Source organism: Balaenoptera physalus (assembly GCF_965194825.1).
Source record: "Balaenoptera physalus genome assembly, chromosome: 2".
Taxonomy (NCBI): domain Eukaryota; kingdom Metazoa; phylum Chordata; class Mammalia; order Artiodactyla; family Balaenopteridae; genus Balaenoptera; species Balaenoptera physalus.
The window spans coordinates 125,705,505-125,837,387 of NC_138883.1; the positions used below are offsets into that span (position 1 = coordinate 125,705,505).

Genomic DNA, 131,883 nt, shown 5'->3' on the forward strand with positions numbered 1-131,883 from the left:
ATATAATTTTACACAGGTAAAATTTACATAGTTAAATGCATAGATCTTAATAGTGTAATTCAATGACTTTTCTTAAAAGTATATACCCATGTAACTACTACCTTATTCAGGAGGTAGAATTTTTTTTATTACTTGAGAACCTCCCCTACTGCCTCCTTCCAGCTAAGCCTAATTCTCATAGGAGACAATGTTCTGATTTCTATCATCATAGATTAGTTTTGCCTGTTCTCACAATTAATTAAATGAAATCACACAGTATATGTCTGACTTCTTCCACTCATCATAATGATATTGAGATTTATCCATGTTATTCCCTGTATCAGTAAGTTTAAATTTTTTTTCTGTTTAGTTATAGAGTAACATTCCATTGAACGGGCATATTGCAATTTGTTTACTCATTCTCCTGTTGATGGACATCTGGGTTGTTTCCAGTCTTTAGCTATTTTGAATATGTTAGCAAATCTTTTATGCAATTACCTCAAAATGGAATTTGCTTGATTATAAGATATATTTTGCTTAATTTTATAAGAAACTGTCAAAGAGTCTTCTAAAGAGGTGGAAAAATTTCACACTCTCCATATATATCAGTGACATATGATATTTTCAATTACTATCCATCATCACCAACATTTGAAGTTGTCATTCTTTTAAATCTTATTCACTTGAGTGAGTGTGAGATGTTATCTTATTGTGACTTCAGTTTACAGTTTGGTCACTTAAGAAGATAAAAAATTTTCATAAGTTTAGCTGCCAGTTATAAATCTTAGGTAAAGTTTCTGTTTAATTTTTCCCAAAATTTTATTTATTATTTTGAAGTAATTTTAGACTTACAGGAAATTTTCAAAAATAGTACAGAGAGTTCTTATATATTCTTTACCCTTATTTCCTAATGTTAACATCTTATATAACCATTATTATAACGTTAATACATGTAACAATCTTTGAAATACGTAAATACTATTTAGTCTGAAGACCATAATTTTAATTTTGCCAATTGTCCACTGATGTTCTTTTTTCTAGTTCAGAATCCAATTAAAGATTCCATATTGCATTTCTTTGTCATGTTTCCTTTTTCTCTATGCCAACCCCCTAATCTGGGGGAGTACCTCAGTCCTTCTTTGTATTTCATAACCTTGACACATTTGAGAAGAACTAGGCTGTAATTTTGTACAAAAGTCCTCAATCTGGCTTGTCTGATACTTTAATGATGAGATTGGGGTTATGTAATTTTGGTAAAGATAACAGTGATGATAGTGTGTGCTTTTAGTGGATCATATCAGGAGTGCATGAAGTCAATATGTCTTATTTCGGCAAATGTTAAATGTGGTCACTTTTGGTTAAGGTGGTGTATGCCAGGCTTCTCCACTACAAAGTTACCACTTTTCTCTTTTCAATTAACAAATATTTTGTGAGGAGATACTTTGAGACTATGCAAATATTGTCTTTCTCATCATACATTTACTCACTAATTTTAGTACCCATTGATCATTCTTGCCTACATAAATTAATACTATGATGTTTGCCTAATGATAGTTTTCTATTTCCATAATGCTTTCTACACTTATTCATCAGAATTTAACTATAGGGCAGAACTCTTCCCTGCCCCCCCCCTCCATTTTTTATGTACTCGGTTGTTGTTCTACATCAGTATGGATTTATGATATTTACTTTAGTCTATGGGTTTTCATATATTGTTATAATTATTTATTTTTACTTCTAAATTTTTTTTTAAGATTTGACCATTGGGAGCTCCTTTTAAGTTGGCCCCTGTGTTCTTTCACCATGCCCACATAATTTTTTGAGCACTTCTTTATTTTCTGGTTCCACAGATGTTCTAGGCTTATCTTATATTTTCCTTCCCCAAACCTGGAATCAACCATTTATACAAGGAGCTCTGGTTCTTTGTATTGGAAAATAGGATTTAGAAACCAAGATCTGAGTGTTATGTGTGCTCATTGCTACTGGGAAATCATTTCTACTAGGCCCTACTAATGTACAGAGTTGGGAAATATTTTTAGGTTTACTCATACACACATGCACCCACCTAAATAACTTCTATCTCTCTCCGTCTGTGTGTTTGTATCTCCATACTGATGTTTCTGATTATGACTTATTTTATTCTTCCCTCTTTCCCTATTTGTAACTCCTTTCTCTAACAGCAAGAAACATACCTTTCATTATCCACAATAGTTTCTATTTTCCTTAATCCAATATGTAGTAGTTTCAGAATTGCTAAAACATACCCCTTTAAAAATGAAAGCACTAACTAAAATACAGTGTTCAAATACAGGGCTTTTGTTTCTTTACCCTTACAGTATCCAGTCAACATGCTAAATAGATAGGTTAGTTTTTCCCCCGAACCCCCTACATATGTTAATCTTAGAGTCAAGTATTTCTCTTATTGTTTATATTCCAATTTGAGTTCCTCCCCCTCATGGTTGACTCTATTTATTTTTGCAATATGAAGGATTACTGTAGTTCTGAGAATTAGAACTCTGAGGATTGTTGTTCTTCCCCTATTACTGGTCCCATTCCTCCCACCTTTCCAGATAACTAGTCTCCTTAGTTTCTGGTTTATCTTTTCTTTTTTCCTTGTTCACAACTGGGTAAATACATGTATATTTTTTCATATCCCCATCCTTCTTACATGAATGGCAGCATATTATAGATGGTCTTTTACAGTTTGCCTTTTCCACTTCATTATCATGGAAATCATTTCATCAGTATGGAGATTCAAAGAGGTCTTCCTTAGTGTTTTCCTTGATACTTAACTCTGTACATACTGCAATATGTTCCACCACTGTGCTCTATGAGAATTGTTTGCAGTAATTTTAAATTGCAGAAACTTTTAAATTGGGTTGTTTATTCACTCTTCATTTGTAAGGGTTCTTTATATTATGAGGATACACATTTCTTGACCAATATTTGTATTGCAAATATTTCTCCCATTAAGTAGCTTACATTTTCCTTCTTTCTTTCTCTTTATTTTCCTTTAAATGACCATGTGGTCTAAGTTTTTAAATAGCCCAAATTTTCTAATTGTTCATCCCTTACTGCTGTTATTCTCACTCTATTTTCCTTTTTCTTTTGCTCTCTTTTTTTAAACTGAGATGAAATTGACATAACACAAAATTAAACCTTTTAAAGTATAGTATTTAATGGCATTTAATACATTCACAATATTGTACAACCACCATCTTTATCTAATTCCAAAACATCTTCAGTACCCCGGAAGAAAACCCATACCCATCAAGCAGTCAGTACCACTCCCCTTTCCTTACCTTTTCATTTTTAAGTTGTGTTTTTATAAGCAGACATTTTTAATTTTGATGAAGGTTCAGTATATCAGTTTGATTCTTTACTTTTTAGTGTTTATTGAGAACTCACTGCTAAAGTTTACAAATATATTCTGTTTTCTTCTAGAAGCTTTATTTTTTTCACATCTTTATCAGAGTATAGTTGCTTTACAATGTTGTGTTAGTTTCTGCTGTACAACAAAAAGTGAATCAGCTGTATGTATACACGTATCTCCATATCCCCTCCCTCTTGAGCCTCCCTCCCAACCTCCCTATCCCACGCCTCTAGGTCGTCACAAAGCAGGGAGTTGATCTCCCTGAGCTATGCAGCAGCTTCCCACTAGCCATCCATTTTACATTTGGTAGTGTATGTATGTCAATGCTACTCTCTCACTTCGTCCCGGCTTCCCCTCCCATTCCTGTGTCCTCAAGTCTGTTCTTTACGCCTGCGTCTTTATTCCTGCCTTGCCACTAGGTTCATCAGAACCGGTATTCCATATATATGCATTAGCATACAGTATTTGTTTTTCTCTTTCTGACTTACTTCACTCTGTATGACAGATTCTAGGTCCATCCACCTCACTGTAAATAACTCAAATTCATTTCTTTTTATGGCTGAGTAATATTCCATTGTATATATGTGCCACATCTTCTTTATCCATTCATCTTTCAATGGACATTTAGGTTGCTTCTATGTCCTGGCTATTTAGAAACTTTATATTGATTACTCCTGCACATAAATATAGCATCTATCTCAAATCAGTTTTATGTGTGGTGTGATATCAAGGTCAAGGGATTGTTGTTATTTTTTTTTTCATGTGTTTGTTTCTCCAGTTGTCCCAGAACAACTTGCTGAAAAGACTTTTCTTTTTCTTTTGAATTACCTGATGTCTTTGTTGAAAATAAGTTGACTATATATGTATGGATCTCTTTTGAACTCTTTATTTTTCCCTTTTTATGTCATTCATTTTCATAGACGCTTCATAGTAAATCTTTAAGTAAGGTAGTGTGAATCCAAACCTTTGTTCTTTTATTTCAACGTTTTTGTAGAGGAGGGAGATAGTTTATGGTATTTTCACTTAAATGTTAGAATTAATTTGTCAACTTCATAAACACGAAACCCTGCTGAGATATTGATTTTAATTACCTTGAACTTATAGATCAATTTAGGGAGAATTGACATCTTAACAAGATCGAGTCTTCTGATCCATGAAAGTGGTCTATTTTCCATGTATTAGGTCATCTTTAATTTTTCACAGTAATCTTTTATAATTTTCAGTATAGAAGCATACTTTGTAGTTTTCAGTAGAGAAACATACTTTGTTAAATTTATCTATTTTATTTGTTTTTGTGCTAATATTGTAAATAAATATTAAAAATTTTTACAGACTTTGTTGCTATTATATAAAAATAAAACTGAGTTAGTACATTGAGCCTCTGTCCTGTGGCCCTACTAAGTTAATTTATTAGTTCTTGCAATTATTGTTCATATACGTTACAATTTTCTACATAAGCAGTTATGCCATCTGTTAATAAAGCAGCTTATTACTTATTTTTGAATCTCTATGTATTCCCCTCCTTTTTTTGCATTATTACATTGCCAGGGACCTCTAGTATAACACTGAACAGAAGTAATGTGAGTGGGTATTCTTGCTTTTTTCCTAGTCTTAGGTGAGATTATACAGTTTCTCACCATTAGGGAAGACACTAGCTGTAAGTTTTTTGTAATACCCTTTACCATATTGAACAACTTTTCTTCTAGCCCTAGTTTGCAGTTAATTTTTACAATAAATGAGTGTTAACTTTATTGAATGTTTTTCTACACTTACTGATGTAATCACGTTTTCCCATTATTCTCTTATGGGAAATCATATTGATCAATTTTTATTTTTTTTAATTTTTAAAAAATCGATTGATTGATTATTTTTGGCTGCGTTGGGTCTTCATTGATGCACACAGGCTTTCTCTAGTTGTGGCAAGTGGGGTCTACTCTTTGTTACAGTGCACGGGCTTCTCATTGTGGTGGCTTCTCTTGTTGTGGAGCACAGGCTCTGGGTACACGGGCTTCAGTGGTTGTGGCTCATGGGCTCTAGAGTGCAAGCTCAGTAGTTGTGGTGCACAGACTTAGTAGCTCCGCGGCATGTGGGATCTTCCCAGACCAGGGCTTGAACCCGTGTTCCCTGCATTGGCAGACGGATTCTTAACCACTGTGCCACCAGGGAAGTCCCTACTGATCAATTTTTAAATGTTAATCCAGCATTGCATTCCTGATATAAACTCCACTTGGTCACTATTATCCTTTATATTTCTATGTTCAGTTTACTACTTAAGGATTTTTTATCAATGTTCTTAATGGCCATTAGCCTGGGGTTTTCTTATCCATATTTCTTTCCTTCTTCCTTTTCTGTGATAGCTACTTAAGGTTGAAACTTGGATCATTCCTGGTGGATCTTCTATCTTCATGTAAATGGTTTAAGTCTACAAGCACTGCATTAATGGATCCCACAAATTTTGATATGTTATTTTAATTATCATCATTTAGTTCAAAATTTTTCTCACTTCTCTTGCAGTTTATTTTGACCTATTAGTTATTTTTAAGTGAAGTATTTAATTTCCAAATAGTTGGGACTTTTCCTGGTAACTTATTACTGATTTATATTTTAATTTTGTTATAGTAAAAATAGAACTCTAATATTTTAGCTTTCCCAAATTTGTTGAGACTTGTGGTCTAGCATATAGTCTATCTTGATGAAAGTTCACATGCACATGAATGTGTATTTGGCAGTCATTGAGTATAATGGTATACAAATGTCAATAATTCAGGGTGTTTGTTCAGATTTTGTTCAGTTAATATTTAGATTTTCTATATCTTTAGTGATGATTTTCTTTTTCTGTCTTCTAGAAGGAAGTGTTAAAAATTTCTGCCTGTGATTGTGAATTTCTTTCTTTGGTTCTCTCATTTGCTTTTTATGTATTTGAAGATCTTTCATTTTTTACACTTTTATGACTATCAAGACTTCTTGATGAATTGTCTCTTTCCCAATTTTGTATGTCTCTCTTTATCTTAGATATATTTGTTGTCTTGAAGTCTACTTTGTCTTATATTGGAGTAGTAACAGCAGACTTCTTATGCTTACTGTTTGTCTGATTTTTTTTATCTCTTTATTTTCAGTCTATCTGTGTCTTTATATTTATAGTTTTTCTATTGTAGATAGCATATAGACCAGTCTTGATCTTTATCCAGTTTAACCATCATTCCTTTTATTTTATTTTATTTTTTAATAAATTTATTTATTTATGTATTATTTATGTTTGGTTGTGTTGGGTCTTCGTTGCTGTGAGTGGGCTTTCTCTAGTTGCGGTGGGTGGGGACTATTCTTCATTGTGGTGCACAGGCTTCTCATTGCAGTGGCTTCTCTTGTTGTGGAGCATGGGCTCTAGGTGCATGGGCTTCAGTAGTTGTGGCTTGCGGGCTCTAGAGCACAGGCTCAGTAGTTCTAGCACACAGGCTTAGTTGCTCCACAGCATGTGGGATCTTCCCAGACTGGGAAACGAACCCCTGTTCCCTGCATTGGCAGACAGATTCTTAACCACTCTGCCACCAGGGAAGCCTCCCATCATTCCTTTTAAATCATTTGTAGTCTTTTGGTCCATTTACATTAAATATACTTATATATTTGGATATAATTGGACTTATGCCTACCATTTAGCTTTCTTTTTTTTTGTCCCTTTTAATTTTCTCTTCTCTCCATGCTTTGCTTTATTCTTTTGGCAAAGAATTGAATAACTGCCAAATTATTGAATATTTTAGTGTTCTGTATCAACTTCTCTATTTATGTTTATCTTTACTTCTAATTAGCTTTATTTAGGGGTTTCATATGGATTATAGTATGTACCTTTAACTTACAACTATCTTAGAATTAATATTTTATTTCTAGAATTTTCATTTGGTTCATTTTTATAATTTCCCTTTCTCTGTTTATATGCCCTATTCATTCATTATAAGCATCTTTTTTCTTTAACTATTCTGAGCATATTTTAATGGGTTCTTTAAAGTCCTTATCTATTAATACCATATCTGAGTCATTTTAGAATATGTTTCTATTGACATACATGTAATTGGGGTCTTGGAGGAAGAGAGAGTGGGGAGAAAAAATAATTTAGGAAATACGTTGACTGTTATAAAAGAAGTTTATCTTTTCTTTCAATAGCTGAAAGCCACATTAATATTGAAACCTAAAATTATAATACTAGGTCATGGGTGTTGTAACATATGTAAATATAATCTATCTTACAACAGTAGTACACAGGATGGGGCAAGGAAGAATGTAACGGTAGTGGTGCATGGTTTTTATATTTTATATGGAGCTATATTATATTAACTATAAGTGGACTCTGATAATTTAAAGGTGCATATTATAACCATACAACAATTACTAAAAAATACAGAGAACTATAGCTAAAAAGCCAATAACAGAATTAAAATATAATGATAATAAATATTTTATTAAGCCAAAATAGTGCAGGAAAGAATGAAGAAAAATTATACAGGGGTATATGGAAAATAAAAAGCAAAATGGTAGACTTAAAGCCAACCATACTGATAATTACTTTATACTCTAGTTTTTCATTGCTTTGATTGGTCTAATACTGGGTAAAATGCTTTAAAGCTTCTTCATAGTTTTCTTTAAATCTCATGGATTTTGTACAATTTTCGCTTTGTAAAATCTGATGCTATGATATTTACCCTTAATGGGGTCAATTTAATTTTATCTTCTTGTGGATTGTAACCATCTTATTTTTCTGTTGAAAGATCTTTTTAATCTCAGATGTGTCATTTTGAAAAAAAATTTTGTCGCATTATTTTAATTTAATGTTACTTTTTAAATTAGATATTATAATCCTATTATTCTTATTTATATAACAGGCAGTGTTGTTTTTATTACCTTCCATTTTATAATCCTCCCTTTTTTTAAAGTGATTTGTGGTGTTTTATTTGACTTTAATCTGTTTTTATATAACTTCTGTTTCCTCCATTTCACTTATTTAGAAGATGTGTTCCATGTGTGTTTTGATTAGTTTAGGTTACTTACATACCTTTAAATTATATTGGGAAGCAAACATATTTTTTAATTTGATCATCTTAATAGAGGTTTCCTTTTTTGAAAGAAGAAAATAACACGTCTATGAATTCCTTATTCATGTAATAAAATAATTAATGACTGATAATAAATGTTTTTATTTATTAAGTGCACACTTAAATGTGGTAGGGTAAACCTTGAATTTTTTTGGTTTGTAAACCTTGAATTTTAAAAATTTTCCAGTTACCCCATGAGATATGTATTAGAATATTATAAATTTGATATATATATAATATATTTTATATATGTGCCTAAATAGTGAGGATACTCATACTGCCTTTCTCACATTGCTCTTTTAAGTAGTAAATGTCTTCATATAGATAAAGCAGCTTGGAAAAATTTAGAACATAATGCTGCAGTGAACAGATGCTGGGAACAGCAACAGTAATGGTAATCATTATAGTAACTGGTTGAGGTAACATTTGAACCCAGATATGTCTTAACTGCAGAACTGTTTGCTTAACCATTATACCTTGATTCTCTCCACATCCTTGCTTCACTTTGTTGGCATAATCTGACATTTTAATCCCATGTCACATATTACATTTGCACAGTTATATTCAATTATAATATCTGTACAAATACATAACATTACACAAAGTCAAATTATTGAATTTATTTCATCATTGCATTCTGTTTTGCAGCACTAGATACAACATGATCAACAATTAATCACATATCAAAGAGAATTTGGTTGTCACCTCTTGCTCCATGGTACCACCTTCACATCACTTTTATTTTATCTTCTTTTTCCCCCCATTGGCAGTATTATGTTCTCAAGAAGAATTGTTCAAGAAGCACTCTGGGAATAATATAATTCCTCAATCTTGATATTATTAACCCTTCTTTACATTTCCTCATAATTGTCTTGATTAGTCATATCTCTCAGTTATAAATGAAAGATATACAACACAATACCTTAAAAGGAGGAAAGGAAATTCATAAGTTTCTATAATCATGATGAGTCTAGCTTCAATCTCAGTGGAATCCAGGAGTCCAGGATCTAAAGAACCATCTGACCTTGTGCTCATTAGTTCTTAATTCTATGTTTCTTGGCTTCAATTAATTCTGCAGTCAATTTTTTCTTTAGATGATTGGCAAAAAAGCCTTTTTAAGTTCTAAATTCAATTATCTACTTTGCAATTTTAGTAAAATGTGAATTTTTCTCTCCCCTTTTCTATATAGAAGTCCAAGGGTCGAGGGATGGGCCTGACTTGAGTCACTAAGATATTCACTGACCCAAGAATAGGAACTCTCGGTAGTCTGGTTATATCCCCAGTGGAGGTAAGGTACCCCATGATTATCAGCCCTTCCAATATCTCATAGTCTAGAAGAGAATGTCCCCTAAGAGAAAGGGAAAGGGAGTTAGTTGCAAACATGGCTAGGCAGCTATAAAGCATAAGTGCCACCACACACCACTAGTGTGCCATGTTCTCTAATGCAAGCCTTTATGACCATGTATGTCATGTTAATAATTACAACAAGCTTACATTATCAAACAACCCTACATATGATCAAATATGAAGTATAGCCTAGTAGACAACAGCAAGGGCTCCCTCCCTACTGGAGTAAGTTCATTGGTCAATTAATCCAGTTGTTCCTGTTTTGCTTTTGTCGAAGAGCTCAGTTTTCTAGAGGCCTTAGAAGCTATATGATGACAATGGTTGGAGAGTTCCTTCTTTGTGGACTATTATGACTTAAAAATTCCTTTTATCAGGGCTTCAGGGTTAGGCTTTAGGTTTCTAATTTGTATATGCAGGTCTCCTGAAGAACACAGGCAGTTCGATTGAGGAAACTTCTTGTGATATGAAACATTATCAGGCACCATTACTTATCATGGTATTTAAATCATGACTCTACCTTTAGAGAAAAAGTGGTTCTTTCTGTCTTGGCTTCAGGCTGCTGAAGTGAGTAACAGAGCATCACTTATTTCCTGATGCAGTAACCTCCTAAATGGATTCTTTTTAGGACCAGTGATGTACACCTTCCATTCAGGAAGGAAGTGTGCATCTGGAGGCATTGGTAAAGATTTCTTATCTCACTCTGGCTTGGGAAGAATATGGCTATTGCAAATTTTCTATTTTCATGACAATTTGACCTTCAGGTTCCTTGCATTTTGTACACAGAAAAGACTTCTCCACAAAGCTGTATGCTATTCTCTGCTTTTAAAAGGGCAGCTTGGGATGGCACTTATTTCATTGTGGCAGCACCATTATGACTAGATACCACATCCTTAACATTATTGCATTTTTTGGTCAAGACCTAAAGACTTCAGGTCAAGACTATCCCAAAAGATATGGTAATACACTTCTTTGGTATAATCTCAAAGTAACTGCCAGTTTTCCATTGGAAAGCCCAACCAGTTAGACATAGAATATAAGAATATGGTAGAACTTCCTCAAAGGAACTAGGGGAATGAAGAATGTAATGTACGTTAGGCACACAAATTATTGTTCTTTTTACCTTTGATTCCTTTCCACTGAATTATGAGTGAGCTCCCAACCCCCACCCTACCTGCTCATCCTTCACCTCAGTGAGGCTATTTTCAGGCTGTTGTGGAATTGAGTGTATATAATTAAATTAATATTTCTCCTTCTAACACTTGAAAAATAAACAAAAGGAACAAATTTGAAAAAGAAACTATGTCTCTGTTATAGAAATAGGACCTGTACTACAAATGGAAAGGTTTCATCCACATAAATGAAAATAGTACCAGATAAAGGAAAACACTGGGGATCATTCATTTTTCTAATTGCAATCAGGGTACATATTTTTAAATTTTAGTCACAGATATATAAATGCAGTATTAGCAACTCTCAACTTGAAGAAGCAGCTACTATTGTTCTGGGTAGAGCACAGAGGAAACAATACCAACTGCATGTTATATTTATACAATTTAAAATGGCAGTGCTCAGTATTTTCTGTCTCTGACCTCTAACTGAGAATCCTGCCCTAGACAACATAGCTGGTGTCAGACCACAGGGAACCCTGTTCAGCATGTTCCACACTCTTCTGGGTAGGCTTGACCTTCCTCTATCCTGGTTTGGAGGACAATTAGATTCATCATTAACAAAATTAGAGGCATAAATTGAGAAAAAATTAGAAAAAAAATTATCTTCTAAACAAAACTTCAGGAATAAGTTGTGTCATCATTCTTAGACCTGTTTGTAAGTTCGTTCAGTTATCATTTTTAATTATTGTCAGTGTTCCTTTCATCTTTGGTAAACTATAAGCTTCAGATCGTCTTTTTCATATTGAGATATTAGTGCTTCTCACACTTTCTGATCATGGTATGTGCTCAATAAATGCAATGATTAAAGAAATGGGTTATTATATGCATTATATATATAGTCACATGTATGTATGTTACACATACACACACATATAAAAAGCTATATAGAGATTCAGAAATATGCAGCTGCATACATACACACACATACACATTATTCTTTCAATCTGGTGTGAGTTTTAGTGAGTATGAACAAATGTGTAAAGTTCAAAGGAGAGAATAAAGAAAGCTTATTTGAGGTGAGTGTCAGAGATGTAGGTGGATATGATATAGAGGCCAAGAGGGCATTGGCAACTTCACATTGGCTGTCAGCACTATACTGAGTTCCATGAAATCAGCCAGAGGAAAGACTGTACTCTTCTTGTGTCTAGTACAATACCAGGCATAGAGGACATGCTAAAGCAATGCTTGTCTATTGAATAAATTACCAAAAACATGAATGGGCAAGAGGATTTTTTCCCTACCTGCTGTGGGAAGTTTCTTATAGTTATTACCTCCATGAAAGAGAGTAGTATCTGGAGAGAACCCATAGCTAAAATCATGATGAAATTTCATTTTTTGAAGTCATGATGGGTCTTTTTTTAGCCTGTCATATAAATGAAGAAGATTACAAATATAACACTGTATGTGCTTAACCTGACACAATTCCTTCCTTTTGAGGGTTATCTGTTGTTTGATTAATATTATGCATTGAATGAGCAAATAGTGCAGAAGTAAATGTGATAATACTTTCCCTTCATTACCACTTATTGAGGTTTTGCTATATACCAGCCACATGCTCTACCCTGTATCTATGTCCTCTTTCTTATATAATCTACATATGTACATCTATGTAGGGCTTACCCCCACTTAAGGAGAAACTCCAATGTTTAGAGATCAAGAAAGATGTCTTGGGACATATATTGCCCTAGTGACAGAGAAGTTTACCTCTACAGCAGCTGGGCAGAATCCCCACTACAATAAAAATACAAGTTTACTCCCTCACATATTCTACCTACTTTTCCTATCCCCTTTTAATCCCTGATTCTGGATGAGATGTAATAGGCATTAAATGGTTACAATCCACTTTCATGCATTGTCTCCAGACACTCAGAAACCTCCAAAATAAAAAAAAAGAATCAAAACTAAAACTATACAACAGCTTATTTTATGTTACTAAATAACCAGAAAAAGTAAGGGAGTATATCACTTAATGAAATCATATTTAGGGAAGAAAACTACTGGGGGGAAAACAATATAAGAATCATCATTATCATCATCATATTAAATACCATTTTTATAGTACCAGTCTATTCTAGCCCCTATGGCTGCTGCTTTATATAATTCTACCATATAATCTTTAAAGCAAGCCTAGGTATTATTTTCTCCATTGCAAAAATTATTTACCTTAAGGTAGGGTAAATAATAACCAAGTAGCATATATATTAGTCGAACTTCTGGATTCAAAGCCCACGTTCTAGGATATCACTCTTGTGTACCATCATGCAGTATGTTTTAAATTCATCTATTCACCCTAAAAATATTTGTGGATCATGTTGTATGAGAAAGGACCTGTTCTAGGCAGTGGAGAAATAGCTGTGAGCAAGATAGTAAGGATCCCTGCAATCATGGAAATAGAATATATTAGTAGGTACAAAGAAATGGATGCCAGGATAGATTTCTTGGATTCAAATTCCATTCACCATGGTTTCCTAATTGTCTCTGTGGTGAGAGGAAGTGAGATGTGCCAGCCATTACCACAATTAAGGAAGATATGTTGGGGAAAGTTTCACTTAGCTCAACATCTGGCACATTATGTGTTAAATAAATTTTACTTGTGACCCTTTGAGAAAACATACATTTAAAAATAACTGATTATGTTACATACATCAAATGCTGGCTCCTGAAAAATATCACCAAATCTACCTTACTCCCTTATGACAGCAAGATATAGCCCACCTTGGCAGAGTCTCAGCAGTATATCAGAGAGGCAGAGTCTTAGCAGTATATCAGAGAAGGAAGGACATTCTGAAATTTCATTCAAGGTGAATCTTTCAGTATGGGGGCTTGAGAAAGAAAGCAATACAGAATTCCCCTTGAGTAGTAGGGCTTGGGTTCTAACATCAAGGTCTCGTTTTTCTTCTTCTAGAATTAAATTATCTGAGGATCTCCTCTTAGAGGAGAAACTAATGGGTCAAAATAGAACCTGGGTGATGTCAGAGAGTATACGAAAGGCAGAATTTAGTTTATCAAGGTAGCAGGTTCCTACAGTGTGCAGGATGTAGCCAAGAGACTTTTGCTTCACTGATCCAATACCAGTCTTTCAGAGGTACACAATGATCTGTTTAAAGCCAAAATACCCCTATGAGATTGTCAAATAGTTTTGTAATGTTTCAGTGCTACTCATCAAGAATAGTTTAGTGCTAGACAATGAATTTTGTAGTATCAATATCATTAGTAGATCTAAAGCAAAAGAAAAGTAGTGGGTCTTACTTATAAGATCTGAGAAAATTAGACACCTCCAAATAAATACTGTCTGCTCTGTAGTTCTCATGCATGTTCTATTCCTGTGAAAGTTAGTTACAAAAGCTGACTTCCACCAAAGACCCTCCAGTATTGTCTTCGTAGACACAGGAAACTCCTTTTCCAGATATGACAGGATAGTAATTTTAGATTTCTGGCTGTCTAGTATATTGTTGTGTTTGCCTTGTAATCTATTAGTCGAGCCTCAGTTACTGATTCATTTCAAAGAATTGGGACCAAAAGAAATTGTGTGGCTCACAAGGGAAAATGTGTACAAACTCAGCAGTCAGTTTGATTGTATGCTTTAACCCTTCGCACACACACTGTAACAGATATTAGACTTGTACTAAAGAGTGATTACATGCAAAACAAATAAAGCAATATAAATAATAAATGCCGTATAAGTAATGTAATTAAATGTAACCTAAATCTTAAACCAGGTAGATAAGAAAATAAACAACAAAGGAATATAGATTAAAAGATGATAACTTATCATATTTTGTGTGGACCTTGAGGGGAAGCCGTCTACATAGCCATCTACTTGGTTAGAAGGTCTTCAGTAGAAGCCATTTCTTTCCAAAGAACATCTGCTTCTAATGGGTTCCTAAAATTTCTTAGCTTGATATCTCCAGTAATGATTTAATATGGTTTACGCATCTTTGATTGAAAGACATCACTCTAGGTATCAACCTCATGGAATTTTACTTCTGCACTAGCCTCAACAGTATCTGATAAGGTTTTTTCCCCCAGAGTTTGAAGGCTATCTTTCTCTCACAAATATTAGACCAGACCTCCAGAATTTAATAGTTGTTTAGGAGGATATTGAGGAAAACTATATGTGTCTCTTGATTTAAAGGAGACCCTAACCTAAAACCAAGCCAGCAGAAGTTTCCACTAGTTTAGCTGCTATGCCTATTGCCACTGGGTCAAGACAGATATATTAGTAAGGTGGTCTCTTAGGATTCCAATGAAGTTGAATCAGAACACCAAGAGTTTTTCTGTCCACATTACTCAGATACAAATTGGTAGAAAGTTTTATTATAATTACAACTGGATGAATTGCTTGAGTCATCTGCAGTATGTGACTAGGATTACTTACAATAGTGCAGAGGTGATATTCCTACACTCATACATTGTCCTGTTGCTAACTCAAAAGGAACAATTCAATGAACCCCAAGAGTTAAGCTCATTGTCATTAAAGCAAACCTTAGGCCATGGGAGTTTTAGAGTATCTGAGAATGTTGCTAATCTGAGTTTCAGATTTCTGTTTATTCTATCCTTTCTGAGGATTGGAGCAATATGGACAATAGGGTTACTGTGTGACTGGAAAAGATGTGCAAACTCTTCAATAATGGTCTCATTAAAATAATTTTGCCTAATACTATCTCAGAGATAGTTTGGGAACACAAAATCATGTAATATATTGCTACTGGCAGAGCTGGAATTCTCCAGAAAAGCTTTAATCCACCCCCCAAATAAACAATTACTATATATATATATTTTTTAACATCTTTATTGGAGTATAATTGCTTTACAATGTTGTGTTAGTTTCTGCTGTATAACAAAGTGAATCAGCTATATGTATACATATATCCCCATATCCCCTCCCTTTTGTGTCTCCCTCCCACCCCGCTAGGTGGTCACAAAGCACCGAGCTGATCTCCCTGTGCTGTGCAGCTGCTTCCCACTAACTATCTATTTCACATTTGGTAGCGTATATATGTCAATGCTACTCTCCCACTTTGTCCCAGCTTACCCTTCCCCTTCCCCATGTCCTCAAGTCCATTCTCTACATCTGTATCTTTATTCCTGCCTGCCCCAAGGTTCATCAGAACCTTTTTTTTTGATTCTATATATATGTGTTAGCATACAGTATTTGTTTTTCTCTTTCTGACTTACTTCACTCTGTATGACAGACTCTAGGTCCATCCACCTCACTACAAATAACTCAATTTTGTTTCTTTTTATGGCTGAGTAATATTCCATTGTATATATGTGCCACATCTTTATCCATTCATCTGTGGATGGACACTTAGGTTGCTTCCATGTCCTGGCTATTGTAAATAGAGCTGCAATGAACATTGTGGTACATGACTCTTCTTGAATTATGGTTTTCTCAGAGTATATGCCCAGTAGTGGGATTGGTGGGTCGTATGGTAGATCTATTTTTAGTTTTTTAAGGAACCTCCATACTGTTCTCCATAGTGGCTGTATCAATTTACATTCCACCAACAGTGCAAGAGAGTTCCCTTTTCTCCACACCCTCTCCAGCATTTAATTGTAGTTTTTGATGATGGCCATTCTGACTGGTGTGAGGGAATACCTCATTGTAGTTTTGATTTGCAATTCTCTAATGATTAGCGATGTTGAGCATCCTTTCATATGTTTGTTGGCAATCTGTATATCTTCTTTGGAGAAAAGTCTATTTAGGTCTTCTGCCCATTTTTGGATTGGGTTGTTTGTTTATCTGATATTGAGCTGCTTGTACATTTTGGAGATTAATCCTTTGTCAGTTGCTTCATTTGCAAATATTTTCTCCCATTCTGAGGGTTGTCTTTTTGTCTTGTTTGTGGTTTCCTTTGCTGTGCAAAAGCTTTTCAGTTTCATTAGGTTCCATTTGTTTATTTTTGTTTTTATATCTATTTCTCTAGGAGGTGGGTCCAAAAGGATCTTGTTGTGACTTATATCATAGAGTGCTCTGCCTATGTTTTCCTCTAAGAGTTTTATAGTGTCTGGCCTTACATATAGGTCTTTAATCCATTCTGAGTTTATTTTTGTGTATGGTGTTAATAAGTGTTCTACTTTCATTCATTTACATGTAGCTGTCCAGTTTTCCCAACACCACTTATTGAAGAAGCTTTTTTCCATTGTATATTCTTGCCTCCTTTATCAAAGATAAGGTGACTATATGTCCGTGGGTTTATCTCTGGACTTTCTATCCTGTTCCATTGATGGGGTTTATCACAGAAATGCAAGGATTCTTCAATATATGCAAATCAATCAATGTGATACACCACATTAACAAATTGAAGGATAAAAACCATATGATAATCTCAATAGATGCAGAAAAAGCTTTTGATAAAATTCAACACCCATTTATGATAAAAACTCTCCAGAAAGTAGGCATAGAGGGAACCTACCTCAACATAATGAAGGCCATATATGACATACCCACAGCCAACATCATTCTCAATGGTGAAAAGCTGAAAGTATTTCCTCTAAGATCAGGAACAAGACAAGGTTGTCCACTCTCACCACTATTATTCAACATAGTTTTGGAAGCTTTAACCACAGCAATCAGAGAAGAAAAAGAAATAAAAGGAATCCAAATCAGAAAAGAAGAAGTAAAACTGTCACTGTTTGCAGATGAAATGATACTATGCATAGAGAAGCCTAAAGATGCTACCAGAAAACTACTAGAGCTATTCAATGAATTTGGTAAAGTAGCAGGATACAAATTTAATGCACAGAAATCTCTTGCATTCCTATACACTAACGACAAAAAATCTGAAAGAGAAATTAAGGAAACACTCCCAGTTACCATTGCAACAAAAAGAATAAAATACCTAGGGATAAACCTACCTAAGGAGACAAAAGATCTGTATGCAGAAAACTTATAGACACTGATGAAAGAAATTAAAGATGATACAAATAGATGGACAGATATAACATGCTCTTGGATTGGAAGAATCAACATTGTGAAAACGACTATACTACCCAAAGCAATCTACAGATTCAGTGCAATCCTTATCAAACTACCAATGGCATTTTTCACAGAGCTAGAACAAAAAATTTCACAATTGGTATGGAAACACAAAAGACCCCAAATAGCCAAAGCAATCTTGAGAAAGAAAAACAGAGCTGGAGGGATCAGGCTCCCTGACTTCATACTATACTACAAAGCTTCAGTAATCAAGACAGTATGGTACTGGTTCAATATATATTTAAAGCTCATTCCAGAAAATATGAAATCTGTTTGGTCGTGTTCAAAGGAACCCTGAGGTTTGAGCTCTTATCCATGCCCCACCTTTACAGTTTTACCAGAAAACAAATGAGACAATCACCACAAACACCCTGAGTGATCGTAGTAAAGTTTCTCCACTAATGTTGATTATGTATAGTAGCCAATTCGTCTTTGTTGTGGTGGATAATTTCATGTTAAATGTTTGCAATTTTCCATTTCAGGTTGCCTGCTACTACTAAGTGTCCGTAATGAGAGTGCTAGAGATTATTCTCATGTAATTTACCTGCAGATTTCTCCCAGTAACACTTTGCCAACTCTGGAGCCAATGTCTGGCATTGTACAACAGGCTATTTTAATCTCTCAAAAGATTTAATCATGAGGGATAGGAGCTTAGTGAGCACTGCCGTCTGGGGCATTTCCTTTAGCTTCCATGGTATCCCTTCTTGTATGAGAGTTTACTTTTATAATAGCCACCTCTTTAGGAAACTTCAGAGTGTTTACTTTTATAATAGCCACCTCTTTAGGAAAATTCAAACTAAAGTTACTTAATTTGCTGACTATTCTTCATTGAGGCTCCTGCTGAGATCAAGAACCCTGTTTATTCTCAAAGAATTCCAAAATCATGGACTACACTCAAAGTATACTCATTATCACTCTGTATCACTCTCTTATCTCTCTCTAAATGATCAGATCTGTGGAGTGTAATGAGTTCTGCCTTTTGGATATATTTTGCCTTGGGACATAGTCCAAATATGCTGTTGATTTTCCTGAGTGGACAAATAAGTATAGACTATTTTGATCCAAAGTGACACTAACAAAAAACTAGAACACAAATCTATCACTGTAAAATATACTGCCTCAAGGAGTCACTGAAAATAAAATGGTATTTGTGTGTCGTACTATAGGGAAACAGGGAATAATGATTCTATTTATGGCTCTGAGGTCCTAAACAAATCTCAATCTTTGTCAGGTAGGTTTTTGGAATTGGAGGGTAAAAGTATTATAAGGACTGGTACAAGTTTTTGTGTTTTTAGTCCTTTTCAGTTCCTGGTTTTAGAAGATACTGTGCAAGTTTGGATAGCAATTTAGATGGATAAATGTAAACCTTACTGGGTTTAGCCCAAACAATCCTATGCATATTAGTAGAAATTCTTGTGCACAGGAATATTGGGCGCTTCCTTGAGATCTTCAATTTGGATTCAGTTTAGATACAAAAGTAACAGTAAATCAATTTCCAGATTATCTATAAATTCTTTATGAGGAGGGGAATCCTCAGAGACTTGAGGTCCAGACCATCCAGAGAGTGTTTAGTTTGCAATTCCATTTGTACAGTAAATCTCTACCTAGCAAGAAAGCAGAGATGGTATTACAGTGGAAGAAAGTGTAATTAAGTTAAAGGCTGAGGGTGATTTGTCTTAAGCTGGAACATGGGGAACATGGAACATGTGAGAGTTACTGGAGAAACCTATCACCTGAATACTTTGTCATTTCTGAGGAACAAATTGTGAAATGCATGTAATAGTGGTAGTGTGTAAAATTGATATTGTAGCACCAATATTAATTTTTTAAATTGCAAGTTTATCCTTTAACATTTAAAGAAAATTTTCCTTTTGACTTTAAGGGTAAAATGGATTATTATTTGCTTGATACACACTTGAAGCACCTTGATTGATTACTTATTTCATTTTTTTTTTCCTGTTTAGATTCTCAGCTAATGCAGGACAATTATTTTCCCAATGTATTTAATGTTTACAGGTGTCTAGGATGAGAGGATGTAGTTTTGTCTCTAGTCTGATTTGGTTTTTATTATAAAACTCAAAATGTTTAGTGAGGTACTAGAGATCTGATAATGTGACTATTTCCCATTCTAGGGTTTTTTTTTCATATTAAATCCTCTATTTCTGGCTTTAAGTTTATTTGTATTCTGTTCCATGATTTTTAGTACTTATCATCTAATATGAAGTACTTTATTTAATATTTTTTAATGAGTGTCTTCCTTCTTGCACTAGAATGTAAACATGCTGAGTACAGAGATTTTTGTGTGTCCTAATACCATAAAAATTCACTTAAATTTGAAAATCAAATGCTAAATTTACTTCAAATTATTAGTCTGGTAAAGGAGAAACTACAAGAGAAATTTCAACTTTTTGCTTGTTGAAGAATAAAGCAAAATTACGTAGACTTTTGAGGATGAGTGGAATTTAGGCCAAATTTATAATAAGCAGTATTTTGGGTAGATCAAAGCAAAAGTGGAGCTGGTTGGATGGGGTTGATTTGATCAAAGCCAAATAGGGATGATTGGAAGGATTGGAGAGCAAGTCAGTTCCAGTAGTGTTTGCTAAATGTGGGGATTTCGTTAAAAACCAGTTTTGACCACTTTTGCAGCTTCCTGAGTACTGGGTAATTCTACCACGGGAAAGTAGAATTTGCAGCATTTTTGTATGTGTGGATGATGTCCTTCAGGCAAGGGTGGCATTTGTTAAAGTCTAACCATAGAAACCTGGAAAAGTACAGGGAACGTAAAAGTGGGAACATAATGTTCCTAATCATCTAATACTCTCATTTGCCTTTGTAGATAATTGCAATTTTCCTAAATTAAAATTTTTTTAATATAAATAACATTTGAAAGCTAACTTTTTTTTTGCCCCTTAATAAATACTGTTGACCATTGAACAACATGGGTTAGAGGTGCAAACAAGTCTCCCCTCCCCAGTTGAAAATCTGCATGTAACTTTACATTCGGCACTCTGTATCTGTGGTCCTGCATCCTATGACCCGCATTCACAGATTGAACCAACTGCGGATCCTGTAGTACTGTAGCACATATTTAATGAAAAAAATCCATGTACAAGTGGATCTACGTAGTTCAAACCATGTTGTTCACGGGTCAACTCTATCAATGAAATTGGAAATTTCCTTAAAAACATAACTAGTGAAAAAACTGCAGAAAGATATAGAAAGTATAAATTGTCCTGTATCTGTTAAAGACATTGAATCCAAAGTGAAAATCTTTCCAAACGAGAGTACTCCAGGCATAAATATTCTCACTAGTAGATTTTTACAAGTATTTAACGAAAAATATATTATTAATTCTCACTTTCTCAGAATAGCTTAACTAAACCTGATAATGACATTGTAAAAAATGAATTTACAGAATATGACTACTATGAATACAGATGCAAACATCCTAAATACAATAATGGTAAATCAAATTGCATAACACATGTCAAAACTGATGCATCAGAACCACTTGGGGTTTACTTATTTAATAAAAGTTTTTCTTTACATTCAAAAAATTATATAAGACTTCTGATTCCAACTCTGACATGTGAAGGGATCAGAAATCATTATTTCTGCTCTTACAAGATAAAGGTGGGAAAACTGAGCAAATCAATTGATTTCCTAGTATCCATCAGAGACCTGAAGCTGCAGGGAAAACTGCCACCCCAAATTCTGGAGATACAGACATCCATTGAGATACAGGTGAGATTTGCTTATCTGAAACAGAAGCTACAAATTGGTAGGAAAACTTGAGTGGCAATTTAGATGAATAGTTGGACTGAATGTGGACTAGAGTGAAAGGGAGAAACTTCTGGAAACTCTCACACTCCTGTGGGCTTTGCCTAGAAGAACCTCACATGTTTCTTATGGTAAAGATTTAAGAAAAACCCCCAAGATGCCCTTAATGACTCTGAAACTGGAGTGCTGAGGTAGAGTGATCATTGTGAAATACACCCAAAGAATTTTCCATGACAGAGGCCTTATCTTCAAGGGAAAGACTTGGGCAAAGTATTATCACACTTGAGGGAAGGGCATTCATCTAACTCTGGCCTCTAGCCATTCTCTTACCAATCAGAAAACACACACACACACACACACACACAATTGTCAATAGAGGTCAATGCTTTGAGGAAATAGATTGGGAACACTAGAGTCAGAACAAGGAGAGAAAAACTATATTACTGAAGAAATACTTGTGAAGGTCACAGTTCTAAGACACAAGCACATAAAAACAGAGACTTATTCAAAAACGTTGTGGATCACCCAACTCCCCCACAAACTTACCATTCCACCAATAGGCTTCACTATAATAACAGTGGATTAGAGTTGAAAGAGCTGAAAGACACCAACTCTCTCAGGGGTACTTAGGGAAACCCAGAGTCAAGAGAGGAGGCAAAAACAAACACACTAAAGGAATTTGACACTTCTGATACCTCTAGCAACAGCAAACATTAAACAGAACACAGCCCCTAGTTAGATTACCATAAATCTCATACTAAAGACTTATTTATCTCAATTCCTAATATCAGACACAACTCAACAAACAATTACAGTGAAGTTATATGGCAAGAAAAAATAAAATAAAAACACTCTGAAGAGACAAAACAATTAGTGAAACCAGACTCAGGATACAGATGTTGAAGTTATCAAATGGGGAATTTAAAATAACTGTGATCAATGTGTTAAGAGCTCTTAGAGGAAAAGAAGATATCATGCAAGAATAGATAGGTTATATAATCAGAGAAATAAAAACTGTAAGAACCAAAAGGAAATGCTAAAAATAAAAAACACTGTAACCCAGATGAAGAATGCCTTCAACAGACTTTTCACTAGACTCAACAAGATAGGGGGAAAAAAATCAGTGATGTTGAAAAGAGTCCAATAGAAATTTCACAAAATGAAATACAAAGAGAAAAAAATAATGGAAAGACAGAACAGACCATCCAAGAACAGTTGAACAATTTTTAAAAATGTCATAGATATAATTGGAATACCAGGATGAGAAAAGAGAGAGAGAGAGTACAGAGCAGAAGAAATTTTCAAACTATTATAATAATCGTCAAGGATATTTCTAAATGAATAACAAACATCAAACCACAGGTGCAGGAAGTTTAGAGAACACAAAGCAGGAAAAAATGCAAACCACACAGGCAATAACAACATTAAAGCCTAGGCATATCATATTCAACTGAAGAAAACCAAAGACAAAATCTTCAAAGAAGTTAGAAAAATACCTACAATGCATTACCTATAGAGAATTACAGTGAATTACAGTGAACTTCTTATCAGAAACCAGGAAAGTTAAAAGAGAGTGAAGTAAAATATTTAAAATGTTGCAGGAAAAAAAAATCTACCTAGAATCTATATCTAGCAAAATTATACTTCAAAAGTAAAGGAGAAATAAATACTCTCAGACAAACCAAAAATGAGGAAATTCTTGCCAATAGACCTGCCCTACAAGAAATGTTACAAGTTCTTCAGGAAGAAGGAAAATTATACAGGTCAGAAACTTGGATCTCCATAAAGAAAAGAAGAGCATTGGAGAAGAAATAAATGAGGTAAAATAAAATTATTATTTCCATTATTCTTAAATAATCTAAAAAATGTCTAAAGTAATAATAGTAACAAAATATTGGTTGATTATGGCATATGGATAGTGAAATAAATGACAGCAATGTCACAAGAGATGGGAAGGAGAAGTTGAGAATACTCTGATCTATGGAACCTGTACTACACGTGAAGTGGTATAGTGTACTTTGAAAGTGAGTTTGCGTTAGTTGAAAATTTTTATTGTTAAGTTCTAGAGAAACTAATGAAAAAATAAAAAAGAAAGAATAATTGATATGCTAAGAGAGGAGATAAAAAGGAATCGTGTAAAAAGATCAACTAAAAGCAGAGAAGGCAGTAAAATGGGGGAATGAAGAAACAGTAATGCAGTGACTAGAAAACAGTTATAAACATGGTAGATACTAATCCAACAATATTAATAATTATTTTAAATGTGAATGGTTTAAATTAAAATACAGGGCGTGCTAGAATGAATAAAGAAGCAAGACTCAACTAAATGTTGTCTACAAGAAACTTACTTTAAAATTAAAGATTTGGGTTGAAAAATGTAAAGGGATTGAGAAAGATACATCATGCTAAAACTAATCAAAAGATAGCTGGAGAAGCTATATTGATTTCAAACAAAACCAACTTCAGAACAAGGAAGGTTTTCAGGCATGAAGATTATTTAATGTTAAAGGATCAGTTCTTAAGGAAGACATAACAATCATAAACGTGTATGTCCCTAATGACAAAGTGTCAAGATACATGAGGTAAAAGTTGAAAGAACCAAAAGTAGAAATAGACAAGTCCACTATTACAGTTGGAGACTTCAACACCCCTCTGGCAGTAATGGATCAAGCAGGCAGAAAAACAGTAAGGATATAGGTGATCTAAAGAGCACTATCAATTAGTTTGTCCAGCCGATGCTTATAGACTACTCCATCCATCAAAAGGAGAATACACGTTCTTCTAAATCTCATATGAAATAGTCACCAAAATAGATCATATTATGTTCCATAAAACAGATCTTAACAAATGTAAAAGATTAGAAGTTATACAAAGCAACAATGGAATAAAGCTGGTAGTTGATAAAGATACAGCTGGGAAATCCCCAAATATTTGGATTAAACAAAACATTTCTAACTAACAGATATATCAAAGAACATTTGAGAAATTTTTAAAATATTTTGAGTGAAGTCAAGATGAAAATACTACTTATCATAATTTGTCAGATGCAGCTAAAACATTGCTTATAGGAAAAAAATTTAACATTAAATTTATGTTAGAAAATACAAAAGACCTAAATCCATAATCTCAGCTTTTACCTTAAAAAAATAGAGAAAGAACACTTTAAGCCTAAAGCAAGTAGAAGAAAATTAATAACAATAATTAGAAGTCAGTAAAATTAAGAAAAGGAAAACAGTAGAGAAAATGAACAAAAACAAGAGGTAGTTCTTTTAAAAGCCCAATAAAATTGCTAAAACTCTACCCATGCTAAGCAAAGGAATAAAAACACACAAATGACCAACAACAGAAATAAGAATCATCAGTTCTGATGTTATGGATATTAAAAGAATAATAACAGAATACTATGAACTCTATGCTCCCAATTAGATAACTTAAATGAAATAGACCAATTACTCAAAAGACGAACTACCAAAACTCATACAAGGAAAAATACATATTCTGAATAGCCCTAAATCTATTAAAGAAAGTAATTAATAGTTAATAACCTTCAAAAAAGAAAACACCAAGCCCAGATAGTTTTGCTGGTTTATTTTGCCAAACATTTAATGAAGAAATAATACCAGTCCTCCACCATTGCTTCCATAAAATAGAAAGAGAGGAGACACTTGGTAATTCACTGCATTAAACCATTATTACCCTAACACCATAACTGGATAAAGACATTACAAGAAAGAAAAACTACAGGCCAGTATCTGTCATGAGCCTCCTAAAAAAATATTAACAAATTAAATCCAACAATGTATAAGAAAAATTGTACACCACAACCAGGTGAAATTTATTCCAGGTATGCAAGGCTTTTTCACCATTCAAAAATCAATCAACATAATCCATTCCATTAAAAGGCTATAAAAAAAATCATATGGTCATGTGCTATAAAAGCTTTTGACAAAATCCAATATTCATTTAAGATAAAAACTCTCAGTAAACTAGTAACTCAGGGAAATTTTCTCAGTTTGATAAAGAACATCTACAAAAAACCTTATAGCTAATATCATACTTCCTGACAAGAGACTTTATGCTAATTTCAGTAAAAAGGCAAGGATGTCCTCTTGCACCACTCCTATGCAACATCATACTGGAAGTCTTAGTTAGTGCAATAAGACAAGAAAACTATTAAGAGGCATACAGATTGAAAATGAGAGAAATAAAACTGTCTTTATTCAGAGATGACATGATTATCTATAGAGAAACCCAAAGAATCTACTAAGGTAAACAAAACAAACACCTCCTGGAATTGAGAAAAATGAGTATAACAGAGATAAAAAATATAAGGTTAGTATTTAAAAAGTCAGTTGCTTTCTATATACCAGTTAAGAACAATTGGAGTTTGAAATAAATAATGTTTCTTTTAAATCCCATTTACAGTTGCAATAAAAAAGAAAAAACTTTGGTATACATCATACACACGCACACACAACATGTGTGTGTATATGATCTAAAGGCAGAAAATACAAAATTCTGCTAAAAAATAACAAAGAAGATGTAAATAATGGACAGATATTCTGTATTCATGGATTGGAAGACTCAATATTGTTACCCAACTTTACATAGAGATACAGTTCAATCCTTTTCAAAACCCCAGCAAGTTATTTTGTAGATATCAGTGAATTGATTTTAAAGTTTATATGCAAAGACAAAAGAACTAGAGTTAACCAACCTAATACTGAAGGAGAACAAATTTGGAGGACTCACACTACCTTATTTTAAGACTCTTACTATAAGCCTACCATAATCAAGACAGCATATTATTGGCAAATAAATAGACATAGGTCAATAGTACAGAATAGAGAATCCAAAGGTAGATACACACACTTATAGTTACCTGATCTTTGACAGGTGTTCAAAGGCAATTTAATGCATACAAAATAGTCTTTTCGATAAATGATGCTAGAACAGGGGATGCTCATGTGCAAAAAGGGGACCTAGACACAGACCTTACATGTTACATAAAAACTAACTCAAAAGAAACCATAGAACTAAATGTGAAATGTAAAAAAAGTAAACATAGGAGAAAAATGACATGACCTTGGTTTTTGTGGTGAGTTTTTAGATACACTACCCAAAGCACAAAACCATGAAGAAAAAAATAAGTTGAGCTTTATTAAAATTAAAAACTCTGCTCTGGCAAAAGACACTATTAAGTTAATGAAAAGACAGGACAGATTGGGAGGAAACATTTTCAAAATACGTATCTGCTAAAGGCCTTCAATCCAAATATACAAAGAACTCCTAAAATTCAGCAAAAAGAAAATAAACAACCCATTTAAAATGGGCAAAAGATCTGAATAGAGACCTCACCACAGAAACATACAGATGACAAATGAGCATAGGTGAAGATGCCCTACATTATCTGTCATTAGGGAGATGCAAATTAAACAAAAAGATACAAGTACACACCTAGGAGAACGGCTAAAATCCAAAGAACTGGCAATGCCAATTATTTGTGAAAATGCAAGCAACAGAAACTATTATTCATTGGTGGCTAGCTTGAAAAATGGTACAACAATGTTGGAAGACAGTGTGGTATCTTACAAAGCTAAATGTTCTACATTTAGCCACTGTGCTCCTAGGTATTTAACCAAATGAGTTGAAAACTTAGGTCCACACAAAAACTAACACATGAACATTTATAACAGCTTTATTCATAATTGCCAAAAACTGGCAGTAAGTAAGATATCCTCCAATAGGTTAATGCTTAAAAACCCTGTGGTACAGGGAGATCAGCTCGGTACTTTGTGACCACCTAGAGGAGTGGGATAGGGAGGGTGGGAGGGAGACACAAGAGGGAGAGGATATGGGGATATATGTATACATATTACTGATTCACTTTGTTATACAGCAGAAACTAACACAACATTGTAAAGCAATTATACTCCAATAAAGACATTAAAAAACAACAACAACAAAAAACCCTGTGGTACATCCACGTTTACCAAAAAAAAAAAAAAAAAAAAAAGACAGATGAATCTTAAATGCATTTTGCTAAGTGAAAGAAGCCAGTTGAAAAGAGTACATATGGTGTGCTCCCATTTATATGACATTCTGGAAAAGGCAAAACTAAAGATACAGTAAACACATGTGGTTGTCAGGGGGAAGGCAAGGGCTGAATAGATAAAGCACAGTGAATCTATCCTGTATAGCAGTCCCCAACCTTTTTGGCACCAGGAGGACCGGTTTCATGGAAGACAATTTTTCCACCGACAGGGTGGGGCGGGGATTGGTTCCTGTGGCAATGTGAGCGATGGTTTAGGCGGTAATGCAAGTTATCTGGGGGATGGTTCAGGCACTAATGCGAGCCATGGGGGGGCTGGTTCAGGCGCTAATGTGAGCTATGGGGAGAGACAGATGAAGCTTTGATCACTAGCCTGCCGCTCACCTCCTGCTGTCCTCAGCCCAGGGGTTGATACTGTGTGATACTGTAATGGCATATACATGACATTATGCATTTGTCAAAACCCATAGAACTTCACAGCGCAAAGAGTAAACCTTAAGATACATGAATTTTTAAAAACCATTTAGTAGGTGGGGGATCCCAGGATGGAATATAAAATGTGAAAAAAGGATTTACTGTATTACAAATGCATGAAACAACTTCACTGATGGGGTTGGAAGGAAAAGGTGCTAATTTAAGTAACTAGGGGAGTTAGTGCAATCTGTAAGATTAAAGGCAAAACAACTGTACATAGCCCTGTACTTAACTAGATAAAGTCGTTTCTCATCGGTGTATGAAACCACTACATATGTATACTAGATTTAAACAATTAAGTAAATGGTTGGCATATGGTGTAAGGTTTCTTGCTGTTGGAGTAGAAGGTTACAGACAAACAAAAAGAGGTTAGAATAATCCATGTAATAATGGCTTCGAGTTGGAAACATCACTGTGAACTTATGTTCTATATATTGGGTTAGCCAAAAAGTTCGTTCAGGGTTTTCCATAACACAAAAAACCCGAACGAACTTTTTGGCCAATGCAATTATATATGTATATACATATGTAGTTACAAATATACATATACACACAGTTACTGTGCATGTACATTTTTCCTTAATCTATCGGTTGAGAAAGCCTAGAAGCAATGATAATCTGGTAACAAATATCACACCTAGAACCCATATCTTGGTTTCTAATACCACTCTTTAATAAAACAAGCCAGGGGTCCTTTCAAAAATGGCTGATTCTATGAAGGGGCAGGAAATATAAAAGATGAACCTGGAGCATCTTAGATGGCCAGAAAGTAAGGAAGTGCTAATCTCTCTCTCGCTCTCTCTCTCTCTCTCTCTCTCTCACACACACACACACATTGATGGGAGCATGTCAAAGTGTCAAAGTGACAGGAGCCAACCAAAAAAGATTCCAATGATCAAAGCTGGAGCAATTTGAACAAATACATACCATGGCATTGAATTAGAACCCAAAATATAATTATCCATGAATCCACACTAATATAAAAAAGTGAATAAATACATTGGGAGAATAGACAAATTTCTTATGCAGAATAATTAAAAATAAATTTCGTAGATACTTTGACTTCAAGGACGTGCAACACAATTCCTCACTCCTCAAGTGTGGCCTCTGCATAGTGACTTCCTTGCGAAGAATACAGTATTAAAATGGCAGGTGGGAGGAAAAATAACTTTACAGTGGAGAAACCTGACAAACACTACCTCAGCCAGGTAATCAAGGCTGATATAAATAGTCATGTCATGTTGATAGAATGTACCCTTGATATGACAGGATGAGAATGGTACTTTATCTCTATGGTCTTCCTCCCCAAAACCCATAACCCCAGCATAATCATGAGATAATAATTAGACAAATCCCACTTGAGAGACACTGTACAAAACACTTGACTAGTTCTCAAAAATTGGAAGACCATCAAAACAAGGAAAATCTGAGAATGTGTCATGGTCAAGAGGATCCTAAGTAGACATGACATTAAAATGTAGCATCCTGTATGGGATCATGGAACAGTAGTAGGTCATTAGGCAAAAACAATGGAAATCTGAAAAATGTGTAGACTCAATAACAGTGTACCAATATCGATTAGTTGTGTGACAAATATACCATACTAATATAAGTTGGTAATAATATGCGAAATGCGGTATGGGATATTTGGTAACTGTGCTATTTTCACAACTTTTTAAAACAAGCCTAAAGCTATTCTAAATTAAGTATAATTTTAAGTAATTAAAAATCATTCAGTGTAATTCATTGTAGTAACACAACAGAGGGGAAATATCATATGATCATCTCAAAAATAAAAAGCATTTGATAAAATACAAAACCTATTCCTCATAAATCTCATGGGAACTGGGAACTTACCAAAATTCTTTAATGAGATAAAGAGTATTTACAAACTAAGTCAATTGCAAAATCATTGATAATGGAGCTATTGAAAGCTTTTCTCCTGAAATTGAAAATAAAACAAATTTTCTATCACGATTTCTATTCAACACTATACTGGATGTTTTAGTGCAGTAAGTCATGGAAAAAGAATAAAAGGTGTATAAGGATTAGAAATGGAAAGGTATATGTAAACATCATTATTTACAGACAACAAAATGGTGTCTATATGTATGTGTGTGTTAATATATACCTCTATCTATCTATCTATATCCCCAAATGACTTGAAGTAAAAAAATTAGAAAGTTAATTTAGCAAAGTTGCTGTATTAATAAGCAAATAAGTGTAATGAAATGTGCTTATGTAAAACAACAAACATAAAAAAATAAAGATTTTTAAATATAACATTTTCAGGAACATCAAAAATATCAATTACATAAGAAAAGATCAACATATATCATTACAAAACATTATTGAAAGGAAGTAAGTAATACCATGTAAATGAAGAGATATATTCAGATTGGCAGATTTGATTTATATAGATGTTAATTCTCCCCCAAATTCATTTTAAATATTCAATGGAATAGCATTCCAAATCCAAATCCCATTAGGTGTTTTGTAAATTGTCAGTCTGATTTCAAGAATTACATATAATGCAAAGAGCCAAGAAGAGTCAAGGTTGAGCCATAAAAAGAAACAAAATTGAGTTATTTTAGTGAGGTGGATGGACCTAGAGTCTGTCATACAGAGTGAAGTAAGTCAGAAAGAGAAAAACAAATACCGTATGCTAACACATATATATGGAATCTAAAAAAAACTGGTTCTGAAGAACCTATGGGCAGGACAGGAATAAAGACACAGATATACAGAACAGACTTAAGGACATGGGGAGGGGGAAGGGTAAGCTGGGACGAAGTGAAAGAGTGGCAGGGACATATATACACTACCAAATGTAAAATAGATAGCTAGTGGGAAGCAGCTGCATAGCACAGGGAGATCAGCTCGGTGCTTTGTGACCACCTAGAAGGGTGGTGTAGGGAGGATGGGAGGGAAACGCAAGAGGGAGGAGATATGGGGCTATATGTATATGTATAGCTGATTCACTTTGTTATAAAGCAGAAACTAACACACCATTGTAAAGCAATTATACTCCAATAAAGATGTTTTTTTTAAAAAAAAGGAACATGCTAGTTTTTGTCTAAATGTCAACAACTTGAAAAAAAAAACTTCATAACTTACATGACAAAATTTCAAAGCATTTCATAAGGTTACAGTAGTTAAGAATGCGTGTACTGACAAAAGATAGAAAACTAGCCTAATGGGAAAAAATAGAGACTTCACAAACAGATCAAATGTTATATGGTTACTTGATCTATAATAAAAGTGTCGCTGTTGCATATGAGGAAAAATAACTTTACAGTGGTGAAACCTGACAAACACTACCTCAGCCAGATAATCAAGGCTAATATAAATAGTCATGTCGTATTGATAGAATGTACCCTGATATGACAGGATGAGAATGGTACTTTATGGTCTTCCTCCCCAAAACCCATAACCCCAGCATAATTATGAGATGATAATTAGACAAATCCCACTTGAGAGACACTCTACAAAACAAATAACTTTTGTTTTGAGTCCGTTTTCCAACCATGCTGAGAAATAATTTCTAGGTGTAATGTAGACACATATGAAAAGCAAAACAATAAAGATTCTTGAACATAACATAGGAGAGTAGTATCATGATTTTGGTGAATGCAAAAAATTAAAATTGAATAACAACAACACTAACCATAAAGGAAAAATTGATGAGTTGGTTTGCATCAAAATGAAAACTTCTGTTTATCAAAATTAAAACTTCTGTTTATCAAAGTGTATATTCAATGAAAGACAATTATACATAAGACATAGTAAACTTGTACATGTCAAAAAGTGAGAAAGAAGACATTTAAACAGGTCCATCACAAAGGAGGATATTCAAATGGCTAATAAGCATGTGAAAAGGTACTCAAGGTCATTAGCCATGAGAGAAAAGAACATTCAAACAATAAACAATCACCAAGATATATAAAAATTTAAAAATCTACCTATATGTCTATTTAGAATACTCTTAGACTGTGTCCACAAACATAATCCCAGGTACAAGAAGAATTCATATATCTATGCCCTAAAAAACATACACGTGAATGCTTACAGTAGCACCATTTCTAACAGCAGCAATATTGAAAACCAAGTGTCCATCCAGAGTTGAAAGGATAAGTAAACCTCGGAATATGCACACCGTGAAACAACAGATAGATCTGGGGAAATAAAAATGGAGAGGCTAACACAGTAGAGGAGGGAGAGCCTCAGCAGGGGTTCTCTCTCACATATAGAATGACCACATTTGTTGGAGCTGAGCCAAGAAGCACAATGCTGCTTTACTAAAATCTGGACTGCACAGGGCTAGATAATAAATACCTACACAGTGTGGAATAACAAGCTACAGAGCTAAGCTAAAAAAATTCTTTAGCACAGGAATAACTCATCCACAGTTTTCAGAGCTGGGTTGAAAAAATAGTCTGTAGTAGCAATATGTATGAAGTACAAGTAGAATGAGAATTACCAAAAATGAAAATTAATCTGGACCCTCACCCTTTTCAGTGATTACAGAGAGCTATAATTCCAAATAGATCTATGGACTAATAGAGACTAGCATCTAAGGTTAGTTCTTTAAGGAAACATGGATATTATTATGGCTAATTCTTTTCCATGAGTGACTCATATTGATGATATGATTCTCATAAGAAAAAACTTTAGTTTGTACCTGAGCTTTGCTTTGATTAAATTTGAAAAATCTTATCATTCACTAGTATTATTTCTACGGTGCATTGTTTGGTTAGATCTAAATTCATACATAGACAAATTTACTTGTTAGATTATTTTGAGTTTGCTAAGGTGTTGTGATATTTGTGGATCATAAATGAACTACTCACAATTGAAGGGCCATGGCAACTGCAGCCTGAGGTTTGAGATTCAGGTATAATAAGTGAGATTGAATAAAATTATAAGCAGCCTGATACCGATATCTAGCTTCTGAATATCATGTGGCTTCATTAGATTTATTTTAAATGGAAAATCCATGCTATGAGTGATGCCATTTTTTTCTGCTCTGGCTTCCTAGAAGATACAGCCAAGAGCTGGTTAATAGTAAGATTTTATTTCTGCATAAAGGCTCCTGACGTGTTCTTGAGGCCAAGGTATCCTATTTGCTTCAATTTGAATATGTTAGGTGAATCACTGATCTATATACAAAGGAATGTGGTCCTGTCTTTTTTTTTTTTTTTTTTTTTTTTTTAGTAATATCTTTCCTGTATAAATCACAGGGGAGCACATGAGCAATGCAAACATGAGATACATAGTTTTCTTCTTTGACTACTGCCCTGATCCTTCCTCATAGACAAAAACAAATGGGGAAGAAGACACTTGAGCTCACTTCCCCTGGGGCATGATTAACTACCCAGTTGTCCTGCACTGAATCTCTCAGATCTCCAGTCCACTTGGGACCCAGAACTTAAGGATGCCATTAGTAAAAAATTACAGGACAAAGAAATTGTAGGTGCGGGTGGTGCCATGGTTTGAGTGAATGAGGACATCATGTCTTGAGGAGATGTGATGGCATAAAAATCATGCTTAATAAAATTACTCTGGGGCCCAGCAGAGGTGACAATCCTGGATTACAAAGTGGGAGTGAGGGTTCTTAGCTTCACTGTAGTGGAAACTCTATTCATGGGCTTCAGGTAATAAAGCCCATATGGGAAATTTGTTTCATCCACCTCTTCTACCTCTTTCCATGTAAACAATGGTTTCTTTTATATTAATCAGATTTTGGTGGTTTATTCTCATATTTTTTTTGAAATTATACCTCAACTCTCTTTTTTTTTTACATTGTGTGTACATTAAATGGATTAGGCTGCCTTTGATAACTGCTAAGTGTGAAACAGACTTCTAAACTAGTAAAGACTTACTTCTAGGGCATTTAGCTTTATTCTTTCTGATGATATAAATATCATTATGGGTTCTTTTTCTCCATGAGTGATATATATATAATGGGATCTTCATCAGAAGAATTTTGCTTTTCACCTGAGTGTGCTTTGCTGGAAGTTGCAAAAGGTTTGTGATTCATCAATACCATCTCTATGGTGCAATATTTGCTTGGTTCTAAATGTCCAAGTAGACAAATTCAAACCTGTTATATTATTTCAGAGTTTTAATGTGTAACACTTGTGGATCGTTTTTGGACTATGACTATTCAAGGATTCTGGGAAGTGTGAATCCTTGCGATCCAGATATTTGTTTTCCTGTGGATGTAAAAATCTATAAAATTAGGAGCTTCCTGGTATCCTATTTACTTTTTAGGAATAGTACCCATGAAATACAGTTTTCATTTTTGACTACTGTCCTCTTAGACAAAGACTACTGAGAAAGATGACTTTTTGTCCTGCTACACCAGGGACACATGAAAGCTACACAGACTAACTTCACTAAATCTACCCAAACCCCAATCTACTTTGGCACAAGGTTTTTAAGAAAGCCAACCCTAGTTAGACTTTTCAGGATCAAATAAATGTATAAGGGGAGTGCCATGGCTTGTGTCATTATGCTAACCCCCAGCATAGGCGCCATTCTTGGGAAAGGATGTAGGAGTGTTCTAGGCTATGCGAAACAGAGCTATGGAAGCAGATATGATTAAGAGTAAAAAACAAGTAGTCATTGAAAAGTTGTGTAAGAGACTGTGTCATAGAATGAAAGCATCAGGTTGGGCAGTGGTTGCCTAATGACCTGGAAGAAAGGGAATCAAAACAGTCATGCTACTAAATGGCAAAATGGGAACTGAAACTACATTGTCATAGAAAACAATTTATTTTTCATTTCAATATGAAGAATATCAGCCCTATACTTTTGTTTCTCCAGCAACTCAAATACGTGGTAGAATGTATTAAGGGCTGCTGGAAGGACTAGAAATGGTAAGAATCAATATGCCCTTTTCCCTAGTGCTCTGGAGAGATCCACAAAATTTTCCTGAGGTGCTCTGCACTGTGTTTTCAGTCTACGGCCCTATACATGGGAATGCATACTGGCTGCTACACAAACTGTTGCCTCCAGTTGACTAATGGAACAGGCACAATGAAGGTAAAATGGTAATCCCCATATTAGGGAGTTCCAAGTCCTCAGGAATCCAACTGTACACTTCCTCCAACAACTCAGGCTATTCTATTCTTTGTACCTTGGAAACCTAACATGAGAGACTACTGACAAGATTCCTTGAAAACTTTCTGCGGAAAGTAAACAGAGAGAAGCTAAATGCTGTACTCAGAAGCTGAGTCCTTCATTGTTTTTCAACACAGTTCACTGAGGCATTTTCTAAGTTTACATATATAAATCCACGTGAAGATCAGAATAGACTTATGGCACTTTTGTTGCCAGGAATATAAATACAAGTAGGAGAAAAAGTAGGTTGATGATAAGAACAGATAATTTCTCAGATATTGGTGGCTACAATCTAGCTTTAAGAAAATATGTAGAAAGATAAGCCATAAAGAAACTTAAGACTGCAGCTTAGCTGCCTAGTTATAATTATTTACAAGGGAACACAATATTATCTGGGGACCCCAACAAATAAGAAAGCACACCCTGATGGAAAGTCAATAAATTCACTATTGAAAAGTCAAGACATTGGCAAAAATAATGCTGGAAGAGACTGAGGAAGATGCAAGGGATACAACCTAACTCTGAAGCTTTACCACCTCCTCAAGAGGTTCTTTCCCACCCCAGGAAATCAGACAGAAAATAATTGGCAAATGGTGCAAACTTATGGACAAAATTGACATAATGAGAGAACATTAGAAATGGGAATGGAATGAACTTACATGTCTGTTTCTTTTCCCCATCTTAAACTTTTCCAGTCTTTTCTTGTGGATACTGAAGCCATGAATTCTGAAATTTCTACTACCTTTCTTGTTTTACTCTAACTCAGAAAAATATCCAAGATATGGGTGTTTCTGGATGACTTACCTGTTCTTTCTCCTCTGAAGTTTCCACGCAAGCAGGTATTTCCATAGAAGAATATGCCTTGTCTCCTGATATGCTTGATAATGCCAAAAAGGGACTTACTATGTAACAAAGGGATATGATATTCTATATTCTGGATAGAGTGTTGTTGGAGCACCTGGGATGTAAGGCATCTAGGTTGGTAAATATGTGCTTTTAAAAACAAAAGGGGACTATGGGAGAACAGCAGTCTCACCTAGTGCTGAAAAAGTACACCCAAATTATAGGAAATCTATATTTATGGGCAGAAAAAAATAGAGAAATTTAATAAAAGGGATGAATTTCATTGTTATAGTTTACAATAAAGAAAAAACATGGTCATGTATAAAACATATTCTCTATCTGTAGCTCAAATACAATGTATAGAACCAGTAATTAGAGAAATGTGAAAATAGGCATAATAAAGAAAGTATATTTACCTTATAATTCTCCCATATTACCTTAAGAAAGAAAGAAAAATTTGACAAGGAGGTCAATGTGTTTATAGATTTGTCCATGATCTGAGAGCAATAAATAAGTCATAATTGCTCTGATACCTGTGGTACACATTCTTGCTACTACATTAACTTCTGTGTCTGAGTAAGCTAATTATTTTTATGTAATAGACTTATGTTCTGCTTTCTTTCCTTTACCTTTAGCTAAGGAGTCAATGTTCTTACTTGACTACCTATGTAGGCTTTTAATATTTGTGGCAATTGATTCCCCAGAAATTCAGAGATTTATTTACTGTATTCTCTAGGTATTTACAAGAAAACTTAACAAATTGTCTCTGCCTTGAGGCTCCAAACTAATTCAATGCTGGTTGATTTATTGATAGCTGCTAATATCTTACATGCTAGTAAAGAAGATACTTTAGCTTTACTAAATTTCTTAGTCTCCCAAGACATAATGTCTTCCTGAATATGTTGCAATATTATCAAACTGAAGTCAAATATTTGAGATATGCATTATTGGCCAACAGACAGAAGATGGTTGCATCCTGAACTCAGCCTAATATACAAATGAAACAATGTCACACACACACACACACCCCTCCACTGATTCTGAGAGTTGGTTGTGGATCCTTGCCTTTTATGAAATGGCTAAACCTCTCCTGGTATGTTACATGAAATACCAAAATTGTAGTACAGATAAAATCAAGAAGCCTTTCACATTCTTAGAATAGCTGTTGTTTCTCCATGTGTATTAGTTTTTAACTTTGATAAAACCTTCTACATGTTCTGTCATAAGATTTAGGGTGTTTCTAATAGCTTTTTCAAAAATTAGGCCCTAATTATAAACATATTGCTTACTTTTCTGTGTTATTGGATTTTGTTGCTCTGGGAATGCAAAGGTATTTACAAGGCACAATAGCAAAAACTCTCTTGATTGAAAGACTCAGGCTTTAATCTTGGAACACACTTTACTTATAGATACCTCATGATGTTACTATTTTACAAGATTTTAAGATTCATTTCTCACTGTGTTGCCAGTCTAGCTATGAACAAATCTTATTTTCTAATCCTAATACTATTCTGGGCAAGTGTAGCCTCTTGAACCCAGCTACTATGTTGCCTTATCCTGACAAAACAGGTTGAATATGACTGTCTCACAGTCACTGATGTAGATATTGGACCTTGGTCTGATTCACCTAATATTCCTATTCCCAAAGCTGACTTAATATCGTTCACTGGCCCACAAGAGACTATAATAGTATGTTATGCAGTAGTCAACCCTCATGAGATTTTAGATGCTTCTGTTCCCTCAAACATAAAGTTAGTCCAAGTGGCAATGTCTCCTCTTTCATTTATAATTTTATTTATTTGTGTTTCTTTTTTCCTCAGGTAGTCTAGCTAAAGATTTGTCAATGGTGTCTATCTTTTACAAAAAAAAACTTTAAAATATTTATATTGTTTTGTCTAGTCTCTATTTCATTTATTTCTGCTCTGATCTTTATTATTTCCTCCCTTCAGCTAACTTGGAGCTTAGTTTTCTCTTTTTCTAGTTTTTTGAATTGTAAAGTTAGGTTATTTGAGATATTTCTTTTTTTCTTAATGTAGGCATTTATTCCTATAAAATTCCCTCTTAGAACTGCTTTTGCTTCACCTCATAAGTATGTTGTATTTCCATTTTCATTTGTCTCAAGATATTTTTAATTTTATTTTTTTATTTCTTTTATGACTTTTTGTTTCTTTTTGTGACCCATTAGTTGTTCAGGAGTGTGTTGTTTAATTTCCACATATTTGTGAATTTTCCAACATTCCTTCTGTTATTGATTTCTAGTTTCATACCATTGTGGTTGGAAAAGACACATGATAATCTCAAGAATCTGGATTTTGTTAAAACATGCATTGTGGCCTAACATATAATCTATCCTGGAGAATATTTGTGTACTTAAAAGAATATGTATTCTGAAGCTATTGGATAGAATGTCCTGTATATATTTATTAGGTTTATAGTGGTCTATAGTGTTAAGTCTGATGTTTTCTTATTGACTTTTTGTCTGGATTATCTATCTATTATTGAAAGAGGGTTATTAAAGTCACCTACTATTATTCTGTTCTTGCTATTTCACCCTTCACTTCTGTCAAATCTCTTAAGTCAGCTAGGTGCTTTGATGTTGGGTGTTGGATGCATATATAATCATAACTGCTACATCTTCTTGTTGAATTGGCCCTTTTATCATTGTATGATGATTTATTTGTCTCTTATTACAGTTTTTTTTGTCTTAAAGTCAATTTCATCTAATGTAAATATTGCCATTCCTGCTCTCTTTTGTTGTCATTTGCATGAAATACCTTTTTCCTTCTCCTCACTTTCAGCCTATATATGTACATAAATCTGAGTCTCTTGTAAACAGCATATGGTTGGGCCTTGTTATTTTAGAGGCCATTCAGTCACTCTATCTCTTTTGAATCATGAGTTTAATTCATTTACATTGAAAGTAATCATTCACAGGTAAGGACTTACTATTGTCAATTTGTTAATTGTTTTCTGTCTGATTTGTAGTTCCCTTGTTCCCCTGTTCTCTTGTGGTTTGATAATTCTTTTTGCAGTTATACTGTTTATTTTCTCTTCAACTTTTGTGGATCTACCATAGGTTATTTCTTTTGTGGTTTCCATGAGGCTTGCATTGAACTATCTATAGTTATAATGGTCTGGTTTAAACTGATAACAACTTAACTTCAAATGCACAAAAAGCTCTACACTTTTATTTTCCCCCATACGCTCAACTTTATTTATTGATGTCGTATTTTATTTCTGTTTTTAAATTGTGAATCTGTTAAAAAGTTCTTGTGGTTATAGTTATTCTTCATAGTTTTGTCTTTTCATTTTTATAGCAGAATTAAACTAATTTATACATTATTAAAACTATTAACACTATTCTGTGTTTGTCTATATATTTACTTTTACAAGTGAGATTTGTACTTTCATGCACTTTTGTGTTTCTGTTTAGTGTTTATTCATTTCAACTTGAAGAGCACCCTTAAACTTTTCTTGTAAGGTAGGTCTAGTTGTGACAAACTCCCTCAATTTTTCATTTAACTGGGAAAGTCTTAATATCACCTCTATTTTTAAAGGACAGTCCTGCCAGTTTAATATTCTTGATTGGCAAGGTTTTCTTTCCTTTCGGTATTGTGAATATATTATCTCTTTCTCTCCTGGTCTACAAGGTTCTTGCAGATAAATCCACTTATAGTTGTATGTGAATTCCTTTGTGTGTGATAAGTCACTTATCTTTTGCTGATTTCATGGATATCTCTTTGCCTTTGCCAATTTAATTATAATGTGCCTTGGTGTATACCTCTTTGGGTTCAAGCTATTTGGTGACTCTTAAGCTTCATGAATTCCATTTCTCTCCACAAATTTGGGAATTTGTCAGCCATTTTTTTAAAAAATAGAATTTTTGTCTCTTTCTCTTTCTCTTCTCCTTCTGGAATTCCCATAATGCAAATATTGTTCCATGTGATGGTGTTCCATACTCCTGTAGCCTTTCTTCTTTTTAAAATTCTTTTCTCTTTTTGTCCCTCTGACTGAATAATTTTAAATGACTTGTCTTCAAGTTCACTAATTCTTTCTCCTGCTTGATCAAGTACACTGCTGAAGCTCTCTATTGAAATTTTTAGTGCAATGATTGTATTCTTTAGCTCTAGAATTTCTGTTTGATTTTTTTCTTGTTTCTATTTATTTATTGAACTTCACATTTTCTCCATGTATTATTTTTCTGATTTCATTCAGTTGTTTATATGTGTTCTCTTTTAGTTCTCTGAGCTTCTTTAAAACAATTATTTTAAGTTCTTTATCAGGTTGTTGGTAGATCTCTATTTCTTTAGGGTTAGTTATTGTGGCTTTATTGGTTTCCTTTATACAAACTCATTAAAGCAACTCATTAAAGCTTGGCTTCAGAAGAAAAAGTCATTCACCAGTCAGCTCAGCCTGGGATTATGGGAAGGCTAGTTCTTGGCATCCATAGACAGGAGAGGCAAACTACCAATACTCTGAGGTTGGGTGAGGACACTCGCTGGGATCTGCCATAGGGGGAAGTGTGAATTGGGCCTTATAGTTGGACAGGGCTGCACCTGTGTTCTCTGGCGGGGTGGGATTGGTGGGGGACCACTTGTTCTAGCAATGTTGGTAACAAGGGCCCTGGTTGGACAAGGCAATGTTGCTGTTAGGAGCACAAGGCTTCTGTCAAGATCTGCAGTATGTTACTGTGAGACCATAACCCTTTTCCTTGTTCCTAGCTGTCCCCACGTGGTATACCAATGCCAGTTCCCTCAGTGTTCCATGTGAGCTGAGAGAGAAGTGGGCCTCTCAGACAATGTCCTGAAACCCTGGGGAAGTTGGATGTATGACTTAGTTTCTCTTTCCCCAACTGGAGAAATCACAGGCCAAAGAGATCCTTCTCAGTGTGTTGCTGTTCCAGTTCAGAGAAGGGGTGACATGTACAAAGTGAAATGTTTATTCTAACCCTTTTTTATGTAGTTTTCTTGTTTTTTCGTTCTCCACCAGTGTACTATAGCCTTACCCCTGAGGTGTCAGACACTCAGAACATCATTTTCATCTGTGTATAGTTGCTAAATTGTTTTTCTGTGAGGGAACTAGGGACAGGGATGCCTATTTACCATCTTGCCAATGTTACCTTAGACTAGCCTTTAGTCTTAAAATGAATGTCTATGCTGATAATAAATATCTTTATGGTCTGTTAGGCCACCAGCCAACTTTGGAAGAATGGAGGTTTTCAAACGTTGATAGAAACTAAAATATTACATGGGAAATGAATCACCAATGTATTAGAGTCATTGAAAATTCTCTAACAGAATTATATTATTGATTGTAAAGTTCATATTCTGGAAAAAAATTATCTAAGAAAAGAATTTTCAGACCAAGTTGTGAAAAGAGCTACTGAGTTTTGGACTGGAAAAATTAAATGCCCATTATTTCTACTCAGAAACTCCTATTCATAATTTCAGAAATATCTAACTCTATAAGAATTAGAAAATTATAAATCAAGGGTAAATAAGAATAACACCATAGGAAAATGGGAATTACATGATGGGAATTTTTCTTTACAATATTTCCATTGTATGCTTGGGTGGCTTTTCCATGCCACTGACAGACTCATTCAAACAGAAGGAATATACTGAATATTTTGGAAAATTCAACACTTATAATTCAGGAAATAATACAAAGATGTGTTGTTTGAAAAAAATTATTTACAGGTAACATCTAAGATAAGTCAAGGAAGCCATCTAAAGCCAATGTTACCTGGAATATGGTGGCAAATGGACTTGATCAAGATTAGACCTTTAGAAGGTATCAAATAGTTTTAGTAATGCCGAGTATGATATGTAGATGGCCAGACATGTTTCCATAGGCTAAAACTGATGCTCGAGCAGTGAAAAACACCTTTCTAAAGTATATCATCTCAACTTTTGGAATTCCTAAATACCTAGAATCCAGTATAGAAAGTAATTCTATATTTTGTAATTTAGGAGCTTTGTAACATCCTACAAGTACTCAAAATTTGCCTACTTTTTATCATTTCCAGTTCCTGGACAAGTGGAATTAATGAACCATATCCTAAAATTTATTTGGCTAAATTACATCAAACCACTCACTTATGGTGGCCCAAAGCCTTACCATTGGTTTCGTTAAAATTAGGTTAACTCCTCCTAGTAAACAAATTTCAAATTTCAATTAGAAGATATTTGAATTTAGGGTTTAAGCCTAACCCATTATCTGATGCAATAAAAAGTAGTCATGATCAAATATAATACTTAAAGAGTTTGCAGGCTTCCCTGGACTTATTTTGCCAGATGCTGGAAAAATTCCCCTGAGGAGGTATGTCATCAATAGTGAACAGGAGACCCGGTATATATCAAATTGTTCCAATATCAGACTGATGGTCATCACACCAGACAGAATCCTACCAGGTTTGTTGATAATTCACATCAAGGTGAAGAAGAAACCCAAGTAGATGCATGCTTCTCTTGTAAGACCAACACCTATGATTGAATGGGCCACAATTTCCATTAAGAACCTTAAGGTTAAATCCTCTAGATAGTAATATAAAATAATATGCAGGCTGAAGAAAAAGTTTGTCTAGTGGACAGACAGTAGGAGACATAGATTGTTGTGTTACTTCTTAATTATCTTGACCATTATAATTTTGATACTTATTCTATTTTATATCAGTTGAACATGAAGCTTATAGTATTAGACCTTCTTCCTTTAAAAGTGAGTATATTAAACTCAGGGAATTTTGAATTGATTACAAATGTTCGGAATATGGAGTGAGGACTCAAGAAACACATATTTTGTCATAATACTTCAGATCCTTCAATTGGATAGTTTAAATTTAGAAGAATGAAACCCACAGACTATCTATTGATCTATTTACCCAAATAAAACAATCTTAAATATCACCCTTTGTGTTATTGAATATAATAATGGGAAGAAATTTTTAACCAGTCAAACTAAATACAGGTATATTCAAATTGAAAGTCCCTAAACAATAACACAAAACTCCAACTGCTCTCTACATTATATAGCCATTGGAGCCCAGTTTGACAAAACTGAAATGAATGTACAATGAGGAAGACATATCCCAGCCCAAATTATATAGCATAGTTCCTTTAAAAGTCCCAAAATATAGCGTCCCATTAAAAATAAGCCTATCTTATTTAGAATTTAGCAATCTCCAGTCTCCATACTTAAGGTTTCTAGGGTCATTAAATGGACTATTGCTTTTAATATTACTACTTCTAATTTGAGTCAATTCAACTCAATTCTACTTGTATGCAATAAGCTTTATGACTATGAAAAGTTTTTACATGAATATTAAAATGTGTCATGATCAAACTAAAAGAGATTTACTAAATACCATATTTATAGGTAAATAGAAGCTGGGACAACAATTGCAAACTTTATTGATATAGAAATATAGACAAACATACTTAGTGCTTTGGGACAATTGCAGAAAGACCTAATTCACATGCAAACAGGGTGGAATCAAAACCTAATACAGAATACAACTATAGAGAAAAGTGAAAATGGAATTGAGAAATAATTTGGAATTGGACACCTGGGAATGAAACCCTGCTGCAAAAAAAATGTACGTAAATATTTTTCACAAGCCTTCACTCATATAACTGAACAATTAGTTATTCAACAATTGCAATATACACTTACTAGTACTGAAATACAAGATTGTACGTACTTAGAACAACAGTTAGATTTGGGCATGTTACTATATATGGAGAGATTAAATAATGTTGTAAAAAGATTAATCATAGAAGAGCTGAAACTTGGCAATTGCAGATTGAAACTTCTGAAAGCAAAACTACTAAAACTAACCTCACTAAAGAACATAAGTTTTCTCCTATACATATGTGAAACTAATATGTTAGATGGGTGCCAGTCCTTCAAGGAGATATATTTGAATTGAGACAATGGAACCTTAAGAAAAACACATGTGTCTAAATCAATCTATGTGCTTATAAGTGAAGAAAAATTGTTCATCTATTAAGCTTTGTTAAGTGATTTATAATTCCTAATAGTGTTGCACCTTTGGGTTCTATCCTTCGCTCTTTTTCTCTCTTTACATATTACAGTAAGATATACTGCTAAGAGTTACACCTTCTCAGTAAGTGGCAAATGACAGCCTTACTCATAAATTCATTCCAAATAGATCAGTGTACTAGAGAAATTTCACCCTAAAGCACTTAGACTTATTCACTTAGTCAGCCTGAATATTGATATGGGGTGTTCTTATTGATTGACTGATCTACTTGATGTAATCTTATGACAAAACCTTTGCTTATTATTTGAATTTTACATGATTAACAGTTAAGAAAAATTTTGTTAACTGGCATATAGATCAATGTTCAATACTCATCTAGGTCTCTATAATGACTAGAGCAATATTTATATAATATTGAATGGGATCCTAATAGTGTCTTGCTGCTTTAGGGTCATTGAATAACTTTTAATAAATGAAAATTCTGCCAACATAGATTAAAATGTGAAATTCAGTAATTTTCTGTTTCTATTAACCCTAAAGTTGATTATATTAATGAGGAAACCCATATATAAATTTCAGTGCCTGAATATCATGTTAATGCATTATTTTCAGTATAATGATGTATGTTCTATGAATGATGGAGGCTGCCTGGAAATGAATACTATTTTCAGTAACCCGATACTTGATTTGTAAACTCCAAGTTTCAAGTGGCTTCAGGTGTGTCATTTTAGGAGCGTTCATATGCAATAGACAATGCCAAATGTTACCAGTATGGCATCTTTTGATATATAGATAAAGGATGATAATTGGGATGCTCTTGTGTTTTCCTGACACGTTCTGAGTGGTTCTCCAAAGAAACCTGTATTCTGTGTCATTCCTGTGTAGGGTTGTCAATAGTCTACAACCGCTATACTAGGTCATTTTCTGAGTATTTATCATATTGCTTCGTTAAGGAAAAACCTTCAAGAGCCATGTTCCATGAAAGACTTAGTTCTATATTTTGATACTTGTCCTACTCTTGCACACTTAAATAATGAGTACAGAGGAAGAGCATGGTTTGACCTGCAGCCTTGGAGAATTAATGTGAGTCAGGTGCCTACCACTGAATATGTCAATATGCCAGTCCAAGTTGGTACCATAATTGGCTGGCACATATATTCAGGTCCAAGTGTATATATGTGTGTGGAAAGCCAGGGCTTCAGTCAATGATGAGAACTTACAGTCTTGAAGTGAGATGATGACCTGGAAATCATGATCAATGGAATTAAAATGAAGATAAACCTAGGTGACAATACAAGAAAATATATATTTAATCATTATTTCCTTTATAGACTTTTTTTTGGGGCTTGAGGCAATGAAACCTTAAAAGAGACTTATGTAAACCAATCTTGTCTATCTGCTAAAAGTAAAAAGAAATACTCATCCTATAAACTTTGTTTCAGAGATTTATAATTTTTAATAGTAAGGTACATTCAGGGATTAGTCCACTGCTTTTCTCTCAATGTGTCTTTGAGTAAGACATTCAACCAAGGAATGCAACACTGCATTGATGATAGGTGTCTAGATTCTTGTAGTCATAGTTACATTCCAAATAGAAAATTGACTGGAGAAGATGCACTCCTAAGCATAATAGATTTAAGCAGAAGGTAAACTGAATAGGAATATGGAATTTCCTTTTGAAACAGTGACTGACTTACTTGATGTAAATTTATAAGTTTCATTTGAACATGAAATTAATAATATTGAAGTTGAGAAATTTTGATTCACCGGTCCCCAGTACAATGTTTAATCTAATTCAACAGACAAGATGAGAACAATATTTTTTATAATTTTACAGGATTCTAAAAGTAGCTTTGTGCTACTTTGAAGTATTAAAGGATCTCCCATAGCTGAAGGAAAATGCCATTAAAGAGATCTGAGATACAGTAGTTGGACTGTTAAAGAACTAAAATTTTAAGCTTAAAATTTAATACATACACTAAGAAACACACAAAATTACAGATCTTAATATGGACCGATTGTATATAATATAATAAACAATTTGCTATAAATCAGCAGTCCCCAAACTTCTTGACACTAGGGACCAGTTTCGTGGAAGACAATTTTTCCACAGACCGTGGGGGAGGGGTGGGATGGTTTTGGGATGATTCAAGCTCATTACATTTATTGTGCACTTTATTTCTATTATTATTACATTGTAATATATAATGAAATAGTTATACAACTCACCATAAAGCAGAATCAGTGGGAGCCCTGAGCTTGTTTTCCTGCAACTAGATGGTCCCAGCTGCGGGTGATGGGAGACAGTGACACCCGAAGTGTGTTGTTTATGTCCAGTCTACTCCATAATCTCGTTTTGGTTGCTGTCACTGCAGAAAACCCTGCTTCACAAAGACAGGATGTTGGAAATGGAAGCAGGCTTTTCAGTGCTTTTGTGGCAATGTCAGGATATTACGTCTTGACTTTAATCCAGAACATATGGAGATTTGAAGTTGTCTCAAACATACTTTTAAGGCCACCGTAATTTGCAATCTCAAGCAGTTGATCCTCTTCTAGCACGGACAAAGTCAATTCACCTGGTTTATTCACAAATGAGTCACGGATCCATTCCTTCCCAGTTCAGGGGTCTTTTGTGGTTGGGAAGAAATGCTCAAACTCTTTTGAAAGCTGAGATAGGTGATCATGCACCAGCTGGGAGGAAGATGGCCCTGGCTCAGTCTCTTTCAAAATCTCTGCTAATGTTTGAAACATGTCAAAAAGCCATGTTCAGGTGTCGCCCCCATAACTCCAGTTTGGCTTTGAATGCAGCCACTTTATCTGCTGACTTGAACACAGTTGTCATTCTCCCCTGAAGTGACAGATTGAGTTCACTGAGCAGGTTAAATATGTCACACATGTAAGCAAGTTTTGTGACACATTCTGTGTCACTGAACTGTGCTGCCAGTGGTGACTGTTTTTCTAAAAGAAATCCCTGGAGCGGCTCTCATAGCTCAAAAACTCTGACCAATTATTTACCTTTAGAAGGCCATGTCACTTCTGTGTATAGGAGAAGACATATGTGCTCTGCATCCATCTCCTCACAGAGCTGCGTGAACAGACGTGAGTTAAGGGCATGTACTTTAATACGGTTGATAATTGTAATCACATCCTGCAAAACGCTAATAAGTTCAGGTGACATTTTTCAGCTATCCAGCATTTCTCTATGGATGACACAGTGTGTAGACTCACATTCAGAAGTGACCTCTTTGACCCGAGTAGTGAAACCAGAAAGCTGTCTGGTCATGGCAGCCGCTCTGCCCATGCATATACTGACACAAAATGACCAATTCCGTTTTCCTGATAAGTAATCATTCAAAGACTTGAATAGTTCTGCAGCTGTGGTGCTGGTTGGCAACAAAAGTGCACATAACATATCCTCATGCACATCCTCCTGGAAAATATATTGCACAAAAACAAGCATTGTTGCCTTGTTGTCAACATTGGTAGACTCCTCAACCTGGATTGTGTACCACGGTGGCTCATTAATCCTCTCTAACAATTGTGCCTCAATATCCTTTGCTATTTCAACAATTTATCTATTTATGATGCTAGCTGAAAAAGGAACATGTGCCACCTTTTGAACTGCAACCTCTCCTAAAAGTTCACAACAAATGTCCTTAGCAGCAGGCAAGATCAACTCTTCACCAATAGTAAAGGGCTTCTTAGCTTTAGCAATGCCATTAGCCACTAAGAATGATGCTCTCAGTGCAGACACATTTGATGAAGTTCTGGCCTTCAATAATTGCTTCTGTTCTTCGTGTCCATGTTTTTTTCTTTTGAAAAACTCCAAAGGCTTGTCTTTTAATGCAGGGTGATTAGTCTCCATGTGGTGAAGCAGTTTTGAAGGTTTCAAGGCTTTGTTGGATAGTCAGTTGCCACATATAATACAAAGCAGGCTTGGAAAATGTGAATCACCTGTTGCAATGAACCCATAATTTAAGTAGGACTCTTGGTATTTTCTTATAAATGCAGCTTTTTTTATTTGGCAGTCTTGGAGTCTTCTGCTGTCTCATCATTGGGTCTTTCCCGATTTTCAAAGAAGCTCTCCAGCAAAGTTTGTTTTTTATTCATTTTGGCTAGGGTTAGCTTGTGGGCTTACCATAACTGTGACTGAGAAAAGTGTGCAGTGTGGGAAAGAGTTGTGGATGGAAGTAGTAAATAAAATAATGGGCAGGCCACACGCAGACTAAAATGATTTTTGGATTCTGACTTAAAGCCTGCCACTAGATGCAGCTGTACAATTGAAGTACATCAACTCACTTGCCACTATAAATCTGCCACCAGATGCAGCTTAATTGTCACTTGCCACTCACAGATAGGGTTTTGATATGAGTCTGCAAGCAATTGATTTATTATGGTCTCTGTGTAATCAAACCTCCCTGCTAATGATAATCTGTATTTGCAGCCGCTCCCCAGTGCTAGCATCACCACCTCAGCTCCACCTCAGATCATCAGGCATCAGATTCTCATAAAGAGAACACAACCTAGATCCATGGCATGTGCAGTTCACAGTAGGGCTCGCACGCCTATGAGAATCTAATGCTGCCACTGATCTGAAAGGAGGAGGAGCTCAAGTGGTAATGTGAGCAACGGGGAGTGGCTGTAAATAGAGATGAAGCTTAGCTCGCTCACCCGCCACTCACCTCCTGCTGTGTGGCCCGGTTCCTAACAGGCCAAGGACCAGTACCAGCCTGTGGCCTGGGGGTTGGGGACACCTGCTATAAATGATGCCAGAAGATTCTCATTTACAATTGACTATGCTAGTGTCACTAAATGAGAAGTATTTTTTTCTCAATGAGTGACCAACTAACTTTAAAGAATTATCAAGGGCAAATCCAGTATTTTTGATGAGATATTTACTGAGCTGTGGTTGCCAGGTGATGGTGTGATTTTTTTTAACTATATGTATAAGAAGGCATATTTACATTGATTATGAAATTCATTTCTTCTGTACATGTAAAGTGGGTAAGATATTGAAGAAAACACACAATATAACAATGGCTTATTAACCATGTTCAAAAAGGCTAAAATTCATTTTCAAGCATCACTAAACAATCAAAATGACAACTGTACTGTTATTTTATTTGTAATCCAAAGACTCATGTGGCTTCAAAAATAGAACTTGAGGAAGTTCTTATGCAAAGAGAAAAATACAGAGATAACAATATAGATCAGTGTTTAATAAAATAAAATTGATCAGTGAAATGACCTCATGTTTCCTAAACACTAAAGGTGGAAAAAAGGAAAACTAATTCACAAACATTCTAATTCTACAGGAAAAAATAAAAGGTAAACAAAACTATAATAACATTCAAAAAATATATAATGATAATTAAAATACAGAAATATTTAGGATGTTTAAATGAACATATACAATTACATCAATCCTAAAATTGAGAAAGTAAAAAAGGAAAGAACAAAAAATATTGTATATAATAAAAAATAACACTAAAAAGATTTCTGCTAAATGTCAAAAAATATTATGGAAATAATATTCAGCATAATGTATTAATTTTAAAATATTTTGTGGTAAGCATATTGAAGAAAGAGGAAAATGATACATGAAAATAGCAGAAAAGATTAGAAAATAAAAATTATATTATCATCAAGAGAAAAAAAGATCATGCTCAACAGGATTGTGCTGAAGCACAAGGGAATTGGCCATCCAGGGGCAGGAGGATGGAATCTTCCTGTCCCTTCCAGAGCCCTCGGATGTGGGTGTGGAGGCACCCTATCATTCTAGGAAAGCATGTGAGACTCTACCTTGTCTAGGGGCTTCCACGTGGACAAGGCATGGTCCTGTCTTTGGCTTTCTTTCCTGATCCCTAGTTCCACAACCCGCCCGGAGGCCATAGGCAGGGCCTTCTTAGCCCTTTCTCTTCAAATTGTGTCTTTCAGTCAGACGTTCTGGCAAGGGTCTCATCACTGCCTGAATGACTCGAGGTGAGTGGCTCTCTTTGGTCCTTGACACAGGCCCCAAAGGACATTGGATTATGTGGGATGCCCAACTAAAAGCAGTCAAGAGAGAGGAGTCCTTTCAGGAACCTCAATTGTCCAAAAGGGGGATTTCTGCTGTAGCACCACAACTAAGGGCTAAGATCTTAGGAAATGAAAAGCCTTTCATTAGACCTGAATTCTAATCAGATTGCACATGGAAGCAATATTTCCTTCCCTGGGACCCTGAGGAGCACACCTCAAAGCAGAGTACTCTGATTAACTGAGGGGACAGTCATTTGTGGTGTGTATTTTGCAGTCTCCAAAGAACCATCGGTAGGGAAGAATCATGCCCCAGGACAGGAGATGGTGAGAGGCAGGCAAGAACCCATACACCAGGTCTTGGCATGTAGACGCTGCTGGCTATTGAGAGAGCCGAAGGGCGGCCCCTGAGTTAATGGGACTTGGCCAGGTAACTTTCAGGGATGGTGGGGTCTTGGTGAGGTTCATTGTTCCTGATACTCCCTCTGGTGGATTTTGCTTCAACAACTAGCAGCCATTGCATCTCCTGTGGAGTTCTTCCACTAGGGGAGACACTGCCTTCAAGGAGAGCACCCTCAAGAGGAGAAACCCCTTTTGAGTGTGCCTACCTAGTAAGATTGTTGAGAGCCCTTCTGAGCCCTGGTATCATCTCCATTGTGACGCCCTGTTGCCCGAAGTAGAGGGGGACCCAATGATGTGGGCCAAGGAGGGAGTAGTTGCACTGCTGTTCTTTGGGGGCCTTCAGTGGTCCATAAAACAGGCTGCTGCACCAAAAGATGATGGCTCTTATTCCCGGCCTGAACGTTCCCATGCAGGGCTTTGCCAGGTTGACTGGTGCTCAGCCCATGGGCCCATCTCCAGATAACTGCTTCTTCAAGCCTCCATTCCATGGGAATTCATGGCCTCATTTTCTGTGTTTTGGCAGGCAAGTGGCCAAGCCGAATGTCCCATTGACCGCCCCATGCTTGCATGGACCAGAATTGAGCCCAAAGGAACGTCTCTGCTCCCCAGCACATGTCCAGAGAGTTTTGGTGGCCAAGAAGCCATGACAACAGGCCTTCTGACGGGAGGTGAGCAACTGATGCTCTGCCTTCTCTCAGCAGTCCTTTAGATATTCGTCATTTCTTCATTCCTTGACACATTATTTATGTATGCATTCATACACAGATCCACACGTCCACTGGTTCATTTATGTTTGTTAGTATATATAGAGGAAGGGAGGGAGAAAAATAAGGAGCTAGGGAGGTAGGGACCTAGGAAGGTAGGTAGATGGGTTGGTAAGTAGGTTGGTAGATAGGTGTTAGGTATGCGTTTCAGATAGGTATTTATGTCAATGCATATAGGTACATTTGGTCACTCTTTGTGTTTATGCATGTATCCCTGTTTGTATGTCTTGTAGTATCATCTGATGCATGAAGATGTACATGCAACTACACCCAATGCCTAACGCTATGGACTAGGAGTTGACACAAATGTCCTACTCCTCTCTAGGCAGACAACGTCCCCAGGGAAAGGAAGATCTGAGTTTGGACTGCTGCCTATGGTGAAACCAATGTCAGCCTTGGTCCAACACCTGGAAGAGATAGAAAGTCACGTCTTTTTGAGCATCCTCATTTCCAGAAAGCATCTGAGGTAAGACTACTCAAGTGCCAGGGCACGGAGGTGTGGGGATTGCCTCGGTCGAATCAATGATGAGAACTCATATGGTCCTGAAGAGACATTATGACCTAACAATCATGCTCAATAGGATTATGCTGAGGCCCAGTGGAGGTGGCCATCCAGGGACCAGAGTTTAGGGATTCTCCTGTCCTTTCCAGAGCCCTGAGGTGTGGGTGTGGAGGCCCCTATCCCTCGAGGAAGCCCTTGAGACTCTACCACGTCAAGGGGCTTCCATGTGGCGAAGACATGGTCTTGTCTTTGGCTTTATTTCCTGATGCCTGGCTCCACAGCCCACCCAAAGGCCATAGGTGGGGCCTTTCCTTAGCTCTTTCTCTTCAAATTATGTCTTTCAGTCAGACGTTCTGGCAAGTGTCTCACCATGGCCTGAATGATTCAAGGAGAGTGGCTCTCTTTGATTTTTGACACAGGCCCCAGTGGACGTTGGACAGTTGGGGAGGCCCGGACAGTTGGGGAGGCCCATCTCAAATCTGTAAAGAGGGGGGAAATCCTTTTGGGAACCTCAGTCCTCGCAAAGGGAGGATTTCTGCTGTGGCACCACATCTAAGGACTAGCTTCTCAGCCACTTAAAAGCCTTTCATTAGAACTGAGTTCTAGTCAGGTTGCACATGGAGGCAACGTTTCCTTCCCTGAGCCCCTGGGGAACATCCACACAGGTCTATGCATACCTGAAGGCAGAGCACGCTGATCTACTGAGGGGACAGTCACTTGTGGTGAGTGCTTTGCAGTCTCCAAGGAACCATCCGTAGGGAAGACTCATGCCCCAGGACAGGAGAAGTTGAGAGAAGTTGAGAGGCAGACAAGAACCCATCAACCAGATTGTGGCAGGTAGCCAAACCAGCCAGGTAGCTGCTGGCTATTGAGAGAGCTGGAGGACGGCCCCTAAGCTTAAATGGAGCTTGGCCAGGTCGCTTTCAGGGCCCATGGTCTCTTGGTGAGGTCAATTGTTCCTGATGGGCCCTCTGATGGATTTTCCTTCACCCATTCGGGTTCAATGATTCTCCTGGTGAGTTCTCCCTCTGTGGGAGCCACTGCCTTCTAAGAAAGCACCCTCAAGAGGAAAAACCCCTTCTAAGTGTGCCTTCCTAGTAAGGTGTTGAGAGCCCTTCCGAGCCCTGGTATCATATACATCATGAGGCCCTGTCGCCCGAAGTAGAGGGGTGGACCCATGATGTGGGCCGACGAGGGAGTAGTTGCATTGCTGTTACTTGGGTGCCTTCGGTGGATCACAAGAGGGGACACTAAACCAACAGAGGATGGCCTTGTATCTGTCCTTAACGTTCCAATGCAGTGCTTTGCCAGGTTTACTGGTGCTGAGCCCGTGGGCCCGTCTCGAGATATCTGCTTCTCGGAGTGTCCATTTTGTTGGACTTCATGGCCTCATTTTCTGTGTGTTAGCAGGAAGGTGGCCAAGCCCAATTTCCCATAGGCTATCCCATGCTTGAACAGACCAGGATCGAGCCTGGAAGAAGATGTCCATTTGCCAAGAAACGTCTGTAGAGTTTAGCTGACCAAGGAGCCCTCGACCCAGGCCTTCTGATGGGAGAGCCAAAGATGCTCTGCCTTCACCTGGGAGTCTTCAGGGATTCATCAATTCTTCCTTACCAGGCACATTAGTTTAGTACCTATTCATGCACAGATCCAACTGTCCACTGGTTCCTTTATGTTTTTAAGTCTGGATGGAGGGAAAGAGAGAGAAAAGTAGATAGGGAAGTAGGGAGCTAGAAAGGTAGGTAGGTGGATACTGACGTAGGGAGGTAAATAGTCGTTAGGTATGTGTGTCAGGTAGATGTTTATGTTAATGTATACAGGTACATTTGGTCACATTTTTTGTTCATGGAAGTGTTCCTGGATGTACAAGACATGTGTCGGTATGTCTCGTATCATCATTCGATGCATGAAGGTGTACACGTATGACCCCCAATGCCTAAGGGTTGAACTAGGAGGTGACACAACTGTTTTCCTCCTCTCTAGCCAGATAACATCCCCAGGGGAAGAAAGATCTGAGTTAGGCCTGCTGCGTATGGAGCAAGTGTTGTCTGCCTTGGTCCAACACCTGGAAGAGACAGAAACTCACGTCATTTGGGGCATCCTCATTTTCAGAAAGCTTCGGAGGTAAGCCTACTCAGGTGAGGGGGCACGAATGAGTGGGGAGTGCCTCAGTTGTGTCAATGATGTGAACTCGTATGGTTTTTAAGAGAAATGATGGCCTAAAAATCATGTTCAATAGGATTATGCTGAGGCCCAATGGAGGTGGCCATCCAGGGGCAGGAGCGTTGGGATTCTCCTGTCTCTTCCAGAGACCAGGGGTGTGGGTTTGGAGGCCCCCTATCCCTCGAGGAAAGCCCTTGAGACTCTACCGAGTCTAGGGGCTTCCATGTGGTAAAGACGTAGTCCTGTCTTCAGCATGCTTTCCTGATCCCTGGTTCTGATGCCCACCTGGCAGCCATAGGCGGGACCTTTCCTTAGCTCTTTCTCTTCCTAGTGTGTCTTTCAGTCAGACGTTCTGGCAAGGGCCTCACCATGGCCTGAATGATTCGAGGTGAGTGGCTTTCTTTTTTAGACAGTGACCCCAGTGGACCTTGGACTATGGGGGTGGGCCATCTCAAAGCCTTCAAGAGGGAGGAGTCCTTTTGGGAACCTCAGTCCTCACAAAGAGGGGAACACTGCTGCCCCACCACATCTAAGGACTAGCTTCTCAGGCACTTAAAAGCCTTTCATTAGACCTGTGTTCTAGTCAGGCTGCACATGGAGGCAACGTTTCCTTTCCTGGGCCCTGGTGGAACATCCACACAGGTCTGTGTGCACCTCAAGGCAGAGGATGCTGATCTACTGAGGAGACACTCACTTTTGGTGTTTGCTTTGCAGTCTCAAAAGGACTATCAGTAGGGAAGAACCGAGCCCCAGGACAGGAGTAATTGAGAGGCAGGCAAGAAACTGTCCACAGGGTTTTGGCAAGTACACGCTGCTGGCTACTGAGAGAGCTGGAGGACATCCCCTGAGCTTAAATGGAGCTTGGCCAGGTCACTTTCAGGGATGGTGATGTCTTGGTGAGGCCAATTACACCTGATGGGACCTCTGATGGATTTTCCTTCACCCAATCGGGTTCAGTGATTCTCATGGTGAGTTCTTCCTCTCTAGGAGCCACTACCTTCAAAGAGAGCACCCTCAAGAGGAAATAACCCTTCTGAGGGGGCACTCCTAGTAAGGCCGTTGAGAGCCCTTCCGAGCCCTGGTATCATCTCGATTGTGAGGCCTTGTTGCCAGAAGTAGAGTGGTGGCTACATGATGTGGGCTGAGGAGGGAGTAGGTGTACTGCTGTTGTTTGGGGGCATTTGGTGGGCCACTAGAGGGGATGCTGCACCAACAGACAATGGCTGTTGTCCCCGGTCTGAAGGTTCCTATTCAGGGCATTGCCAGGTTGACTGGTGCTAAATCCATGGGCCCGTCTCCAGATATCTGCCTCTTCCAGCATCCTTTCCATGGAATTCATGTCCACGTTTCCTTTGTGTTGGCAGGCAAGTGGCTAAGTCCAATGTCCCATCGGCCACTCCATGTTTTCACAGACCACCATCGAGCCTGGAGGAACATGTCCATTCTGCAAGCCACATCTGTAGAGTTTTGCTGGCCAAGAAGCCCTCGCCCCAGGACTTCTGATGAAAGGAGAGGCAATGATGCTCTGCCTTCACCTCAGAGTCTTCAGGGATTCATCTATTCTTCCTTCCTGGAAACATTAGTTTAGTACGTATTCATGCACAGATCCAATTGTCCACTGGTTCCTTTATGTTTCTAAGTCTGGATGGAAGGAAGGAAAGAGAAAAGTAAGGATAGGAAGGTAGGGAGCTAGAAAGGTAGGTAAGTGGGTCAGGAGGTAGGTAGGTTGATAATTGTTATGTATGCATGTCAGGTAGATGTTTATGTTAATGCGTACAGGTATATTTGGTCACATTTTGTGGTCATGGAAGTGTTCCTGGATATACAAGACATGTGTTGATATGTCTCATAGCATCATTCGATGCATATAGGGGTACACGCATTACCCGCCAATGCCTAACGGTATGGACTAGGAGTTGACATAGCTGTCCTACTCCTCTTTAGCCAGATAACATCCCCAGGGGAAGGACAATCTGAGTTTGAGCTGCTGCCTATGGAGCAAGCGATGTCAGACTTGTTCCAGCACCTGGAAGAGACAGAAAGTCACGTCCTTTTCAGCATCCATATCTCCAGAGAGCATCTGAGGTAAGCCTACTCAGGTGCCATGGCACAGATGCATAGGGAGTGCCTCAGCTGGGTCAATGACGAGAACTCATATGGTCATGAAGAGAGATGAGGACCAAAAATCATGCTCAATAGGATTACACTGAGGACCAAAGGAGGTGGCCATCCAGGGGCCAGAGTTTGGGGAATATCCTATCTCTTCCAGAGCCCAGAGGTGTGGGTGTGGAGGCCCCCTATCCCTAGAGGAATGCCCTTGAGACTCTATCGTGTCTAGGGGCTTCCAAGTGGCAAAGACATTGTCCTGTCTTCACCTTGCTTTCTTAATCCCTGTTTCCAATGCCCGCCTGGAGGCCATAGGTGGGGCCTTTTCTTAGCTCTTTCCCTTCAAATTGTGACTTTCATTCAGATGATCTGGCAAGGGTCTCCCCACGGCCTGCATGATTCGAGGTGAGTGGCTCTCTTTGATTTTTGGCAGAGTCCACAACGGACGTTGGACTATGGAGGAGGCCCACCTCAAAGCCGTGAAGGGAGAGAGTCTTTTCAGGAACCTCAGTCTTAGGAAAGTGAGGGATTTCTGCTGTGGCACCACATCAAAGGACTAGTTTCTCGGGCACTGAAAAGCCTTTCGTTAGACCCGAGTTCTAGTCAGGTTGCACCTGGAGGCAACGTTTCCTTCCCTGGGCCCCTGGGGAACATACACACAGGTCCCTGCACACCTCAAGGCAGAGCACACTGATCTACTGAGGAGACAGTTACTTGTGATGTGTGCTTTGCCATCTCCAAAGAACCATAGGTAGGGAAGAATCATGCCCCAGGCCAGGAGATAGTGAGAGTCATTCAAGAACCCGTCCACCGGGTCTTGGTAGGTATATGCTGTTTGCTATTGAGAAGCTGAAGGGCAGCCCCTGAGGTTTAATGGGACTTGGCCAGGTCACTTTTAGGGATGGTGGTGTCTCAGTGAGGCCAGTTGTTCTTGATGGGCCCTCTGATGGGTTTTGCCTCCCACTCTCATCCAGTGATCCTCCGGGGAGTTCTTCCTCTGTGAGGCCACTGCCTTCGAAAAGAGCACCCTCCAGAGTAGAAACTCCTTCTGACTTTCCATTTCTAGTAAAGCTGTTGAGAGCCCTTAGGAGCCCTGGTATCATCTCCATTGTGAGCCCCTGTTTCCCTGAAGTAGAGTCATGGCCCCATGATATGGGCTTAAGATGGAGTAATTGCACTGCTGTTGTTTGTAGGCTTTAGGCATGCAATGGATGGAGACGCTGCACCAATAGACAGTAGCTCTTTTCCAGGCCTGAACATTCCCATTCAGGTCTTCGCCAGTTTCACTGGTGCTGAGCCCATTTGCCCATCTCCATATATCTACTCCCTTGATCACCCAATTTTGGGGACTCATGCCCTCGTTTTTGAGTATTGGTGGGCAAGTGGCAAAGCCCAATGTGCCATCAGCCACCCCGTGCTTGCACAGACCAGGATCGAGCCCGGAGGAACGTCTCCATTCCACAAGACACGTCCATAGAGGTTGGCTGGCCAAGAAGCCCTCGCCCCAGGCCTTCTGATGGGAGGAGAGCCAATGATGCTCCGCCTTCACCTGGGAGTCTTTAGCAATTCATCAATTCTTCCTTCCCTGATACATTAGTTCTGTACCTATTCATGCACAGATCCATTGGCCAATGGTTCATTTATGTTTGTAAGTCTGGGAGGAGGGAGGGAGACAGAAAAGTAAGGAGATAGGGAGGTAGGGAGCTAGAAAGGTAGGTAGTTGGGTCGGGAGGTAGGTAGGTAGATAGGTATTAGCTGTGCGTTTCAGGTAGGTGTTTATGTTAATGCGTACAGGTACATTTGGTCAGATTTTGTGTTTGTGGAAGTGTTTCTGGATGTACAAGACATATGCTGGTATGTCTCGTAGCATCATTTGATGTATATAGGGGTCCATGCATGACTCCCTGATGCCTAACGGTATAGACTAGGAGTTGACACAGCTGTCCTACTCTTCTTTAGCCAGACAACGTCCCCAGGGGTAGGATGATCTGACTTTGGCCTGGTGCCTATGGGGCAAGTGATGTCAGCCTTGGTCCAGCTCCTGGAAGAGACAGAAAGTCATGTCCTTTGGGCAGCCACATTTCCAGAGAGCATCTGAGGTAAGCCTACTCATGTGCCAAGGAATGGATGTATAAGGAGTGCCTCAGTTGGGTCAATGATGAGAACTCATATTGTCCTGAAGAGAGATGATGACCTAAAAATCATGCTCAGTAGGATTACGCTGATGCCCAAAGGAGGTGGCCATCCAGGGGCCAGAGTTTGGGGAATATCCTGTCTCTTCCAGAGCCCAGGGGTGTGGGTGTGGGTGTGGAGGCCCCCTATCCCTCGAGGAATGCCCTTGAGGACATCCAGGGCCTGGAGGTTGGAGATTCTCTTGTCCCTTCCAGAGCCCTGGAGTGTGGGTTTGGAGGCCCCCTATTCCTGGAGGAAATCCCTTGGGACTCTACCTTGTCTAGGGGCTTCCACATGGTGAAGATGTGATCCTGTCTTTCGCTTTCTTTCCTGATCCCTGGTTCCTCTGCCTGCCCGGAGGCCATAGGCAGGACCTTTCCTTAGCTCTTCCTCTTCAAATTGTGTCTTTCACTCAGACGTTCTGGCAAGGGTCTCACTACAGCCTGAATGATTCGAGGTGAGTGGCTCTCTTTGATTTTTGACAGAGGCCCATTGGAAGTCTGACTATGGGGAAGGCCCACCTCAAAGCCATCAAGAAGGGGGAGTCCTTCCGGGAACCTCAGTCCTCGCAAAGTAGGGGATTTCTGCTGTGGCACCACATATAAGGACCAGTTTCTCAGGCACTGAAAACGCTTTCATTAGACTTGAGTTCTAGTCAGGTTGCACCTGGAGGCAACGTTTCTTTCCCTGGGCTCCTGGGGAACATCCACACAGATCTGTGAGCACCAGAAGGCAGAGCACGCTGACTTACTGAAGGAACAGTCACTTGTGGTGTGCTTTGCCGTCTCCAAAGAACCATCGGTAGGGAAGAATCGTGCCCCAGGACAGGAGAAGTTGAGAGGCAGGCAAGAACCCGTCCACTGGGGCTTGGTAGGTAGACACTGCTGGCTATTGAGAAAGCTAAAGGGCGGCCCCTGAGCTTTAATGGGAGTTGACCAGGTTACTTTCAGGTATGGTGGGGTATCGGTGAGACGAGTTCTTCCTGATGGGACCTGTGATGGATTTTGCTTCACCCACTAGTGCCCATTGAGTCTCTTGGGGAGTTCTTCCTCCCCAGGAGCCACTGCCTTCAAAAAGAGCATCCTCAAGAGGAGAAACCCCTTCTGAGTGTGCATTCCTAGTAAGGCTGTTGAGAGCCCTCCAAGCCCTGATATCATCTCCATCGTGAGGGCCTGTTTACCAAAGAAGAGGAGTGGCCCCATGACGTGGGCTGAGGAGGGAGTACATGCATTGCTGTTGTTTGGGGGCCTTCCGTGGGCCACAAGAAGGGACGCTGAACGAACAGATGATGGCTCTTGTCCCTGGCTTGAACGTTCCCATGCAGGGCTTTGCCAGGTGGACTGCTGCTGAGCCCATGGGCCCATCTCCAGATATCTGATTCTTCCAGCATCCATTCCGTGGGACTTCCTGGCCCCATTTTCTGTGTGTTGGTGGGCAAGTGGTCAAGCCCAGTGTCCACCACCCCATGATTGCACAGACCAGGATCGAGTCCAGAGGAACATCTCCATTCCGCAAGACACGTCCATAGAGTTTTACTGGCCAAGAAGCCCTTGCCCCAGGCCTTCTGATGGGAGGAGAGCCAACGATGCTCTGCCTTCACCTAGGAGTCTTTAGCGATTCATCAATTCTTCCTTCCCTGACACATTAGTTATGTAACTATTCATACACAGATCCACTTGTCCACTGGTTCCTTTATGTTTTTATGTATGTATGGAGGGAGGGAGAGAGAAAGGCAAAGAGGTAGAGAGGTGGGGAGCTAGAAATGTAGGTACGTGGGTTGGTAGGTAAGTAGGCAGATAGGTAGGTAGATGAGTGTTAGGTATGCGTTTCAGGTAGGTGTTTATTTTAATGCATACAAGTACATTTGGGCACACTTTGTGTTCATGGAAGTGTTCCTAGATGTACAAGACATCTATTGGTATGTCTCATAGCATCATTCAATGCATATACGTGTACACGCATGACCCCCTAATGCCAACGGTATGGGCTTGGATTTGACACAGCTGTCCTGCTCCTCTCTAGCCAAAGTCCCCATGGGAAGGAAGATCTGAGTTTGGTCCACTGCCTATGGAGCAAGCGATGTCAGCCTTTGTCCACCACCTGTAAGAAACAAAAACTCAGTTCCTTTTGGGCATCCTCATTTCCAGGAAAGCATGTGAGGTAAGCCTACTCAGGTGCCAGGGCACAGGTGAGTGGGGAGTGCCTTGGTTGGGTCAATGATGAGAACTCATATGGTCCTGAAGAGACATTATGACCTAACAATCATGCACAATAGGATTACACTGAGGCCCAAAGGAGGTGGCCATCCAGGGGCCAGAGTTTAGGGATTCTCCTGTCCCTTCCAGAGCCCTGGAGTGTGGGTGTGGAGGTCACCTATCCCTGGAGGAGAGCCCTTGGGACTCTACCATGTCTAGAGGCTTCCATGTGGCAAAGACGTGATCCTGTCTTCAGCTTTCTTTCCTGATCCATGGTTCCACCGCCTGCCCGGAGGCCTTAGGCAGTGCCTTTCTTTAGCTCTTTCTCTTCAAATTGTGTCTTTCAGTCAGACGTTCTGGCAAAGGTCTCTTCACAGCCAGAATGATTTGAGTGAGTGGCTGTATTTGATTTTTGACAGAGACCTCAATGGACTTTGGGTTATGGGGGAGGCCCACGTCAAAACCGTCAAGAGGGGGTAGTCCTTTCTGGAACCTCAGTCCTCGCAAACGGGGGATTTCTGCTATGGCACCACATCTAAGGACTCAGATCTTGGGCAATGAAAAGCATTTCATTAGATCTGAGGTCTAGTCAGGCTGCACATGGAGATATGTCCTTCCCTGGGTCCCTGGGGAACATCCACACAGGTCCGTGCCCACCCCAAGGCAGAGCACACTGATCTACTGAGGGGACAGTCACTGTGATGTGTGCTTTGCCATCTCCAAAGAACCATCGGTAGGGAAGAATCATGCCCCAGGCCAGGAGGTGGTGAGAGGCATTCAAGAACCCGTCCACTGGCTCTTGGCAGGTAGACGCTGCTTGCTTTTGAGAAGCTGAAGGGCAGTCCCTGAGCTTTAATGGGACTTGGCCAGGTCACTTTTAGGGATGGTGGTGTCTCAGTAAGGCCAGTTGTTCCTAATGGGCCCTCTGATGGGTTTTGCCTCCCACTCTCATCCAGTGATCCTCCTGGGGAGCTCTTCCTTTGTGGGAGCCAATGCCTTTGAAGAGAGCACCCTCCAGAATAGAAACTCCTGACTGTCCAATTTTAGTAAAGCTGTTGAGAGACCTTAGGAGCCCTGGTATCATCTCCACCATGAGCCCCTGTATGCTTGAAGTAGAGGCATGGCCCCATGATATGGGCTTAGTATGGAGTAATTGCATTGCTGTTGTTTGCAGGCCTTGGGCATGCCATGGATGGAGACGCTGCACCAATAGTCAATGGTTCTTGTCCCGGCCGGAACATTCCCATTCAGGGCTTTGCCAGTTTCACTGGTGCTGAGCCCATTTGCCCATCTCCATATATCTGCTTCCTTGATCATCCAATTTTGGGACTCATGTCCTCATTTTTTGAGTGTTGGTGGGCAAGCGGCCAAGCCCAATGTGCCATCAGCTGTGCTTGCAGAGACCAGGATCAAGCCCAGAGGAACATTTCTGTTCCCCAAGACTCATCCTTAGAACTTTGCAGGCTGAGAATCTCTCACTTTAGAAGGAGAGCCAATGATGCTCTGCCTTCTGTTTGAAGTTTTTTAGGGATTCGTCATTTCTACATATCTTGACACGTTATTCATATATACATTCATGCACTGATCCGCTCGTCCACTGGTTCCTTCATGTTTGTAATAACGTATGGAGGGTTGGAGGGAGGGAGAAAAGTAAGGATTTAAGGAGGTAAGGAGTAGAGAGGTAGGTATGTGTTTTGGTAGGTATGTAGGTAGATACTTAGGTTTTAGGTATGCGTTTCAGAAACTTGTTTATGTAATGTGTATAGGTACATTTTGTCACTCTTTGTGTTCCTGAATGTATCACTGTTGGTGTGTCTTGTAGCATCATTTGATCCATGAAGGTGTATCATGCATGACTCCCAATTCCTAAAGTGATGGAGTAGGAGTTCTCACTGCTGTCCTACTCCTCTCTAGCCAGACCACTCCCCAGAGGAATTCAGTTCCTTGTTTGGCCTGCTTCCCATGGGTCAATCAATGTCAGCCTTGGTCCAGCACCTGGAAGAGACAGATACCCACTTCTTTTTGGGCACCCTCATTTCCAGAAAGCATCTGAGGTAAGGTTACTCAGGTGTCAGGCACCAATGTGTGGGGAGTGCCTTGGTTGGGTCTATGATGAGAACTCATATGGTCCTGAAGAGAGAGAATGACCTAAATGTCATGCTCAATAGGATTACACTGAGGCGCAATGGAGGTGGCCATCCATGGGCAGGAGGTTGGGGATCCCCCTGTCCCTTACAGAGCCCTGGGCTGTAGGTATGGGGGAAGGAAAGCCCTTGAGACTTTACCGTGTTTAGGGGCTGCCACATGGCCAAAACATGGTCTTGTCTTTGGCTTTCTTTCCTGATCCCTAGTTCCACCGCCCGCCCAGATGCCATAGGCGTGACTTTTCCTTATCTCTTTCCTTTGATTTGTATTTTTCTCTTATACCTTCTGGCAAGGTTTTTCCACGACCTGAATGTTTCCAGGTTAGAGACTCTCTTTGGTCCTTGACACAGGCTTCAGAGGACTTTGGACTATGAGGGAGGCCCATCTTAAAACATCAGGAGGGGGGAGTTATTTTGGGACCTGCAATCCTCATAAAGATGGGATTCCTTCTCTGGTGCCATTTCTACATTCTAGGATCTCAGGCTCTGAATAGCCTTTTGTTAGACTTGAATTCTGGTCAGATTGCACATGGAGTCAATGTTTCCTTCCCTGGCACCCTGATATACATCCCCACACGTTCCTGTGCATTTGGAGGCATAGAATACTGATCTGTTGAGGGGACAGTCACTTGTGGTGTGTGCTTTGTGGTTTCCCAAGAATCTATTATATGGTATGATCTAGCCCCAGCCTGGACTCATTCAGATGCATTCATGAACCAGTCCACTGATCTTGGTTTGTAGACACTGCTGCTTATTACTTGAGCTGAAATGTGGCCCCTGATATTATGTAGGGCTTTGCCAGGACATTTTCAGGGATAGTGGGCTCTCGTTAATGCCAGTTGGTTTTGACGGGCCCTTCTCTTTGTTTTCCTACTTTCAGTGGGTCCCACTGCATTTCATGTGGAATTTTTTCTCTGTGGACACTACCCTCTTATATTGCCTCCCACCCCCACAGTTCTGGAAAATCTGTTTACAGCTCTTTGGTGCCATTGTATCATCTCCAACGTTAGACCATTTTGAGGCATGAGTTAGAGTGGTGGCTCAAGATGTGGTCCTAGGGAGGAGTAGTTGCCTTTCTGTTTTTTGTTGTTCATTGTCTGGTCATGGATGGGGTCCCAAACTAAAAGTTGTTGGCTCTCTTTTCAGTCCTGAAACTTCCCTTGCATGTTTTTGCCAGTTTGACTGATGGTGAGCCCATGGGCCAGTCTCCAGATATTTGCTTCCTAGAGCATAAATCCACGTGACTTCACAGCCACATTGTCTGTGTGTTTATTGACAAGAATACAACCCCAATGTCCTGTCTGCTACCCATTGTTTTAAGAGACAATGAAGAGCCAGTATGAATTTCTTCATTCTTTAATCATCCTATGTTGAATGAATCAACTATTGCATGATTAGTGATTCTTTTTGTGCATTTAATGTATATTTCTCTTTAGATATGAAGGAATGTCAAACATAAGTCATTTACCTATAAAAATTTTATGTCTAATCATTTAATACTCTCCATTGTTTTTCTTTTAGTTAAAGACTATTTAGTAAGATGACTTTTTGGACATTGTTTTTGATTGTACTTTTACCATCAGATCTTCCTGCATTCAATCTGGTCACTTGTACACCAAAATTAAAGCTTTCCATTCCGGGTAAGAGTTTTCTGGAACTGTTTTATTTATATTTGTGAATAGTCATGTTTTGTGTTTTTGATAAAAATTAGTTATTTCTTGAATAAATTCTTAATATCTGATCCTAATTAGCAGGAAGTTTCCAAATGTTTGAGTTTCATTTTAGTACTCCTCAGTTTTTAATGCTTTGGAATTTTGATACTAATTCATGGTGGTTTTTGTTCTCATTTTTTCTTTCTGCATGTCTGGTTAATAGGTGATATCCCAGTCTATGATGTTATGTGAGTGACAGCACCAATGTACCACGTGGTGGCTGTAAAATTCCGAATAAAACATTAGACAAGTGAAAAACAGGGCTCTCTGATAGTTTTATTCAATTGGGAAGCATAAATATTATAATGGGTTTTCTTCTCATAAAAGACTGGCCTACTTTCCAAGATTCTTATGAGAAATTTTTTGTTTTTCTTCTGAATTTGCTTTAATTGAAACTTGAGAAATTTTGTTATTCTATGGTGATATTTATTATAACCTAAAAATGTTTAGACATATTCATTCCTATTGTATATTTCCAGGGTGGTTATAGTGTTGTGATATGTTTTAATCATTGGCAAATTACTCACAATTAAGAGACCCAGGCAATTGAGGTCTCAAGTTTGAGATTCATATATATGCTTTGCCTATGATATGTGATCTTGGATAAAATATATGCAAACTGATATCCCTTTTAATGTTCCTGACTTTTACATTGCTTTACTTCTTTCCTTAGAAAGGAAGTACATGACGTGATTAATTATTATTGTTCTTGATATTGCATCCTTGAAGATATGCAAGTCCAAGGACTTGTCAAATATCTGTTTATGTCTGTGATTGATATATCTCTAGTTTACAACAGATGTATTTTGGACTTTTTAGAGTAAGAAAAATATTCCTTGTGTAGAAATTATAGAATAGTCCACATGAACAATACATACATGAGAGATAAGTTCTCATCCCTGACTACTGTTATTTTCAAATTGAATAATAATGAAAAAATGAAATCTCAATCTCCTGAAACACCTGGTAGCTACCCAGGAATGTTGTAATAAATGTTCCAGTCTCCAGTTTACTCTAACACCAGGGCTTAAGGATACATATATCTGGTAAGAATTTTCAGGACAAAATGATTATATCTGTGGGTAGTTTTATAGTTCAAATCAATAAGAGCTTTTCTTTTTCCCCAGAATTATTGACGAATAATTGACAAATATAATTGAATATATTTCAGATGTACAACATGATGGTTTGATACACTCTACATCATAATATAAATACCAAGATGCAGACAATTAACACATCCATCCCCCACCCCACAGTTAATTCATGTGTGTGTGTGTGTGTGTGTTGAAAATGCTTAAAATCTTCCCCAAAATTTCAAGTATGCAATACTGTATTCTTAACTATATTCACCATGCTGTATATTAGATCTATATACTAGATTAAATTAGTTACTAATCTAGTAACTAAAAGTTTGTACCCTTTGATCTATATCTTCCTAATTCCCCCTCCCCTCTATCCCCTGGTATTCTATTCTGTGTCTATAAAATTGGCCTTTTAAAAGATTCTACACATAAGTGATACCATACTGTATTTTTGTATCTTTGTCTGGGTTTTTTCATTTTGCATACTGCCCTCCAGGTTCATCCATGTAATCACAAATCACAGAATTTTCTTATTTTCTATGCATAATATATCATTTCATATACGTATACATTTTCTTTTTCAATTCATCTATGAATGGACATTGTTTCCATATCTCGCCTGTTGTAAATAATGCTACAAAGAACATGGAAGTGCAGATATCTCTTTGAGATACTGATTTCATTTCCTTTGGCTATATACCCAGGAGTCAGATTGCTGGATCATATGATATTCTATTTTAAATTTGTTGAGAAAACTCCATACTGTTTTTCATAATGGTGATAACTCATTGTAGTTTTGATTTGCATTTCCCTAATGATTAATTATATTGAGCTTCTTTTGCATTTGTCTTCATTGGAAATATATATATTCAGGTCTTTTGCCCAATTTTAATTGAATGATGATGATTGCTATTGAGTTGTACGAGTTCGTTATGTATTTGTGTATTCATCATTTATCACATACATGGTTTGCAAATATTTTCTCCCATTCTGTAGGTTGTCTTTTCAATTTACTAGTTGTTTCCTTTGCTGTGCAGAAGCTTTTCAATTTGATGTAGTCCCACTTGTTTAGTTTTACTTTTGTTGCCTGCACTTTTAGTATCATATCAAAAATTTATGACCAAAACCAACATCAAGAACCCTTTTACCCGTGTTTTCTTCTAGGAGTTTTATGGCTTCAGGTCTTATGTTTAAGTCTTTAATACATTTTGTGTTAACATTTGTGAGTGGTGTAAGGTGGGGGTCCAGTTTCATGCTTTTGCATGTGGTGATGGAGTTTTCCCAACACCACTGATTGAAGAGACTATTTTTCCATTGTGTATTCTTAGTTCCCTTGTTGAAGGTCCATTGAATATATATGTGTGGGTTTATTTCTGGGCTCACTATTGTGTTCAATTGATCTATATATTTGTCTTTATGCCGGTAACATACTTTTTAAATTATTGTAGCTTTTATTTTATCTTTAAAATTTTATTTCATATTGAAGTATAGTGGATTTACAATGTTGTGCTAGTTTCAGGTGTACAGCAGAGTGATTTAGTTATACATATACATATATCTATTATTTTTCACATTTTTTCCCATACAGGTTATTACAGAATATTGAGTAGAGTTCCCTGTGCTATACAGTAGGTCTTGTTGATTATCTATTTTATATATAGTAGTGAGTGTATCTGTTAATCCCAAACTCCTAATTTATCCCTCCCCCCACCTTTCCCCTTTGGTAACCATAAGTTTGTTTTCTAAGTCTGTGAGTCTGTTTCTGTTTTGTAAATAAGTTCAGTTGTATAATTTTTTAGATTCCATATATAAGTGATAACATGTGATAATTGTCTTCTCTGTCTGACTTACTTTACTCAGTATGATAATCTCTAGGTCCATCCATGTTGCTGCAAGTGGCATTATTTCATACTTTTTTATGGCTGAGTAATATTCTATTGTGTATATATATCACATCTTCTTTATCCATTCATCTGTCAATGGACATTTAGGTTGTTTCCATGTCTTGGGTATTATAAATAGTGCTGCAATGAACATTGGGGTGCATGTATCTTTTCAGATTATGGATATATATTCTCTGGATATATACCCAGTAGTGGGATTGTTGGATCATATAGTACCACTATTTTTAATTTTTAAGGAACTTCCATACTATTCTCCATAGTGGCCATAGCAATTTACATTCCTACCAACAGTGTAGGAGGATTCCCTTTTCTCCACACTCTCTCTAGCATTTATTGTTTATAGACTTTTTCATGAAGTCTTTTCTAACTGGTGTGAAGTGATACTTCATTGTAGTTTTAATTTGTATTTCTGTAATAATTAGCGATGTTGAGCATTTTTTCACATGCTTTTTGGCCATCTGTATGTCTTCTTTGGAGAAATGTCTATTTACATCTTCAGCCCTTTTTTTTTATTGTGTTGTTTGTTTTTTTATATTGAGCTGCCTGAACTGTTTGTATATTTTGGAAACTAAGCCCTTGTCAGTTGTATCATGTGCAAATATTTTCTCCCATTCTCTGGATTGTCTTTTCATTTTGTTTATGGTTTCCCTTGTTGTGAAAAAGCATTTATGCTTAATTAGGTCCCATTTGTTTATTTTTGTTTTTATTTTCATTACTCTAGATGATGGATCCCAAAAGATATTGCTGCAATTTATGTCAAAGAATGTTCTGCCTATATTTCCCTCTAAGAGTTTTATAGTATCTTGTCATACATTTAGGTGTTTAATCCATTTTGAGTTTATTTTTGTGTATGGTGTTAGATAATGTTCTGATTTCACTCTTTTACATGTAACTGTCTGGCACCACTTATTGAAGAGGCTGTCTTTTCTCCATTGTATAGTCTTGACTACTTTGGCATAGATAAGTTGACCATAGGTGTATGGGTTTATTTCTGGGCTTTCTATCCTGTTCCATTGATTTATAAGTCTGTTTTTGTGCCAGTACCAAACTGTTTTGATTACTGTAGCTTTGTAGTATAGTCTGAAGTCAGGGAGCCTGATTCCTCCAGCTCCTTTTTTCTTTCTCAAGATTGCTTTGGCTATTTGAGTCTTTTATGTTTCCATACAAATTTTAAGATTTTTTTGGTTCTAGATCTGGAAAAAATGTCATGGGTAATTTGATAAGGATTACATTGAATCTGTAAATTACCTTGGGTAGTATAGTCATTTTGACAATATTGATTCTTCCAATCCAAGAACATGGTATATCTTTCCACCTGTGTGTGTCATCTTCAATTTCTTTTATCAGCATCATATATTTTTCTGAATACAGGTCTTTTACCTCCTTAGATAGGTTTATTCCTAGGTATTTTATTCTTTTTTATGCAGTGGTAAAGGGGATTGCTTCCTTAATTTCTCATCATTCCTTGCTAGTGTATAGAAAAGCAACAGATTCCAGTGTGTTAATTTTGTATCCTGCAACTTTAATGAATTTATTGATGAGTGCTAGTAGTTTTCTGCTAGCATCTTTAGGATTTTCTACGTATAGTGTCATGCATCTGCAAACAGTGACAGATTTACTTCTTCTTTTCCAATTATTTCTTTTTCTTCTCTGATTGCCATGGCTATGACTTCCAAAACTATGTTGAATAAAATTGGCAAGAGGACATCCTTGTCTTGTTACTGATCTTACAGGAAATGCTTTCAGCTTTTCACCATTAAGTATGATGTTAGCTATGGGTTTGTCATATATGGCCTTCATTATGTTGAGGTAGGTTCCCTCTCTGCCCACTTTCTGGAGAGTTATTATCATAATGGGTGTTGAACTTTGTCAAATTATTTTTTGATTCTATTGAGATGATCATACGGTTTTTTTCCTTCAATTTGTTAATGTGGTGCATCACACTGATTGATGGATTGATCCCTTGATCATTATGTAGTGTCCTTCTTTGTCTCTTGTAACAGTCTTTATTTTAAAGTCTATTTTGTCTGATATGAGTATTGCTACTCCAGCTTTCTTTTGAAAGCTGTGGATTTGTGGATATTGAAAAATTCTTGAGTCCCTGGGAAACATCCCACTTGATCATGGTGTATGATCCTTTATTATGTATTGTTGGATTTGGTTGGCTAGTATTTTTGTTGAGGATTTTTGCATCTATGTTCCTTAGTGATTTGGCCTATAATTTTCTTTTTTTGTGATATCTTTGTCTGGCTTTTGTATCAGCGTGATGGTGGCCTCGTAGAATGAGCTTGGGAGTGTTCTTTCCTCTGCAATTTTTTGGAAGAGTTTCAGAAGGATAGATGTTAACTCTTCTGTAAAAGTTTGATAGAATTCGCCTGTGAAACTATCTGGTCCTGGACTTTTGTTTGTTGGAAGTTTTTTCATCACAGTTTCAATTTCAGTACTTGTGATTGGTCTGTTTATATTTTCTATTTCTTCCTGATTCAGTCTTGGAAGGTTGTACCTTTCTAAGAATTTGTCTATTTCTTCTAGGTTCTCCATTTTATTGGTGTATATTTGCTTGTAGTAGTCTCTTATGATACTCTGTATTTCTGTGGTGTCAGTTGTAACTTCTCCTTTCTCCTTCCTAATTTTATTGATTGGAATCCTCTCCCCCTTTTTCTTAATGAGTCTGGCTAAAGGTTTATCAATTTTGTTTATCTTCTCAAAGAACCAGATTTTAGTTTCATCGATCTTTGCTATTGTTTCCTTGGCTCTATTTCAACTATTTCTACACTGATCTTTATGATTTCTTTCCTTCTACTAACTCTGAGTTTTGTTTGTTATTTTTTCTCTAGTTGCTTTAGGTGTAAGGTTATGTCATTCATTTGGGATTTTTCTTGTTTCCTGAGGTTAGATTGTATTGCTATAAACTTCTCTGTTAGAAATGCTTTTGCCGTGTCCCATAGGTTTTGGATCGTGGTGTTTGCCTCTAGGTATTTTTTGATTTCCTCTTTGATTTCTTCAGTGATCCATTGGTTGTTTAGCAGCATTTTTTTAGCCTCCACATATTTCTGTTTTTTACAGGTTTTTTTCTTGTACTTGATCTCTAATCTCATAGCGTTGTGAGTGGAAAAAATGCTTGAAATGATTTCAATTTTCTTAAATTTACTGAGGCTCAAATTTTGGCCCAAGATATGATCTATCCTGGAGAATGTTCCATGTGCACTTGAAAAGAATGTGTTTTCTGCTTGGATGGAATGCTCTATAAATATCAATTAAGTGTATAATGTGTCACTTAATGCCTATGTTTCCTTATTGATTTTCTGTCTGGGTGGTCTGTCCATTGATGTAAGGGGGTATGTTAAAGTCCCCCACTATTATTGTATTACTGTCAATTTCTCTTTTTATGTCTGTTAGCATTTGCCTTATATATTGAGGTGCTCCTATGTTGGGTGCATATATATTTACAAATGTTATATATTCTTCTTGGATTGATCCCTTGGTCATTATATAGTGTCCTTCTTTGTCTCTTGTAACAGTCTTTATTTTAAGTCTATTTTATCTGATATGAGTATTTCTACTGTGGCTTTCTTTTGATTTCCATTTGCATGGAATATCTTTTTCCATTCCCTCACTTTCAGTCTGTATGTGTCCCTAGATCTTAAGTGGGTTTCTTGTAGACAGCATATATACAGGTCTTGTTCTTGTGTCCATTCAGCCAGTTTGTGTCTTTTGGTTGGAGCATTTAATCCATTTACATTTAAGACAATTACTGATATGTTTGTTCATAATGCCATTTTGTTTATTGTTTTGGATTTGTTTTTGTAGGTTTTTTTTCTTCTCTTCCTCTTTTGTTCCTTTCTCTTCTGATTTGATGACTATGTTTAGTGTTGTATTTAGATTCCTTTTTCTTTTGTGTGTGCATCTATTGTAGTTTTTTGGTTTGTCATTACCATGAGGTTTTGATATAGAAGTCTATATATATACAAGATTGTTTTAAGTTGCTGGTCTTTTAATTTCCAATGCATTTTCAATATCCTGCATTTGTACACTCCTGATAATTGCTGGTTTTGATATCATATTTGTATGTGGATGATTTCCTACCTTTACTTTTTCTTTGCCTTTACCAGTGAGCTTTCCCATTTGTAATTTTTTTTGTTTCTAGTTGTGGTCTTTTCTTTTCCACCTAAAGAACTTCCTTTAACATTTGTTGTAAAGTTGGTTTGCTGGTGCTGAATTCTCTTGGAGTTTGCTTGTCTGTAAATCTTTTGATTTCTCTGTTGAATCTGAATGAGGGCCTTGATGGTAGAGTATTATTTGTTGTAGGTTTTCCCCTTTTATCACTTGAAATATATCATGCCACTCCCTTCTGGCCTGCAGAGCTTCTGCTAAAAAAATCAGTTAATAACCTTATGGGAATTCCCTTGTATGTTATTTGTTGTTTTTCCCTTGTTGCTTTTAATATCTTCTCTTTGTGTTTATTTTTTTCAGTTTGATTAATATGTGTCTCCGCATGTTCCTCCTTGGATTTATCCTGCCTGGGACTCTCTGCACTTCCTGGACTTGGGTGATTGTTTCCTTTCCCTTGTTAGGGAAATTTTCAGCTATTATCTCTTCAAATATTTTTTCAGGCCCTTTCTCTCTCTCTTCTCCTTCTGGGACCCATATAATGTGAATGTTGGTGCATTTAATGTTGTCCCAGAGGCCTCTTAAACTGTCCTTATTTCTTTTTGCTCTTTTTTCTTTATTCTGTTCTGCAGCAGTGATTTCCACCTTTCTGTCTTCCAGCTCATTTATCTGTTCTTCTGCCTCATTTATTCTGCTATTGATTCCTTCTGGTGTATTTTTGATTTCAATTATTTTATTGTTCATCTCTATTTTTTCTTTATATCTTCTAGCTCTTCATTAAACATTTCTTGTATCTTCTCAGTCCATGCCTCCATTCTTTTTCTGATATCTTGGATCATCTTTATTATCATTAGTCTGAATTCTTTTTCAGGTACATTGCTTATCTCCATTTCACTTAGTTATTCCTCTGGAGTTTTATCTTGTTCCTTCATCTGGAACATATTCCTCTGCCATCTTATTTTGTCTAACTAATCCACAGGCTGCAGGATTGTAGTTCCTCTTGCTTCTGGTGTCTGGCCCCTTGTGGATGAGGCTGGCCTGAGAGGCTTGTTCAGGCTACCTGGTGGGAGGGACTGGTGCCTGCCCTCTGGTGGGTGAAGCTGGGTTTTGTCTCTCTGGTGGACAGGGCAATGACAAGGTGTGTGTTTAGTGGTGGCTGTGGGCTCAGAAAGACTCTAAGTAGCCTATCTGCTAATGGGTGGGGTTGTGTTCCAGCCCTGTTGGTTGTTTGTCCTGAGGCATCCTAGGACTGGAGCCTAAGGGCTCTTGGGTGGGGCCATGTCTTGGCATCTAAATGGCCTCTAGAAGAGCTCATGCCAATGATTCCTCCCCAGTACCTCCACCACCGGTGTCCTTGTCACCTTAGTGAGCCACAGTCACCTCATGCCTCCTCAGGAGACCCTCCAAGTCCAGCAGGTAGGTCTGTCCCAGGCTCCTCTGAAGTCACTCCTTTTTCCCCTGGGTCCTGGTGCACACAAGAGTTTATGTGCACCCTCCAAGAGTGTAGTTTCTGTTTCCCCAAATCCTGTGGAGTTCCTGCAATCAAGCCCCACTGGCCTCCAAAGCCAAATGCTGTGGGGGCTCCTCTGCCTGATGTCAGACCCCAGACTAGGGAGCCTGACGTGGGGCTCAGAACTCTCACTCTTGTGGGAGAACCTCTTCAGTATAATTATTTTCCAGTTTGTGGGTCACCCACCTGGTGGCTATGGGATTTGATTGTATTGTGAATGTGCCTGTCCTACCATCTTGCTGTGGCTTCCTCTTCAGAAGTAGAATATCCTTTCTGTAGGTTCCAGTCTTTTTTGTCAATGGTTGTTCAACAGTTTGTTGTGATTTTGGTGTTTTCATGAGAGTAGGTGAGATCAGGTCCTTCTACTCCACCATCAGCCTTGCATCCAGGCTGCTGGCTCCCTCAGGTCAGTTCAGCTCTCACCACATGAGTCATCTGAAAAATTGAGCTGGGCAGCTCAGCCCTTGAATAGCCATTCCATTCCTGTGAAGATATTTTCTGAATAAGCATTCAGCAACCATGCTAGCTTCAGAGCAGTAAGTACAGTTGTCCCTCGGTGTCCACAGGGGATTTGTTCCAGGACCCATGAGGATAATAGAATCCTGGGATGCTCAAGTCCCTTACATAAAATGGTGTCACTGTAGCTTTTAATATATTTTATTTTTTATTGAAATACAATTGATGTATAATATTATATTAGTGTCAGGTGTACTAACAGTCATTTGACATTTATTACATACATTATGAAATAATCACAATAAATCTAGTAACCATTTGTCCTCATATAAAGTTATTACACTGTTATTGACCATATTCCTTATGCTATATACTACATTCCCATGGTTTATTTAGTTTATAATTGAAAATTTATACCTTTTAGTTCCCTTCACCTATTTTGCCCATCCCCCACCCATCATCCCTCTGGAAGCCACCCATTTTTTTCTCTGTATTTGTGAGTCTGTTTTTATTTTGGTTTTTTGTTTGTATTGTTAATTGAGTCCAAAGATAATTGAGAGCATATGGTATTTGTCTTTATTTATTTGACTTAATTCACTTAGCATAATGCCCTATAGGTCCATCCATGTTTTCATAAATGTCAAGATTTCATTCTTTTTATGGATGAGCAATATTCCATTGCATATATATACCATATCATTTTTATTCATTCACCTATCAATGGACACTTAGACTGTTTCTACATCTTGGCTATATAAATAATGCTGCAATAAATATTGGGGTACATCTATATTTTTTTGAATTAGAGTTTTTGTTTTCTTTGTGTAAATACTCAGAAGTTAAATTGCTGGATTATATAACAGTTGTATTTTAAATATCTTGAGGAACCTCCATACTGTTTTCCATAGTGGCTGCCTCAATTTGCAATCCCACCAACAGTGCATGAGAGTTCAAATTTATTTTTTTCAATGATTTTTTAAAATAAATGTCTTTCTTTATTTTTTGGCTGCATTAGGTTTTCGTTGCTGGGTGCAGGCTTTCGCTAGTTAAGGTGACCGTGGGCTACTCTTCACTGTGGTGCACAGGCTTCTCATTGTAGTGTCTTCTCTTGTTGCAGAGCACAGGCTCTAGGTGCACAGGCTTCAGTCGTTGTGGCACACAGGCTCAGTAGTTGTGGTGCACGGACTTAGCTGCTCCACTGCATGTAGGATCTTCCCGGACCAGGTCTCAAACCCATGTCCCCTGCATTGGCAGGCAGATTCTTAACCACTGTGCCACCAGGGAAGTCCCAAGAGTTCACTTTTCACCACATCCTCACCAACAGTTATTTGTTGTCTTTTTGATTATTTAATGTCATTCTGATAGGTGTGAGGTGGTATCTCATGTTGTTTTTTAATTGCATTTCCCTGATGTTTAGTAATGTTGAGCATCTTTTCATGTATCTGTTGTCCATCTGTATATCTTCTTTGGAAAAATGGCTGTTCAGGTCCTCTGCTCGTTTTTAATTGGGTGGTTTGTTTTTTTGATGTTCAGTTGTATGAGTTTGTTACATACTTTGGATATTAACTTCTTATCAGATATATCATTTGAAAATATCTTCTACCATTTATTAGGCTGCCTTTTCATTGTGTTGATAGTTTTCTTCACTAGGCAAAAGATTTTAGTTTAATGTAGTCCCATGCCCCCCCTTTTTTTTGCCTTTTTATACCTTGCCTGAGACAAATCCAAAAAAACATTGTTAAGAATGATGTCAAAGAATGTACTGTCTAGGTTTTCTTCTAGGAGTTTTATGGTTTGTGCTCTTACATTTAAGTCTTTAATTAATTTTGAGTTTATTTTTGTATATGATGTGAGGAAGCGGTCCATTTTTATTCTTTTGAGTGTAACTGTCTGGTTTTCCAAAAAACATTTATTGAAGAGGCTGTCTTTTCCTCCACTGTATATTCTTTCTTCCTTTGTTTCAGATTAATTGATCATATAAGCATGGGCTTATTTCTGGGCTCTCTATTTTGTTCTATTGATCTATGTGTCTGTTTTTGTACCAGTACCATACTGTTTTGATTACTGTAGCTTTGTATTATAGTTTGAAATTAGGTACCATGATACTTCTAGCTTTGTTCTTTTTCTCAAGATTGTTTTGGCTTTTTTTTAAAGCTTTTAATAAAATTTTTGAATTATTTCTTCTTGTTCTGTAAAAAATGCCATTGGTATTTTGATAGAGATTGAATTGAATCTGAGTTTGGCTTGGGTACTATGGTCATTTTAAAAATATTAATTCTTCCAATCTATAAGCATGGAGTATATGTCCATTTATTTATGTCATCTTCAACTTTTTTCATCAATGTCTTATAGTTTTTTGAGTACAAATCTTTTACCTCCGTGGTTAGATTTATGCCTGGGTATGTTATTCTTTTTGATGCAATTGTAAATGACTGTTTTCATAATTTCTCTTTCTGATAGTTTGTTATCAGTGTATAGGAATGTAACAGATTTTTGTGTGTTAATTTTGTATCCTGCAACTTTATTGAAGTCATTGAAGAGTTCTAGTAGTTGTTTGGTGGAATCTTTAGGATTTTTTATATATAGTATCCTGTCATCTGCAAACAGTGACAGATTTACTTCTTTCCAATTTAGTTTCCCTTTTTTTTTTTTTTTTGTCTGATTGCTGTGGCTAGGAATTCCAATACTATGCTAAATAAAAGTGGTAAGAATGGGCATCCCTGTCTTGCTCCTGATCTTAGAGAAGATAATTTTAGTTTTTCATCATTGAATAAGATGTTGGCTGTGGGTTTGTCATAAATGGCCTATATTATGTTATGTTCCCTCTATACCTAATTTGTTGGTATTTTATATTAAATAGATGTTGAATTTTGTCAAAAGCTTTCTCTGTATCTATTAAGAAGGTCATATGATTTTTATTCCTCAATTTGATAATGAGGAGTATCACATTGATTGATTTGTTAATATTGAACCATCCTTGCATCCCTGGGATAAATCCCACTTGATTATGGTCAAGTGTGGTCCTTTTGGTGTATTGTTGAAATCGGTTTGCTAATATATTTTTGGGAAGTTTTACATCTATGTTCATTGGTTATATTGACCTGTAATTTTCCTTTTTTTATATTGTCTTTGTCTGATTTTGGTATCAAGGTGATGCTAGCCTTGTAGAATGGGTTTGAAAATGTACTTTCCTCTTCAATTTTTTGAAATAGTTTGAGAAGGATGAGCATTAACTTTTCTTTAAATGTTTGGTAGAATTCACCTGTGAAGCCATCTAGTCCTTGACTTTTGTTTGTTAAGAGTTTTAAAATTAATGATTCAATTTTATTACCGGTAATTGGCTGTTTATACTTTCTATTTTTTCCTGATTCAATCCTGGCAGATTGTATGTTTTTAGGAATTTATTCATTTCTTCTAGGTTTTCCATTTTATTGGTGCATAGTTGTTCATAGCAATCTCTATGATCTTTTGTATTTCTCTGGTGCTGATTGTAACTTTTCATTTTTATTACTGATTTTAGTTATTTGGGTCTGCTCTCTTTCTTTCTTGATGATTCTTGGTCTCATTGAATTTTCTATTGCTTCTTAGTCTCTATGTTTTTTTAATTTCTGCTCTTATTGTTATTATTTCTTCTAATAACCTTTGGGTTTGTTTGCTCTTTTTCTAGTTCCTTTAGGTGTAAGGTTATACTGTTTGAGATTTATTTGTTGGTTTTCTAAAGTAGGTTTGTATAACCTACTATACACTTCCCTCTTAGAACTGCTTTTGCTGCAAAGATTTTGGAAAATTGTGTTTACATTTTCATTTGTCTCCAGGTATATTTTTATTACCACTTTGACTATTTAGTAGCATATTGTTTAGACTCCATGTTTTTGCATTTTTTGCTATTTTTTCTCCTGTAATTGATTTCTAGTGTCATATCACTGTGGTTGCAAAAAATGCTTGATCTGATTTCAATTTTCTTAAATTTATTGAGACTTGTTTTGTGGCCTAGCCTGTGATCTATCCTGCAGAATGTTCCATGTGCATTTGAAAATAATGTTTATTCTGTTGCTTTTGTATGGAATGTTCTACATATATCTATTAAGGCCACCTGATCTAATGTTTCATTTAAGCTTAGTGTTTCCTTATTGATTTTCTGTATGGTTGATCTGTCCATTGAGGTAAGTGTGGTGTTAAAGTCCTGTACTATTATTATGTTACTGTCAGTTTCTTTTTTTATGTTCGTTAATATATGCTTTATGTATTTAGATGGTCCTATGTCGTGTGCATAGATATTTTCAATTGTTATATCTTATTACTAGGTTGATCACTTAATCATTATATAATGTCCTTCTTTGTTTCTTGTTACAGTCTTTGTTTTATTGTCTATTTTGTCTGATACAAGTATTGCTACTCCAAATTTCTTTTGTTTCCATTTGCATTGAATACCTTTTTTCATTCCTCATTTTCAGTCTATGTGTATCTTTAGATCTGAAATGAGTCTCTTGTAGGCAGCATATATATGGGTCTTGTTTTTGTATCTACTCAGTGCCATTCTATGTCTTTTGAGTGGAACATTCAGTCCACTACAATTAAAGTAATTATTGATAGTTATGTACTTATTGACACTTTGTTAATTGTTTCCTGGTTGTTTTGTGGGGATTTTTTATCCTATGGTTTCTATATGAACACATATATTCTGTGGCTAGGGGGTATAGATCTATTGGATAGAAGGAGTATCACATTGTATACTTTGCATACTTTAATAATCTTTTAAGTGATATTACCCAAGTTCACAGTTAACTGCTGTTTCTTTGTTTCTATCATACTGGATAAATATATCAGCATTGAAAATTGTCCCAGTGCAATATCACTTCATGTATCACTCTAGACAGAAGAATACTGAGAAGCTTCCCGAGTTGCCTTTATAACCAGTGTTACTAAAATCAAGTCAAATGTCTACCTGTGCCATTATCCACTATAAGTTGGATGAAAGTGGTAAATTGTCAAGAGCATTAGTGTGTGTAAGGAATGCTTATTTGTTGGTAGTTGTCCTGTCTGGATAAGGATGAGCATAAGTATCAAGTACCGAGATCCCGCTGAGTGGCCTTCTAATAAGACAACATTCTCAGAACTGGCTTAATTTTTAACCTCCTCAATAATCGCACGATACCCTTACCATGTGTCTTGCATTTTTTTTGTCTTGCATTCTTAAATCAGAGGTACTTTTACATCATAAGGTATTTATAAAGTCTTTATTGGGTGGAATACAACTTTAGAATTTTCCATTTGAGATAACTGCTATGTTACTTATTTGCAAAGTTCAGTACAGGGGATTATAGACTATTTGCAAAAAGTTAAAAATTCAGAGAGGAAACAAGTGGATAAATGAAATAGCAAGGGTGACAATGGATGAAGCAACTGTGATGTTTGTGGCAAGGAAAGCCTATATGATTAATTAAAATGGAACCAATGTTATGCTTTATTTTTAATTAATTTAATGCATTGTATGATCTGATCTATTTTCCTTGTGATGTTTTGCTGTAGGTCAAAAACTAGAACAAGTTACTGTTCTTTCAAGTGAACAAGTTATTTTCAGGGAAGAAAAGTGAGCAGCTACTTTGGTACATTCGAAATTCTTATGTGTTTTATGACTAGTGATGTCAGTAGTCGATGTGAGATCATTCAGAGACTCAAGAAAGAATATTTTTATGATAGATATATTTTTTCTTGTGAATGTCTCTACATGGTTCAAGGAATTCTCATTATTCTTTCTTCCCTTTTTGAAACGTTTTTAAAAAGTAACCTGAATAATTTTGGAGAGTCATTGCCGTAATTCCTTTTTTCACTATTTTGTATTGAATGACAATAATCTTGTAGTTAAATGCAAGTGTGCTAAACATTGATATTTTTAATCTATATCTGGAACATTCAGAACATAGATGTTTCTACTTATACTTGTACTGTAATTATACCACATATAATTTTGCTACACTAATTACTCTTCAAATTTTTAGTTGATTAAGTTTTTTCTGTGTTTTCCCAATAGATTTTATCTAATTTTATTAGAACAATCCAAGGTCACTTTTTTCGATGTTATATATATAAGAATTCCATTATTCAGGTACTAAATAGAATGTCTACTCTACCATGTACTGTTCTTTATTCATAGTGCAGTAGATAAGCCTGAAGGAAATAAGCCTGGCTGTGGAAATGCTTATTTGTTGTGAGGGTGCTTGTCTGGATCGATGATGAGCACAACTGTCTGAGGATGCTGAGGGACTCATTCCAGATGTCAATCTGAGGTCCATATGAATGCCCCTCTAATAGGACAAATAAGACTCTTAGAGCCTGGCTCTATTTGGTGACCCCTCAGTAACAACATAATGCCACTGTTAGCATGCTTTTTTCTTTCTCACAGAAAAGGGCATTAGTGTCCTATCTTGTAAGGCAGTATGCACCTTTATGATCAGTGATCCATTTTGCTTTATTTTGCTCACTTTGAACAGAGTCACAAATATGACTATATATACATGTATATAGGAAATATGTTCTTGAGTCATGAATGAGAAAATGAAAAGGATTGAATTAAGAAGGGAACAAGCAACTGTGATGGGTGCTGAAAGTCTCAGTAATGTTGAACTAAAAGAGGGGAACACTGCATGTGTACAGTAAATAATGGTAATGGAACCAAATTTTAGTTCTTTGTTATTTTTACTACTGAATATTTTCTAAGACTCTGCTTTTCTTTTTGTCATGTTTTGCTGAAATTGAAGGACTGGAATCAGGTCTTCCAATTCAGAGAATAAGGGTGAGTAGCTTTTTGAAATTCATATTTCATATGTTCTGTGCCAGGTCCTGAGGTCTCTCTGTTTATCTTTTAAGAGGCTTATTTGAGAATATTTTGATGATGTGTACTTTATCTCTTTGAGACCCTCACTAAGGTCACTTACATTATTGAATCTTTATAATTTCTTCTTTCATTTTAACTCTTTTCTGCTTTGATGGAAAAATGTAGAATTTTACAGAATTTTTGGTAATTGTATAGTGGATCAAAAAATTATTGTAGTAAAATCGAAATCTTCCAAAATATTTTCAGATTTTCCTCATCTGTTTTATTGTTGGGATTTCAGGATACAGACTCAATTATTCATAGGCATTTGTGGTCACATTGCATTACATTTTTGTTTCTACTTTAATCTTTGTGGATTAGCATAAATTAGCTGTTTCTCATTTTTGCAACATGGAAAGTTGTATGTGAAACTTTGTTAGATCTCTTCAAGACCATGAAGTTTTTATACAATAAACGTTGCCATATTCTTTTGAAACCCAAAATAGTTCAGTTTTCAATACTGTGTTGGGCTAAAAAGAAAAGGTATTATGTTAGAGATATCAAATGGAGAAATATGAAATATCATATATGGCATCATTATTTCTAAAACTTGAATATGCATCACCAAAAAGAGTGGTCCATATATTTCCTGGCAAGCTATGTTGAAGATTATGTGTTACCTGGTACTTTGAGATTAATGCCCTAAGGATAGGTAAACATTTTTCTTGACAAAGTTCGGTCACAGATTCCATCAAGAAGTACTTATGTTTATATTTATTATGTATTGTTTATTTATATTTTTTCTATAGAACCATAGAAGATAATTCGAAAGAGTTGAGTAATAACTAAAAAAAATAGTTATAGATCAAAAAAGGAAATTGGTTTAGCCAGATATTGAAATGAACTCTAGAACCTCGATCATTAACAAACTTTTGAGCAAGCATATGAAGAGCAGGAAAAAATGGGACTTTTTTACTTTTAAAAATGTCTTCTCGCAAACCCTTATTTGCATATTTGTTACTATTAGTAGATTCACAGAGCCATGAAGTCAGGGATACTGTCTCAATCCAAAGAGTATAACACTATATTGATGCATAATATATTTTCAGTAAATTGCCCATATTATTACTCTACAATAATACAGGATTCAGACACAGAAGCAGAATAGGACTGGCATAATAGAACCCTTCCTTATGACCAGCTCCAACCTCTTCTCCCCAAATGCTGCTCCTTCTGAAAAATGTACTTTATTTTTATGTATTTTTTAAGTTTATAAAAATGGACTGTATAATTTTGTTCCCTTTGTGACTACATCATTTGCACAAGATTCTTACTAATCAGATGAACATTTTATTTGAAACATCAAATTCATTGTTGTAAATGTGTTAGTAATATGTTCTTCTTATTTTGTATGTCTTTATTTTTTAAGTATTTTATTTTAAATATAGCAGTATGTCTTTTAGATTTAGCATTTTGTGTTATCTCTAATTCTTGATTAATCTTGCCAGGAGGGTTTCAATCATACTAACTATTTCAAATTACTAATATTTGTTAATATTTCTTATTGCCTATCTGCTTTCTATTTTGGTGTTTTTATGCCCTTAATCTCATTAATTTTTCTTTACTCTTCTGAAGTTTGATTCAGTCTCCTTGATCTAGCTCTTGTGATATATAATCTATTGATTTTCAGCCTTCTTCAATTCTCATATATTGCTTTTTACTCTAAACTTCCCTATAAGTCACAAGAGCACAAGTTTGGCATTCTTCATCCTTCTTATTATTCATATAAATGTATTTTCTAATTTCCATATTGATTTATTTTTGAATTATGGATTATTTAGAAGGACATTGCTTAATTTCCAAGCAGCTGGACTTTCTCTATCGATTTTTATTACTGATTTCTAACTTGATTCCATATGATAAAAAATACTTTGAATAGATTTTATTACTTTGGAATAAGTTTGTATCTCTGTAATGGCCCAGAGGGTGGCAGAATTTAGTGAATATTCCATTTTCACTGATTATTACATTAGCATGTAATTATATCATTGTGGATGCAGTATTCTATACTTGCCAGTTATTTCCATTTTGAAATTGCCACATCCATATCTGATGTGTATTTACTAACCTATGATCTGAAAATGAGTTAGTCATTGAAAGTCATGTAGGAGATTGTCATGGAAATAAAGCACCTGGGTTGTTTTTGGAATGCTTGTAATATTTGTATTACAACCTGTGTATTGATTAGTTGCTGTGTTTGGATGGCAAATTAATTAAGTTGTACAATTATAGTGCATGCTCTTTTCTACACATATATTTTAGTAGAAAGTTTAAAATATCCCATCAAAATAGACCAAATATTAGCTAATACATTTCCTAGGAATATTGTCTACCAAATAATGTGTTATTTGGGGACTAACAATTGATGTCTTTAGGATAAGTCAAGAAGTTCTCTTTTAAACACAGACATTTCGTAAATCAAACATTGCAATAACGTTAAATACTCACAGCCATGCCATGATAGCCTTTCAATTCCAATCACTTGAATACTATTATTAATTTCAAAACAAAATTTGTATACTAAGGTTCAGATGTTCTGAAAAAGCTATTGTTTAGATAAATCATACAAGGTTTTATTTATAATAATAATTTAAATTCTGATAATTAATTTATGATGACAATGAGAGGGCAAAATTGATTACACTGTATTTAAAAGAGTGTTAACATGAAGAAATTACTCAGGATAGCTTCCTAGCAGGAATTTTTAAGATTCTGGTGCTACGTGTGTTTCTTTCCAGATAACTTGAGAAGATTTATATTTGGTTTATGGATTTTTCTTTTCATTTCTTTGTCCTTTGTGCTGGCAATTCATGCTTGAGAATGAACAAATAAGAAAATAAATATAAAGCTGTAAGTTATGGTGTCATGTTAAAGTAGTAGATTAATGACACAGGATACAAAAAATTTTAATCTAGTGGTAAATCTTGAAAATTATTATCATTTCATTGAAAGGTCTAATAGCTACTGATACACTCTTATTTTGCACCAACCACCCTATAAACATTGTGTAGTTTATTCAGATGAGAGCCTAGATGTGTGTTTATGTATGTATGAGTGTGTTTGTGAACTTGACACAGAGACACAAGAACATCTGGTTGCCAGTGTGCTTTGTATATATAAGGTTAGGGTCCTGTCGAATCAAACTTACATATCAAACATGGCTTACCTAACTCTGGAGTGTGTCCACAAGTCAAGAATTTCCAATAAACATAGGTTAAAGTCTCCTTGCCCTCAATATTCACAAGTTATCTTGTCAGTATCTTCTAAGCATACTGTTTGTGTGAAGATAAATCCAAGGTCGTTTCTCCAGGCCAGCTTTAGTTATGTGGTAAACTCATTATTTACTTAATTACAAAAAAATGGTAATTAGATTGAGAGACTGTGGCAAAGTGGGCATGATTGAATAGAGATTGGAGTGTAAGTTAGTGATGCTCTTGGTTTGGTTAAGCAGGTCTAAGAAAAATGGAAAAGCACATATGGCAGGAAAGCATTAATATGATTCCATCTAGAGAGTTTGGCTAAATTTTTGCAGATTAGAAATATGGGTGTTGCCCCTAAATAGAAAAAGTAAAAGTTTTTTTAAAAAATACTACTGGAGAGAGAAAATTAATGAAAAAATTGTAAGTGCAGATCGAGTAAAAATATAGTTAGATCTAGTGATACAATCAGTAGATCAGCACTTGGCAATAATAGTATTGTTCCAATGTGAACTAATATTGCTTAGGAGAGTGAGAAAAGATGAAGTTGCTAACAGAAAGCTTATATGGGATGTTGTTGTGGTGTTAATTGCTTTTTGCTCCAATAATCTGATAAATATTGAAAATTGATTTCTGCCACATTATTTATTCTGTTCTAATTTTTGCATGTGTCAACATTACCGTATTCCAAACTGTGCCATCCCCATAGAGAGAAGTGGTTCTGCAGAAGTTTATGCAGTTGCCAAATTGCTAGCTTCAATAAACTAAAGCTGAAGCATTTACTGTCTTGTTAATACAAATAATAGCTCTGTAGGAATGTAACCCAGTTATAGAAATGCTCATTTGTCAAGAGCTACCTTACCAAGATCAATGGTAAGCATACTTGTCTGGGGATTCTAGAAGATTATTTCCAGACATTAATCAGAGGTTCCAGCTGGATGTCTATTCATAGGACGAGAACAATTTAAAAATTGGGCCAATATAGTGACCTCCTCAGTAATTTTACAGTGCCTCTATGCACATGCTTTTCCATTCTCTTATCAAATTGCACTGTCATAATACCTTCATTAGGCAGACTTCATGCTTAGAGTTTCACATTAAAGAGAGGTCTGGTGTTTCATATATTTTAAACTATTTGTTGTTAACTGTGAACAAATATTGAAATAAAAATTTAAATATAGAAACATATAAATAACTTAAAAAGTGGTCAAGTGACTATAATTAGTGTTATCAGTAATATTGGGAAATTATAAGGGAATATAGGACATTTAGATGTTACATAATGGCAATGAGACCAAATTGTATTTTATTATGATTACCATTTATGCATTTTCTCAATTAATATTTACTTTTTCTGACAATTTTTTTTTGCATAGAATTGCTACAACTAGTATCAGCACATAAGAGAATAGAAATAAGCAGCTCCATCCATGTGCCTTTTGGAATTCTTCATATGCTGGGAGGACCATAAATTGTGTCTTAATAAATTTAAAACAATTAAATTAATATAAGCCATGTTAGTTTAATTCCACAATGTGATGGAATTAGAAATCAATAAAGAATATCTCTTGAAAATTCTCCAAATAATTAGAAATTGAAATTAGCATTTCTAACATATTCATTGGTCAAAGAAAATTATACAGCATTTTGAAATGGAAAAGATTAAAACATAGCATGTCAAAATGTATGGGATGCACCTAAAGCTGTATTTAGGGGGAAATTTATAGCACTAAAATGCCTATGTTAGAAAAGAAGAAAGATCTCAAACCAATGACTTTATTTTCCACCTTAAGACATTTTAAAAAGAGCAAACTAAACCCAGAGTAAGAGAAAGAAAGGCAACCATACAGATAAGAGCAAAATCAATACAATAGAAAATAAATATATATATAAAGAAAAATAAATGAAATTGAAAACTGGTCAATTGAGAAGATGAATAACATTGACAAAATTATAGCCAGATTAAGGGGGGGGGGAAGACGCAAATACCATTATCTGGAAATGTGAGAAAGGGGCATCATTAGAGATTCTATGGATATTAAAATGTTAAAAAGTGGAATTTATGAAAGATGTATGCCAATAAATTTGACAAACCCAAGTTCATGTACCCAATGCACAGTGAGGACAAACAAATCAAAATATCAGAGTTTGGAGCAGAGAAAATTTTATTGCAAGGGCCATGCAAGGAGAAAGAAGTGGCTCATGCTCAAAAGACCCCAATTCTCAGATGGGTTTTAAGGAGAGATTTTTTTAAAGCAAGGTGAGGGAGAGGAGTCACAGTGTGTGTCATCAGCTTGTGCACAATCCTCTGATTGGTTGATGAAGAGGTAACAGGGTGTTGTCACAAGGGTTAACATTATCAATCCTCAGACTTTAGTAAGTCTGGGGGCTATGTGCTCATGATCATCAAGTTGTTAATTTCTTCCACTTGTGGAGGTTTTAGCATCAGTAAAACAACTCAGTAAATGTGCATCAGATACTGTTCAGGTACTTCAGAGAGGAACTAAAGATTCTGAGACTGCCATATGGCTGATTTACTGTTTAAATTGTTACCAGTTCTCCTAGCCCAACTACTACTTTTGTCACTACATGTTCACATCCTTTCAATCATTAATTCTTGAGCCAGAACTTTGTGACTCATGGGAGGCCTTGGGAGACTACAGCTTTTCTACAAACAACAGGCAGTCAGAGGACATGGGGGGAGGGCCCTGTCCTGGGAAGGCCCCATAGAGTCCTGCTTAGTTAAAAAAATGAAATGGAAAAATTTATTGAAGGATACAAACTACCAAAATTCAATCATGAAGAAATAGATAATCTGAATAACCCTCCTTCAGTGAAATAATAACTTGTAATTAAAATATTTTCCACAAAGAAAACTCCAGGCCCATATAGCTTCACATGAAATAAAAAAATAATTCTACACAATTGTCTATAAAATTGAAAAGAAGGTAACACTTTCCTACTCATTCTATATGAACAACTTTACCTTGATTTAAACAAAAAAAAAAAACATGCAATTTAAAAAATACACAAAAATATTCCTCATGAGCATAAGGGCAAAAAGTCTAATCAAAACTGTAGTAAATGAAATCCAACAATATATAGAAATATTGCATGATGGAGTAGGGTTTATCCAAGGACTGCAAGGATGGTTTAACATTTAAAAATCAATCAATGTAGGAAAAGCACTTCTGGAAAGTCAGAGTAAAAAAAACCTTCAAAAAATCTGCTCCTCTATAAAATTAACAAGAACCATGACCAAAAATGGTCAGAATTAATTTTTCAGAACTTTGGAAATTAACCAAAGGCTTATAGAATGTCAAAGAACATTTATTCAAGAAAACTGGCTGACTTTCACTAAGAACAGCAAGTTTTATAGCATTTTAATGTTCCAACTTCCAATACCTCTCTCCCTAGCACTGTGGCAAGCTTGAAAATAGTAGGCTAACAGACATCAGGGGAGGAAGAACAGGTTTGGAGATCCCCAAAAAGTCCTGTCCTCAGAGAATTATTACCAGTTGACCTCTCTGGAAGGTCCCTGAAAAAGCCCCATTTACAGGACTTGTATTTTTTTGGACTAAGAGCTCACTCAGTGGAGTAAACTCAATTCCAGAACATTAGTCAAAAGGAATCCATGGAAATTTCTGAATATGACATGTCCCTGAAGTGTTGATATGAACTGCGTCAAAGAGTCTGGCCAAAAAACTAAAAAAGGAAATCTTGGGAATGAGATATTCAAATTATGTTTTGAAAAGCTCTGAATATTCTTTTTTGATCTAGAAAGCTACATACATGTGCAGAGCTGCATGCCAGGACACACCTGAGAAGGACCTAATCAATTACCTCTGGCTTTCTTTGAGGCTCTGTGCAATCAAAGGGTGAAGGCTAAGGAAGAGGTGTAAACTACCTGAGCACTAAATGTAAGCCCCAACACACACACACACACACACACACACACACACACACACACACACAGCCTCTTAGCAAAGGGCAAGAGACATATTGATTAGAGGCATTGTAGGTAATATTGGTCTAATTATTAGCTGACCACTAAGATAACCAAGCAGAAACTTCAGTGTCCACATATTGCTGGGAATACAGACTTTACAGAATTAGTCCAGGAAAATCATTTTTAAGACAAACAGCAATAAGAACAAACAACTGCAACAATAAACTTTTGGAATTGAGGATATCTGGTTTCCAGAGTTGCCACATTATATATAAAGTGTCCAGTTTTTAATGACAAAAAAAATTACAAGACATGCAAAGAAACAAGAAAACATGGCACATACACAGGAAAGAAGTCAATAGAAAGTATCCTTGAGGAAGGCCAAATGTTGGACTTAACGGACACAGACATTAAATTATCTATTAAAAATCTATTCAAAGAACTAAAGTAAAGCATGTCTAAAGAATTAAAGGGAAGTATAAGAATTATATCTTACCAAATACAGAATACCAATAAAGAGATAGAAATTATAAGAAAGGACCACTTGAAAATTCTGGACTTAAAAAATAAAATAACTAAAATTGAAATTACACAAGAAGGGTTTCAACAGCAGATCTGAGTGAACAGAAGAAATAGTGAATGAATCTGAAGATAGCTTAGTTGAGATTATCCAGTATGAGGAACACAAGGAAAAATAATAAAGTGAACTGAGCTACAGAAAACTGGGAGACATCATCAAACATACCAATGTACTTATAAATTGAAGCCCTAGAAGGAGAAGATAGAAAGAGAAATATTTGAAAACATAATAGCTAAAAACTTTCCAAACTTGCTGAAAACATTAATCTACACATCCAAGAAGATCAACAAATTCCAAGTAAGATAAACTCATAGAGATCCAGACCCAGATGCATCATAGTCATACTGTTGAAATATAAACACAGAGAAAAATGACTCAACATGTACACGTGATCCTCAGTAAGCTTAAAAACTAACTTCTAATAAGTCATGCGGACCAGAAGGCAATGTGATGACATACTCAAAGTGATGGAAGAAAAAATTCTCAACCAAGAATTCTATAGCCACAAAATCCATCATTTAAAAGGGGAGAAATTAAGCCAACCCCAGATTTTAAAAAGAGAGACAGAATTTCTTGCTATGAGATCTGTTCTACAAGAAATGTTAAAGGGATTCCTTCCATCTGAAATAGAAAGACACAGGAGAGTAACCCAAATCTACATGAAGAAATAAAGAGCACTTTAATCAGTTACCTTAGCTGAAACTACATATGTAAATATAAAAATAAAAAATAAATGTGTTTTGTTTGTAACATTTTTCTTCTCCTATTTGATTAAAATATAATTTTAATTATAAATTTGTGCTGATGGCCTTGTAATTTATATATTTGTAAATTATAAGACAATAATAACACAAAATAAGGGAAGGAAATGAAGCTATATTGATGTTAAAAATATCTATTTAACCAAAAAAAAAAAAGAATAAAGGAGAAATACAGGGGGGGAAACACATAAGACATATAGAAAATTAATAGCAACTTGGCTGTCATAAATCCTACCTTATAAGTAATTATATTAAATGTAAAATGAATAAACATTCCAATCAAAAGGCAGAGATTTCCAAATTGGGGGGGAAAACCATGATTAACTGTATTCTGTGTATAAGAGATATACTTTAGAGTCAAAGCACAAATAGATTGAAAGTAAAAGGATAAAAAAAAAAGATATATCATGTAAACTGTACCTAAAATAAAGCTGGAGCAGCTCGGACAAAATATTCTTTAACAAAAGTTATTGTTAAAAACAAAGAGCATTTTAAAACGATCAATCCATAAGACATAACAATTATTAACATATATACTGAACAACAAAGCACAAAATCACAAAGCAAAAACTGCTAGAATTACAAGGAAAAATAGATGATTCAGCTATTAAAGTTGGAGACCTCAAAACCCAATTTTCAATAATAGACAGAACAGTAATGCCAGCAAGATGGCAGAATAGGAAGTCCCCTGCTTGTATCCTCAGTCAGGAACAGTAACTTGGCAGCCATTCACAGACAAAAGTGCCTTTGTGGGAGCTTTGGGACTGAGGTTGGAAATTGTGAAACACCAATGGGGTTCAAGATCAAGGAGGGTCATGTTGAGAAAGCAAGCCAATGCCCAGGAGGCTGACTTGCCAACTATCGACCCAACTACAGAACCCAAAACATCTCCATGCCCCAGTGGGCTCAGCTACAGCCCCATATGGTTTTGGTCCTGCCACCATAACCATATATCACAGTACCCAGGAAACGTCACACATGACTTTGCCTCAGGCAATAAGCCCACAGACCTTGGTCCTGCCTGTGGACCCTCAAATGACCCATGACCCAGCTCTAGCCTTGTCAGCCATTGTCTTCAAGCAGTACTGCCAGCCTAGAGGTCTGGCAGGGGACACACCAATTACTGTCCCCAAAGATACTGAAATAGTCCTATAATTCAACTCCAGCTCCTTCTAGCTGCAATCTGTGAGAAGTCCTACCATCCCAGGGAATAAGCTGTAAACATACCCATCTGTACTTTTGGAGATAGGGAAACAGCCCTGTAACTCAACTCCAGCTCCCCCCTACCCAGCCAGCCACTGCCCATGAGCAGTCCTACCTGCCCAGGGACCCACTGGAAAATTCACCTGTCACTGTCCCTGGAGGGAGGCCAGTGAACTTTAATCAGACAGTAGACCCTGAAGCAGCCTTGTGGCTTAGATCCAGATCCTTCTAGCCACATTCTCCAAGCAGTCCAGCTAGCCCAGTGACCTACCAGAAGACATGCCAGTTAGTGTCCCTTGGTGGCAGGCCAACCAACCTTAATCCACAACAGATCTTGAAACAACTTTGTGAATCAGCTCAAGCCCCACCCTGGCATAGTCCACAAGCAATCCTGTCCACCCAAAGATTCACCAGAAGACCCATCCATGCCCTCGGAAGTAAGCCCACCATGGTCTGAAATGGCCCTGTAACTTGACTCCCATTCTTATCTGATATGGTCAGGGAGTAGTCGTACCTGCCCAGGGACCTGGTGAGAGACACTTCATCATGCCTCCAGAGTCAGGCATACAAACCTCAATCCCAGCTGTGGATCATGATGCAGCCGTTGGACTTGGTTCCAACCCCTCTCAGTCATGGTCCAATGCTAGTCCTGCCTACCCAGGGACTAACCCAGTTACATGGCTGAAGCTCTCCAAAGAACCTCTTGGGAACCATCCCTGTCCATACACTTGATAACAGATCCACCATCTGTGGATCCAACTGTGGACCCTTTTCCCAGTTCCAGACCTTATGAAAAAGGTCCTGGAGACAGTCCCATCTTCCAGGGACAAGACAGGATCTATGCCTGCCAGAGCACCTTGTAACAGGCCCACCAGCTACAAACACCACTGCAGACCCAGCAATACATGACCTGGCTCTAACCCAATTTACCTACAATTCCCTGGGTAATCCCACAAGTACAAGGAATCTAGAGAATTTATTTCCCTGCCAAAAACACTCTGGAAAAACTGAAAAAGTGTTTTCTCCTTCAAATGCACACACCAATGCAGTCTATACAAACCATGAAGACTCAAACAAAGGAAACCAATAAAGCTCCAGTAACAGATTCCAAAGAAGTGAATATTTATAAATTGCCTGACAAAGAATTCAAAATAATCATCTTAAAAACCTCAGTGAGTTACATCACATCACAGTAGAAAACTCAAAAAATTAAGAAAATAATGCATGAACAAAACAATAAGTTTAATAAAGAAACAAAAATCACACATGCACGTGCACACACACAATTTTGGAGTAAAGAATACAATGATAGAACTGAAAAATTCAACAGAGAGCTTCAACAGGAGCCTTGATTATGTAAAACCAGAACAAAACAAATCAGCAAACTCAAAGGCAGATCATTTGGAATTAGACAATGACAAGAACAATAACAAAAAGAACAAAAAAGAATGAAGAAAGACTACGTGAATTATGGGACATCAACAAACAAACAAATATTTACCTCGTCAGAGCCCCTGAAGAGGAAGAAAGAGAGAAAGAAGCAGAAAGATTTCTTAAAGAAATAATATCTGAATAATTCCAAAATCTGGAATAGATATGGACATGAAGGTATGTGAAATTCAAAGGAACCCAAGCAAAATGAAGATGAGCCTGAGATATATTAAAATCAAATAGTTAAAAGTCAAAGACAGGGACTTCCCTGGTGGTGCAGTGGTTAAGAATCTGCCTGCCAATGCAGGGGACATGGGTTCAATCCCTAGGCTGGGAAGATCCCACATGCTGCAGAGCAACAAAGCCCATGCACCACAACTACTGAGCCTGCGCTCTAGAGCCCATGAGTCACAACTACTGAGCCCAAGTGTCACAACTACTGAAGCCTGCGTGCCTAGAGCCTGTGCTCTGCAACAAGAGAAGCCATCACAATGAGAAGCATGTGCACCACAACAAAGAGTAGCCCCCACTCGCCACAATGAGAGAAAGCCCACTTGCAGCAATGAAGACCCAATGCATCCAAAAATAAAATAAATAAATTTATTTTTTTAAAAAGTCAAAGACAAAGGGAAAATTTTGAAAGCAACAAGACTAAAGTGACTTATTACCTATAAAGGAACCCCCATAAGGTGATCAGCTAATTTCTCAGCAAAAACCCCAGGAGAGAGTGGGGTGATATATTCAAAGTGCTTAAAGAAAAAAACTGGCAAACAAAAATACTACACTCAGCAAAACTTTTTTTTCAGAAATGAAAAAGAGGTAAAGACAAGCCCTAACCAAAAAAAAAAAAGCTGAGTTTATCACCTCTAGACGTGGCTTAGAAGAAAAGCTAGAAGAGAGTTCTTCAGACTGAAAGGAACAGACACTAAGAAACAACATAAAAACATATGAAAGTATAAAACTGACTGGTAAATGTAAATATGCAGTCAAATTCAGAATACTCCAATACTGTAATGTTGGTGCATAAACAAATTTTAACTCCAGTATAAAAGTTAAAAGACAATAGGATTAAAAATAACTATAGCTACAATAATTTGTTAATGGATGCACAATGTAAAAAGATGCAAAGTGTGACTTCAACAACATAAAATGAGGGGAAGGGGACTACAAGTATAGAGTATTTTGCACACATAATTTATATGCAATTGAAGGTCAGATGTTATCAACTTAAAATAGATTGTTACAATTATGAGATGTTTTATATAAGCCTCATGGTAACTACAAGGAAAAATTTCTAATAGTTACACAAAAATAAAGAGGAAGAAATAAAAGCACACCATTACAAAAACAAAGCAAAACCAAAATAAAATAAAAAAATACCAAATCACGAAGGAAGACAGAATGAGAAGGAGAAAGGAGCAAGGGAACTACAAAACAGAAAACAACAAAATGGCAAGAGTAAGTTCTCACCTATCAATAATTACTTTAAATGCAAATAGTCTGAATTCTCAAATCAAAAGACAGTGGTTAAATTAATTTTTTTAATCCAACAATATGTTGTCTGTAAAAAAACTCATCTTAGCTTTAAGGACACACATAGGCTAAAAGTGAAGGGATGGAAAAAGAAATTCCATGCAAATTGTAACCAAAAGAGAAGAGGAGTGGCTATACTTATATCAGATAAAATAGACCTTCAGTCTATTGGTCAGAGACAAAGGTCACTATATAATAATAAAGGGACAATTCAACAGGAGAATATAATAATTGTAAATATATATGCACCCAACTTTGGAACACCTATATATTTAAACAAATATTAACAGAAAAATAGACAGCAATACAATAATAGTAAGGGGACTTAAATATCTCACCTTCAACAGTGAATATATCATGTGTACAGAAAATCAGTAAGGAACGGGGACACTTGAACACACTATAGGCCAAACGTACAGCATAATTTCATCCAACAGCACCAAAATTCTTCTCAAGTGCACATGGAACATTCTCCAGAATAGATCAAAAGTTGTGCAATAAAGGAAGTCTTAACAAATTTAAGAAGATTGAGATCATATCAAGTTTCTTTTCCAACCACAATAGCATGAAATTAGAAGTCAATAACTGGAGAAAATTTTTAAAATTCACCAATATGTCGAAATTAAATAACAAACTGCTGAACAACCAAACGGTTAAAGAAAAAAATCAGAAGGGAAATTTAAAACATCTTGAGACAAAAAAAAAAGAAACTCAACAAATTAAAATTTATGGGATGAAGCAAAACCAGTTCTAAGAGGGAAGTTTATAGCAAAAACACACTTATATTAATTAAAAATCTAAATAAACAACCTAAATTTACTCCTCAAATAAATAGAAAATGAAGAACATCTAAGCCCAAAGTTAACAGAAGAAAGGAAATAATAAAGATTAGAGCAGAAATAAATAAAATAGATATTAGAAAGAAAACAGAAAAAATCAACAAAATTAGTAGTTAGTTTTTTGAAAAGATAAAATATTTGAGAAAACTTTAGCTAAACTAATCAAGAAGAAAAAAGAGGACTCAAATAAATAAAGTCATAAGTGAGAAAGGAGATATTACAACTGATACCACAGAAATATAAAGTAATATGAGACTAATATGAACAATTATTATGTCACATTTTGAATAACCTGGAAGAAATGGATAAATTCCTAGGAGCATACAACCTATCAAGGCAGAATCATGAAAAAATAGAAAATTTTAACAGAACAATAATGAGTAATGATATTGAATCAGTAATCAAAAATCTTCCAAAAAAGAAAAGTCCAGAACCAGGTGATTTCACGAGTGAATCTCATCAAACATTTAGAGAAGAATTAATTCCAATTCTTCTCAAACTCTACTAAAAAATAAAGAGGAGGGAAGATTTCCACACTCAACTTATGAAGTCAGCATTACCCTCATGAGAAAGCTAGATAAGGACACTACAAGAAAAAAAAAATATTGAGCAGTATCCCTGATGAATATAGATACAAAAAGCCTCAAAAAAAGCTAGCAAATTAAATTCAACAGCACATTAAAATTATTATACACCATGATCAAGTGAGATTTATACCTGGGATGCAAGGATGGTTCAACATACACAAACCAATAAATGTAGTATATCACATCAACAAAATGAAAGATAAAAATTATATGATCATCTCAATAGATGCATAAAAAGCATTTGACAAAATTCAACATCTATTCATGATAGTAACTGTAAAGAAATTAGGTATAGAAAACATGTACCTCAACATAATATTGAGTCATATGTGACAATATTACAGCTAACATCATACTTGATGGTAAAAAGCTGAAAGTTTTCCCTCTTAGATTAGGAACAAGACAAGGATGCCAACTCTCACCACTTCTAGTCAACACAGTACTGGAAGTTCTAGCCAGAGCAAATAGGCAAGAAAAGGGAATAAAATTTATCCAGATTAGAAAGAAAGAAATTAAATTGTCTCTCTTTGCAGATGACATGATCTTATATAGAAAATCTTAAAGACTCCACCAAGAAATTGTTAGAACTAATAAACAAGTTCAATAAAGTTGAAGAATACAATATTAATGTACAAAAATCAGTTGCATTTCTACACACTAGCAATGAATTATTTGAAAAATAAATTAAGAAAGTAATGTTTACAATAGCATCAACAACAATAAAATATTCAGAAAAAATTTATCCAAGAAGGTGAAAGATCTGTACAATAAAAACTATAAAATATTGGTGAAAGAAATTGAATAAGATGCAAATAAATGGAAAGCTATCCATGTTCACAGATTGGAATAATTAATATTGTTATAATGTCTATTACTATTCAAGGCAATCTACAGATTCAATGCAATTCTTATCAAAATTTCAATGACATTTTCCACAGAAATAGAAAAAACAATCATAAAATTTGCATGGAACTACAAAAGACCACAAATAACCAAAGTGAACTTGAGAAAGAGCAACAAAGCTGAAGACATCACACTTCCTGATGTCACATTATATTACAAAGCTGTAGTAATCAAAATAGTATGGCACTGGCATAAAAACAGACACATAGACTAGTGGATCAGAATTGATAGCGCAGAAATAAACTCACACATATATGATCAACTAACCTATGACTAGGGCACCAAGAATAGACGATGAAGAAAGGACTGTCTCTTTAATAAATGGTGTTGTAAAAATTAGATATCTACATGCAAAACAATAAAATTTCTTACAACATATTTTTAAAAACCTCAAAATGAACTAAAGACTGAAACATAAGGCTTGAAACCATTGGTATTGTTGGGAATGTGAATTGGTACAGCCATTATGAAAATAGTGTGGAGGTTCCGTAAAAATTAAAAATAGAACTATCATAAAATTCAGCAATCCCATTGCTGGATATATATCCAAAAGAACTGAAATCAGGGTCTCAAAGAGATATCTGCACTCCCATGTTCATTGTAGCATATTAACAATAGCCAAGATATGGAAACAACCAACTAAAGTTGGTTCATCAGATAAACTGTTCATGAATAAAGAAAAAAATATATATATATATGTATACACATACATACATATATATGAATAGTATTCAGCCATAAAAGGAAAGGACACCCTGTCATTTGTGACAACATGAATAAACCTGGAGGACATTATGCTACATGAAATAGGCCAGAAAGTGAAAGACAAATACTGTATAATCTTACTTATATGTGGAATCTAAAACATCAAACTCATAGAACCAGAGAATGGCATTGGTGGTTACCAGTGCTAGTGGGTGGATAAAGTGAACAGATGTTGTTCAAAGGGTACTAGCTTTAGTTATAAGATGACTAAGTTCTGTGAATCTAAGTCACAACATGGTGACTTAGTTTTTACTGTATTGTATACTGGAAACTTGCTAGGAGAGTTGATCTTAAGTGTACTTACCACACACACAAAAAGTAACAATATGTAGTGATGGATGCATTAATTAACTTAATTGTGGTAATCATTTCACAGTGTATACTTATAACAAACCATCCTGTTGTAAACCTTAAATACATAAAAATTTTATTTGTCAATTATACTTCCACAAATCCTGAAAAAAAAAAGATAGATAACTAGGCAAATGAAGAAAAAAATAGAAAACATAACAACATCTACCAGACATCTGTAGAATACACCACCCCAAAACAGTACAATACACATTCTTCTCAAGTGCACATGGAACATTCTCCAGAATAAACATATGTTAGGCCATAAAACCCACCTCAATAAATTTTTTAAAAATTGAAATCATACAACTCATATTCTATGACCACAAAGATGTATTTTATTATAAACCAATAACAGAAGAAAACTTAGGAAAAATCACAATGATGTGAAAATTAAACAATACACTCTTAAAAACCCAATGAGGTAAAGAACAAATCACAGGAGAAATTAGAAATATCTTGAGATGAATAAAATTGAAGAAACAACATACCAAAATTTTGTGGATGTACTAAAGCAGTACTTAAAGGGAAATTTATAACAATAAATGCTTATATTTAAAAAAAGGAAATAAATCAATAAGCTAACTTTCCACCATAAGAAACAATAAAAGAGCAAATTTAACCCAAAATAAGTAGAAGGAAGAAATAATGAAAATTAGCATGTTAATAAAGAAATAGTGAAAAGAAAACAATAGAGAAAATGAATGAAACTAAAGTTGGTTCTTTGGAAATATCAATCAAATTATCATACCATTAGCTAGACTGAACAAGAAAGAAAGAGGGAAGATTCAAGTTACTGAAATCAGAAATAAAAGTAAGGACATAACTAGTCACCTTACAGAAATAAAAATTATATAGGGGGGAGGGAGTCAAGATGGCAGAGGAGTAGGAGCATATGGAGTTCATCTCTCGCTACAAGTGCATCAAGAATACATCTACAAATGGAACAGTTCTCAAAGAGTGCCTGCTAAACACTAGCATAGGACCTCAGACACCTAAAAGGACAAGAAAGATCCCCACGTAACCACATATGATGAAAGAAAGAAGAAGGGAAAAGGAAGAGGAGAAGAAGCAGGACGAGACTTGCACCCTTGGGGTGGGGGACCCTGAAGGAGAGGAAAGGTTCCTGTATCTGGGGAAGCCCCCTCACTAGTGGGGAGATTATCTGGAACAGAAGGGGAGCTTTGGGGTCTCAGAGGAGAGGGCAGAAACTGGTCTGTGGCAGGCAGGACAGAGTGAGACTTACACAGATGGTCCAAGGCACAGCCCTGCATGCTCCAGCCTGAGACGTGTGTCTGCTGATGCACATGGAGGCTAGGTGTTGGAACATGGGGTTTGGAGAGCAGACCCAGGAAGAAGATTGCTGTTGGCTGTGAGGAGACAGCCTAAGGGGATGTGAGTGAGGAACTCAACAACTGGGAAGACTCATGGAGGAAGACCAGACTGCATAGAAGTGAAGGGCCATTGTTGAGTGATGTGCAAAGGGCAAGGCTGCCATTGCAGCCTCTCTCCTCAAGCATCAGCCCCTGCCTCCCCAGGCACTAGGGGGGGCTGCTACCAGAGTGGGCTCATGTGCCCTGACTGCTGCCTCCTTTGTCCCCACTCTGCCTGGGTGGCCTGCTCCCCCCAGTCACCACCTCAGCCCCCTCCCACCTGATGGGCCTGCAGTCCTGATCACCACCCCAGCACTCTCCCACCTGGGTGGGCTCGTGTGCCCCAATTGCCACTCTGGCCCCCTCCTGCCTGAGAGGGCTTGTGTACCCTAATCACCACTCCAGCCATGGGTGGGTGTATGTGCTCTGGCAGTCTCAAGAACAGATGCAGGTGGATGGCCCACACACAGAGGTGGGGCTGAAACCACAGCTGAGCCCCATGGGCTGTGTGACTAAGGAAGAAGAGCTGAAATCTCTCCTCATGGCTGTATGAACTGTGGATTTACACTTCCACGGGTGGCTTTGTAAATTCAGTGCCTGTGGAACATTAAAATGGACAAGTGCTCCTGCAGCTGAGATGGGTCTGGCTTTAGGAGCTGTGGTCTTTGTGGGCACATACCCGTGGGTGTTGGGCCAGGCCAGAGTCTGAGCTGCCTCTATAGCTCCCACTGTGGGTACAGGTGCACAACTAGTGTAGTCCTAGTTGTGACCTCAGTGGATCTGCGCTAGTGGCCTGGTGAAAAACACTTTAGAGTCACTAGAGCCAATTGCCAGCATACCCACAATTAAGGTGGGACTGAGAGCAGTGTCAACAACAGTGTATTTTGTGAGCCCACACAACAGGCCAAAGAGGACACAACAGAGCACATTCACAGGTGAACACCTCCAGAAAAGGAATACTCAGTGGCTTCTCTCCCAGTGAGAGTGCTCCAATCCCACCTACTTCACATCACAGATCAGAAACACAGCTAAGAAACACATTTGGGGGTTTCTACTCCAACAACTAGGGAGCAGAACCTGCCCATGATAAGGCAGTGAGGGACAACCACAGAGCAAAGGGGAGGCCCCACTCAATATCCAGGGCAGGCCGTGGTCACCAGAACACCAGTCAAACCCACTATCAAGGGGATAATGGCCAGCATACACTGAGGAAAGAGGTGACAGTGATCCACACTAAAAACAGCCCTCATACTAAAAACAACAAAACAACAATAAATATATATATATATACATATATATACACACACATACATATATATATATATATATATATATATATATATATATATATATATATATATATATATATATATATATATATATCCCACTCAGGCTAAACAGTGATGTTCCCACATAAAAATAGCTCTCCAAGACAGCCTGAGGGTCTACTTTTGGGAGAAAGAACTCCCAGCACATATAACTTGAAGGCCAGTGGGGCTTTAGTGCAGGAACCCCACAGGGCTGAGGGAAATGGAGACTCCACTCTTGGAGGGTGCACACAAGGTCTCACAGGCACTGGGACCCAGCACAAAGCAGTACCTCCATAGAAACCTGGGCTAGACCTACCTAGGTGTGTTAGAGGGTCTCCTGGGGAGGTGCGGGTCAGCTGTAGCTCACTGTGAGGACAAGGACACTGGTAGCAGAGGCCCCAGGGAATATTAATCAGAATGAGCTCTCCTGGAGGTCCCCATTTAAGCACCAAGAGCTGGTTCCACCCCACAGCCTGCAGGCTCCATTGCTGGAACGTCTCAGGCCAACAACCAACAAGACAGGAACACAGACCCACTTATCAGCAGACAGGCTGCCTAAAATGGTACTAAGTTCACAGCTAGCCCAAAACATATCCCTTGACACAGACCTGCCCACCAGAGGGACAAGACACACTGGAGGGCAGGCAGGAAGCCTGCACAAGATCCTGGGCCAACCTAACCCACCAGGGGACAGACACCAGAAGCAAGAGAAACTATGATCCTGCAGCCTGTGGAAAGGAGACCACAAACACAGTAAATTAGACAAAATGAGATGAGAGAGAAATATTGCAGATGAAGGATCAAGGTAAAAACCTACAAGAACAACTAAATGAAGAAGAGATAAGCAATCTAGCATAGTAATGATAGTAAAAATAATCCAAAATCCCGGAAAAAGAATAGAGGCACAGACCAAGAAGATACAAGAAATGTTTAATAAAGAAATAGAAGATTTAAAGAACAAACAGAGATGAACAACACAACAACTGCAATGAAAAATACACTATAAGGAATCAATAGCAGAATAACAGAGGCAGAAGACTGAATAAGTGACCTGGAAGAGAGTGGTGAAATCACTGCCACATAACAGAATAAAGAAAAAAGAATGAAAAGAAATGTGGACAGTCTCAGAGACCTCTGGGACACCATTAAACACACCAACATTCACATTACAGGGGTCCCAAAAGAAGAAGAGGAAGCAAAAGGGCCTGAGAAAATATTTGAAGAGATTATAGGCAAAAACTTCCCTAACATGAGAATGGAAATAGTCACCAAAGTCCAGGAAGTGCAGAGAGACCCATACAGGATAAACCCAAGGAGGAACATGCAGAGACACATATTAATCCAACTAACGAAAATTAAATACAAAGAAAAAAAAAATTAAAATCAACAAGGGAAAACAACAAATAACATACAAGGGAATCTCCATAAGGTTATCAGCTGATATTTTAGCAGAAACTCTGCAGGTCAGAAGGGAGTGGTACAATATATTTAGAGTAATGAAAGGGGAAAACCTGCAACCAAGAATACGCTACCCAGTGAGGTTCTCATTTAGATTTGATGGAGAAATCAAAAGCTTTACAGAAAAGCAAAAAATAAGAGAATTCAACACCAAACCAGATTTGAATCAAATGCTAAACTTCTCTATGGGGTGGGGGGTAAGAGGCCACAACTAGAAATGAGAAAATTACCAATGCAAAAGCTCACTGGTAAAGGCAAACATACAGTACAAGTAGGAAATCATCACACACAAATATGATATTAAAACCAGCAATTGTGAGAAGAGGAGAGTACAAGTGTAGGAAATGGGAATCGCACTTGAAATTAAGAGAACAGCAACTTAAAACAACTTTGTATATATATAGACTCCTATGTTAAAACCTCATGGTAACCGCAAAACGAAAAACTACAATAGATACACATGCACAAAAGAAAAAGCAACCCAAACACAGCACTGAAGATGGTCATCGCACCACAAGAGAAGAGAACAAAAGAGAAAGGGAAGAAAAAAAGACCAACAAAAACAACCCCAAAACAATTGAATGGCAATAGGAACATACATATCGATAATTACCTTAAATGTGAATGGACAAAATGCTGCAATCAAAAGACAGAGAGTGGCTGAATGGATACAAAATCAAGACCCATATATATGCTGTCTACAAGAGACCCACTTCAGACCTAGGGACACATACAGACTGAAAGTGAGGGGATGGAAAAAGATATCCGTGCAAATGGAAATCAAAAGAAAGCTGATGAAGCAATATTCGTATCAGACAAAATAGACTTTAAAATAAAGACTGTTACAAGAGACAAGGAAGGACACCACATAATGGTCAAGGGATCAATCCAAGAATATACAACAATTGTAAATATATATGCACCCAACATAGGAGCACCTCAATGTATAACATAAATGCTAACAACCATAAAAGGAGAAATTAACAGTAACACAGTAATAGTGAGAGATTTTAATACCCCATTTACACCAATGGGCAGATCATCCAGACAGAAAATAAATAAGGAAACACAAGCCTTAAATGACACGTTAGACCAGATAGACTTAAGTGATATTTCTAGGACATTCCATCTGAAAACAGAAGAATACACTTTCTTCTCAAGTGCACATGGACCATACTCCAGGGTAGATCACATCTTGGGCCAAAAATTGAGCCTTGGTAGATTTAAGAAAATTGAAATCATAACAAGCATCTTTTCTAACCACAATGCTGTGAGATTAGAAATTAATTACAGGAAAAAATGTAAAAAACACAAACACATGGAGGCTAAACAATATACTAAACCACCAACAGATCACTGAAGAAATCAAAGAGGAAATAAAAAAATACCTAGAGACAAATGACAATGAAAACACAATGATCCAAAACCTATGGGACACAGCAAAATCTGTTCTAAGAAGGAAATTTATAGCAATACAATTTTACCTCCGGAAACAAGAAAAATCATAAATAAATAACTTAACCTTACACCTAAAGCAACTAGAGAAAAAAGAACAAACAAAACCCAAAGTTAGTAGAAGGAAAGAAATCATAAAGCTCAGAACAGAAATAAATGATATAGAGAAAAAGAAAACAATAGCAAAGATCAATGAAACTGAAAGCTGGTTCTTTGAGAATATAAACAAAATTGATAAACCTTTAGCCAGACTCATTAGGAAAAAGGGGGAGGGCTTCCCTGGTGGCACAGTGGTTAAGAATCTGCCTGCCAATGCAGGGGACACGAGTTCGAGCCCTGGTCCGGGAAGATCCCACATGCCACAGAGCAACTAGGCCCATGCTCCACAACTACTGAGCCTGTGCTCTAGAGTCCACAAGCCACAACTACTGAGCCCATGTGCCTAGAGACTATGTTCGCAACAAGAGAAGCCACCGCAATGAGAAGCTCGCACACCACAACAAAGAGTAGCCCCCACTCACTGCAGCTAAAAGAAAGCCCATGCGCAGCAATGAAGACCCAATGCAGCCAAAAATAAATAAATAAATATATTTTTTAAAATAAGAAAAAGCGGGAAAGGATTCAAATCAATAAAATTAGGAAGGAGAAAAGAGAAGTTACAACTGACACCACAGAAATACAGAGGATCATAAGAGACTACTACAAGCAAATATATATCAATAAAATGGACAACCTAGAAGAAATAGACAAATTCTTAGAAAGGTACAACCTTCCAAGACTGAATCAGGAAGAAATAGAAAATATAAACAGACCAATCACAAGTACTGAAATTGAAACTGTGATTTTAAAACTCCTAACAAACAAAAGTCCAGGACCACATAGCTTCACAGGCAAATTTTATCAAGCTTTTAGAGAAGAGTTAACACCTATCCTTTCGAAACTCTTCCAAAAAATTGCAGAGGAAGGAACACTCCCAAGCCCATTCTATGAGGCCACCAACACCCTGATATGAAAACCAGACAAAAGTACCACAAAAAAGAAAATTACAGGCCAATATCACTGAGGAACATAGATCCAAAAATCCTCAACAAAATACTAGCAAATCGAATCCAACAACACATTAAAAGGATCATACACCATGATCAAGTGGGATGTACCCCGGGGATGCAAGGATTCTTCAGTATACACAAGTCAATCAATGTGATGCACCACATTAACAAACTGAAGAATAAAAACAATATGATCATCTCAATAAATGCAGAAAATAATTTGACAAAATTCAACACCCATTTATGATAATAACTCTCCAGAAAGTGGGCACAGAGGGAACCTACCTCAACATAATAAAGGCCATATATGACAAACCCATAGCAAACATCATTCTCAACAGTAAAAAACTGAAAGCATTTCCCATAAGATCAGGAACAAGGCAAGGATGTCCACTCTCACTAATTTTATTCAACATAATTTTGGAAGTCCTAGCCATGGCAATCAGAGATGAAAAAGAAATAAAAGGAATCCAAATTGGAAAAGAAGAAGTAAAACTTCATATGACATACTATACATAGAAAATCCTAAAGATGCTACCAGAAGACTACTAGAGCTCATCAATGAACTTGGTAAAGTTGCAGGATACAAAATTAATACACAGAAATCTCTTGCATTCTTATACACTAACAACGTAAGATCAGAAAGAGAAATTAAGGAAACAATTCTATTTACCACCACATCAAAAAGAATAAAATACCTAGGAATAAACCTACCTAAGGAGGCAAAAGACCTGTACTCAGAAAACTATAAGATACTGATGAAAGAAATCAAAGATGACACAAACAGATGGAGAGATACACCATGTTCTTGGGTTGGAAGAAACAGTATTGTCAAAATGACTATACTACGCAAGGTAATTTATAGATTCAATGCAATCCCTATCAAATTACCAATAGCATTTTTCACAGAATTAGAATAAAAAAATGTACAATTTGTATGGAAACACAAAGGACCCCAAATAGCCAGAGCAATCTTGAGAAAGAAAAACAGAGCTGGAAGAATAAGGCTCCCTGACTTCAGACTATACTGCAAATCTAAAGTAATCAAAACAGTATGGTACTGACACAAAAACAGAAATATAGATCAATGGAACAGGATAGAAAGCCCAGATACAAACCCATACACCTATGGTCAATTAATCTATGACAAAGGAGGCAAGAATATACAATGGAGAAAAGACAGTCTCTTCAATAAGTGCTGTTGGGAAAACTGGACAGCTGCAGATAAAAGAATGAAATTAGAACACTGCCTAACACCATACACAAAAGTAAACTCAAAATGGATTAAAGACCTAACTGTAAGCCTGGATACTATAAAAGTATTAGAGAAAACAGAGACAGAACACGTTCTGACATAAATTGCAGCAATTGATCCACTTCCTAGAGTAATGAAAATAAAAACAAAAATAAACAAGTGGGACCTAATTAAACTTGAAGGCTTTTGCACATCAAAGGAAACCATAAACAAAATGAAAAGACAACCTTCAGAATGGGAGAAAATATTTGTAAATGAAGCAACCGACAAGCGATTAATCTCCATAATATACAAACAGCTCATGCAGCTTGATATCAAAAGAAAAACAAACCAATCAAAAAATGGGCAGAAGATCTAAATAGACATTTTTCCAAAGAAGATATACAGATGGCCAAAAAGCACATGAAAGATGGTCAGCATTCTTAATTATTAGAGACATGCAAATCAAAACTACAATAAGGTATCATGTCACACCAGTCAGAATGGCCATCATCAAAAAATCTACGAAAAATAAATATCAAGGAGGGTGTGGAGAAAAGAGAATCCTCCTACACTGTTAGTAGGAATGTAAATTGATACAGCCACTATGGAGAACAGTATGGAGGTTCCTTAAAAAACTAAAAATAGAGCTACCATATGATCCAGCAATCTCACTCCTGGGCATATATCTGGAGAAAACCATAATTTGAAAGGATTATGCACCCCAATGATTATTGCAGCACTATTTATAATAGCCAGGACATGAAGGCAACCTAAATGTCCATCGACAGATGAATGGATAAAGAAGATGTGGTATATATATACAATGGAATAATACTCAGTCATAAAAAAGAATGAAATAATGACATTTGCAGCAACATGGATGGACCTAGAGATTGTCATACTGAGTAAAGTAAGTCAGACAGAGTAAGACAAATGTCATATGATATCTCTTATATGTGGAACTTAAAAAATGGTACAAATGAACTTATTTACAAAACAGAAATAGGGTCACAGATGTAGAAAACAAACTTATGGTTACCCGGAGGAAAGGGGGGGGATAAATTGGGAGATTGGGTTAACACACACTACTATATATAAAATAGGTAACTAATAAGGACCTACTGTATAGCACAGGGAACTCTACTCAATATTTTGTAATGACCTATATAGGAAAAGAATCTAAAAAAGAGTGGATATATGTATATGTATAACTGATTCACTTTGCTGTACACCTGAAACTAAGATAACATTGTAAATCAACTATACTCCAATAAATTTTTTAAAGTATATAAGGATATTGTGAGCAATGTTAAAAAATTAGATAATTTATGAGAGGGACAAATTTCTTGAGAGGCACACACTGCCAAAACTCAAACAATAGAAAAATCAGAATAGATAATTTACAATTCAAGAGATTGAATCCTAACAAACATTTAAAGAAATAATACTAATACTTTACACATTCTTTCAAGTGAAATAGAGGAGGAAGAAACAATTCACAGCTATGTGGCCCATTCAATGAGGCCCATAACACCCTGATACCAGAACCAGACAAAGACATCACAAGGAAAGAAAACTAGAGACTATGGTTTCTGCTCTGACATATAACGAGATTAGAAGTCATTACTACCACCTTCATGGGAAAAAGTATGAACAAACTAAAGTGAATAACTGTTTTAAACTAATCAGAGAATTGAGGTCAGAAGGCAAACCACCATGCAAAAGCTCAAGAGATAGGCAAATACAGAGAATCAGCTTGCTGGGAGTAGAAACTGCTGAAGACAGCAACTGGTAGAAACATTTAAAGAATAATTGATGAATTGCTGGAGTATGGACTCGGTAGACACTTAAAAACTACTGAAAGCCCAGTATTAGAAGAGCTCCACATTTCTGTGAGCTTTTCCTAGAGAAGCCTAAAGAGAGTCTCACATTTAAGATGCAGAAAAATGCCCTCATGCTTCAGTCATGTTTAAGGAAAAGCAACCATTTAAAAATGTGCCTACAAGGAAAGCAGCCATTTTGAAAAAGTCTCAGAGCATTCCGTTCCCCATGGCAGTGGTCTGCCCTCTGGAGAAACTACTTCACCTGAGCCTTGTCTGAACTAGGGGAAATGCAACTAGATGACATGAGCCCCCTCTGGCCTCCACTTATCACATAAGGGAAGAAAAATATAGTCTAAGTCACTCTTCTGAAAGTCATAGCCCAGAGGGATTTAATCATAAGGTTATAGAACACTCATCCCTAATACCATACTACGACATCAACAAGTCTTTAGTTTAATAGCAGTGGATTACTACTGAGAGAGATGCAAGACTCTACTCAAGAAGAAATTTCTAGGAAAACCACAAAACAATGTGGGAACAAAAATACTAGAGGAGATTGAAGCTTCTTACACCTATAGCTACAGAAAACATTAAACATAGCATAACCCCTAATGAGATAAATAGGAAACCTCACACAAGCGCCTATTATCTCAGATCCTATTATTCAATATATCATGTTTTGTTTCAACAAAAATTACAAGGCATGCTAAAGACAGGAAAAAACGCAGTCTGAAGAGACAAAGCAAGCATCAGAATGATACTCAGATATGGTAGAAATTAGAAATTATCAGATCATGAATTTTAAATGGACTATGATTAATATAACAAGTCTTCTAACATAAAAATTAGGCATACTATTGAATCATGTTTTTTAATCCTCTCTGCCAATCTCTTTCTCTTATACTGAGGTGAAATTTACATAACATAAAAATAACATACAATTCAGTGACATTTAGTAATACACAATGACATGCAACATTAACTCTTCCGAGTTCCTAAAAATTTTCATCACTCCAAAAAGAAAACCTCATACCCATTAAACAGTTTATTCCAATTTCTCCTTCTTCCAGCCTCTGACAACCATGAAGTTGCTTTCTGTCTCTATGGATTCGCCTATTCTGAATATTTTATGTAAATGGAATCACAATAAGTGACCTTTGTGTCTGACTTTATTAACTTAGCATTATGTTTTTGTTGTTCATTTATGTAGTAGCATCTATTAGTACTTTATTTCTTTGTATGACTCAAAAATATGCCATTCAATGGCTACATGACATTTTGTTTATCCATTTACCATTTGATGGGCTTTGGGGCTGTGTCCACCTATTGGGTATTGTGAATACTGCTGTTAGAAACATTGTGTACAAGCTATGTTTGAATCTCTCTCTCTCTCTCTCAGTCTATATCTATTAGTGTAATTGCTGTGTTATATGGTAATTCTATGTTTAGCTTATTGAAGAATTGCAAAACTGTTTTCCACAGTGGCTGCATCATTTTACATTCCCACCAGTAATGGACAAGTGTTCCAATTTCTTCATATTTTCACCAGCACTTGTTACTTTCCATTTTTGTTTAAATTATAGCCATCTAGTGGGTGTGAAGTGGTATCTCATCATGATTTTGATTTGTATTTTACTAATGACAAATGATGCTGAGCATCTTTTAATGTACTTGTTGGTCATTTGTATATCTTATTTGCAGAATGTCTATTCAAGTCCTTTGCCCATATAAAAAGTTAGGTTGTTTGTCTTTTTGTGTTGAATTTTAAAAGTTTTTTTTATATATTCTGTAAACTAAACCCTTATTAGATCTATGATTTGCAAATTTTTTCTCCCATTCTATGGAATGTCTTTTCACCTTTGTTATAGTGTCCTTTGATGCACAGTTTTTAATTTTGATGAGTCAATTTCTTTTTTCTTTTGTTGCTTATGCTTCTGCCCTATTCAATGTTATGAAGCATTTTCCCTGTTTTCTTCTGAGAGTTTTACAGTTTTTACAGTTTTACAGGTATATGCAGGAGCTTTTAAAAGGCCTCGTTTTCCATATATCTCTTTTCCTAATCTCTTCCTTTCCACCATATTCAGTCTGCTTAACCTCATACATTTAGGTTGATAATCCATTTTGAGTTAATTGTTGTGCATACTATAAAGAAGTGAGTTCAACCTTATCTTTTACATGTGGCATCATTTCCTGAAGAGACTATTTACAGTAGTGAATGGTCTGGCACTCTTGTCAAAAATCAATTGACAATAGGTATATTGGATTATCTCAGACTCTAAATTCTATTCCATTGATAATATGTCTATTTTTATGCCAGTACCACACTATTTTAATTACTGTAGCTTTATTGTAAGTTTTGAAAATGGGAAGTGTGTATCCTCCCCTTTTGTTTTTCATTTTCTAGGATTTTTTTCCTATTTGGGGCCTTTTGTGATTCCATATGAATTCCAAGACTGGCATTCCAATTTATGCAAAAAATTGTAGTTGGGATTTTCATAGCAATTACATCAAATCTGTAAATCACTTTGGATAGTATTGCCATTTAAATAATATTAAGTCTTCCAATGCATGAACATGGATATCTTTGTCTTAATTTAGGTCTTATATACTTTCTTTCAGCAATATTTAGTAATATTCAGCGTACAAGTCTTGTACCTCCTGGAATAAATTTATTCCTAGGTATTTTATCCTGTTTGGTACTATTTAAATCAAATTGTTCCATTAATTTTACTTTCAGATTTTTATTGCAGGTGTATAAATACAACAAATACAACTGATACAATGTGTGTTGATCTACTTATTTGCAACTTTGCTGAATTCATTTATTATCTCTAAAAGTTTTTTAAAGATTATTTAGGGTTTTCTATATATACTTATGCCATCTGTGAATAGAGATACTTTTCCTTCTTAATTTTCAATGTGGATATTTTAATTTCTTTTCCTTGCCTAAAACTTCTGGTATAAAATAGAATAGAAGTGGTAAAAGCAGCCATACTTGTCTTGTTTCTAATGTTAAGGGAGTAACTTTCAGTCTTTCACCATTGAATATAATGTTGGCTGTGGGTTTTTGTTAAATATCCTTTAATACGTTAAGTAAGTTTCTTTCTATCCCTAGTTTGTTGAGTGGTTTTACAAGAAAAGGGGTTTGATACTGTGAGATTATTTTCTGTATCAATTGAGATTATCATGTATTTTTCCTTTATTTTATTAATGTGCTATATTACATGATTGATTTTCATATGTTGATCCACCTTCACAAACCTGGGATAAATTCCACTTGGTTATGATATACACAAGTCTCAGGCTCTGTTCATTTTATTCACCCTTTTCTTTTTCTGCCTCCCAGACTGGATAATGTCAATTGATCTATTTTTTCAAGTTTACTTGTTCTTTCTTCTGGTGTTCAGATCTGCTTGAATCCCTCTAGTGAGTTTTTTATTTCATTTATTGTACATTACCTCTCCAGAATTCCTATTTAGTTCCTTTTCATAATATTCATGCCTTTATTGATATTCTCTATTTGGAGAGACATAATTTTCTTGGTTTCCTTTAATTATTTGTGTGTAACTTTCTTTAGCTCTTTGAGCATATTTAAGACAATTGATTAAAAGTATTTTTCTACTAAGTCTAATGGCTGGGCTTTTTCAAAGATAATTTCTATTATTTTCTTCTGTGAATGGCCCATGTAATATTTTTTTTGAAAACTGGACATTTCTAGTATTTAATATGTTCATTCTGGAAATCAGATGATCCCTTCATCTTAGTACTTACTGCTTTTTGTGTGTTGTTTGCTTGTTTAGTGATTTTTCTAAACCATTTTTGAAAAACCATATTATTTGTCATTTGTGGCTACTGAATTCTGTGTTCTGTTAACTTCATGGTAAGCTAGTGTTTTTTTTAATTTTCTCAAATTCTTGGAGCAAAGAAGAAATTAAATTAAAGTTTAAAAGAAAATAAGAAAAAAAGGAAGAAAAAAAAGAACTTTACAAAAACTCTCCCAGTTTTGGCTCTGTGTGTGGGATTTTCTCCAAAATATAGCCAGGCCATTTACAACTCTGCCTTAGCCTTCACTTCCTATTTGTGAGGTACCTGAAGAGGTAAAAGCTTAGCATCTTCTCAGGTATTTTCTGAGCATGATTCTTCCCTTGGGTACGTGCATGGTCTTTTCAATTTTTTCGTATATGCAGGAGCTTTTAAAAGGCCTCATTTTCCATATATCTCTTTTCCTAATCTCTTTCTTTCCACCATATTCAGTCTGCTTATTGTTTGTCCCAACTGTTGTTTCTTGCCCCCAGGTTGCTGCAGCAAATATTGTGTCTTTAAATGTTTTCAGCACAAACCATCTGGAAGCTTCCCCAGCCATGGGTCTGCTCTGAGTTGGGTAAAACAAAGGCAAGTCCATGCACTGTACTTTCAGGGAGGCACAAGACAAACCAAAGCTCACAACCACAATTCTTTGAAAATAAGGTCTGAATTGGTTTCTGTGGCCCTAATAACCTGCATTAGGAGATTGGGGCTGCCCTTCTCATGGTTGCTTGTACTCGTTTGCTAGGGCTACATAATAAAATGCTACAGATTGGGTGGCTTAAACAGCAGGAATTTATATTTTCTCAGAGTTCTGGAGGCTAGAAGTCGAAGATCAAGATATCAGCCTCTTTGGTTTATTCTGAGGCCTCTCGCTTTGGCTTTCAGATAGCCATCTTCTTTCTGTGTCCTCAAACTGCTTTTTCTTTGTGCATGCATATCCCTGGTGTGCCCAAATTTTATCTTCTTATAAAGATACCAGTCAGATTAGATTAGGCTCAACTCATATGACCTCATTTAACCTAATTGCATCTTTAAGGACCTTATTTACAAATACAGTCACATTCTGAAATAATGGGGGTTAGAACTTCAACACATTAATTTTGAGGGTACACAATTCAATCTATAACATTCCACTCTCTGGATCCCCTAAATTCATCTCCTTCTAACATGTAAATACATTCATTCCATCCCAAAGAGACTCGAAAGTTTTAACTCATTTCAGAATCAACTCTAATTTCAAACTCTCATCTAAATATCATCTAAATCAGGTATGAGTGAGACTTTATGTATAATTCATCCTGAGGCAAAATTTCTCTTCAGCTGTGAATCTGTGAAACCAGGCAAGTTATCTGCTTCCAAAATACAAATAGGGATAGAATAGACATTCCTTTTCCAAATGGGAGATATCAGAAAGAAGGAATCATGAGTCCCAAGAAGTCCACGACCTATCAGGGAAAATTCCATTATATTTTAAGATTCAAGAATAGTCATCCTTAGCTCAGTGTTCTGACTTCCTGGACTATCAGGGTGATGGTTCTGGGCCCTCGATTGCAGCCGTGTTGATCACTGAATTACCTTTTGGGTCATTTTTCCCTTTTCTTGAAGGAAAAATCATGTTCACAGGTAAATAAGTCTATTGTCATATCCTGTAGAATCCCAGAAGTCCAAAAGCTTTCCCTCATTTTGCTCCATCTCTATCTCCTTTAGTCCAACCTGGAAGTGTTTCTGCTGTTAAAACCCATCTCAATTCTTGGCTTCAGCAGAGATGGCTTGTTAGTCAGTGAGTCATACCTGTAAGTCTCTTTATGGAGTCTTTTTCCAGCCACACTTTGGTGTTCTCTCCAGAACATGCTTTCTTATATTTTGAAATATGGATAGGCTGATAATTTTCCAAATTTTCAAGTTCTGGTTCCTTTTTGTTTAACAAGTTCTTCAATTTTTCCCTCTCTTCTCACATTTTCCTATAAACAGCAAAGAGAAACCGAAGTATAGCTTCAAAAATGTGCTTAGAAATCTCCTCAGTTATGTGATGATCCAAGATCATCACATACAATTTCTACTTTCGACAAGACACTAGAACACAATTCAGTTAACTTCTTTGCCATTTTGTAGCAAAGATCAACTTTCCTCCAGTCACCAATAACATGTTTTTCATTTCTATTTGAGACGTTACCAGAATCACATTTAACGTCCATATTCCTACCAACAGTCTCTTCAAGACAGTCTAGGTTTTTTCTAACATGTACCTCAAAATTCTTCCAGCCTCTACCCATAATCCAGTTTAAAAGCCACTTACACATTTTTGGGTTTTGTTACATTTGTCACATCTCATGGCACCAAAATTTGTATTATTATGTTAGAACTGCCATAACAAAATGCCACAAACTGGGTAGCTTAACAGGAATTTATTTTCTCACAATTCTGGAGGTTTGAAGGTCAAGTTCAAGGTGTTAGTAAGTTTGGTTTCTTCTGAGAACTCTTCCTTTGGCTTGCAGATTGTCCCTTTACTGCATTGTCATATGGCCATTTCTCTGTGCATGCACTTCCTTGGTGTCTCTTTTATGTGTCCAAATTTCCTCTTCTTATATGGATACCAGTCAGACTGGATTAGGGGCTACCCATATTACTTTATTTAACCTTAATTACCTCTTTGAGGGCTATATGCAAATAGAGTTACATTCTGAGGAACTGAACTGAACTTCAACATATTTGGGAGGGATACAATTCAGTCCATAATTCTACTACAGATCTGGCATGTGGTGGGATGGTAGGTAGGCAGTTAAAAATGCCATAATACTCTTACCCCAAAGCACCTGCTCCTTTCTTCAACAAGCCTTCCCTTGGCTTTTGTGAGTTTTTTAACTAAAATCCAGAATTCTAGTCAAGTTGATTATGACAATTTTTAATTTAAAATTTTTATTTTTTAGATCAGTTTTAGGTTCACAGAAAATCTAAGTGGAAAATACAGAGATTTCTCAAACATCCCCTGTTCCCACACATGCACACCTTCCCTACTATCTACATCTTTCACCAGATTAGTACATTTTTTACAATGTACTATAAAGACAATGTAAAATGTACTAAAAGGTTTATAAGATAAACCTATATTGACAAATCATTATTATGCAAAGCCCATAGTTTATATTAGGGTTTGGCCTTGGAGTTGTATATTCTATGGGCTTTGACAAACATATAATGACATGTGTCCACCATTGTAGTATCTTACAGGATGATTTTACTGCCCTAAAAATTCTCTACTTTCTGCCTATTCATCACTTCCTCCCTACTAATCCCTGTCAATTACTAATCTTTTTTACTATCTCCATAGTTTTGTCTTTTCCAAAATACCATATAGTTGGAATATAACAGAAGAGAGCTTTTTCACATTGCATTTAATTTTCCTCCATGTTTTTTCATGGTTTGACAAATAATTTCCTTTACTGCTGAATAATAGTCCACTGTCTGTAGGCACCACAGTTTATAAATTCACCTACTGAAGCATATATTGGTTGCTCCAAATTTGGCAGTTATGAATAAAGCTTCTATAAACATCTGTGTAGACAAAAGTTTTCAATTTATTTGGTTAAATACCAAAGATCACAATACCTGGATTGTATGTTAAGTGTATGTTTAGTGTTATAAGAAACTGCCAAACTGTCTTCCAAACTGACTGTAGCATTTTTCATTTCCTCCGGCAATGACTGAGTTTCCTATTGCTCCGTATCATCACCAATACCAATCTCATCTGGTATTGTCTATGTTCTGGATTTTGGCCATTATAGTGGGTTTGTAGTGGTATCTCGTTGTTGTTTTAATTTGCATTTCCCTGATGACAATAATGTGGAGCATCTTTTCATATGCTTATTTGCCATGTGTATGTCTTCTTTGGTGAGGTGTTTGTTAAGGTCTTTGGCCCATTTTTTTAAAAACATCTTTATTGGAGTATAATTGCTTTACAATGTTGCCTTAGTTTCTGCTGTATAACAAAGTGAATCAGCTATATGTATACATATATCCCCATATCCCCTTCCTCTTGTGTCTCCTCCTACCCTCCCTATCCCACCCCCTCTAGGTGGTCACAAAGCACTGAGCTGGCCCATTTTTTAAATCAGTTGTTTATTTTCTTATTGTTGAGTTTTAAGTGTTCTTTGTATATTTTGGATAAGAGTTCTTTACCAGAGGTGTCTTTTGGAATACAATCTCCCAGTCTGTGGACTGTTTCCTCATTCTCTTGACATTTTCTTTCTGAGAACAGAGGTTTTTAATTTTAATGAAGCCCAGTTTATCAATTGTCTTTTTCATGAATTATAACCCTAGTGTCTTAAAAGTCTGCCATATTCAAGGTCATCTAGGTTTTCTCCTATGTTATCTCTGATTCTGGGCTTTTATCCTTTACATATAAATTACAGAATTATTTTTTAATATCCTCAAAATAATGTTAATATTCAGATTAAAATTACATTGAATCTATAGATCAAGTTGGGAAGAACTGACATCTTGACAATATTGAGTCTTCCTATCAATGAACATGAAATATCTCTCCATTTATTTCTTCTTTAATATCTTTCATCAGAGCTTCACAGTTTTCTTCATATAGATCTTCTACACATTTTATTAGATTTATACCTAAGTATTTAATATGGGGGAATGTTAATGTAAACGTAATGTATTCTTTTTTTTAACATCTTTATTGGAGTATAATTGCTTTACAATGGTGTGTTAGTTTCTGCTTTATAACAAAGTGAATCAGTTATACATATACATATGTTCCCATATCTCTTCCCTCTTGCGTCTCCCTCCCTCCCACTCTCCCTATCCCACCCCTCTAGGTGGTCACAAAGCACCGAGCTGATCTCCCCGTGCTATGTGGCTGCTTCCCACTAGCTATCTATTTTACATTTGGTAGTGTATATATGTCCATGCCACTCTCTCACTTTGTCACAGCTTATCCTTCCCCCTCTCCATATCCTCAAGTCCATTCTCTAGTAGGTCTGTGTCTTTATTCAAATTCCACATGTCTATTGCTGGTATGTTGGAAAAGATTGACTTTTGTATATTAATCTTGTATTCTGCAACCTTTCTATAAACCAGGAAAAAAAATTTCTTTCAATTCTTTCAGATTTTCTACAAAGACAATTATGGCACCTGTGAACAAAGGCAGTTTTATTTCTTCCCTCACAACCTGTATAACTTTTATTTCCTTTTTTTATTGTTGCATTATGTAGAACATCCTGTATGATGTTGAAGAGCAGTGGTGAGAGACCACATCCTTGTTTGTACATGATCTTAGTGAGAAAGCTTTGAGTTTATCATCATTAAGTATGATGTTGGCTGTAAGGTTTTTTGTAGATATTTTTTATAAAGTTGAGAAAGTTCTTCTCTACCCCTAGTTTTTTGAGAGTTTTTATCATGAATGAGCATTGGATTTTTGTCAAATGCATTTTATGCATCAATGCATCTGTTGATATGATCATGAGACTTTTCTTTTGTCTGTTGATTTGATGGATTACATTAATTAATTTTTGAACATTGAACTAGCCTTGCATATGTGGGATAAATCCCACTTGGTTGTGATGTATAATTTCTTTTTTTTAAATTAATTAATTAATTAATTTATGGCTGCGTTGGGTCTTCGTTACTGCACACAGGCGTTCTCTAGTCACAGCGAGCAGGGGCTACTCTTCGATGCAGTGTGCAGACTTCTTGTTGTGCTGGCTTCTCTTTGTTGTGGAGCATGGTTTCTAGGCTCGCGGCTTCATTAGTTGTGGCTCGTGGGCTTAGTTGCTCTGTGGCATGTGGGATCTTCCCAGACCAGGGCTCGAACCCATGTCCCCTGAATTGGCAGGTGAATTCTTAACCACTGCACCACCAAGGAAGTCCCTGTGATGTATAATTTCTTTTACACATTTTTGGATTTAACTTGTGAATATTTTGTTGAGGATTTTTGCAAGTATCTTCATGAGAGACATTCTTCTGTAATTTCCTTCTTTACAATGCCTTTCTCTGGTTTTGGTACTAGGATAATGCTGGCCACACACAGTAAATTAGGAACTATTTCTTTGGCCTGTATTTTCTGAACAAAATTGTAGAGAACCTGGTGAATTCTACCAACCATTTAAGAAAGTGTTTATTTCTCTTTCACTTTTGAAGGATAATTTCACAGGGTACAGAATTCTAGTTTGGGATTTTTTTCCGCAATGTTTAAAATATTTCACTCCACTCTTTTCTTGCTTGCAAGGTTTCTGAGGAAAAGTAGGTATGATTTTTATCTTTGCTCCTTTATAGGTAAGGTATTTTTCCTCTCTGGTTTCCTTCAAGACTTTTTTTTAATCTTCAATTTTTTTGTAGTTTGAAAATGATATGCCTATCTGTGTTGTTGTTGTTGTTGTTATTTACCATTTGGTGTTCTCTAAGCTTCCCAGATCTGTGGTTTTGTGCGTGACATTAATTTGGGGATATCCTCAGTCATTATTGTTTCAAATATGTTTCTGTCCCTTTTGTCTCCTTCTTATTCCTACTAAGTGCATGTTACACATTTTGTAGTTGTCCCATAGTCCTTGGATATGGTTATGTTTTTAAAAATCTTTTTTCTCTTTGTCTTTCACTGTGGAAAGTTTTTCATATTCTCAAAATAGGAAATTATTTCCTCAGCCATGTCCTGCCTACTAATGAGGTGTTCTTCATTTCTGTTACAGTGTTTATCTCTAATATTTCCTTTTAAAACTTTCTTAGAATTTCCATCTCTTGTTTGCATTATCCATCTGTTTTTGCATGTTATCTTCTTTTTCTATTAAAGTCTTTAGAATGCTAATCACAGGTTTTTAAAAATTCCTCATCTGATAATTCCAACATTTCTGCCACAGCTGACTCTGGTTCTGATGCCTAGTCTCTTCAGATTGTGTTTATGCCTTTTAGTGTGCCTTGTAATTTATTCTTGAAAGGTGAACCTGATATACTGGGTAAAAGGAATTGCACTAAACAGGCCTGTAGTAATGTGGTGGTGTGGTGTGTTAGGAGGAAAAGTATTCTATACTTCTCTGATTAGGTCTCAGTCATTTGGTGAGCCTGTGTCCCTGGACTGTCAACTTCACAGGTGCGTCTCAGTTTTTTTCTCCCTGAAGAGGAACAGGAGAGCTAGAGAAGTCTGGAGTTGGATATTTCCCTTTCCCAATGTAGGTAAAATAGTTTCTCCTATTGGCAGGCCTTACTAAGAAAAGCAGAATGCTCTGGCCAATTTCAAAATGGTTTCTTTTTCCCTTCCTCTGCTGAAAAATATAAGGGGATTTTTCTCTGATATATACTATAAGAACGAGGTTGAGCTCCTGGAGAGAAAACTCACAAAAGTATGGGGGACCTCCCCGCATGACTTGGTTCCACTGGAGATTTGAACTCTCAAAATTGTCCACTCTGAACCTCCTTCAGTTCATCAATTACAGTTCAGGTTTTCCTAACTCAGCACTGGTTCCCACAGAGGTTTCTGCTCATGGATTTCTGCTGTAGTAAATTGTGATTTTCTGTATCTGCCTGTATACCTTTCCAATTTTTCAGGCAGTGGTCTGCCTTGTGGTTTCTCTTCTCTGATGGATCTAAGAATAGTTGTTGATTTTTCAGTTTGTTCAGCTTTTTACTTGTTGTTAGGAATGGTGGTTTCTAAGCTCCCTACAGGCAAGTTTTTGTTAGCTTGTTAGTTTCTTCTTTGAAGGGCTGGAGCCCTGTATTTCTCTACTTTGCAATTTTTGGTGATGTTGTTCCTTAGTCTTTCACTTGGTATTTGAGACCATTTACATTTGAGGAAATTATTATTTTATGGCTTACATGTGCCACTTTATTTGTTTCCTATTTATTTTCTGTTTCCCTTTTCTGGCCTTCCTATGGATCACTTGAACATATTTTTTAAGGAACAATCTGATTTATCTATGAGTGTCTTTGAGTTTTTATAGTTGTTTTTTGTAGTTTTACCCCTCCTTGGGCATAACAGTATAAACATATACCATGTCATAATCTTCTGATATTGGCATTTGCCACTTCAAGTGATAACCTTACTTCCATTTAGGTTCCTTTACCATCCACACTTTTAAAATACACATATCTGAAGTATTTCCTCTACCTATTTTAAGAACCAAATCAGATAGTATTATAATTTTTATTTCCACCATCAAACATGTTTAAATATCTCATGAAAAGGATAATCTATTATATTTTTACTCTTGTATTCACGCATTCCAATGTTCTCCTTTTCTTTCTTAAGTTCTAAGATATCTTTTATTCTTTCCTTTATGTTTAGAGAACTTCTTTTAAACTTTCTTTAATGATAGGTTTGTTAGAGAATTTTTCTTTGTTTTCCTTCATCTGAGAATGTGTTTATTTTCTCTTTTTTTCCCTGATTGTTTTGCTGGGTTAAAAAAAAAAAAAAAGTAGTTGATGATTATTGTCTTTTAGTACCTGAAAAATTAACATTTTTCTACATTAACATTTGCTACTTCCTTTGGCCTTTATGTTTTCAAGTGAGAAATGTACTGTCATTTGAATCTATTTACTTTCCTTAACACACTTAAATGTGTCATTTCTCTCTAGCTTCTTTCAAGATTTTTTCTTTTTCTTTAACTTTCAGAGTTTGATTATGATGTCTTTTGGCATGGATTTCTTTTGGTTTATTCTATTTGGGTTTGTTTAGCTTCCTAAATCTATAGATTAATGTGTTTTTCTAATTTGGGAGAATTCTAAGCCATTATTTTTTAAAATATTTTTCAGTTCCACTCTCTTCTCTCTTCTGATACTCCAATGTTTTGAATGCTAGTTCTTTTGTTATTGTCCACAGGTCCCCAAGACTACTATTTTTTGTTTGTTTTTAGTCTTTTTGTTTGTTTATTGTTCAGATTAATTGGGCAAATTCTTTTCATCTGCCCTCAAGCTCATTAAATCTTTCCTCTGTATTCACCACTCTATTATTTGATCCCATCTATCAGTTTTTTAATTTGGTTATGTATTATTCCTTTCTAAAGTTTGCATTTGTTTCTCTTTTATAAATCTTATTGTTTTGCTAAGATTTTCTATTTTTTATTTGTTTTAAAAGAATTCATGATTGCTTGCTGTAACTTTATTTTTTTTAATTTTATTTATTTATTTATTTATTTATGGCTGTGTTGGGTCTTCGTTTCTGTGCGAGGGCTTTCTCTAGTTGTGGCAAGTGGGGGCCACTCTTCATCGCGGTGTGCAGGCCTCTCACTATCGCGGCCTCTCTTGTTGCGGAGCACAGGATCCAGACGCGCAGGCTCAGCAATTGTGGCTCACGGGCCTAGTCGCTCTGCGGCATGTGGGATCTTCCCAGACCAGGGCTCGAACCCGTGTTCCCTGCATTGGCAGGCAGATTCTCAACCACTGTGCCACCAGGGAAGCCCTTCTTGTAACATTTTCATGACAGCTGCTTTAAAATTGTCAGATAATTTCAACATCTCATCCATGGTGGTGCTAACACTTGTAGACTGCCTTTTCTCATTCAAGTTGGGGTGTTCCTAGTTCTTGGTATGATTAGTGACTTTCAACTTTATCCTGAACAGTTTAGATATTATATTTTGTGACTCTGGATCCTATTTAATCCTTTTTTATTAGGCAGTTCCGTTATTTAGGTGTAGCTCAAGGTCTTGGTGAGGGTGTATGGTAGGCTTTCTATTGCCCATTCCTCATACACATACACCTTTTCAGCAAAAGTGGAGTGATGACTCACACTGCTATGATGTGTGAGAAGTTCAGCTTCCCTCTTAGCCCTGTTGACACCTTCTCTGCAAAAGTAAGGTGCCAACTCACACCACTTTGTTGTCTCCAAGTGGGGGTGAAAGGTCACTTCCCCACTGGACCCTGCTGACATCCCACTGAGGAAAAACTAGCCCAATCACACCTTGCCCTGTTCATTCTCACTTGATATCAGGTGATAGTAGAATCTCAGATGCCCAATGGGCCCATTGTTATCACGGTGCACTTTATATGGGGTAAAGTGAAGAGTGGTGACTAGCCTTGCCTCACACTATCTTATTAAGTCTCATTGCTACATGGTGGCTCAGCTTGCTACTGAACTCCATTGACACTACCATGGGTTGGGGGTGGGGAATTGGGAACGTGGCATCCCTGTTTCCTCCTGGCAAGTAATGGAAGTTCAGCTCTCTGTTCAGTCTTGCTAACACTACTCTAGCTGGGGAATTGATGTACACTGCATGCTTCCACCAGATAGAGGATGGAAGATCAGCACAGTAATACCACCCTGCCAGGTAATCAAAGTCTTATCACCTATTCCATGGTGCAGGGAAATGTAATGGAATAACAATTCCCCATTCAACCCTGATGAAACTTCAGAGAAGGGGTCTACAGTTGTTCCATTGGTATGTGGCTGAAGTAAGATGGATACGGCCAAAGAGTCTGTTATTAGGTTCTTTGTCTAATAGGAACAGATTTTTTTTTCCTTGTGTCTGTGCCTATTGGCAGTTCAAGTTGGAGGCTTGAAGCAGTGCCCTGCCTAGAATATATGGGAAGTATTAAAGAAACACGGGGACCTCACTACAACATTCCTCAAGTCTCAAGGTTCCTAGGTAGTCCACCTTCTTCCTTCCACACAGTAGGACTGTTGGAGTCCTCCTATGCTTGTTTGTTATGTCTAGGGAGTTTTGATTGAAAGGGAGAGAATCTGAGAATAAGGGGGATACTCTCTTTTGGCCTTAATCAGAAATCTCTTACTACTTTATTGGCTTAAAATTTATCTCCCTTCCATATGTCAATTGCCTGAACTCAGGAAGTTGTGATCACATTCTACTGAAATGATTCATTGTGATTTAGCAAAAAGTTTTGAAGTTTTATGTAAAAGCCAACTGGACATCATTTTGGCCTTTCTGGTGTGACTTCCTTCACTGCTGTGTCTCATTGACTTTCTGACTCAACTTTGTAATAAAGCTCATGGATGTTTTACAATCTTCTAAGAAATTCAGACATCACCTCCATTCAGAGGTGTCCATCAAAGCAGGGAACAACACAGTATGTTCAAACATAATGCTGCAGGCCTCCCAGAGCTCCCAAAGTCCCCACAGACACATTCAGTAGCATACCATATTGCATAGATTGAGAAATTCACAGTTCCAGAATTTCTCCTTGGCAAATCTAAGCATTATTTTTAAATCTTGGTCTCCTTCCTCCAGTTGTTCTAGACACTCTATGTATTTCACTCCAGAAGAGCAGCACATTTGCTTGGAGAAATTTCTCCAGCCTGTGACGGTCTTTTTACTTCAAGTCAAGGTGAACTAATGATCAGTGTCGCTGGCATAAAACTATCCAGCAGGACAGTACTTTATGCCTTCAGTAAATCCATTCTTCTAGAAACTATGGCACAGTTTAGAGTATTGAGGCTTCAGATAAATTCAGTACGCCAGTTGAAAGAAAATCATGGTCCTAAATAATTCTGCAAGGAAGAAAATACTTTAAGATTAGTTCTGATCATAGGTAAAGAGAACAAAATTTTCTTTTACAGAGAAATTGTTTCTTGAGTAACGAAGAAACTTTATTAAAAAATTCATACCGAATCCCTCCATCTCTTTGATGGTATACAGTTTTTCCAAAGTTGTGTGCATATTCTCTTCCCAATATTCTCTTTTTAGTTCATCATATGATTGGATAATGTGTGGAAATATGTAGAATTTTCACCTTATGTAGATAGTGAATGTTCCATTATTTTGAAATCTGTCAGAGTACCTCTTCATATAGATATTGAGATTTTCCCCCTCATACTATTATGATTAATGTAGGTATAAAATATTGATTAATATTATGCTCTTTTTCTACAGTGGCATAGTTGAGCCTGAGGACAATTCTATAATTTCTGGCCAATGGACACAATTTTCTTGAGTTTTCACACTGAGGCTACAGTCCAGTCAGAGATGCTCAGTACAAGGATATATGTACATATATTTCTCATTAAAGTCTTCCTTGGCTCTCACTACATAAATTTGGAAGCTCAGCATTTCCTCTCCCTTATCCTGGTTTATTTTCCCTCAGAGCTTTTGTCACAATCTGATATGCCATTTGATAACTATCTTGCCAGATTATAAGCATATAAGTTTATAAGGTTATCACCTTATAAACACATAAGCTTTATGTGTAAAGGTTTTGTCCGTTTTTTTATAAAACTGTTCTTTCAATGGTGTGTTTTTGGCCATCTTTATTCATGTTCACCTCTATTCTAAGAAGCAAAAATAAATTACTTTTGAGAAGACTGTCTGAGATGTGACTTCTTTGCTCTAATACTGCCTATTTTCACAAACACTGCATTTGCTGTAAATGGTAGTAAGAAGCACCTTTGTATTGAGCACGACATAAGAATTGAGATGATGTTCAAACACACTGCTACATTCATCTCAACCTGCTCTAACAAGAAAGTTCATTTGATACAAATGTGTGTTTCTGAGCTATTTTGCTCATGTAAAACTTAGAGTCATGTCATTTCTTTTTTTTTTCTAACGGCTAAAGAGACCTTTCTCTCTTTAGCAAGAAAGGTCTGATTCTGAGCTTCATTTCGTCTTGGGTTTTTTGTTGTTGTTATTTGGGGTTTTTGGTGGATTTTTTGTTTATTTTTGGTGCACATACACTTCTTGTTTCATCCAAATTTCTTCTATTAGCAATAAAAAGATACTTATCAGAAAAACATATGATATTGAGATCATTTACAATTGTTTGTTTAAATACTACTTTGACTCATTTTTCTCTAACTCAAAATAAGGATGAACTTATGAGGACAATGTATGATTCTGAGTTCATTTTCATAAATACTGCTTAGATTCATCTTGATTTCTTCTTACAGTAAGAAAGCAAATGTGAGATTATTGTTTTAAATTTAATTGCTAATATAAAACTTACCAAAATATTTATAATTGGCAAGTATTAGAAGGAAGGGGAACAAAGGGGAGAAGGAACAAGAAAATCTTGGAGAATAGGCAAATAGCAGAAGCAGAAAATAAAGGGAAAGGGAAGAAATTCTGCAGAGTCAGCATGTATTAGATGAGGTAATAGAAGGGAGTAAAATCTTGGGGAATCAACTGGTGTCATAATGGGAAGATGAGGGAGAAAAGGAAGGAAAATCTTAAAGAATCAGAAGATTTCATTATTTCAAAAGGAAGAAAATAGTGAAGATTGGCCGTGATTAGAAGACAAGTGAAGGGTAACAAAGAGGGAAAAAATCATGGAGAATTTTCCAGAGTGAGAATGAGAAAAAGGGATGATAAAATCTTATAAAAGTGGCATGGACAAGTAGGGGTAGAAAAGGGAAGAAGTAGGAAGGGAAATTTGGAGACACCATTGGGAAAATGGGGTGAGAAATTCTTGGAGAATTGGCTTGCTCTAGAAAAAGGAGATGGGTGGAGAATACTAGAGATAATCATGTAAAATTGGCAGGTACCAAATACAGAAGTCGAATAGAGGGAAAGAAGGTAGTGAAAATTTGGGAGAATCACAGGTGTAAGAAGGGGAAAGAAGTGGTGAGGATGTGAGAGAAAATGTTGATACATTGGCAGATGTCAGAATGGGGAATTGGGGATGGAAAAGAAGAGAATATCCAAGGTACAGATCAAAAATTCAGGTTGAAGGTCCAAAGTCAAGATCCAAGAACAAGTACAGGTCCAAGGTCCAGGTCCCTGTCTGAAGTCCAGATCAAAGGTCCAATTCAAATCCATGTGAAAGTTCTAGATCCAACATCCAAATTCAGGTACAATGTCCAGGTCCAAGGACAGGACCAGGGCCAAGGTCAAGAATCATAATGCAAATATAAGGACCAGGTCCAGGTCTGAGGTCCAGTTCCAACATCATTATCTAGATCTGAAGTCCAAGAACAATGTCCAAGGTAAGGTCAGGTTTAAGTTCTGCTCTTTCATCTACTATCTTTTATCCAATTATTTCATTAGGATGAATTCATGTATGCTGAATTGCTGGTTCACTCCCTAAAGCTTTACTTACATACTGCCAACGTGCACATTTCTTAGGGCAAACCAACAAGATCACTCCAGAGCACAATCATCGTGACACTTCTATGAAGGACTGAACAAAAACTCTCTGGTGATATAGTTTCATCTAAGGGTAAACTTAGGATACTAGTGGAGCAGCTGGACTGTGTGTTCTCCAAAAAAAATCCTCCTTAACTATCATTTTCCAAAATTAAGATTTAGAAATGCAAGCAATAAATAATGTAATGCTGCTGGCAAAAGTAGTAGTAATAGCAGCAGCAGCAGCAGCATTAGAAGAAGAAAAAGGAGAGGGAGAGGGAGGAGAAGGAGAACGAGAAGGAGGAGGAGGGGGAGAGGAAAAACAGCTCTTCTTTGTTGCTAATCAAGGGTGAAGTTTTTTGCTTTCCCGTTCACTGGGGCAGAAGGTAGATTCAAGCAAATAGTTTCTCTTATAAAAAATTAAAGGGTTTAAATGGATGGCTAACCGACAGATGTGGAGGAATTATAGTTTTCATTTTGCATTTGCGCAGAATTAAATTTGCCTTTCCCTCAACTAGTCTGAATGAATGAGATTGGTCAGTTGTGACAGCATCTAACATTTATAGAATGTTCTTCAGTTCACAGAGAACATTCCCACCCCAGTGACACTGCCTTGGTCCTCAGTTTCATCATCTCCCACTGGTATTATTACATCAGCATTCTCTCTGGTCTCCTGTGTCTAGTCCCATGGAGATTAACTGACAGGATCTGATGGATCTGATGGAGTCTCTGGACAATCTCTCAGAAAACAGTGCTTATGCACATTCACAGGAAACTTACCTTAGAATTTCAAGATTTTCCCCCCCTTCCTCTGCATCCCTGATTCTATCCCTGCATTCCTGCTGCAGTCTTACATGCTCTTGCCAGGGTGACCAATGAAACCCTCTGTGATTCTTAATTGCTTCCAAATAAAACCTGAATCCCGCAGAATATGTGAACTCATCATCTGCCTCTGCCTACCTATCATATACCATACCTCCTGACATACACCATCCTCTCCAGGCCCTTTAACCAACTGCCCTTCCAAGATCGTCTATGAGCATCTCTGCCTAGAGTAACTTCTCTCCAACTCCTCCCTACTCTCTCAAAACTAGGGCAGACATTGCTTCCCCTGGACATCCACTACTGGAGGCAGATTTGAACACCACTTTTATGTTTTCATTGCCTCATATAAACACACTTGATGGGTCACTTTGCCACATTCAAGTGTGCAATTAAAAACTGGCACATTTTCCCTCAACTTCACTTTAGGCTTCTTGAAAGCAAATACAATACAATATTTATGTTCCCAGTGTCTAGTACAATGTGGCTGTAGTAAGAGATCAATGAATACTTGCTAAAAATTTATTTGCTGAATAAAATGGATTTTATGGATGACATATGTTAAGTTAAAGTAACTTTATAGAAGCCATGCCAATCTGAAGGGTAGATCTGGAATTAAAATCTAAGTACAATTCTTAATCCACTGCCCATGCCCATACGTTGTTCATGTGCCATTATCTTGCAAGTGTTCCTCAAAGCCATACTGAGGATATAATCCTCAGGGCTAAGGGCTCTGGTTACACTGGGGTGAGAGAGAGCTGAGAAAAAGGCATATCATTTCCACGGAGAGCTACCAGTCCTCTTCCCCTGCTTTCATGCTTCCCACTGCCAAGAGAGAGATGTCACTGAAGGCCCTAGGCAGGGGGATTGACAATGTTCTCATACACTTTCAGACACTGAACTTACTCCCAAAAGTGATTTAATCAAGCAGGTTCTGGGAGAATGGAATTCAGAGATGGAAATCAAGCTGAGCTCTGTAAATACTGATGGATTGTTAATGTCACTCACCTCTTTTGCTAGTGCCCAAGCAAAATATTAAGCATCTACTGCAAGAACTTCTAAATTGAGCAGACCTTTGTATTTGCCTATTTACAGGCAAAACAGCTCTCAGTTAAGATGCAGACCTCACTGTGCTAAGTACATAAACATAAAATTGCTAGGTGGGGTCAGTATTCAAACAACTTCCCTAATGGGAATGCAGATAATCTTTAATGGTGGCTTAATCAAAATCACCTATATAGCATGAGCTTCTGGTGCCTTTGGCTCAAGGATTACCTCAGTCTAGCACACCTATAGGACTCAGTACTAGAGCATGGTCCCTTTGTGGGGAACAAATACAGTCTAGAAAGAATCCACTCTTGATGCCATGTGGCAGCAGGTCCACAGCTTCTGGATGAAATGAGTGTTATGAGGAGAGACTGCTGCCTCTGCTATGGTCTGTGCCTCTTCATGATCCCTAAACATACTTACTTTGTTGGATATAGGTGTGTGCCAGGAGAAAAGCAGACAATCCACTTTCATAGCCTTAGCCAGGGGAAATGGGTAGGCTATTTAGGTCTGCTCACTGCCCTGGCCATAGTGATTGGTCTAGGGATAGGCACATGACACAAGGTAGAGCATTCAGTGTCTTTGCTGGGATTTTTTTCCGCCCAAAAAAACCGTCAGGGAAGAAACTCTCTTTCTCCTGGGGTAAATCTTGAGCTGCTGGCCGTCCTACTCACCACGTGGGAAAAAAACCAGAGGGATAAACTTCCGAAGACCTCATGAAAGCCCTGCATGCAGCTGTGCCAAAGACCAAGCTATACCTCAACATTTTTCTTTAAATTGAGGCATAATTGACATATCATAAACTACACATATTTAATACTGAACACATCCATCACTCCACTATTATCACTTCTTTTCTTCCACAACTTCTTTTCTTCCACTAAGTTTCCTCTTTCTTCCCCTCCCCAGGAAACCACTGCCATTTTCTGTCACTATATATTAGTGAAGAATTTTATATAATTGGAATCTCACAGTATGTACTTTTTGGTTTGGCTTTTTTCACTCAGCATATTTATTTTGAGATTCATCCATGTTGTTATGAGAATCAGCAGTACATTCCTTTTTATGTATAGATATACCACAATTTATTTATTCATTCACCTGTTAATGGACATTTGAATTTTTTCAATTTGGAGTTATACAAGTTGCTATGTACATTCATGTACAAGTCTTTGTAAGGACATCTGATTTCATTTTTCTTAGGTAAATATCTAGGAGTGGGAATGGCTGGATTATGTATATGGTAGGTGTATGTGTAAATTTTTTAAGAATCTGGCAAACTGTTTTCTGAAATTATATCATTTTACATTTCCATCAGCAGTGTATGAGAGAACTAGTTTCTCTACAACCTTGCCAATACTTGATATGGTCAGTCTTTTTTAGTATTCCAGTAAGTGTGCAGTGGTATTCAATTGTGCATTAATGTGTTTTTCCTGAATGTTTAATAATGTTGAGTATTTTAAATGTGCTTATTTGCCATTCATATATCTTCTTTGGTGAAATGTTTTTTCATCTTTTGCCAATTTTTTAATTGGATTGTTTGTTTTCTTATGGTGGAGACTTAATAGTTTTTAAATATGTTCTTGATAGAAGTCCTTTATTAGATATGTGATACACAAAATTTTCTGCTAGTTTACTAGAAGAAACTAGTGTCTTTTCACTCTCTTGCTGTCTTCAAAGGGCAGAAGTTCTTAATTTTTATTAATTCCAACTTATCAAACTTTTTTCTTTTGTGCAATGGAGTTTTGTGTCATGTTTAAGTCTTTGCTTAGCCCCAGGTCATAAATATTTCTTCTAGGAATTTTATGTTTTATATTTAGATCAGTGATCCATTTTTTTCTTTATTTTTCTATATAGTACAAGGTACAGATAAAAGTTCTTCTTCTTTCTCCTTCTCCTCCTTCTTCTTCTTTTTTGGCATGTAGATATCCAATAGTTCCAGTACAATTTGTTGAAAAGATTAACCTTTCTTCACTGAAGTATACCTTTGATTCCTTGTTTAAAATCAACTGTCCATATTTGTTTAGGTCTATATCTAGATTATCTATTCCATTTTGTTATGTTTATGTCAAAAGCACATTCTTGACTACTGTAGCTTTATAACTAGTCTCAAAGCCAGTTTTAGTCCACTCACTTTTCTCTTATTTTTAGTTATTTTGGCTCGTCTAAGTCCATTGCATTTCCATATGAATTTTAGAATCACCTTATTGATATCTACGAAAAACTTCTTGCAATTTTGTTTGGGATTTCATTGAATCTCTAGATCAGTTTGGGGAGAATTGACCCTAAAAATATTGAGTCTTCCAACCCATAAACAAGGCATATCTCCCCATGTATTTAGCTGTTCTTAAATTTCTTTCAGTGATGATTTTAGTTTTTGTTATACATGTTTTTCACACCTTTTGTTCAGATTTGTCACTAAGTATTCCAGATTTTTGATGGTATTGTAAATGGTAGTTTGTATTTCAACTTGTGATTGTTCACTGCTGGTATATAAAATATAATTTTTTATTATATTGATCTTGTATCCTGAAACCTTGCTGAACTCATTTATTAGTTCTAATAGCAATTTTGTAGATTCCATCAGATTACCTACAGAGATGATCATATCATCTGTGAATAATGACATTCTTATTTCTTCCTTTCTTACCTAAATGACTTGTTTTGATTTCTTTATTTGACTGGCCAGAACCTCTAGTACAAATGTTAAATCAAAATTGAGAGACTGGACTTATTTGTCTTATTCTGTCTCAGGAGGAAATAATTCAATCTTTCACTAGTAAGTATGATGTTAGCTGTGGATTTTTATAGATAATCTTTATCAGGTTGAGGAAGTTTCATTCTATTCCTAGCTTACTGAGGATTGAAAGTGGATTTTGTTAAAATGCCTTCCATGTGCTTATTGACATGAATATGTGGGTTCCTTTTTAGTTTATTAATATGGTGAATAACATTGATTGACATTCAAATGGTAAACTAAATTTGCTTTCCTGGGATAAACTTCACTTGGTCTTGATACATTACCTTTTTAATATATTATTGGGTATGATTTGATGGACTTTTTCTAAGAATTTTTGTATCTATATTCATGAGGGTTATAGTTCTATAATTTTCTCTCTTTTAAAAACTGTCTGGATTTTCTGTAAGGGTAACACTGGACTCAATAATTTGAAAAATATTCTACTGTCTTCAGTTTTCTGGAAGATTTTGTGTAGAATCTGTATTATTTCTTCCTTAACTGTTGAGTAGAATTCAGGAAGGAAGACATCTGGGTCTGAAGTTTTCTTTGTGGATAAGTTTCCAACTACATATTCAATTACTTTAATAGACATGGGGCTCTTCACGTTTATCTATTTCTTCTTGGGTGACTTTGATCATTTCATCTAAGTTGTCAAATTCGTTGACAAAATGTTCACAATATTCAGTTGTTCTCCTTTCAGCATCAGTAGAATCTGAAGTGAGGTCAACACTTTTAGTCTTTAAAATGGCAATTTTGTGTCTTCTCCATTTTTTTAACCTGATCAATCTGGCTTGAAGTTTGTCAATTTTATTGATTTTTATATTGATTTTACTCTATTATTTTGTTTTACATTTCACTGATTTCTGCTTTGCTCTTTATTATTTCCTTTCTTCTGCTTATTTTGGGTTTAACTTGTTTGTTGAGTTGGAAGCTGATGTCATTCATTTGAGATCTTTCTTCTTTTCTAATATAGATGCTAATGCTATAAAATTTGCCCTAATTATTACTTTGGTGAAATTCAACAATTTTTTTTTATTGGAGTATAATTGCTTTAAAATGTTGTGTTAGTTTCTGCTGTAGAACACAGTGAATCAGCTGTATGTATACATATGTCCCCTCCCTCTTTGACCTCCCTCCTGCCCCCTACCCCATCTCACTCATCTAGGTCACCACAGAGCACCAAATTGAGTTCTCTGCACTATACAGCAGGTTCTCACTAGATATCTGTTTTACACATGGTAGTGTATATATGTCAATCCTAATCTCCCAATTCATCCCACCATCCCCTTCCTCCCCTGTGTCCACATGTCTTTTCTCTACATCTGCATCTCTATTCCTGCCCTGGAAATAGGTTCATCTGTACTATTTTTCTATATTGCACATATATGCACTAATATACTATATCTGTTTTCCTCTTTCCGACATACTTCACTCTGTATGACAGACTCTAGGTCCATCCATATCTCTACAAATGACCCAGTTTCATTCCTTTTTATGGCTGAGTAATATTCCATTGTATATATGTACCACGTCTTCTTTATCCATTCATCTGTCAGTGGACATTTAGGTTGCTTCCATGTCCTGGCTATTGTAAATAGTGCTTCAATGAATATTGGCGTACATGTGTCTTTTTGAATTATGGTTTTCTCAAGGTATATGCCCAGTAGTGGGATTGCTGGGTCATATGGTAGTTCTGTTTTTAGTTTTTTGAGAAACTTCCATAATGTTCTCCACAGTGGCTGTATCAATTGACATTCCCAACAACAGTGTAAGAGGGTTCCCTTTTCTCCACACCCTCTCCAGCATTTATCATTTGTAGATTTTTTGACGATGGCCATTCTGACTGGTGTGAGGTGATACCTCATTGTAGTTCTGATTTGCATTTCTCTAATAATTAGTGATGCTGAGCATTGTTTCATGTGCCTCTTGGCCATCTCTATGTCTTCTTAGGAGAAATGTCTATTTAGGTCTTCTGCCCATTTTTCGATTGGGTTGTTTTTCTTGATATTGAGTTTTGTGAGCTGTTTGTATATTTTGGATATTAACCCATTGTCAGCCACATCATTTGCAAAGCATTGAGCTGAGCTCCCTGTGCTATATAGCAGCTTCCCCCTAGCTATCTATTTTACACATGGTAGTGTATATATGTCAATGCACTCATTGTCCACACCTCATTGTGGTTTTGATTTGCATTTCTCTAATAATTAGTGATGTTGAGCATCTTTTCATGTGTTTGTTGGCCATCTGTATGTCTTCTTTGGAGAAACGTCTAGGCTTTCCATCCATTTTGATAGAAAGCCCAGAGTTAAACCCGCACACCTACAGTCACCTTATTTTTGACAAATGAGGTAAGAATATACAATGGAGAAGAGACAGCCTCTTCAATAAGTGGTGCTGGGAATACTGGACAGCTACACGTAAAAGAATGAAATTAGAACACTTCCTAACACCATACACCAAAATAAACTCAAAATGGATTAAAGATCTAAAAGTAAGACCAGACACTATAAAACTCTTAGAAGAAACATAGGCAGAACACTCTTTGACATAAATCGCAGCAAGATCCTTTTTGACTCACCTCCTAGAGTAATGAAAATAAAAACAAAAATAAATAAATGGGACCTAATTAAACTTAAAAGCTTTTGCACAGCAAAGGAAACCATAAGCAAAACAAAAAAGACAATGCTCAGGATGGGAGAAAATATTTGCAAACAAAAGATTAATCTCCAAAATATACAAGCAGCTCATGCAGCTCAGTATCAAAAAAAACAGATACATTTTTACATGTTGTGTTTTCATTTTTCTTTAGTTCAAAATTTTTCTTAATTTCACTTTGGATTTTTGTGTATGTGTGCATTTGGTTAACTAATTTCAAATATCCATGATTTTCTAGACATTTTTCTGTTATTGATTTCTAATTTAATTCCATTGTGGCCTGGAAACATGCTTTGTATGCCTTCAGAATTAATTTTTATTACTGTGGTAAAAAGTCACATACATAAAATGAACTTTAAACATTTTTTTGGCCACACTGCGTGGTTTGTGGGATCTTAGCTCCCCGACCAGGGATTGAACCCGTGTCCTTGACAGTGAGAGCGCAGAGTCTTAACCACTGGACTGCCAGGGAATTACCAAAATGAACCATTTTAAAGTGTACAATTCACAATTCAGTGGCATTTAGTACATTCACAACTTTTTACAACTATTACTTTTATCTAGTTACCAAATATTTTTATTAATGTAAAAGGAAACCCCATACCCATTAAGCAGTCAATCTTCATTCCTCTTTCCCGCAGCCCCTGACAACCAGTAATCTGGTTTCTGTCTCCATAG

General features: G+C 36.6%; 2 long non-coding RNA genes across 2 annotated transcripts; one reads left to right on the top strand and one right to left on the bottom strand.

Moving 5' to 3' along the window:
* Positions 1 to 7,007: 7,007 nt before the first annotated feature.
* LOC309655241 lies at positions 7,008 to 26,769 on the bottom strand. The gene is made up of 2 exons (XR_014260688.1): positions 18,709 to 26,769; positions 7,008 to 18,666 (listed from the first exon to the last, which is right to left on the bottom strand). It is a non-coding gene; the product is annotated as an uncharacterized lncRNA (long non-coding RNA).
* A 13,616-nt stretch (positions 26,770 to 40,385) lies between these two features.
* LOC309655245 lies at positions 40,386 to 88,781 on the top strand. The gene is made up of 2 exons (XR_014260692.1): positions 40,386 to 79,053; positions 80,206 to 88,781. It is a non-coding gene; the product is annotated as an uncharacterized lncRNA (long non-coding RNA).
* Positions 88,782 to 131,883: the final 43,102 nt, after the last annotated feature.